Source organism: Labrus mixtus, chromosome 19 (genome assembly GCF_963584025.1).
Source record: "Labrus mixtus chromosome 19, fLabMix1.1, whole genome shotgun sequence".
Taxonomy (NCBI): domain Eukaryota; kingdom Metazoa; phylum Chordata; class Actinopteri; order Labriformes; family Labridae; genus Labrus; species Labrus mixtus.
This window is the reverse complement of record NC_083630.1, coordinates 10,694,770-10,838,948: the sequence shown is the minus strand read 5'-3', so window position 1 is coordinate 10,838,948 and position 144,179 is coordinate 10,694,770. Positions and strand designations below refer to the sequence as shown.

Below are 144,179 nucleotides of genomic sequence, written 5' to 3'. Positions count from 1 at the left end.
TATATATATATATATATATATATATATATATAGATGTATATATCTATCAGCTCACTATAAGAGAGTTCGATAGCCTTTTTTATCCGCTGTATTTAGTTTGTATGTGCCCTTTGTTTTCTTCATGCATCTTCATGTCTGTCTGTTATTGCTTTGAAATGGATTAATTAGTTCATGTTTCAAACTATTTCCCTGTCTTCTTATCCTCATGAGACATCTCCCCTGTAATCATTAAAAATAACAAGCTTGCTACCTGGGTAAATAAGGGTAGAAATAAACAAATTGAGATAACGTTTGAAATCCCACCCTTATCTTTTTACTGTGAATACAGACATCAGTTGTTCTATTGTCTACATGGCCGATCACTAGACAATTTTTTCTCTCCATCTTTAAAGAGTGAGATTAAAATGAGTCATTAAGAGATTTTCAAATGTTTATCTTAATGTTTCATAATTTAACTTGGCTATTTACAGCTTACACAAAGTCATCTTGTAGCCTTGATGGATATTATTTTCTTTAAATAGGAGAATAATGAGAACAGACAGACAGATAGACTATTTAACAGGTTAAATCAAAACAAAATTCATAACTTCATATGACACCTTCAGTTTCATTGTTTTTATGATCAACTTGTCCAAACTCTGAAAATGCCCATTTTAGATTACGACAACAAAAAATAAATAAACAAAACTTTATTTTTACAAGATTAAATCACAAAAAGATTTGATTTGCAATGATAACATTATAGTCAGAATAGGAACACAGGTGCAGACCCAGGGGTGTCTTAAAGTTATCCCAGAAGGATAACGACAAAAATCTCAAGCGATAAATTGGAAAGGGGAAAAAACAAAGTAACTGTATAGAGCTTATACAGCTTACACAAAGTCATCTTCATGCTCCTATTTATTGTGTTTTTATTGTGCTTCATTCTATATGTTATTTGTAGTTTTTACGCTTGTACATCACTTTGGTCAATCAAGGTTGTTTTAAATGTGCTATAGAAATAAAGATTGATTGATTGATAGAGCTACAACAACCTTCTAAACTAAATAATGTGACAACAATTAAGTACTAAATCAACCAATCAATCAATCAATCAATCAATCTTTATTTGTATAGCATCAACTCATAACAAGTCTTATCTTGAGACACTTTACAAAAAGCAGGTAAAAGACCTTACTCTTTGTTTTTTAACATTACAAAAGAGCAGGTAAAAACCCAGCTTAATCCATCATGAGCACTTTAGCAACAGTTACAGTGGCAAGAATGAACGTCCTTTTAACAGGCAGATATCTTGGGCAAATCCAGGCTCATGATAAAACAGCCATCTAACCAAACTGCGCCGGGTTCTAAAATGGGATATTGGGAGATGGAATAAGATACAGGAAGAAAGAACAAGAAAAAACACATTAATACATGTTTCCACATTATGAATTTCTACACATTCTGCTACAAATCCACTCACAGTTTTCACATTGATTATATCTATCATCCTGTGTGCTCTATGATCAACATAGAGAGGTAAAATGCACTGTGCTGTGTTTACAGTATATCTAAGAGAGAAGGTGTGAGCTCTGAGCCTTCACACCTGCACCTGGAGAAGGAGAAACAAAGCAACAATGCATAATGACATCCCAACGCAATAAAGAAATGCTCATGAAGAAAGCAACTAGCTTCAGATTGTGGTTTTAACACTGATGCACTTTATAGGTGTAGCATTTAATCAATAAATACATCAACAGAAGGATGCGTAAACTGCATGTCATTAAATGCTGGCTCTTTGTGGCAACAGACAACAAACTAGTGGGTCAATTCCCCTAGATTTAAAAGGCGAGGTCAGAGGAGCCTTATATCTACATAATTTGTTATGGGCAGCTAAGGGAAAGGCCACCTCTTGCATAGAAGTCAAGATTATAGTTCCATGAGAAAGTGCACCACTTTTCACCTGATTTATTACCTTAGTTTACAATTTAGACTAAACTAGCTGTTGTTATTTTTCAAGTGTTCTTCATTACAGAATCATCTTCATTATGCAAATTTCCATTCATGTCAGGGAAACATTTTTAAAATTCCTAACAGATGTTTTAGATGTGAGAGACCGTAAAAATGTTTGCATGCTAAAATATTTAGTTCTAGCTTTATTCCAACAGTGTGATAAAACAGTTTATACCATGGTCTGGGTGAATATTCGATTCTGATTGGCTAACATTCAAAAGTGTAACTTATCTTAATCTCCTGCAGTCAAACTTGACTTTAGACTCAACAAACATGGCAGACAAAAGGCAGAATTGGTGACGATAGTTTTTGGACTACTTTTTATTGAAAATGTACAGAGAGAAAAAAAAAGGATAAAGCCATCCATGAAATGACGGGCTACATGTGAGTATAAACGGATTTGCTTCGATCATTGTGATTCCTGTTTCAGTCAGCTTGCTTTCCAATTGGCTGTTGTTTTGTTGTACCTGATGCTGCATTCATGTGCTGCTCGGGTGGTCCAAGTTTCCGAGTTGGGAGGTCGTTCTTCCAACTTCACTGTGTTCATGTGATTTCAGTTCGGAAAGTCGGAATGTTGTAAAAACAGCACAAAAAAGCTTTGATGTAACAAAGAAGATCAGTGAAATGAAACTGTAAAAAGGTACAGTATATTTCAGCAAAAAGTTGATGTGTAATATGTTAATTAATAAAAAGTATGTTGACATTAACAAAACATATTTTGCCCCCCTGTTTGATGACGATTGTGACGTCAAGTCCAGAAGATGTGCACGTAATTTTTTTCTGAGTTTCCGACTTGAGCAAATGTTTATGTGCATTTTAAACTCGGAAAATTGTTTTTGCGATGTGTATGACACCGCATGAATGCACCACCACAACCCATAGAGTTTGTGCTCGGCTATATTGGGGTTCTCCACACACACAGGATTTGGGATAATAGCGGAAGTAAAAACAATCTCAACAGGACAATTTTATAGAACCATTACAAAACGGTTGCTTACTTGCTTACTTGAATACCTACTAACTTAGTGATGATGGTTTCGATATCATTGATGATGATGATGGTTGTGACGATTGTTTTTGTTCGATAACGACGACTTATAAGATGGTTTCTATACTGATTAGAGCTCTCAAGAACTGCCGTCAATATTGTGCTTTGCCTCTGGTCACTTCCTGTCAGCACCTGTGTGTCCAATCGGACTCAAAGCTGATCGTTTGCTCTTACTGACATTGTTCCCTTTTTTCTAGATCCTTGCTTGTGTTGTACTTACTCCCTGATGTACGTCGCTTTGGATAAAAGCGTCTGCTAAGTGAATTGTAGAATTGTAAAATAAAATTGATTATCTTGTGGTGTGAAGCCTGCTTTAAGGGCAGGGTTACCTTGTGATGGGCCAGTTGCCATGACAGTTACCTGTTAACCAGGACAGAATAATCTGTGGCACTCTACAGGGGGGTAGGGGGATCTAAGTTATCCGCCCTGAGGGGCAGCATGATCCATCTCCCCACAGAGTCTAGACACGAGGGGTTGGGAGGCTTTAGATGATGATGTCATCTGAGGCTGATGGGATGAAAAGCTGATCTAACTGAAGAATGGGGTTGACCGAAATTGCTGAACTGGGAAGACTGGAGTTGACCACATGATGGCTGATGGTGTTATCTGAGGCTTATGAGATGTAGAAGGTGTTGAAACTGCAAATGCTAGGTTGGGATGAGGAGGGTGGAGGGTCGCACGTAATAACGGAAATTAAAGTGTCTTTATTAAAGAGAAAGCCATGTTTAAAAAAGACATCAGCAAAATGACAGGCTTACAATGAGGGAGTGGAGCAGTGCTATTGGATAAACGTGACCAGATGATGATAAAAGACAAATGAGTGAGCATGCATGAAACTTATTATGACAATGAGCAGTAACACCAGTCTTCCTGACTGACTCAGCTTCTTCACAAGCAAACAATTTAATTAACAAAAGGATTACAGAACTATCATGCAGCCCTGTCCAAAACAAAATGAAATTTTTCAAGTTATCAATTTCAGATGTAGCAGATTAATGCAGGATTACAATCACCAAGAATGTTTGCAGTTATAACAACTCACCATCTGTCTGAAGGTGTGGGTATTCTGTGTGAGGAAGCCTTTCACGACTTGTAAAAACACTTATTTGGAACCATTATCTCTCCAGAGAACAAACACACAGAAACAACTGTGACACATGCCGCAGTCCTCACAACAAACTCTGATTTCTGGAAATGCAGAGTCCTGGTTCCAGCTCTTTTCATTAGAGTGTAGGATTTCAAAAAAAAAAAAAAAAAAAACCTCCTATGAAAAGCACACTTCACAGCTTATCCCTGCAACAAAAAAGGGAGACTTATCTTTTCAGTGAGATTCCAAATTATGAAAGGCAGAACCTCGCTGGCAGATGTGCTTTGCTTTCACCAAGCTGACTCCTATTTGCTTGGGTTTATCTGCCAGCAGATTTCCACGATGTGACAGAAATACATTTTACAACTGTAGCGACAAGCAGACCAAATCCGGTGACAGAGTAACATTCAGCACTCCTTTGTAGAATGTGTGCAGACTGCAAACTTGCATATTAGCCAAGCGAGGAATAACACTGAGCAGCACTCTGTAATAAACTGGAAACAAACATTGTGCACTATTAATGCGCATAGAAGACATCAAGAATCCTGAATCACTCATCAAGCAGCTGACCCATCAAACTTTCAGATGAGCTTTTTATAGCGTCTCTTAGATGAGTTTCCAAGACAAGAACGAGGTTCATTTTTCCATCAGAGACCAGATGACACCCAAAGTGTAACTAATGCCTCTAAGCTTACTGTGCAAGAAAGTCATTCTGCTTGCCAAGCCGTAAAAAATCAATGTCTGTGCAATCAGAGAACCACGGTTATGGCTGCACTATAGCAGTATTCAAATGCGTGTTTGTCTAGTTTGTGTTGCAGAAGAACACATTCATCATATATTCATTCAAGAACTTGTGTCACGCAGGCCCTACAAATTTGATAATAATTTGATTTATGCTGCCGTGGAAGATTAAAGGACTTTCCTCGAGCATATGGATTGCTTTTGTTTATTTGATTTAAAGTAAGCAGCCCAGCAGAGGCCAGATGTATTAATTAGCTTATAATTCAACTTCATGCAAATGTCGGCGGTTGATGTTTGCTACACATTTGCTCCGCTGTGCTCACAAAGACAAAATTGTAGTAGTTACAAAACACACAGATGTCTGATGGTAAACCAGCATAAGGTGTCTCCGTAGGGTGATCGGCCACCTTGTGGTGCCAAAACAGCTGCAGTGTTCCTTGGTGTTCATCCAACAAGTCTCTACTGAGGGTGAAACATGTTTAATTACACAATATATTCATATGGGGGTTGCATAGACCGTCTAACATGTTGTTTCAAATCTTCTATTGGCTTTCAACTGAGTTGAGATCTGTTGACTGGGGAAGCTAAAGCATATAATTTACTACAATTTCATAATGAGCAAACCCTTCAGAGGACCCCCCCCTTCATGCTCCAAGTTGGTTGTCATCCTGGAAGGATTCCTCACATTAGTGAGCTAACCAAAGCCGCATGTCACTGTGCATTTCAATTAGTTTGGTGAGTGCCATCACCTGATGCCAAAATATTCCTGGTTTGAATTCCTGGTCGGAGAGGGGATTTTCTGTGTGAAGTTTGCATGTGACTCTGAAATTGCCCATAGGTGTGTGTGTGTGTGTGTGTGTGTGAGCGTGTTGTTTGTCTCTGTATGTTGGCCATGTGATCGACTGGCGCTCAATGACAGCTGGGATCAGCGCCAGCCTTCAGAGATCTGTACAGGATAAGATCATGGATAGATGGATTTCACTTCCCCATTAAAGCTGTAATAATGAAGGACTGTGCGCATTGGGAAATGCTCTGAACAACATATTGATGTAATTAAAAACAGATTCAGCAGACAAACAACAACAGTTGTGTTGTGTTTCTGACTTTGCCTCAGGTTCCCGTTTGGTCTTCACCATCTCATAAGAAAACAACTGGCCGGGGTGATGATGGCCTTGCGGTAAGGTCATGTCCCCTGTACGGAGGCTTTAGTCATCCAAGCGAGCAACCCAGGTTCAAGTCCGACCTGCAGCTCATTTCCTGCAAGTCATTCCCCACTCTCTCCTCAATTAATACTCTATCCACTATCCCATCGAAATAAAGGCAAAAGCCCAAAAAGGAACCTTAAAATCTGGTTCTTTGTTTGCTTAAAGACATGGTATGTAGATTCCACCTCCAGTGGGCTCTCAATCAATACAATAACAAAATATCATGTTGAGGCTGGTGGGGAATTATGGGAGTTCTCTCTGCTACCCTAGCCCAACCAACCTCGAAGAAAAATAACTTTAAAGTAACAAGGCGAAACAGACGTGAGGAGGAGAATATGTTTACCAACAATGTCTCTAAGTTTAATTTACATGATGTATTTATCACACATACAGCAACAGTACGGCAGCTTCCAGAAGCAATTCCAGCTTCCTTGTGTAGCGGTCTTTGATGTTACATCCAGTGTTTCCAAGGCAACGATAAACATGCTGTGTCTGTCATGGCGGCTCTCTCATGGCAGCCACCGTGACCTGACACGAGCCAGTTACAACTATAAAATTAGGAATTCCTCTGGCTTTTTAAAACTGTTGGAAACAATGCTAGTACTCAAAAAAATATATATAACATTGTTTTGTTCCAATTTTTTATTTATTTACATATTTTAATGCGAACACTGCAATATAATTCTACATATGTACGTTTAAGGCTTCAGTGTGATACAGTAACTTTCTACTGCTGGGTGTTCAGCTGTTGTTATGCAATGCCATCTTTAGACGTCTTTTGACTGACAGCGCTTACACCAGAAACAAGGGCTGAAAGAAGCTAGAATGCTCAACAGGCTAAATGCAACTGCAGATTTGATGATACCTTTCTACAGCACAAACTGATCATAAATAATAATTTACCAGTTATTATCAAAATAATGCAGCCTTAAAAGCAGCCAATTACATTAAAATCATATAGTCATTGATGATTATACAGTTTAATCCCTAAAGTAATTATAAAGTACATAACGTATTCACCCCTTTTTATCCCATCATGTCATTGCACGTCGAATAAGAAGTAAATCAGTGAGAGAAACTGCACCCATAAGGCACAGCAGCAGACTCATTTTTTCTGTTCACTTTGATCTCATGATGATTTTCTTCTTTGTGCGTTATAAATACTGTATATGTGTGTGTGTGTGTGTGTGTGTGCAGCCACACAAGCAGATCCATATTCAAACACCGACACACACAATATAACAATGTCTCCAGGCACTTGAGGTGTTAGGAGAATATCAGGGCATCGCAACAGACCCGCTCTGATGCGTCGCTTTCTGATCTTCTCGTCAAACCTGCCGTCTCTTGATGGTTCTCAAGTTCTCTCATGCCTGTCTGCTCTTCTCGTGACCTTTTCAAAGTCATACATATAAAATGAGATTCTTTCCCCTTCAGGAATGTACCATTTGAGAGCGATCCCATAACTTAGAAGACACTTTCCAGCACTGCAAGGATTTCCAAATGCCCATTGAGACCGTAGTGTGCATGATTTCTTTCTTTCTCTCTCTCTCTTTTTTTTTTTCTTCTCCGGTTCTTCTGCCTGGGTGTTTTTTTCCGTAGTCATTCCACACTCCAGCTCTCACTCTACATCTACTATTGGGCCAAGATTTCAATTTGTTGTTTGACCTTTTCTCAGCTACATTCTTGGGGAAAGTGCAAATAGCGTTGCGCTCCCAAGATTTTAATTCTGGGCGCTGAGCTCCACTGCAGGGAAAGTCCATCGCAATTCTTGAAACCAATATGTGCCATCAATGGTGTCATATTTTTGGATGCCTTGAAAATATAGCTATTATTTACAGCTATTAGATACCCTGCTACACAACATTAGGTCTTAAGCGATACAATGCATCTTTTACTGCCGTCTCAAACAGACCTGTAATGGCATTCTGACTGTTTTACATGACCAATGGCATTTTCATTGTGGAAATGCAGCTCAGATCATAAATAAGCTTGTTAATTTTTGCCCCGCTGTTTGTGATGACAAATCACCCGCCGTGTAAACATTGTCAACAGATGGCAAAATTACTCAAGCGAGGGTGTGCCTGATACTTCTGGGAGGTGTAATGGCGGTGCCTTGTCTGGCAATGGGATGCTAAGTGATGCAGGGCTCCATTCTTCTTAGCTCAGGCTCGGCAAACAGCTTCATACATCATATTGACGCAGCTCCTCAGACAGATGTGTGCGGAGGAAAAAGACGGAACACATGCTTCTATTGCCTCAGACGGATCTCGCAAAAACAAAGCGCAGGATGGATTTTCCAGCGTCGCAGGGCTTGACAGGCCCCCCCCCCCCACTCCCCATGAGTACAAAGTGTGTGTGTCAATGTGAGTGAGAGGGTGTGTATGCTGCCCGTCTCCACCTTACGAGCTATGATGTATTAAATCCCATTCATTCGCCGTGAAAAAAGTGGGATACATAAAGTCCTCATTTGCAATTAACCGATTTTTGTTTTAAAATGTCAGCTACACAACACGGCATGCATTTTCAAAAGGCTCATAGTTGTTTGCAATTTCTTCCCAGCCTCTCTGTCCTCCCTTTCCTCCTCCTCCTGTTTGAAATAAAGAGATAGAAAGCCTCAAACAAGCTGATACTCAGACTTTGTGAATATGGCATTCAGCATAAATGGGCTCATTGTACCTGCTTTGGTGCAAAAACACAGACCGTTGTAGGCCATGCTCATGCCTCACCTTGTTTCCCCTTCAGAATATACTTCAATGTTGTGATAGTCGATGGTTATAGGTACTTTTGTAGTACTTGAAATCAGACTTGGTCTCAAGACCTCTTTTTGAAGGTCTTGTTCTTGCCTCGGTCTCAGACTGGGCGGACTCCAGATTTTAAATGAAGAACACCACTGATCAGCTGTTTTTCCAAGTTATTACAGTGATTTGAAGGATATAGCGCCTTTCTAAAAAAAAAAAAAAAAAAAAGTGTATAACTTCAATTCATTCATATTTAGATTTTCAACCCCCGGTTACGGCCGCAACCTTCCCGGTGTTACAGTGTACAGTGATATGCGCCCTGCACCTCACTTTGTGCCCAGATCGTGCACAGTGTAGGTAGCTAAATGTCGTCGGACAAGCTCAAATCGCTTTGTTTCACAGTCTTAAGACAGTTACCATTACGCTGTCAAAATATGGCCCTTACACTTAACTGTATTTTTTACTCAGTACAGTTACAATTATCGGCTTTATTTAAATGACATGCTCACGTTAACAGCTGAACTCACATTACAATGTAACTAGATATATACCAATTGGGAATTTTAAGGGCCGATGCCGATGTTTGAAATATCAATTTATCTGATTGCCGATTCCTGTTACCAAACAATACCGATGTTGAACCGATGCATCTGTTCCTCCCTAAATATAACCGAGTAATTTGAAGGAAGCAAATTAGCTGGGGAAAGCTTGGGTTCCATTTAGCCCCATGCATGTTAAGTGCAGAGGATATTACGGTCCTTCTATCCTTTTAATCCCATCTGGTAATGGAGGTCTGAAAGTCTTAAAAAGGAAAGTCATCTCTTACTACCTTTCATTTTACCTCTGCTTCAGATCAATAACCCGATATTCACTGGACAGATAAAGTAGATTTCAATGAAGCCCTGAAGTGTAGATTCTCACATCTCAGCACAAATGCTAAGCAAAGCTTTGATTTGAGACGAAGTGAAGGCGGGAGGCAGAACACTGACACACACAGCCAGTGACGGAGCATTATATTAACGCACTATGCTAATCCTTTCAGCAACGCAGCTGGAGTCCAAGTTAGGAGGAGAGTTACAGCATAGTTCTAAGGTTCAGGTTATTTTAAGACATAAGAGACTTCATTTTCAAAGGAACTTTAAAATGAGAGGCGAGGGGCTGGGTCCTGAATAGAGAGATAATTAGGTATTCTTCTTCAGCAGTAATTATTCTTGTTTTTGACAGTGGTAAACGCGAGGGCTTGTCTTGCTTTGCTTCCATCCACTTGCAGGCATGCATCTCTTCACATCTCGATCATGGGAGCATTTGATTTTCTGCCTTTTTCTAGTGGAGCCTTGCCACATTTCATTATTCCATCATTCAGTGGAAAGTGGTAAACACCTCTGCATGAATAATGATCAGATATATTTGCAGAGAAGCGGCTGCATCCTCTCAGTCATCTGCACATAGTTGCAGATTATTAGGAGTCATACACTCTGAGAGAAAACTGTTGAAAACCCCCCCCAAGGGGTAGATACATCTCTTAGAATGATGTCAGACAGAAGATACACTAAAGATCAGTAACAATCACAAAAAAGTATCTTCTATAATTTAGCTCATTCGTCTCTCTGATTCGTATTCACAGGTAGTGATAAAAGGTCGAGATGAAGGATGTCATAAACAGAAAGCAATTTTGAAAACCAGCCCTCCGGAGAACTTAAAAATTCTAGTCTGAACCTGTCAGAGGCACCTATCAAATCTGTGAGGATGACTGTGAATTGAAGTCATGAATTGAGTGTCTGGCAATCCCAGTTTAGAAGTGTAGCAATAAACAGATTTTGCAGACTGATAGAATGGGTTATTTGCAAAGTCAAACAATACAGCACAAAAGAAAAGTGAACATTATACAAATAGGATTGCTCGATATGTTTCACTATCCAAAAGTTTAACTCCAAACTTTTAAAGCATCTGTATACATGTGGCAGTCATGAGTGAAAACACATTAATGATGTAATTTGTGGGACTAGGGCAGGTTTGTAGAGTTCAGGGACATTATTTCTGATGATGGCACAGCTCTGTCATCAGGGTAATTCAATTCAATTCAACCTTTAGTTATACTCATAATGGAGGGGCAACCCTAATTTATTACAGAATCAATTCAAAGACAGAAAGGAAATCAAAAATGAAAAGGAATAAGTTAATATTGGAGTGTAAGAAAATGTCTAAAATGTACTAAAAAGACTTAAGCAAACTAAACAAATAAAAGTGATAAATAAAAAACACATTGTAATACAGTTACAAACAGAGGTTGAAAAATAAGGGTTTCCTAAATGCCTATGGTAGAAGTTAATTTTCCATGAGCAGGAATGAAGAAAAATTCAGATTTTTAAGGATTTTTTTTTTAGTTTCTTTCAAAACACCTGCATTAAAAATAGGAAACTGAAATTAAAAAGATATGTGTTTACCATCTCATAGACCTAGATGAGATAATTAAAGGTCCCAAGTCAAATTAATCTATCAGCAGCATGTGCTTTAGGAATTGCAGCAATGGACTGGCAGACTGCTTGAAATTGAATGGACTCACACTTTTTATTACAGTTGTTCGCTGTCCAAAGAGAGTGATCCCTGAATAAGTTTTTATAGTTTAATGTAAGTGAATCAATGTTTTTTCTTTGGAACTGTAAGATGGCTTGTTAGGACATGTTGAACACATATGTGAGGATGCAACCAATGATGAGGCACTGTGTTGTATTGAGTCGATTTGTGAGACCATCACAGAATCTGCAGCCCTAACAAGGATATATTTCTTTGGAGGTGGATGCCATGTTCTGGGTAATTCTGGTGTAGCAAATTGTAAGCTTTTCACCACTTCAATCCAAGACTTCCTTTTTAGATATACTTTATGAATCCCACAAAGGGAAATTCAATTGTACAATCTGTTGTTGTTCATGCTACACACACATAGGCTGACTTCTGGTGTTCCTGGAGTCAGCCTCAAGCAGACACTCAACGAACTGCAGGATTTTGCACTTCCTCATTGGCTTCATTTTTCAAGACCGGAGGTTGCGGCTTGATTAGAACGCACCATGATTAAGCATCAATAAGTGCAAGCATTTTGCTCGAGCTGCAGTTGCCTGTGGCCTTCATTGTTGTGTTAGCAGGCTAGCGTTAGCACACTTTGGTTAACTCATCGCTTCACATTGCACATAAATTGACATGGATTGACCGTGATCCAAAGACACTTACTGTACGTAACATCCGAATGAGCAGCGAGTAGGCTGTGTTATTCTTTTCTCTAGTCCTTGACTAAAACAGCTTGATACGCTAGGCCGTCCCGTCCACATAAACGCGATTAAAACACGGCTCCAACAACTATAAATCCTATATATCAGCATAGTAATGCCTTTCTTAAAATCTCTGAAGTCAAACTCCCCCGTGGCTTGCTGTTCTCAGTTCTGTGTTCATACAGGACAGGACAGCACTTCCTTCAGCAGAGGCTCAAACATGTTTCATGCATGTTTTTTTCATGTTAGCTACCACCCAGGCATTATCCTTGAAAAATGTGGGAAGAGACAGGGCCCCGCCCACTCAGGGACTCTGTTTGTAGAGGCATTGCGGAGAGGTTTCGTTGCAAGGGTACATTTCCAGGAGAACCAAATTACTCACCAAAATTACGTTTTTTTTTTCATTTTTTGTATGAAGTAATTCAAAGAAAAAAGAACGAAATTAACTCTGGGCCGTTTAACCTCTTAATGGAGATCAGTGGTTTAAACATCTGCACTCGATTGACACACTGAGCAAGGGGTGTGGGGTGGACATGAAGCGATGTGCTGAAGGATCAACTATGTTTTGGTTTGTGCAACCGGTGCTGAAGTGCGACATCTACTGGACATCTCCTGTGAAAGTCGCATACTATACCTTTAAGAGTAACCAGATGATGAATTGTGAAAGCTTTGATCGCCTTGACACAATATTATAAAGAAATGCCTTCTTTAGAGCATTCATACGGTAAGGGCCCTGAATGTGTTGAATAGAAGTTTTTACCTGTGACGATATATTTACGAACAAGCTCTTTGTTATTCATGTTTCATCTTCATATAGTTTTTCTTCAGAATGACTCTCGATCAGTCATTATCATATTTATTCTTTTCTGATTGTGAATTGTTTGTTTTAGTGGTTTTTAATGTTTCAGTTTTTCCTGTCAGAATGCTTTTGATGTCTTGTGTGAAACACTTTGAATTACCTTGTAGCTGAAATGTGCTCTATGAATACATTTGCCTTGCCTTAAAAAAAATGAAATTGCACACCTCTGAAAATGTATTATCTTTATAGCTAACCTGACAAATTCTAAACATTTACTAACCTCCCCCCACCACCGCAACACACACTCACTGGAGTCGAAATAAAAAAAGAGTGTCCTTAAAATGAAATAAACTGATGCAAGCCTGAGTTATGGCTTGGGGGAGTAGAGACCTCAAACAAATGGCTGCCTCTCTTGAAAGTGCCATTTATCCATACAAAATGGATATGCAGTATTAGTTTGTGCCCATGAGTAGTGTGAGGGCAAAGAAGGCTGTGAGTGGCTCCCAAGCGGAGTGTTGCAACAATCCACAATTCATTCAATCCAAATGAGTGACTTGTCGTAAACTATGATTCTTTTAAATGTAATTTCTGTCTACAATTGAGTTTCAGAATGCACTTCATTGTTTGTGTATGAACATGGACGTGGTGGATAGATTTCCATGGTAATTCTTTACAAGCGTCAATATAGCTGAAAGGAAAAGCAACACAAAGACTGTAAACGCACAGCAAAGTGCTTCGGTAGCTTTTAGCAAAACATTTCTGTTCTGCCCAGAGGATGTTTTGTGCTTTGAATACTTATTAAATACTGGATAAAAAATAAAGTCTACATGCCTCTGAGTGCTATCCTGCCTTTTTATAGGATTTCAGAACCCCTAGCAGAGTACAGGACACCTCCCCAGTGGCATAGCTGCCACCGCCCCCCCTGGGGCTCCCTGCACATATGGACAGAGGCCTTACTCAGGCTTTTTAATGGGGTCCCGAGTTTGTTCATGACCCTCTTCTCTTGTTTCCTCTGAGACCTCAGCCATCTTCTTTTATATAACTAAATCTATTTGGTGTAGAGAGAGAAAACAGACTGAACAGAATTCTACAAAATACAAATAGTTCCATGTACTTTTGTTGATTTTATCGCAGTAGGAATAATTTTAAATTGCGTCTGTAAACTACAGGAAATAAAGAGCCAAGTGCTGAATTCCATAACAGCTGAACAGAACACAAAGGAGTAATTACAGTATGTGTTGATTGTGTATATGGTATTGCACATAATAGCTGCAAGCAGCACTGATGTCAGCCACATGTGGAAATGGCAACAGCTTGCTTTCGGCATGTATCGTCGCGGTTCAAGAAAATAGGACATAATGAATAAGAGGGATAGGGAGAAGAGAAAATAGCATGTTGTCTCACTCAGCCATTGTAAACACATCTTTATTGGGAGGATTACATTCTTTTTCTCAGCGCGGGGAGGCGATGCGTTCATTGTGAGTGTCAGAGGGGGCGTCTGGAGCTGGAGGAGTTTGTTTAGGAGCCGTATCATCATCACTTCTCACTGTGCTGCATACACCCGAGTATCTGAAAGTGAAGACACAATACAACAGCATGCACACGTCAGTCTCCCCCTTTTGTTATAATAATTATCTCAGCAGGAGATCGGATATAGCATTAGCTCATAGAGTAAAACAAATGCAATCTCAGAACATCATCCCATCAGTTTTTGATTAAGTCAATAGGCTTAAACAAGAAAGACATAAATACCACAAATAGACCGTTTTATCAAGAGCGACATCTCAGGGCGAGATTAATGACAGTACATTGAACAGTTTTTTTCCACTCAACTGCTCTGCCAGTTCTAACACAGGACGATAAATCGGTCTTGGAGGAAGTTCTCTCTTAGAATGACATCCAATAAAAGCAATCAGGGGTCTCAGAACGGGGAAGGCTCCAGGGAATGTTCTCAATAGATTTTTATTGGAAATTTATCGAGGATCTTTCCCTAAAACCTCATAAAGACGCAGGCTACATGAAAGTATGAGATTGGCTGTCTATACACTTGTTCTTAGAAAGTGAACAGATCCACGACAACATGCCAATAACCGTCTGATATCTCCAATAAATGTAGATGAAAACAACTATTAGCGTTGAGAGCAGAATAGGTGGCACCTCTTCTTGTACAGCGCGATCAGGTGGGATTTACAGGAGGCAGCAAATCTGCAGACAATCTATGAGGACTGCTACATTATGTGGAAGATGGCAAATTATGATGAGCCAAGTATTCCTTCTCTTTAGACGCAGAGAAGGCGTTTGATAGAGTGGAATTCCCTTTGTTGTTTCGCACCTTAAAAAAAATGGTATTGGTCCAACGTTTAAAAATGGGATGGAATTATTGTATACAGATCCAACGGCCACTATACCAACAAATGGGATTATGTTGTCTAACCATGAACTTGAACCACGGGGTAAGGCAGGGACTGTTTTTGTCACCCTTGTCTTTTCGCACTCTCTTGAACCTTTAGTTGTAGCCTTTTGAAATAACATGAATACACAGGGGGGTACAGACATAGGCGTTTGCTTTACGCAGATGATGTTTTATTGATATCCAGCAACCCAGAGCTGGCAGGATCAGAAACGTGTGCAGTAATAAACTAATTCTCTGAGATATCCCTTTTTCTTACTCAACTTCAACTTTTTTGTCTCAGAAGGGCAATTCGTTTTGCAGCAAGGCATAATCAGACATCTCATGGTTTGGATATAATCACAGATACTGCTCTTTCTGTATTTGGATTAGGTACTTATCTAGGGGTTAGAGGCTTTTTGTTGTTGTTTTTCACTGCAGGATTATGGATTTTCTTTTTCTTGTTCTATTTTTGTTATTGTTTAAAAGACAAAAGAAAAACATGTAGAAATAAATCAGCAGGCTGTGTAGGAGTACTCTTAAATAATGTAACTGCTACACTGTATATGTATGATCAAAAACATGAAAAAATAATTATAATTATCTCAACAGTAGGGAGGAAAACTGTTTTTTTAAACACCACAAAAGGAAAAGTGTGATTTCAAACTAAGCAGTCATTTGCAGTGCTTTAAGACCACAGCATGAGCTTGCAATTCATTTCATTTTTCAAGAAGCAAGATGTGCTTTCCAACAAAGATAATCATTGTGACAGACAACTCATGACTGGTGTTTGGAGAACAAATCTTAAGAGAAAGAAAACCAATACTCCACTTATTAGTTCCTCCTTCTTGTTTTGATTTTTACTAATTTTAAAATTCCTAGCCTGCCTCCTGAATGCCACGTTAACCGTTTCTTTATCTACAATCCTATCTCAACCCAAGACATACTGGAAACTACAAATGTGCTTTAAGGAGTTAAAAGACTGCTTCTTGAAGATGTTAAATTACCATCAATAGATTACACAAAGAACCTGCCTCAAACAGTCTGTTTACATCACATACCTAAACAGCCTATGTTTCTCTGCTTAATGAGGTGTTATTATATCACACAAGGTAGAACTTTCAACGTGCTGGGTTTAAAAGTTGAAATCAGCCACCTAAAGCATGTTGTCATAAACCTTTACAATCATATTTGAGATGTACAACGGAGGATTTGGGCCACGTTAAAGAAAAAAAATCTGCAATTTTGAGATTAAACTCGTACATTTATGAGAATAAACTCCTAAATTTCCAACATTAATCTAGTACATTTATGAAAAGAAAGTTGTGAATTTCCAACATCAATCTTGTAAATTTATGAAAATAATCTCATAAATTTACGAGTTCCAGACAAGCCTGAGTGAAAATGATGAAAGGAGAACTCTTACGAGTCTTTTTACGAGAATAAAATCCTAAATGTACAAGATTGATGTCGCCTAGGTTCAAAAATGACAAACGTGGAGCATTTTATTATAGTTTAGTAAAGGTTTCACAAATAAGGAAATAGGCTACTTCCTTGTGTAGTCGGTAAAAACAGTTAGTCCAAGAGAAGATTTCACTTCAATTCGCAAGAACTTGTTTATCTGTAAAACGATGAAACCCTAACCCTATGAACAGGACACAAACTGTCTCTGTACATAGGCCTAACCTAGACACTTTAACAAGGCAGACAGATAACAGACACAAATATCTGATAGTTGTGTTGAGGCTTTACTTATGCAGATATGAAACTACACATGCTTTTGGCACATCATCACATTGTCTTAAAATATCGGGACCCTAAAAAGATACGGCAAGAAACTGTGGCTTTTCCGAAGAAAGAACCATACTGACTTGAGGAAGTTCTGTCTGCAGAGGGAAAGGCTTATTTATGCGTTATTTTCGCGCAGACTGGTCTCGAACTCTTAAATTTACGAGTTTAAAACAAAATTTTAGATTTATTTTTTTCTTTAATGTGGCCCTAATTCACCCTCGTAGAAATGACCATCCCTCTTAATTTCTTATTTTTAATCTCACTGCAAATTCTTAGCTCACCAATATCATAATGTTTGCTTACATATATTATGTTCCCCACAGAATACAAAGTGTGAATGAAAGCGGTCGCGAAAGGGGGAACTAACAAAGCACTGCACTTTTCACAAAAAGGTACCACATAAGTGAACCTTGGGTGTCTTTAGGTGGAAGAAGAAAGTAGCCCTACAAAATCACAAACTAATTCTATCAAAATGATAGACGGACATAAAATAGGAGTCCAAAACAAAAGACAAGTAGGAGTCAAAGAACAGGGGGGTAATGGAAGGACTCACAAAGCACACACACCCACAACTGAGATCTTAATGCTAAAAGATAACACAGAAGGCCAACTGAGGCTGTTGACTCTCTGAGCAGAGAAACTTCCACCTCCCTATATAACCTCCCAGACCAGCTGATCGTCATCAGCCATCAGCTGAGGGAGAACATCACAGGTGCAGTCAATAGCTTCGGACGAGCAAGGAAACCTGTGGCCTAGTTTCCTTGGGAATCTATCATAACACATACTGTAGATCCTTGGATTAAAGGATGCTTTAAAGGGGACACTTCTACAGTGTTTTTGAACATACATTTTGGTAACCTGAGTGTCTACTGACCCACAAAATGTGAAATAAACCCATCCAGTCCTTTGTTTGTGGTCTGCATAAGTCTTACAACACAGAGAAAAATGCTCCGTTTCAAATTTGCTCTCCTTGTGATGTCACAGTGGGATTCTGGTAAAAAAAAATCCCCTCCCCTCCCCTGATATCTCCACCCATGGACTCCATCTCCAGCCTAGAACAAAGCTATTGCACAGGTCGGCCATTTTTATTCTTGCTAGTGAAGGGCCCTTTTTCAAACCAACCCCTACACACTCCCCCTCCGTGACGGAGTGCACTCCGTTAGAAGTCACACTCGCAGCTGAATTAAGTCCCCTTCATCAAGGTGTAGGGTAGAAATACAACGGCAGGCTTTGGGAAAAACTTCCCTCTCTCAGGTGGAAACAGGAACTGTGTGTTACCATGGTTACTTATGGGAACGGCTTTTTTTTGTAGGTAATGCATTCTGTAAAAATAGCCTATTTATGTAGCCTAGATTATTCTTATTCTTCTTTAGTAAGTTATATTAGTGTAGACTTATAACAAAACTATTAGATTGAGCCTACATTGTTTATTGTAATTTATAATTTAAGTTAATTTGTTGTAATTTCATAGAACAAGGGTGTCCTAAATTAATGCAAAGACAAGAATAATATTGTTGAACATCAGAGCAGCAAAAAGTGTATTTTTTGTTGTTGAATTGAGATTTCACAAAGACATCAAAAGTAGAAAAATAAGAAATAAATATTAACAGCGAAAAGTTGTCTGCAACATGATTTAATATTCTTTTGTTTTTGCAACAGTCCCTGTAAATATAAAACACTTTACAATAAATAAACATATATTTGATCCTCAATACAATACACATTTGAAGTTGTTAACGTCTGTATGACGATATTAAATGTCTATCTTAGTTGGAGCAGTTTTTATAGACACTTGAACTCACAGGTTGCTTCATCCATGATGACCGGACACAATAGGCGTTGCACGTGATCCGAAAGTCGGCATCGGTGCGCACTCACTGGTGGAGGGTTTTATAACCCACTACCACTCCCCGCTAATTGGTTTGGGACGGACTTCATATGGCAGGCCCTCCAACGAGGACGCGCAAACGGAGGGGTAGTGGGTAGGGAGAGGGTGTAGTGGTCGGTTTGAAAAAGGGCCAAGGAGTGATGTCTACCGGGAAAACTCAGGGGGGGCTCATTGCATTTAAAGAGACACACACACCAAAACGGAGCGTTCTGAGAGAGCTGGTTTACACAGGCTCACAAACCTCCTCTGGTGCTTGATTCATGTTATATTTTGACCAAAGCACAGCACAGATGTTTCATTTAGACCACAGGGGACTGTTTGAATAATATGTATATAATATAATATGTCCTCTTTAAATGGATATGTGACCTCTTTACATTTAATTAATGTTTGCAAATGATAAAAAGTTATATGTTCTCCTGACAAAAGCTCACCAGAGACATTGACTACATGCTGTTGTCATTAATTTTTTGTAGGACAATGGTCATTATCCATTATTGAGTATCACAATACCTATCTAAGCGTGGCCTCTGTCGTGATATGTATGGTTTCATGAGGTTGCAGGAAATACCTGGCCCTGAGTCTTTTTCCCGATAAAACATCTTGTCCTGCCTTCTTTACACTGATGCTCTTACACTTTCAATCTGTTTCATCATAACCAGCTAATAATCCTTACAGGAGCTTTAATCATAGTGATTTGTATTCAATCTCAGAACCTATACATAGTTAACTGTAATGTGTTTGTATATGTATAGCTTTCTCACTCATTGAACAAATCATACACAGTCAGAGAACTGGGTATCAGTGCTGTGGTTGCCAAGGACCTGATCGGAGCTGTGCAGCCTCAGCAAGTATGACTGACTGCTTGAACCGAAGTCAATAACAAGAATTATCCCTCCTCCAGCCGCCCTCCCTGCTCTGTCAGGCCTTCGATGCACTGCCTGACTGCTGCTGCTGCTGAAAGTCCAGTACTGACGGGACACATGAGAGGTCATCTTTTTAAACTCAAATCTCTCTGAGTCTGACTTGAATAAATAGCGCCGGTGATGGACGGTGATAATGTTTCTAACCATTGCAGTGACATTTCTTCTGGATTCTATATCCACAGAAATGACATTTCCACCAGTGCTGATGATGTTTCCACACAGGGCAGAGCTGTATTTATCCACAGATGGTGTCCCTGACCCCAGCTGTGACCCACAGTGACAACATTTCTGCTCTGCTTTTCCTGTGTTTGGACACTGGCTGCTATTTTCTCCCCACAGTTTTTGTTCATGTAATTCAACATTGGCTTAATATTTAGAACAGTTATTTGGTCAGTAGATTTTGGTTCACTGTATATTCAAATGTATAATATTATATTTAGTTTAGTATATTAGTTTAGTTTCAAACTTCATTTGTATAGCACTTTTCATACAACAATGTATCACAAAGTGCTTTACATAAAAATAACCATAACTCCCTCCCCCACTCCTACACCACAATCCAAGAACTAAGGTAAGAAATCTACCAGACCAGACCACTTCCAGAAGACCTAAGGGCTCTGGTGAGCTGATAAATTAAAAGCAAATGTGATAAATAGGTGGGAGCAATTAAGAGCTTTAAAAACCAATAAAATAATTTTAAAATCAATTCTAAAACACACCGGTAGCAATTAGAGTGTTTACACTAAAATATCTTAATTAATTAAAAATGCTCTTAACCTATATTTCCAAAAGTTAAAAAATCAGAGAAATCTTAAACTTTATGTGTAGTTGTAAAGGGACTTGTCTTTCAGAGAGCTGCCATGACAGACATGACATTGTTGGGGTTTTGCGGAGCCAATACGCGAGCAACAATTATGTTGGGTTTTATATCAAATTTGGTTATTAAATAAATATTAATAATTTATTAAGAAGTTGGCCTTCTTCAGTTAATTATTAACATAAATTAATTAATTACTAATATTATTAATGAATATGAATCTGTATTTAAATAAATAGAAGGCTTAGATTGGTAGGGGGAGGGGGGAGTAGCAGAGGGAACCACTCACAAGATTCCCAGCCAGCCTCGACTTCATCTTTTGTTATAGTTCTGAATGAGAGTCCCCTGGTGGAAGAATTTACATATTGTGCATTTCACCGACAAAAAATTGAATCCAATATGAATCGAGTTCCTTCTGAGAGAAGCTTTCCTTGAAGGTTTAACATATGGACTCGTTACCAGTTCTCTTGCTTTGGACTCATACGTACATAACAATGTATGTTCAAACCCTTTCACACATGCGTTGCACTTTAACATCATTTTCAAATTTGCTCAAACTGCTCCCTTTGGTTGTTTTGTTTTTACTCAGTCAATCCTATGTCTGCCATGGATAACAGGCTTTCAAATACTTGCTTGCTTTGAATGCACAGAACGGCAAGCAGCTGCGATGTGAGCATCATTGTGCACATACTTGACTTGTGGGTGTATGCTGTTTATTCCTGGAGGAGTCCAAACACCAGAGTGCAGAGAGCACAATGAGCCCCATAGAGGAACAGCTGCCAGATTTTTACCAAATGTTTTTTTTTCCTGCTACAGTTTAATAAGCCTATTTTCATTTGGGATGTACTCTGTTGGAAAAGGAAACATGTTTGTCATTTAAACAACACTATAGGAATTTGGTATGGCGCCCATTGAAGGTCTCTGAGTGCCACTGCACACAGTGCTGTCATGGCTTCCCATCACAGACAAAAGGAAGTTGTTGGTAGAAATCAAAGCCCCCGGTTGACTTACATGGTACAGTACAGTCATATTACCAGATTCTGCGAGCGTCTACAGCTAGATGCAACTGGCGACCGGGTGGTCTGGTAAAAGTGACTGCATAGAAGGTCAGCAAAACAAGTAACCAAATCTACTTGAACTCCAGTGGGTTATTGTCATGCACCAAAAATGTTCTGGGTTTGAATCTGAATCTTTGCTCTGCACAGTTTGCATCTCCTTGTGTGTGTGTGTGTGGGGGGGGGGGGGGGGGACTTTTTCTCAGTCCATTACATGCAGGTCAGACATATTGGAAACAGTCTACAGGGTTATATGTTGGAGTGAATGACACTACAGTACTGATCTTTTGGGTGTTAACCACAACGTAGGCAGGTGTAGATGGATGGATTTCACATCTGTTAGACTGCAGAGTATTAATTATTAACCAGTACTAATAGAGTCGAAGTGACAACTTGCAGAGTGATCATAAGCTTGTCATCTTTGATTAAATTTGACCCATGTGTGTTTTTATTACAAACTAAATATTAATGTTGTGAAGTAAAATGTCTTAAAGCATCAGTTATCCGCAGCATCAATTCTGGAAAGATGGTTGAAGGTACCTCTAGAGGGTGCTTATTTGATGATCCAAGAGACCGGCTGGTGAGTAGGCTACTCTGTGAGAATGTCAATAATATAAGTTGTTAGTCCCCACTTGACAACCCCCGATGATGTCTTGGCTCTTGCTTTCCATCAGCCTACATGATTGAGTTTTGGGGGCAAGAAAGGTTGATACCTGGAGCTCACATCAAGACAGCCTGGGTGTGTTGAAGGTGTCAATGCTGGTTTGGTGGTGGTGGTGTCTAAGGGGCATAATTGGGATGAGGGGTGTGTTCACTGAGCGCTTATCATTTCATTAAGGTAAAAGTACCTTGTGTGTTATTTCAAATAGGAAGGATCTAGGCTGTTAGAGGCTTTAAAAACAATGACAGGTATTTATTTTTACAGAGAGCCAAAGTGTTTAAAACAGGAGTGATGTTTTCTGACTTTTTGGTTTCGTCATAATTATTGCTGCAGAAGTCTGAATAAGCTGGAGTTTATGTAATGTGTTCTTAGTTAAACCAGCAAATAGTGAATTACAAGACACAAGTGTTCGGGGGGGCAGGGGGGGCACCAAGAATAAAAGGTTGAGAACCACTGGTCTATAGAGTGCACTTGACTATCTCATGCGAGACTTAAATAACCATGTTGTACCTTTTTAAAAATGATATACATCCAACCAGTTTGGATAAAGGTGAGAACTGAAAACTACCCAGGGATTTTTATGCAACATGTTTCAACCTTAAACAGTTATTCAACTGGGAAATGTAATCCATCACAATGTCTTGATTCATTTTTGGGGATGACATTTGCGCAAGAAGCACATGGAAGGGCAGCAGTGGAGAAGCTAACAGCGAGTGTAATAAGTCTGTCCCAGACATGGCTCTGAGGATGGCCCCGAGTTAACAATATTTTGTGTTAATTAAAATGTTAATTAGACTTTCCCCTGTAGCCACTCTCAGAGACGCAGTGCTCTTTTTGTCAGGTCACTCCATCTAACCTCCCTTGGCCGACACAAATGTCATGAAACAGTGAGGGAGCAGCTTTGAAGTCTTTGCACATCTGAGATTGAAACGCAGCAGTTAAACACACATTTCAGAATGTATTTGCTTGCTTTAATTACAAGATGGAAAATGTATTTTATCTGGAGATAATTGACTTCATATATTGATGATTTGGTGGAGTTGGTGGCCTAGTGGTTAGTCTGCGTGCCTCATGTATGGAGGCTGTAGTACTCAAGGCGGACGGCATGTCATTCCACACTCTATCCATTGTCCTGTATCTCCGAAATAGGCATAAACGCCTTCCTTTTTCATAAAAAGCATGCTCATGTGCAAAAAAGATGTATAAGCAATTTTTGATATATTTGCACAAAGTACTTCTGCATGGGGCGTAAAGATCCACAGACTTAAGTGAATGTTTGATCTTGTACTTCCATTCATTGGGATTTTTCTCAGGGGGCAGATCCAGGGGTTTGCCAGAGGTGTGTGTTGCCACCCTTGTAATCTGGTTGGCCATCCAAAGGGCAGGGCTCATGTTAAAATTAATTATTTGGGCTGTTTGTAGCCTTTGCATTTCAGCATGATACTATTCCTTTTGTTAGTACTCTAAATTGTCACTTAACAGTGACACATCTTTTTTTGTTTTGTCTGTGAATGAAGCTTAAAAGATAAGTATATTGCCACATCATGTTACAGTTTAAAGTAAAAAAAAACATGCACAGCAATATGCCATGTTTTAGATACTCTCATGTTAGTGGTTCAAGTCGATGTATTTAGTTGCGATATAAATGATTACAACTATTCATTCAAGTGTGTGCGCACATTTTTCATGCCACCCCTTCGTAAGTCTGACTGCACCCCTGATTTTTTTTTTTTTTTTATTGATCCACCTTTTCATGTAACATTGATTTAGTAAATTTTAAACAAAAGCAAAACCATGCTTGACTTATTTGGCTTACAAAGTTTTACAAAGAAAAAATATTTTATTAATGTGTTGATAAAACTGTTCCACAACACATTTGCCCTAAACCAGATAATTAATGCCCAGGAGTTATGAACTATTGATTAGTGATTGTTAGAAAAATAACAAAAAAATAGTCAGGAGATCGAGGTCAGAGTCCGATGTTTCTTTATCAAGGTCCAAATCTTAGAGAGTACAGCGTAGTCTGTGAGAGGCACTCATAGCACTAAAGAACACACAGATATTTATACACAGTAGCAGTTTACCCCACACATTCTGCAACAGATAATTAGTCTCTTCCATAGTTGGAGGTCGTTTTTTCATCAAGGCATTCATCAAGGTCGTTGGAGGCTTTACGCATCATGGTTACGTTATAAGGCTGTGTTCATCAAGGTTACATATTAGGATTTTCCCTTCAGTAAGTCCATTGCTTTTGCAGTTGCATTCATGTGGTGTCGGACACTTGGGAAAAACAAGTTTCCGAGTTGTAAAATGCACATGAACGCCTGCTCAAAATTTGTTTGATTGTGGTTTATCATTGGGAGTGAGGAAGGACAGGCTCACTTGTGTGCTACGGCTGGTTTCCCCTAGGCTGGTCGTAATATCGTAAACTGGGACCATCCGAGAAGCACCTGAACGCAGCATCTTTCTTCACTCTAGCAAATGCTCTGGATGAGGAACCAATGTAGCACAACACTTGTGATTATTGTATCCCGTTTTCAGGGTAGTAGCACACCCACCTCTCCCATAATGCCTCCTAAACACATCTACCTTGTCTCTGTGTGTGTGTTTATCTGAATCTTATGAGACATGCCCAAACCCATGCCCTGTTAACCTTGTTTTTTTTAAATGTTTATCTCCTCTCCTCCCTCTATCAAAACAGACTTATCACCCCACTGTCAGGATTATGTTCAAAGGCAACTTTTCAGAGTTAATAAAATACTGTATTTATGCACCACACTGGGATGACCCCTGTGGTGTCATCTTGTTTGTCTCTATAATTGACCTCTTTGCTCTTTCACTGCAGGTGCTCGTTAGAGCGAAGAGCCGCACCTGAGGTCCCGCACTGTGCTCAGGCTCAGCAGGCTCTTTCTCTTACTGCTGGCTGACACTCTTGGCTGCTGCTGCTTCTGCTTCTCCTTGCACCTTTTTAGTTTCCCCTTGATTTAGTTTTGTCGGTTTGGCCATTCACTGCTGTTTTATACACCCTACATCTTGGCACACCCGCCGTCATTCCCTCATGCACATTTCACAGCGCTCACACCTCTGTCTCTCTGGATTTCCACACCTCTCTTGTATTTGTTTGATCATTCTGTGTATGTAGTAACTATACCGTATTGGGTCTTCTATTTACAGGTGAAAAATAACACCACGTTATGTTGTCACTTCTTCCATCTGATTTTGTGCAACAACACATGTACTGCTCATCCTGTAAAAAGCCTCTGTACACCCACACACACAAAGGTGTTTTTAATTGTTAGACCAGGACACGTTGTTGATAGATGTAACTGAGGTGATAATTTGTGATGTCATCAATTCTTAGCACCTACGGGTAGCTGGTGGCGCTGTCAGTCAAACAAACGTGACCACGCCCACATAGTCCTGGCATGAGATCTAATTATGTTCTCAATCACTAACACCTGTGTGAGTGTACAGACTATAGGGGTTGTGTGTGTTGGGATGGGGTGCTAACATTTTAGCTGTGTTCGAAACCGCATACTTTCATACTATTCTGTAGTATGATCGAAATTCATAGTATGCAATTTTGTGTATGCAAGAAATACCCGGATGTTTACTAGATGGGCCACAATTTTTTTTAGTATGGAACGGGAGCATACTGGTCATACTATATTGCCCCACGATGCACTGCAGTTCTGAGACTGTCCAATCACAGCTAAAAATAAAGTTCTGTGCTGAAATACATTTTACATGTTGCCAAATAACACTAAAATGACAAAGTAGTTCTATGAGTAATCAACGTTTGCATATTGTTGTTGAATTATATTTAAGGACCATATTTACGGACGCGCTAGCTTGATGTTAGCTCATCGAACCAAGCTCAGACTGGAAATAGGCTACGTTGCATGACCTGTATTTTAGTATGCTGCACAGTAACAGCATACTAATGGTCGGGTTAGTATGCGGTACTTATATTTGGTGTATGTAGTAGGCAGTATGTAGTATGTGGTTTCACATGGAGACTGACAAGTCGCTCTCATTCTCACACACACCTACAGGCAACTTGAAGTCGCCAATTAACCTAACAAGCATGTCTGCATGTCTTCAGAGTGTTGCGAAGAAGCCAGGGTTTCTGCAAAGCATCATCCTACCATGCCCCCACATGATGTCACTTTGATCCTGGTTATGAAACACCTTCAGTATTGAATAATGAACTCTTATTAAGGTTCTCAACTAGGCTCCATTCTGCAGTTTGGAGGAGGCAGCAGCAGCAGTTTGAGGGAAAGTGTGTGGTTTCTGTTATTTAAGTGACACTTAAACATCTACAGGAAAATAAATATGAATTTACAAATAATTGAATCCATATATCATCAAGGATATGTTGGTGTACACCTATATTTATTTATATATAATGTAGTTTCCCTATTAGAACAAGCTGTAACCATATTGTTTATCATGTAGATTAATAGCATATGTATTTATAAATATAACATCATCTTTATTAAGATAAATATATAAACCAAAATGTATATTTCTATTGTATTCTATTGTAATTGTAATTCATAATTATGTTAGGCCCCGTGTCCACCTAGCCTTTTTCCCAGGCTGAAAAGCGCTGGCTGTGCGCTCAGGAGCGCTTGTATGAAGCATTTGCACGCTCAGCAGAAAAGCGCTGCACGTCCGTCCTGTCTCTGTGACAACAGTCTGTTGACAACATCCACTATATGACAGACACTGCTCCATTACTTTTCACTGCATGATTTTTATTTGAGATTGTTTTTACCGCAGCAAACATGGAGCAAAGAGGATGTGGGTACAAGACACTATCCGTAGACGGCGAAATTAGAGTCAGCGCCATTCTGAAAAGTTTAAAGAATTTCAACTTGAGCGCTCGGAAAAATGGCGCTGGGTGCTACACTTTTTCTCCGCATTGCGGCCGCATTCAAAACAAATGGAAAACGATGCTGGCGCTCAGAAAAACAACGCTAGGTGGACACAGGGCCGTTTTGTATTAGGAGACGGGGTGGGATTTCATATGTTTTCACTATCCTTCTACTTTCCACTGATAGTTATTATGACTTATTTTCTATGTTTTGTCTTTTGTTACATATTTGAAGAAAGAAAAAAAAGATATACAGTTTGTTTAATTCTGATTCATGCTGAACACTAAATAACTGTAAAATGAGACTGAGACTGAGCAAACACTCAAATCACACCGGAATTATCTTCAATTATGTTCCCACGGTATGAACCTTCTGTTTTTGCTAAATTACCACCCTGCCTTATGTCCCCAGCAATATCAACATGCTATATCAACAGTCAATCATGGTTAGACACACACCCACACTCACGCACATTCTCATAAACTCTATGCAAATTCTCATTAATTTCCTGTGTGTAATGAAAGCGTTTCTTTTATCACTGAGAATTTTCCATTACAGTCCTGAACAGCTAATATGTGTCACAGATGATGTTATGCGCAGTATTTCAAATGTAGACTAACTTTGGAGTTAACAGTGAGAGGCTAAACGGCTTCATAATACGCACTATAACTCAGCCCCTGTGCAGCGACAGAAACATATTACTGTCCTTTTCAGCAAGAGCCATTCACACCGTCCTCCATCCTGCCATATGACATCTATTACAATACTCGTCAATGAGATCCCACAAAATGGCAATGAAAGGTTCTTCCAATGTCGGCTCTTCTATCTTTGAAATGAAGGCAATGATTAAAGGGAATAAAGACTGAGAGCTAAAGGCCGTACTCGAGGTGACAGACCGGCGGCCGAGAAAGTGAGAGGGAGTTCTTCAAGTAGCCATTTGCTGCGAAGTCACAAAATGACGGCTCCAATTACATCTCTCTGCAGCGCGCGTGTGTGTGCAGAAGCAGCTGAGCAAAGCATGGGTATAAAATGATCCCTAGTCACGCTGTTGTAATCAGGTATTACAAACCAAATAAGAGATCTTGAATTGCTCTCACTTGCATTACCGAACTCATCTGTAAAGGCTGCTTCTCATCTGTGTTCACTTTATAATAATGACACAACCCTCATTTCCACTTAATAATCTCCTTTTTTCACTTTTGAATGAACTCTTTTGCAGTGGAATTGCTGTCTGACAAAAGCTTAAATAGGCAGACTTGGGGTTTAAGGATGGGAACGTAAAGACCCGAGGCTGCTTCAAATGATGCAGGATGTTAAATGTTTCGTTTCAATGGTTTACGTAGTTGTTTAGTTAAGGCTACTCATTCAGAAGACATTGAGATTCCTTTCATAGTTTCTTGATATTCTTGTAAATCCCATATGTGCTTTAAAAAATTTCTAACAACCACAAATGTATTTCTCACACGCTCAGTGGAAAATATGATCAAATTCTATTAAAATGTCCCCACTGTTGCTGTGAGAAGGTCCCTTAGATGCCTTTTCAGTAAGGAGTGTGGCACACCTTGCTAACACCCTCTTAAATGACTCGCAAGCTGTTCCTCCAGCCTGGAGTGACTGTCGGATAAATTAACCTAAATATACATGCTGGGGCGGAATGCATTAAATCTGCACCTGGGAAAACAAGCGCAAAAGCCTTGGTAAATCTGACTTTCTGTGTCTGGCACTTGCTGTACTAAGTCTGGATGCAATGAATGATACAGATAAGCCTCATGAGTATGGTGCAGCACAATTGCTGTGTAAAGTGGGCGCTACAGCCAGGAAGTGTGATTCAGAAAAATGACACAAAAAGAATGTTGAACATAGTGATTTCTGTTTTTCTGCTGGAAAGAAGTTGAAAGATGATCTGTACTTTCTTTGAAGCAAACTGAAGAGTCAGCTATTGATCATGTGGATCTTTCAGTTTAAAACTTTGTATATCTGTAAAGTTCAGTATAAGTTTGCCATTTCCATCTACTTCCACATAAATGAATCGTACTAACAACTCCAGGCATGCATTTTTCTTCTCAAATAGGCTTATTGGCTACCTTTTCTTTTTAACTGGCACAAAAAATAAATTTGTTTTGCGTTATAAATTCTGACAATATGTGAAATGAGTCGCAGATCTCGTATATTTCTGTCATAAAGGCAGCAGGAGGTATGTAATGATATGCAGCAGAGCTGAACTCACTTACCTTACCTTAGTTGACTTTCGGCCTTAAAGATTCCATTTTATACTAATTTTCACCGTTTTAAGTTGTCAGTCTGTGGAACCTATAAACTCATCTTGCAGGATTCGCAGCTCAAAATTGTCACATGTATAAAAACAAAAGAGGACCCACATGCAGAAAATAAACGATAATAAATATATTTTTTTATTTTTAAAAAGCAGAAAGGCAAAATAATGGTTACTTCTTTCATGTCCAAAAAATCTACAAAAGGGAAAAACAAATCACAGGGAGCCACAAGGAGAAATACACTGATGACACAGGATCCCAGGTAGATAGATGTATGAACTGACACAAAAGAGAGGGAACACAACGACTAACTACAGGAGGCAATCAAACCCATGCAGGTGAGACTAACAAGGCAATCAAAAGGGAGGGAAACACACAAAGGGATGAAGTAAAACAAGACGAGACACGGGACAATATCTACAAAATAAAACAGGAAACACTAAGGACACACAGAGAACTCAAGAGTATAATAGTAACAAAACATCCAGGAAATAGAGAAAATACAACAGGCAAAAAAGTAGAATTAAGCAACAAAACAACCTAAACAACTGTAAATCATGACAAAAAAAACTCCTTATTTATCCTGTACTGGCTTCAGTAAAACCCCTAATTTCAGCTTCTTAACCACTTTTTTTCCAGATTGGCCAGCCTACTAGAATCCTCCTGGTTGGGCAGAATGCTGCAGGGCTGGCAATTGTCGAGGCCCCAGGTCAGTAGGGGCCCCTCGAGGGCTGACAAACTCACAACCACAGCAGTGGCTCAAAATGTGTTAGCAATGACAGTAGGAAACCTCCCTAAGGCGGCCCCACCAGACACCAACTCACTTTCCCTGCACTGCTAAGAGTTGTGCTAAGCATGCATTATTCCTGTTAAAACCCAAGTCTGTCCATGAAAGTCACAGAAGGAAAATAAAGGAGGGGAGTTCCATCCATCTGTGAGTGAAAAACAGGAAGAGGAAAAAAAAAACAGGGACGAGTAGTATGAAAGTAAGGGGCAAGTGGAACATATATTGACAATGAAATCTAAGAAAACAATTCAGTTTCAAGATAAATACAATATTTTGTCGTATGTAAGTGTTTTTATTACATACAACATATGTATGTAAGTTATTTACAACATGTCAAAGTCCTATATATTTAGGATTTTTTGTTGTTGGAGGGGCCCTCTGTAAATTCATGACAAGGGTCCCAACAGACCCGAGAATCCCTACTGGTAGCTTTAAACTGAGTTTGTGATGCCCTACCCTCAGGCATGTAATAAAGAGCAAGCAAATATAAAAAACAACCACCATGACTCTGTTTTATTCCCTTATTCCTCTATCACAAGTAAATGTAAGTATGGAGGAACTGTTGGTGTTAGTCAGTGTTAGAGCTTAAACATGCAAAAGACTTAATTGCTTGTGATGTAAATGTTATGTGGATGTAATTGTTTGTGAATTTTCTTCTTCCATTCTTTTCAGTATCAGGATTTTATGATGTTTTGGGGGGGATTCCTGCCAGGCCAAGATGTTTTCTTCAGTCTGATGAGAATCATATGTGGGCCACAAACATCCCTGACCCCCAGCAGCATCAATTTTAAATGGCGCTTTTGACATGTTTTGCCCTTACAAGTATTGTGCCATCTGCTTTTGTGAGGCTGCAGTGGTACATGTTGTGCTTCCAATGGAGTTATGCCTACTTGCTCAGCCCAACCCAAAAGTGTATGCAACATTTGTCATCTTGTGTTAGGTTGATATATGTATCCCTTTTTTTTATATCAAACAGAGGTTGGATCTTTTTAGTTTTGACAGCAGACCTTTTGTTGAATTCTCTTTCATATATTTCCTCTTTTCTGGTATTGTGTTGCAGTCTTTGTTTGCATCCACTCACCAACATTATGATGCAAATACATTTGAAGGCATATGATTTGGTGTAACACAAATATAAACGGTATGGTCCAGAGTGTTATTGCATCAAGTGATTTCTGGCACCAAACTGTGAAGGTAGCTATGTTGAATTTGAAGATAATTGTGTGTTGGGAAGAATTAAAGTAGCATAGGAATGAGCAAATGCAAAGGATTGAACAACTTTTAGGATTTTGGAAATGACAAGCAACTTTGCTGTAAAGCTCATGCCAAATGTGATACTAGAACAAAGACTGCATACATTTGTACTGCTGTTTGCACGACACAATGCAGCAAACAGCAAGGCCATGATGACACAAATGGGCGTCTGCCTCTTTAAAACTCAACATTTTGCAGGCTAGATTCAAGTCCAATACTGATTTTTACTTTAGCTTTCTTAGTACAAAATACTATGTCGCTCCCACTATTTAGCTACTGGTGGTTCTTAAGGCAAGGTGTCTTGCAACTTGTGGATAATTGGAGTTTTTGTGTTACGTAGGTAGTGTTTGTGCATTGGCTTTCTCTCTCTCTCTCTCTCTCTCTCTCTCTCTCTCTCTCTCTCTCTCTCTCTCTCTCTCTCTCTCTCTCTCTCTCTCTCTCTCTCTCTCTCTCTCACTCACTCACTCACTCACTCAGTCACTCACTCAGTCACTTCAGGCTTCACAGACTGTCAACATGAAAGGTGAAAATAATTATAATTTGGGATCCTTAAAATTGGTTTTCCCATTATATGTTTTGTCCTTTAAGACAAGGCCTTGTAAAAAAAAAAAAAACGTTTTGCAATTGTTTGTCTTTTTTTTCTTTCAGTACCCTGAGAAAATTATTCTTAAAATTATCATTGCTATCCCATAATGGCCAAAGGATTAAGTAAAAGAAAATGAATCCTACATGTTACAACTTGATTAAAAAAAACCACTTTATTAATCCTGTTAGGGGGAATTAATGTTACACTGTTGAGTCATGCTGTACACACATACAAACAGGATCCTATGATCATGCACTAATGGAGAGATGTTAGAGTGAGGGGACTGCAATTGAAAGAGCGCCGAGCTGTTGGGGGTCGGTGCTTTGCTCAAGGGCACATGGGCAGTGACCTGGCACCTCTCCAGCTATATCTGCACTGGGAATTGAACTGATGACCGTCCGGTTTCCCACCCAAGTCCCTACAGACTGAGCTAACTGCCGCCCCTGTGGCTTAAGTGAAATAATGTTGAGACTTTTTTAAAAGGCTGTGAAGGAGCTCAGAGCATCTTAATGGCTTTAATTGGAAATGTGTCATCAGGCTGTATTCAAACACTTGACTTGAATCAAACCACACACCTAGATAAACAAACAGCAGCACCAACTCCGGTCTAATTATTCCACTTTTAACATCTTATCTCTGCTCAGCTTCTTAAATGTCTGATTACAATGATTGGATCTCTGCTAAATGTAGGCCTGAATTAACACACCAAGCCAACCCATTTCCACACTCGTAATGTTTCTCTTCAGTGAAAGGCTTCTTTCCATTCTTTTTATCTCTTGTTTTCCTTCAACATGCATCTTGGCTCACGCTCAGGCGCAGAGGGAGAAGCTGTGATGAATTACTTTTAGCCTGGGGCTGAAGTAAAAAAAAAAGCTATTTTTGTTTTGACTGTTTATCATAATGGAAGCTTACCTGTATAACAAACTAATTAGCCTGCAAACTATATTTGGAAGATTATCTCTTCTCATAGTTCAGTCATGTCTGATCCTTCCCCATTACGCAAGTTGGATTGCTTTGTTAGTCTTATTGTCAGATGTGAGCCAATTCATTGCTGCACGTGAGGCTGTTACAGATGTGCTTAAGGCTTTAACAAGAGCGTTCTCTTAAAATGCATCATTAAGTTATACTATTTAAATAGCATGCATATTAAAGTATATAGCATATATTTTAAATTCCTGTTTTTCTACATGATGAATTGTTTTTTCTTGAGTTTTTATGACTTTTTAAAACCTTTGATTGTCTTATCCTGCAGCAATAAGCTCTGCAGACAAAACTTACGGCTAACTTTTGAGGTTTAAAATAGTGATTAAGTTGATGAATGGCTGGCAAAGTCATCAAAGATGAATAAGAAACAAAAGGGACTTGAGCCCCAGCCAAAAGGAACAAAATATGGGAAGGTAAGGAGGAAACCACGTAATGGGCTCACGGCACGTCCCCTTAACTACCTAAGAAGTAAAGATTAACCTAAAGAAAACAAAAAGACTCAACATAGGACTACAGGGGCCTTGTTTTAAAGAGAAGGTTCAACAAACCCTCAGTCTAACTCTGAGCTCTGAGTTGATTTACCCTCAGGTTAGAAACTCTGAGTTTTGGGTTCCAGAACAGCAGATTTAAGTTTGTCAAATCAACTCTGAGTAGGTCCACTCGGTGTTCAGCGTGTGCACCACAACGATAAAAAGCCAACATTAACGGAGCCTCGATAAAACGATTCACCATGGCAACAGGTGACAAAAAAGAGCCTATCTTCATGGGAACATACTACAAATTTGAACAGGTTTTAAGAAGGAAAAAAAGTAACACTGAGAAGCGGTGTAAGAGAAAACAGCTGCTTGTGTCAGTGCGTAATGCAGTCTATTCAATATTTAATCAGAATTATAATATTGCAGGTCAAAACTGGTGGAGAGGTATTAAACCTATACAATTTATTTTGATTAAGATGCAATCCAGCAGAAGAAAAGCGACTTTAAAACAGCTCAAAATTAAATATAAGAACAAACCAGGCTCATGGTGGTATTTTAATTATATTTACCTTATTAAACAAAGTTAACTTCATTCAGAGTCAATTTGAATGTGCATTAACTTTATCCCCAACATAAAGCTGTATTCAAACACATAAATATCCTCTCACCTTTATCCTGTTTAGTTTATTAATTAACCCTAATAAAATTAAAATCTCCGACGTTAATGTAGGCTCTAATTCACTGTGGAGTAATGCAGTCCCTTCATATCGAGGCTCGACTAAAAGCCATGCCATGTTCGACATAATAGTTCATTTTATACACTATTGTATAGCCTACCTAACATCTAATATTAGGCCTAAAACAAACTGGATTTTTATTCAGACAAACGGTGAATCTTCACTAACATGCGTGTGATACGGACTGATTGAAAGAATGAGGAAAAGAAACAGCATTTCTGGCCCTAAAAGAGGGAGGGGACAGGAAGAAACTCAGGGTTTGTTGAAGAAAACATGCTCCCGACCAGTTTAGGTTCACAGACTCAGTTACCATAGTAACTGACTCAGAGCTAAAGTTTCCTTCCTCTGGAATGTGCTTGAGTTACCATTCTTTCTCGATATTGAGTGACCTCCCTCTCTCTCATTTCAGGGTTAACAGACTCAGTGTTTGCACTAAACCTGCTTTCTGAAATGGGCCCCAGGTGATCTGTAGCCCAAACTATAACAACAAAACCCAACAATCTTGTACCAAGATTGGGAAAAGTAAAAATGAGGAATAAATGCTCCTCACTGCATTGCTGCCCAGAGTGTGTATGCTCGAGTCTCTCCAATCTGGCTCCTCTAAATAACCCTTGAGTCACACGACTGATTTTGAAATTGGACTGAATTTCAGCTCGCTGTGCATGTGCATTGTTTGTCATGCAGTGTCTAGAGGGGCACTACGGCCAACAATGACCAGATCAGTCTCAAACCTGTCAGATGAATTCCTGGCATGTTTGAAATGTTGGTCGACAGCACACTCTTGCATAGTGAGAGCAGAGACACGAGCCAATATCCCAACTTCAGGACTTTTTTTCCCTGAACCAGCAGACAGCATCTGAAAGCATAACGGCAACAGCAGGCTGGATGTGTCTCCCCCCTCCCATAATGACAGATATGAAAAAGAGAATCTAAAGCCGAGATCATTCAGTTTGGCGATGCAGAGTGTTTGTGGTGTGCGCGTTTATATGAGACATATAAAAAATATGTGTAGATCTGACTTCAGCCTCTGTCTGTGGGAAACTTTATTGACAATAATCAATGTTCTGTCCCTCTTTAATTAACATATAGGCTACAGTGTGAGCATTCAGTTTGTGCTTAACAATCAGACAGTGTGAGCAGACTTTCCACCACAACATTTATACAATCATACAGCGTGTGAATTACATTGAATGCAAACTCCCAATTTACACTGCCGTTCACTGCTGTTAATTGCTCCTGTTTCCACAACAAGCGCCTCAGTCCGTCTCTGGCACCACTACGCTCTGCTCCATTACTGTAGATCTGTCAGACTTATGTTCAACCAGATTCAGAAAGGTATTCATTGTATTTACTAGAAGGTATTTATCACTGTTACGTTTCCCCCAGTGAGCAAAATCTGAATGACAGAGGTTGGGGAACTGACAAAACACTGCACTGATAACAAATAAGTTGTAAGAAGATCTTTGCCATACAAACCACCCACTAAATCTATCAAAATGATAGATACACATAAAATCAGAGTCAAAGAACAGGGGGATGATGGAAGGAGTCACAAAACACCCACAACTCTTAATTCAAAAACAAAATACAGAAAGCCAGCTGATGGTGTTGACTCCCTGGATACTCAAAACCAACTGAGCAGGGAAACTTCCACCTCCCTATATAACCTCCCAGCCCAGCTGGAGAACATCACAGGTGCAGTCAATAGCTTCTGAAAACCAAAGAAAACTGTGACCTATAGTTTCCTTGGGAATCTCTCATAACAGCACCAAGTGTAATACATTAACTTATTCTAATGAAGAGACAACATTTGATCAACATAATAGTATGGATCATTTCACTTCAGAGTTCATGGTTTTATATCAACATGCCACCCATGCTGTCTCTGCCAGAATGATTTTGTGATGTTTGTATGACAGAAGGCTTGAGGGCATATTTTGTAGTTTCATTCGAGGGCAGTATTTTCTCACAGTGCCACTTCAAGTGCTTAACTAGGCTAAACACATTCTGGATAAATACTTCTGCATAATTCCAATCAAAAGAGAGAGATGTAGCTCATATTTTATGTCCAAAAATGTTATTTTAAATAATACATTCTATTAAATGTGAATGTGTACTCAGTGACAAATCTCAAAGTCAGGTAGTCATTTAAGTGCAATTTAGAGAGTGTATTTGGGTTCACTAGGGAACAACACAGTGGCAAGATAAGGGATCGTCTTCTACTTTCACATTCATGACACTGATTTGTTTGCAGTACCTGAGATGCCCAACAACAACCTTGAATTGAATTGACAGCAGGGTGTCACTCTTCCATCCTCCTGTGTGTGCAGTTCACTTCCTTCACTCGTCCCCCTATGGCATCCTGCGAGGATTTGAAGGAAGAAGGGATGATTTCGCTCGAGGGGTCCTCCATTTTGCATGGCACTTAGATCTGGGAGTGCAGCATGGCATTCTTTCTGCATGGTTAATACAAAAACACAACAATTTACTGTAGACCCAAACATTTAAACACCAACACACACATCTTCCAATGGCTGTGATTGACACTGAGTTGGGACTCATTTGTTTGTTTACATGTGAGGAAAGTGCTCAGGAGAACGGAACATGCCTGTCCACAGTTTTAAAGTTTAATGAGGCAAGCTTCACATTCTGTCAACACGCATCTAACACTCCATCCCCTCATGCTCTCTTTTTTTAATCAACACATCCACTCACTCATAGTGATGCAGCATTTCCGTAACTGCCTTTATAGTGCTTTATTTGTCTTCTCATCTTGGGTTTAAAGGCAGGCTTGGTAATTCTGGAGAAAGCTCACATGATTTGAAAAGTGACATCTTCTCAGGTCTAGTCTCACCCCCTCGGCGCCGCTGGATCAAGACTGCTCTGTAACAGAGCGTAGAGATGACCTCAGCACATGGCTTTCCCATGTACCCCAAGCAGCATAAACTGCATGCATCAAAACAAACATGGCATCACTTTGAGGTCCTTCAATTCATTCAGTTGTCGCCACCGCTGAAAAGCAGCGGACCTCACAACAGTGATAAAAGGGGATTACAGCAGCTAGAGATGATGGCTCTTTTTCAGAGCACATGATTTTTTGTATGCTTACTGAAATCACCAACCCTTTTACCTTTAACTCAGAGATTTTGAATTCACATATTAAGATGACAGTTCTTGTTGTTGTTTTTTAATCATTGGCAGCCTTCCTAGGCCTGCTGCACTACATTTTTGGCTGAAAAGCCAATATGATTTTCTTCCAAAGCCTTGGGGTTCATAAATCCCCCCCCCCCTGTACAGAGAGATGCTTAGCATTGATGGGTGTGCACAAACACATTTCCATTCCTTTGGGCGTTTTGTGGAACAAAACAATCAAGCAGGGTTAGAAAGTCACTCGGTACATTACAGTGACGGATTCCTGAAAGCCCAATAAAGACCCTTACATCAATGCCAGCTTCAATTGATTACTTTTAATGAGTGCAAATAAATAATTCAGGACTCCTCACACAATCACACACACACGCACACACACACACACACACACACACACACACACACACACACACACACACACACACACACACACACACACACACACACTTAAAACTTACAAGCACACACTCACTGTGGGAAGCAACAGAAACTTTAGTCAAGTTTAATGCCCTTCTTTTGCTTTGCCTTTGTTGAAATGTCTTTGAGCAGAATTGCTTGTTAGCACTTTGCCAGCCACCAGATCCCAATAGCACCAATAAGACGGCATCAGAGGACCCTTCATCCTGTTAAGTCAGACATACCGGTCAGCATTTGTGGAAGCATGCCGCAGATTTATGTTAGCCAGGATAATACCAGGTTTGTCTGAATTGCAGAATATGTTTGTTATTGCTCTTGCTTCTTCCTCAATAGAGTTTCTTTATAAGCACCAAATCCTTGTACTTTTGGGGTATATCCATATATGTATACCACACATAGGTTAATGAGATGTTAACTTAAATTAACTTATTATTGAATTTGGATATTCATGGTCCAAGGATGAGGCGTTGGGTTTTTCTGCCCATGCCTGGGATGAGGACGCCTCAATCAATCAATATCTAATACTTTAAGAGCAGATAATTCATGAAGCAGCATTAGTTCAGCAACTGAAGACCTGTTTGCAGTAGGTGAGTTGTATAAGACAGTCATCCATGCCTCAACATCATTGGTTTATTCAAAACTTTGGCTACCAGCTGACTGATGATTGGCTCAATTTTGGTTTGGCTCAAACATATAGAGTTTCTAGACTTTACTTTTTATTTTTAAATATATTTTTGGGTAATTTTTACCTTTATTTGATAGATTCGCTGAAGAGAGAGAGAAAACGTGGGGAGGAGAGAGTGGGGGATGACATGCAGCACAGGTCCGATATGAACCATCGGCCTCTCTAGACTTTCCTAAGCAGAGTCCAAACATTGTCATTCCAAAATTGTCAAACAGGCAGAATACTACAACACGATTTTCAGTCATTCATTGGGCATCATTACCATGTTTTTTTTTTTTTTTTGTCAACTTTACCAACCATACCAAATGTCTTAGAAAGCTAAAAATAGGACTGTAGCTTTTGCATCTGTGAGAGATGTTGGCATGCTGGTATTTTGCAGTGTAGGTTGATGATACATGTGAATGCTAGCATTGGTTGAATTTGTAACCACTTAACGTCACTGTGAGGGTTTTTTAAGCTATTTATAAAACAGACTGAAATCAGTTGTGATGTATTTTTATGAGCTACAAGAGCAAGCAAAACTATCAGTAACAAAATCAGTTCCATTCTAGTGTTGTAGTACTTTAATTTGGTCTTGGTCTCAAACCCGGTCTTGAGACCAATTTTTGAAGGTCTTGGTCTTGTCTCGGAATCGAAAGCATTTTTACTCGGTCTTGTCGCGGTCTCGCCCTGCCTTGGTCTTGACTCACAGTCCTTAAAGGCTTTATATGCGATTTTTTGATCCAGCAGATGTCGCCCTTGAGCACCAGCATGAAACCAAAACAGCTCGCGCTGCATTGTTGTGTTAGCATGCTAATGCCAGCGATCTTTATTATGCTCGTTTCTTCACACTGCATGTAAATTTACCCAAAATGACCGTGATCTAGAAACGCTTACGTGACATTCAATTAAGCTGTGAGTACAGTATGTTATTCTTCTTTTTTCTAGTCCCTCAATTAAACAACTTTTATATGCGAGGAGATCAGCCGGCCGGCCGTCCCGGCGTATAAAAAAAAACTGAAGCTAGGACTCGGAAAACTCGGAAAGCATCACCGACAGTGGGACTCTGGTGTTACACCCATTGTAGACAGTCATGACTCACAGAGTTATTTTCAGAGGATATACTTGATTTCTATTACATTTAAGTGTGAAAAATTGCATGTAAAGCCTTTAAATATCTTTGTCTTGTCTTGGTCTTCGAGCACTCTGGTCCGGGTATGTCTTGGTTTCAGTTAGTGTGGTCTTGACTACAACGGTAGTTCCTTCCAGTAATTGCAGAAAATGGTTTTTCTTTTTACATTTCCCAGGCAAATGTTCTGAATGAGTGATACATTTGACTGTTAAAAGACAACATGATAATATTGTATTATTGAATTATAACTTACACATGTACAGGACACAATTAGCAAAGCAGGAAGACATACAAAGATCAATACAAACCAAAAGTTCCTCACAGGGGCTTTAACACCAATATGAGCCATATCATGATGATGTAACATTAACCCTATCAGTGCTATATCCCAAAAAGCCCATTTGAATAGTTTTTTGTAATATTTCAGGAGGGCAAATGACAAATGATGCCTGGATCCGAAGATTATTACATGGCTTTGAAGCTGTGTTGTCATGGAGATGGTATTAATCAGAACAAAACAACAACTACCTGTTAAGCTTTTATAAACAAAAAGCAAAGTGAGTGGGAACATTTATGGTTGGCTTTTCTTTTAATCAAAAATTGCTTATGCATCATGTAGGAGGTATGTGCCAAATGACTGCTTATGTCCTTGAGGTTAAAAATCTACATTGAGGCGGGTTGCCCCGCTATGAGACCGTTATGCGTTGAGATATTCTAATGCCATTCTGTAGTTGAAATTCACATGGGAAAAAACTTGAGCATACCTGTTAGTAAGTCCAGGGTTGTTCAGCAGCCCCTCTGCTGAGTTGTCCACAGAGACAGTGCTTCTTGATTTCCTTTATCCTGGCCAAAATTCTCCCTGCCAAATCCACATCTCGAACCTTTTAGACCCCTGCATCTCCGCCATGTTGTTATGGTTTGATCTTCCCCCATGTTATCCGATGTACAATGTCATCTTCGAGGTGTCAGAAAGCACTTGGGAAACACATAGTCTCCACCATGCAGTGCTGCCAGTGGGGTGCTCTGCATTAAGCACTGGAATCACATCAGCTCTCTCACTCAGCAAGGATTCTGTCTCTACAACATGTATATTTTATGAGCGTATGAAAATGAAAACCGTTATCTCTCACTGTTTATTATTTCTTTCCCTCAATGGAGGCATATAAAAAGAAGAATAAATCTTGGCCATCTGTGATTCATCGACACTGCCACAACCCAACTTATTTGAATATGCAAGGTTTAGACAGGCTTAGTCATATGATGATTTCCACCATCGTTCTGCTTTCTGTGCTGCAACACAACCGGTGGCTTGATTAGATCGCCGGAGGCAAGCCGGTGGTTTGCCCTCGCTTTCCCTCCACATAAATAACCATCATAGCTCGCTGAATTAACAAACATGGGCTGAGGGTTAATTTTGTATTGTTGCTCCTCTGTTTCTCCCTCTCTTGCGTTTTCTCCCCCTGCTTTGCAGTCTGAATTCACTGATTAAGTAAACCTGATTAGCAGAGCTGTGGCTGCCAAATTCACTCAATTCGCCTCAGTTCCAAAGAGTTTTTTTTTTTTTTTTATCCTCTTGTTTATTTTCTATTCCTCTATCGAGTCTTTGGAACAGATGCAGGGATGATGAGCTTTGACAGGCCAACTTTTACCAACAGAGAAGTAGTTTCCCGTTTCCCACAGTTGCACTGATGAAGGCTGACTGCAAAAACCAAGAGACCTGCAGTAGGACCAATTTGTAATATCACCTGCAAAGTGTTACTCTTTCCCCCCTCATGGCATTAGCTCAAACTCTGTATGAACAATTAATGAGGGTTCTAGATTGCTTCGCTTTTAGGAAACTATGAAAAATCAAAATATATGGTTAGAAAGAGGAGGTTAAATATATGGAAACCACCTTTTACTATATACGTTAATGCAATGCCATTGGGTCCACACAATATACTCAAATTTATGACAATCCCTAAAATCTACATCACTTCCATTTATATAAGTTTATAAATATTAATAATAAGATGTAAATAAAGCAAAAACAGTATTTAAAGTAAGACTTTGGTTCGTAAAAGGTCTTGGGACTTTATGATTGATAGTAATAATGGACATTCTCTTGCTCAGTTACTGTAGGTGTATTAGTTCAAACATATAGCATGTTTTAGGTTGATGCATTATAATTGAATGTGTCTATAGTGTTCCCGTCCCGGATTTCTTTCTAGGAGGATTTGTCTTGAGAGCTGATGATCAACCCTACTAACCAATACCTCAACGTTACAAAAGTTGTCTGAGTGCGCTTCCCTCAGTAATGACCATTGAGTCCATCTTCAGCTGCTACATATGCTTAATATTTGCTTTAATTCAAAGAAATAATGCAAAGAAAGCTCTAGAACTGGAAACTGTACTCTCTAAATGATGCTGCTGATCCACCTCTGTTGTTGGCAAAGCTGACATTCAACGCTCGGTTCCTTCTTCATTTTGATTGGTCGGAGAGGGAGGAGTGACATTGTCGATAGGGGCAATGTTCCAGAAGTTTAACTCTTTTCAGCTGAGAGTTCTGTGACGTCGAGCTCATGGTGGTAAGCACTGAAAACTGCTTTTGTTTTGAATATAAAAAATGGGAGCTAAATCTTACCTTGTGTTGGAGCACTGGTTTAGCTTTGTAAGTAGAGCAAGCGCCCCATGTACAGAGGCTACAGCCCTCATAGCAGTCCCAAGTCCTCATGGTCACAGATTTGAGTCATGAAGGTGTTTGGTGCGTGTCATTTATAAAACATACAACCATTTGCACATTTAGCAATTTCTGTTAGTCGTCTTCTCCTGAAAGGGGCAGCTGTGGATCAGTGGTAGAGTCTGTTATCTCTCAACCGGAGGATTAAGGGTTCAATCCAGAGCTCCTGCAGCCTTTTGTCCAATTTGTCCTTGGGCAAGACACTGAACCCCAAGTTGTTACCTCTTCTCTGTCGACGGCATTATAATGTGTATGAATGGGATTAGTTACTTCTGATAGTCACATCTACCATCACTTGTGTGAATGTGTAGGTGTGACATGTGGTGTAAAAGTGCTTTTAGTAGTCAGAAGACTAGAAGAGCACTGTACAAACTCGAGTCCATTCACCAATTACCATTCTTGTTTTGCACACTTTACACTTCCGAATGTGTGTATTATTTTGTTATCTGTCTTACTCGGATGGGACATTGTTTTGGGGAAAACTCAGTAAGGATACTTATTGTAATCTAACCTGCACATTATGCCAGTTTGATGACTTTTACAGCGGTGTTATTCAGTCTATTGAGGCCTCTTTAGTCCTGTTGTATTTATTACTTAGCATAAGTGCATAGTATGGCAATTCTCACTCTTGCACACTGATCATGAGAACACAATGCCATTTGGATGACAAAAATAAGTTGTATGTTTTAAAAGTTAAATGCATAGATTTAAATCAAAGGATGCCCATTCAGATAAATCCCCACACTTACAATCTGCCTTAAATAAAAAAAAGCATATACAGTATTGTATCAAAGCCTAAAGCCTAAGTGTTTTAAAGCTCCCATTTTCTCCAATTAAATATTTATCTCAGCGCACACATTAGGTCTGTTGTCATATGCTTATTAAGTCATCCAAAACGGTGCCAATCAGCAGCTACACATCCTTACACACATTATTGCTCGAGTTTTATATATTACTGTAATCGTCTTCATTTTTCCTTCTTTATATTTGAGTGGTTGGATAAATGAAGGATGGTCGATTTTGAGAAAACATTTAGCAGCACTATCAAATGAAAATTGATTAAGCCAAAGAAACTGTTCAATGAGTTTGAAACTGGGCCAGTTTTTTTTTTTTTTTTTGTCATTGTCAGCACTCTCTTCAGTTCACTCCCCCTTTCTTTCTATTTTTTTCAAGCTCAGTATGTTCCCAAGCAAACAGATGGAAGCCCTCGGTGTTTGAATTTCATCTGTGAAAATGGTTTATTTAAATATTATTCTGATATCGTCATTATAATACAAACTGTTGCAATGTTCCAGTACAGAAGCCTCACACAATACCAAAAGAAAAAAAAAAAGAGAGAACTAGAATTCATCAGAATTTTTGACAGCTTAACAAACAGACAGGACCGCATTGAAATGAAATACATTAGAAGAAACAAATACATCTAGAGTGGATGGGTAGAGTGGCATATAAAACAGAACGGAGAAATGCGTGTGATGTTTCTGAAATGGCATCCCTGGATGAAGGAACTGCTGCTCTCAAGCCGTCACTGTGAACTCTTCTCTTCTTTGGTAACAGAGTCTTTGCTGCTTGTAAGCAACCCAGCCTCTGTCACAACCCAAACTCATGACTCATTTTGTATTTACTCAGTGTCATCACTCTGATCACAAATCAATCACCACTCCTATCTCCCCGTCTTTTGTTATGCAACTTGTTGCAAGCATCCACAGTCCCCTAGATCAGGATGAAGCGCTATAAAGGAGATGTTTCTAATATATATATATAGATTTTTTTTTTTTTTTCGTCAAATACATTTTATCCAAGTTCATTTTGAAGAGATGAAAAACCCACTTTTGGACTTGTTAACACTTGAATATGAGTACATGACACCATTGTTACAAGTACAGAACATCATTGGCCTCTGCCTTTTTAAATGGATTTAAAAAAAACAAAAAAAACATGTTAACATGCTGATTATTTCATTTACAAGTTGTACAGATCTGTAACTTTTTACATGAGGGTTGGACAAAACCGTCCACTAGTACTGTGCACACTCTCCGACGCGCTGCTGCACATTCCCAACACAATCAACATCCAACATCCCATTCTCAATACCTTAAAATAAGCTGTACTTTATTCTGCAAACTAAACATTCTGAATCTTTATACATAACATTTTAAAACACAGCAATCGTTTTCCAGTCACTGCGGAGTTGCTTATATATTTATATATGATGGTGATGCTAGATTAACTGTCCAAACAACACCCTGAAGCTATTTTGGACTTGAGGGATTAGACAGGGTTGCACCCTTTATCACCTGCACATCTTGTACCCCCCTGCTGGAAGCTGCTGATGCTCCTTGTCTGATCCCGAAGCCTCACACACTCTGCCTTTTGAACCCTTTGCACTGCATCAACACGTCCCCCCCCCCTCCCCCACCCCCCCAGAGTTCTTTGGGAATGCAGTAGGACTGTACAGAAGGGATTGTTGCTTTGACTGCAAAGCGGAATAAAAGCTCAACGGGTGGTGAGTATTTAGCCTTTTAGAAAACACACAGCTCATTAATCGCTGGAGGAATTCATCTGTATGTTATGTATGCATGTTAGATTATACCGTACAACACATGAGGTCACATAATCATGCTTTATGTTAGCTTAGAGTCAATTCTGGGCATCAACTGTGTAAAAAAAAAAAAATGAATGTGCTTAGGGGTCGATGTCTGCCAAAATAAAATATTGATCTTATTGCGGGGCGACCGCTGCACTCCAGCAGCATGATCCTCATGGCGGGCAACATTCACTTACAGCTCTTGAGACATAAATAAACTACTCTATTATTCATAAATGTTTCAGTTTGAGTTGGAACCACTGCCTTCCTGATGGATGGTGCACAATTTCCTTTTTTCGGCTCAAAAGTTAACAACAACAAAAAAATCCTGTTTATTTTGAAGCTTATACTGCATCGCTGTAGTAATCGGAAGCTTACCAAGCGCTATGAAACCGAAAGAACACCTCCGTCTGTGTTTGTGTCAGATTGTCAAAGCCTTCTGCTCATAAATGCTTTGCGTCATTAAAAAAAACTCGGATATATCATCTGAAAATAAAGCTTAAAAAAATATAATTGGGAGAATTTCAACGACAACTAACTTCTTCTGAACATGTGGAGGTCATACAATGATAAATCAATCAACGTGTGTTGCACTGCATCTTATGACGCTGTCCAGCAGAACAAACATCTGGAAATGGAAATGTGTGAGTGTGTGTGTTGGCATGAACATAAAACAAACTATCACTATAAATATATGTATTGTAGATCTGAAGTGGAGGAATACTCAGTCACCGTGGAGTCACCGGAGAGTCATCGTGAAGCAGCTGTAGCTGTACAGCAACTCGAGCATGCTGTTTAAAAAAAAAAAAAATGGTGCAAAGCGGATTTAAATTCATCATCCAACGGTCAAATGTTAAGATTTTAAATGACTCATAAATTGTGACATCCTTTTTATTCCTACTGAGGATGCAATACAAATTAAAAAAAATGACAAGGAACAAGAATTATTTTCTTCACACCAAAGCTAGCACATCAAAATAAAGCGGAATTCAACATACTGTTACATCAAACTCCAATTAGTGCTGATCCATGAAGCTCACTTTACATATTTCCCCGCACATTAAGGACTTCAGAGCAAGAAGCATGCACACCTGTATCACCAATAAGATGTTCAATTATGCACGTAAGCACATTTGGATGGCCAAGACAGCTGAAGGAAAATGACAAATTTAACCACTTTTAACCTGATGGTTGATTGTTAACAGTCTGAATTAGCATGTACTTGAATATATTTTGTTTCTCTGAGAGGGCCAGAGTGCCTTTTCACACTGACGTTCCATGGCCAACATGGTGAGCGATGTATACAGCACATATAGTAATTCTCAGTGTCTCAAATAAAACATATATATCTAGAATCATATATTTTACACAAATGTAGATTCTCCTTTTTTTTTTGTTCACATTTGAGCAATGAACCATGGACAGGAACAGTGGAAACCATTAGAAAGTCATTCCTCCACGAGAGTTTTCCAACTAGAGTCTGTTTTCACAGCGGAGCCTTGCACCTCGGATGGTGTTCGAGTCGACGTCTGTACAAAAGGTAATCCGACTGGTTTTTAAAGGTGACTGGTGTTTACAGTGGCTAATAACAATGTGCTGGGTGCAAGAGCAGTGGACGCTGGGAAATGAGGGCCAACTGTGCTGTCCGCATGGTGGGAAGGGGCGAAAAGACAAACAACCAAAAAAAAAAAAAAAAAAAAAAAACAGGCAATTTTTTTGTTCGCTTTGAGAGCAAAAAGAGAGGGAGAGAGAGAGGGAGAGAGAGAGAGAGCGAGATCTGGCCACAAACCATGTCAGTTCTCCAAATTATAACAAGGCACCCCTCACCAAACCACATGCCAGAAGGAGGACCGCCAGTCCATAGCTGGATGATATTCTTGTACCTGAGAAGAGAAGAAAAGAGGAGTTAAAAATATGATTAAAAAAACATTTTACTTCTGATGTACAAAATAATTTCAGCTTAGTAGAAATGTAAATAAATGCATCTCTGTGGAAGGGAATAGAAATATGTATTTGAATGACATCTGACAACATATCAGTGTACATTATCTTTCCCATACAACAGCTATGACAACCCGATGAGATCCTATGATAAGAAAATGGCTGACCAAGTCTAACTTTTTGAAATGATGTCTCGTTGGAACGATTTTTATGCTTTGTGGGAAATCAGAGAGAGAGAGAGAGAGGGAGAGAGAGAGAGAGAGAGATAAAACACAGTCGTAGACAGACGACTGTGTTTTATGGAATACATGATTCATCTAGAGAAAGCCAGCAGAATGGAAATGATAAACTGTTACAAAAGTCATGAAAAGGATAAAATAATAAAGCTTTAAAATATTCAAGAGGACATTAATCCTAATCTTTTGGAGGTAGTTAGTACTACTCTAAATATCACATGTGTGTGTCGGAATGAATTATGTTGTAGTTGTTTTTTTCTATCAAATAGACATTCTTGCTCTCTGTTTTCCATCAATAATTGCTCAATGCATTTTCCCAAAACTTCTAAGATCTAAGTATAAATCATATTATTCAGATACCATAAAACTTCTAATAAAAGCCCATCCCAATTTAAGGCCTAGTCCCTGACTAGCCTTAGTGTTAAAATAATAATTTATCGACTTTTGTCCAAGACATTTGGAAAAATGCTAGAATGAGTACCAGCCATGCTTTTTTAAAAAGCAAGATGAAACTAGAGATTAGTAATTAATTTTGTTCAATGTATAGCCTACATTTTTAACACAATTAAATATTATGTTTGGTTTCAATCTACAACTTAATAGTCCACCCAATCTTTGCTGTGCACAAGTTTTGTTTGAAAATATTTAAAAGCCGGTCTCGTATTGACGCCTGTCCTGAATAAAGGCAGGGTCATTTTAAAGACCAACATAAATAAAAACCCGGGCTATTAATTGAAGTTTTACGGTATACATTAACAACATACAGGACTCAATCCATGCTGTCCCCCTGCAATTACACAAACAGAGTGTCTCAATATGGAACCTCTTTTCAACTATTTCATCCTTCCAGTGGTCATTTTGTTAGAAGAAATTGTGCAATAAATGTTCCTTGACGGCATTTCTCCATGATGGAGACGAGATGATGATTAAAAACTACGAGGACCTGTATGTTTATTTTAAGCTAAAGAGACAAGACTAAAACGTCAAAGGTGGTCTGTCGGACACAAAACATCCATGCTGTGTTCCCCCCACTGTGCGTTTAATCTCTCTGTCCAAACACAAGCAGGAGAGAGGAGAGGTGTGTGTGCACTGCCAGGAGGAGAGAAGGAAGCGAGTTAGTGAGGCAGAGTGAGACAGTCAGAGCGCGAGCCGCCGCGATTACGAGCATTGACGAGCTAACTATGACGAGCGAACTACGACTGTGACTCTAGTCTGTGTGGTATCATAATATCAGTCACTTTCAAACGCCACTGCGTTCCTTTTGTTACAATGCCAGGAAAAGCTGTTTGATGGGCTGAATCTGGAGCTCTCTGTTTTGCTTCCAGATCAATGTGTGTTTATGTTGTCCACAATGCGGCATTTAACTCTGTGGCAAACATTATGAAAGCAATCGAAATGCACCATTCCCATGCATCTATGTATCTCAAAAGCTTGTTTTCTTTATTTAATACGACTTAGTTGTGGAATATACCGTTTACCTCTGCCAGACTAATGAAAACAGGTCAGATGAGTCACTGACATGTAATAAACGCATCACAGACATGTTCTGAACAGGAATCACAATGTAAAGAAGGCCTTGCCTCTTTGGACAAACATGTTTGTGCATGTGCTGCAGCATTCATACAAACAAACTGTCAAGGTGGCCTGTTGTTGCTATTTGGTTTAAAAATACATACATGGATGTGACACGTTCTTACATGAATGCCACACTCTTTTCCCAACAACTGCAGGAAACCACAAGTGTTACTCTCTAAGTAAACAGTCTCTAAAGTGTTTTGAAAAGGATTTACATGGGCGGCCAACGTTACCATGGCCCTGACAAACTGCTATCTGCAAGCGGCTCCGACTGTTTACCGAGCTTTTGACGTGACTAACGACTGCAAACCAGAACACTGCCTCTTCAGCCTTGTGCCGTTTGATTCTCCTGTGTCTCGGGGACATCCAACCTGAACCGATGTGATGAGAGGTAACGGATGGCAAGTATTCCATCCTATGCAGCAGAACTCTGTACACCAAAGGAAAAAAAGAAAAATTCTCTCCCTCAGCAGACAGAAATATTAAAGCTTTAAAAGAAGGGAGAAGTGTGAAAGAAGGAGAAGTACCAGCTGTAATCCTATGAACCAAGCCATGGCAGGCACTTGGGAAATAGAAAATGAAATATTCACTAAATCATATTGACATTGACTAGATTCCGGTGTCAGACTGGATGATTCTCTTAAGAAGGAAATCGTCCAAAGGGACACTGAGTTCCTCGCAGCCAAGCTCTGGATTTTCTCTGGCTGTTGGGGATAGGGGAATGAGGGAGGAATCGTGGGGGGTTGGGGATTGAGATGGAGGGCTTTGACCCTTTATTCCTCCCTACCACATCTCATTTGGCTCGAGGTGATCTAGAGAACAGGAGTGCCACAGAGGAGCAGCAATCACTCTGGGCCAAAACACCCTTCACACTGAGAATAATTAATCAGCCTCCAGCATGGAGTCAAAGCAAGACACCGATGCAGACAGGCAGAATATAGGAATGCACATGAAAACATGCTCTAATTCTCTCATAACAAGCTTGTCAAGCAACAGTAAAAGAACAGATGAAGGGGAACAACGCCATTAAAAGAATTAAACCACCTAATTGTGTCAGGATCAATATGTCCTTGTTCCATTTCTTCTTGAATTCTAAACACCAAGCAAGTTTATCTGTCTGAACAGTGCCAGACCAGTAGACCAAGTACCAAGACATCAAGTTGTTCCTCATCAGACATATGCCTCTCTATACCTACAGATGATATAAAAAAGTCTACACACCCATGTTAAAATGTTAGTTTTTGTGATGTAAAATAATGAGACTAAGGAAGATCATTTCAAAACATTTTACACCTTTAGTGTGACCTATAACCTGTGCAATTCCATTCCCAAAAAAACCTTTTAGTGAAAAATAAATCAATGAAAAATAAATGATTGTGGTTGCATAAGTGTGAAGCCCCTTGTACTATTGGGGATGTGGCTGCATTCAGAATTCGCCATTTACATTCAAATTTGTTTTAAAAAATAGTCAGTACACTCCTACCATCAATTAGATAAATTGATTAACTGCAAGTTAGATTAAGCTGTTCTGGTAGGACTTTCCTGACATTCACTGAGCTGCATCTTTCAGCGAGTATTTGAACCCGACAGCCAACATGATGGTGCCTAACTGGCTCTGTTGTCCAGTAGATCGAGGTCATCCTTATTTATGCCTTTGACCTGATGACATACAAGTTAAGTACTTGTCACAAGTAAGCATTGAGTATTGTTTTAGAATATCAATATCCATAAAGAAATATCCGATTCTGGGCACAACCAAAGCTTGATAAAGAATAGCTCCATAGCTCCAGATTTCCAACACAGTTACTGGGGGGGGGGGATGTATTTGCGGGGCAGAGTGTGAGACCTGCCATCCTCGTAGTTTAATATTGTCGGCAACTCAGATGGGGCCAGAATAAGAAGTTCTTTTTTAAGAGTTTGCACAGGAAACTAGGGGGGTAAACAGAAGTTGGAATGATGGCCTGACAAGGCTGTGGGAGGAACGAGACAGTGATTGGTTAGATTGGGAGTACTTAGGAGGGCACTCTCCCCGAGTCCCAAGAAGAAGGCTGGGGTGTTATTTTTTTAGTTTGGAGAGGGACGGCAGAGAGTAGTTGGTCTAAAAAAAATACTTTCTCAATGAAGCAGTGTAATCTGTGAATCAGGTATAGGCAATCGACATATCGAGAAATATTCGAAGTTGCCTACAATTTCATTATGTTGTGTACACACCTAATCCAAAGGAGTCTGAGAGTTACTTAGGGGTCTACCTAAATCTTTGTAGGAAGATTATGAAATTCCAAATCTGAGAAATAATTGGAAACATGACCCGGAAGACAAGGCAAACGTATTGAGTTGAATATATTTGAAAAAGTCTTAATCCCTGGACACATAGGCTTCCAAGTGGGATCTAGTATGTCTCAGAACACTGCATGGTTAGAACACCTTGCTTATAAATGTAATAGGACCATATAGGTATGGAAATTGTGGCTACATCTCAAGCCTTTTTCCACAGACAACAGCTACGTCCCTATTAGGGGAACAGGAGTCCAGAGTTTATGAGTGGAACAATGAATACTGCTACATTCCCATTCACTGCTGACTCACTGCATCAGGATTTTACCTCAAAATCATTGCTTCTGGAATGGTGGTTAACGGGCGACTTTAAACTTCGCTAAATGAGTCACTCTGGCTAGTCATGCAATGACGCCATCTGACCTGGTGAAGGAAAAAAATGATGGTTGGAAAAAGCAAGAGTAACTATGACAACCTTGATCGTTATTTTTGCCAATACTGCAGAACTGGGCTAAATATTAAATCTTTGTTGAACTTTACCACCTTGAGCTGGTACTTTATGACTTTTTTTATACAGTGCATACATACCACATGTTTTGCTGTCATGGTCAGGTAAAAAAACTTAACTCTTAGAGAAATGCGTTTGCTGTATTACTTTCACTGTGAATAATGGCTGTGTGTTATCCATGCTAATTCACTAACTATTTGAGCCACTGTGTTTGTACATTGCATTACAGAAGCTTTCCTCTGAACTGGAGGTGTAAATATTGTACTACACTGTTTGAGAAAGAGTGGATTTCCTAAAATCATTTGTTTGACAAACTGCAGATGAACAAATATTTTCTCTTTGTCTGTTGTTTAATTTTCCTACTATGTCAAATGTCTCCCTAGTTTGTTGAACATGATGTTGTTACTGATATGGTTTTGTGCGCATATTCATTTTGTGAATTCTAATTGCCAGAATACCCAGGAAATGACCCGAATAATCCAATAATTAATGCTACTAACAAGAATTGTGTGTATCCAAAGATTGACGTGTAATTTAGTTAATTTTCACCAAACCCCATGAATACTGTGCTGCAGCCAGAAATAGCTACTAGAACATCAAACACCAAAAGCTACAAGACACACCCATCAAATCCACTCAATCATCCTGTTTGTTAAAGTTTAAAGACTAATGACCATCTGCTTTGGCAAACTAAACACATGTTGAGCTATTCCTGTATGCTTGTTGTTTCTCTAGAGTCTGTGTTCCTGAGCTTCTCTCAGCTCATGCCTGTGCCTGTGCTAAATCTAGTCACACAATGGTCCGGTCGATATTCCAGTTTAACCTGACAGCCTGCATGTAACTTAATCTCCATTTTATCAATCAAAATGCTGCCAAACTGCACCGCGCTACGGGATGCCATTCTTCCACTGTCCTGTGTGTACTTTCGAGTCAAAGTGCAGCATTAGGCTGGATGTGCAGTAGCCACTGACCATAGCGACAGCCCCAACTAGTGGCAGGTGCCACTATGGTACACAACATTTGACAGGTTTTGGTGCGCTTGACAAAGTGCAGTGTGAAAGTCAACCGAACTTCAAATATGAAAGCGACCTACATCTCTTCTACATGAGCTGTGCGACACTTCAGCTGTAGTAAATCTATGTTACTAATGTATTCTCACTTTTAGAACAGAAGCATACCTGTGCTTTTAACTTTGAATTTTCCTTATGTATCTTCCTGGCATATACTTCTATCTCTCCCACGCACCCCTGGAGAGGCTCCTCACAGAAATGTCTAACTATATAAAAATAACACAGGAGTCATTTGAAGTTTTACCATATAATCCTTTTAAGTCAAACAATATAATTTGATTGTATGATACTTATAAAACATACTTTTCCCCTTGCTTCATAATGGCCATGAATCTGGTGTCAGGTTCTTTTAATTCTAACCATGACAGTAAAAATGAAGCAACATAGCAACACTATGTCTTAAGCTTTTATTCTCGTTTATAAATCAAAGACAGTCTTTTTAGTGTGAACAGGTTTTCAATTGGAAAGTCCTTGCCAGCGAGCATACAAAAGGTAAAAGTACTGTCTTTGTTGCCGTGCTATTTTTAGAAGACAACAAAGGAGGATCATTTGTGGATTGTTGTTTTTGTACACTTTCATGCAATTTTATTTCTGAGCAAAGGAAAATATTTCTGTGAATACAGCTCAGTACAGATTAAACACATTTAATATGGGCAAAGTTGTATGATTTCAGGAATCTATCACTTGCTTAAAGCACTTTTAACCTTTTCCTGTCATAGTTTATCTGATGAGGTCACAATTTCTTTGCAAGTCATGTCGTCATTTGGATTCAATCACTGCAATCAGGAGAAGCTCAAAGAAATGTTTCCATCGCAGACATAAATCAGAGACTTTTTAAGCCACATCTCAGGGTTAATAAAATGTATTTTCCTGGCTCTTCTTCCCGTCGGAGGGACTACAGACGCACTGATATTTGGGCATAATGAGCAGGAGTATCCGTCTGAGCTTAGCATAGACCTTTTCAGGCTTTCTCCGTGCATGCTGGGATACAACAGACCCACACAGAATACTCTTCATTTTGTCCTACTTAACCTAACACAACACTCTTACATTTTGCCAAAATGTGTTTGGCTCGCTGAAATGGTGATGTGGAATATCAATTCCAGGCCAGCGAGGCAGGGAGGTGAATCACCGAAGCACCTCTACAGGGAGCTCAAACTGGCTTAGTGCCAGCTCCATCTATTCCTACTGATTCCTGGCCGGCTGACTGGCTAGCTGACTGTCTCTTTGACTCGCAATGCTTACTTGCCTGGTGGCTGCAAGTTGCCGTCTGATTTGCTTGTAGACTGATACACCCTCTAACTGACAGTGTGGCTGCCTCAGCCATGACTGCGTTTCTGGCTGAGCGGCTGGTTAAATACAACTGGATGTCATTACCTTGCAGCTTGACTGTTCATCTGTGACTGAGGGTAAATGTGATAACACAGCCTAATGTGTAACGCTAAAGCTCCGAGATTAAACCCCCCCCCCCATATTTGAAGGTCATACCAGCCATTTTGTGTCTTTCAGATGACATTGCTGTAACCATTTTCCACTTTGCATAGCCATAACTGAAATGGGGAACATGCAACTGTAAAGGGCTTAATGCGGGGGTCTATTAAGGAATGGTTTAACCTTGATGAAACTTCTTGTGTACCTGCCTCTAAATGAAGTTATGTACATTTACACAAGTGCATATCTTACATTTCAAGGGGAATTGTGTTTTTTTTACACCACTTTATTTGTTTGACAGTTTTATTATGTGTTACTTCACAAAACACGATTTCAGCAATCAAATCAAGAGCTATGATATCACGATTATATGAATATTAGGGCTGTCAAACTATTGGTGAACAGTTGAATTGTTTCTGTTTTCTCTCCTACAGACAGATCATTTAATTTGTTAATTGTTGACATTCATTGACAAACTTTGGTTTTCACAGCAATTATGCATGCAACGCTTAGCAACGCTTAGCAACGCAATGAGAGTGTCGTCAGATGGGGCCCCCTTAGGGAGGTTTCCTACTGTCATTGCAGAACATGCACATTTTGGGCTGCTGCTGTAGTTTAAAGTTTGTGAGCACGTATTGACATGCAGAGCCTCTGCAGAGGAGTTTTTTTTATGCCTTTATGTATTTATTTAGTAGTATCTTAAGCTAAGTTTGCTTTACTTCCTGTTTAGATACAGACCTGCTTTTATTGGTATATAAGAACATAATAAACCCCCCTGTATATCTAAAGCAGACATAAGTTCAGATTTTGTTGCTAACATAAATGCACCATTATTTAAATCTATTAAATCAAATTAATTCTAATAAGAAATCATACAGATTCAATTAAGACTATTCATAACAATGAACATGAATATGTGGCATCAATTTGAGCTCTGTGTCGATATATTGACATTTGTTGTCGTATGTTAAATATGTCATGAAAATTTAAATGGTACATCATTGTATCAAGATTACAACGATTACATAAAAGGGTAAAAGTATATTACCACATGGGCCTTTTTGTCCTGCAGAATGTAACAAGTCTTTCGTCATAAAAATTATGAATCCATAGTATTTAAGCACGGCCTCATTTTATGCACAGTTCCCTATCCTTTTCAAAGACCTTCACAGGAATTAGAAAAACAATGTTTCAGTGCAAAGTTTTCCATGCGAGATTCAGAGTACAGCTTTGAACACGGGCTGTAACCAATAAAAAACAAATGCAAAGACTCTTGGTTGGTCAATATCTATTTTGATTCCAGGTAATTGAACACGTATTGCTGATAGAAATGGTTGGTTCCACTCTCTCAGTTGTTTTTTTTAGTGCTGTTCTTGTTTAGTTACTTATGTTTGTTTGGACACAAACTGCCACTTTGCAGACTCATTGGGCATGGAAATAATTTGCCACATTTACTGTGACGCTTGTGGGAATCTCAGAAGTGGGCTTTCTCTCCACTGAGCACTCACAGACATTAACCAGATTTACATGCACCCAGAGGACAACAGTGCGAATAAGTGAGGATCCACAGAGGCATCCGCATGAACCTGAAACGACACACTCACATTGCATGCGACTGCTTTAGCAATATGAATGCAACCATGAACAGCAGTCGTGCTGTTCTTAACCACCTACTGGAGTGATGACTCATTGGTGTTCTTTCCTTAGACATATGCAGTCGAGGCAGTTTAAAAAAAAATATGGTGGTTCTTAAAAACAAGGTCAGTGATTTTTCGTTTGGATGAATGCTTATGCAATCAAGCTGAGTCCATATTTGTTTTTCTTCCATGCAGGAACAGGCTGGCCTCAGGGTGGTGGGGGTGGGGTTAGGGCTGGGTGGGGTAGGGGGGGGGGAGAGACAAGTCTGGCTTACGGGAATTTATTATTTTTTTTTTCACATTCAGCTCCGTTCACCTCTGAGCTTTGAGAGAACAACACTGCCAGGAACGATGCAGGCCAATCTGTGATCTAACAACAGCTGACACACTGGTGGGGAGTAGCTGTGAACAAACCACTCTGCTGCGGCGACTGCTGCTGCTGCTGCCGCTGCAGCCGCTCCACCAGTCACAGTCACATTCCCCCCCCCCCCCTTATGGAAAGTGCCTCGTTGTTTACAGATGCAGCAATGCGGAAAAGGAAAATATCTGCACTCTCCCAGGTTTAATTTCAACTCAGCCCATTTACCTATTGTTGCTCATCTGCCTCCAACCTGAGCCATACTAATAGAACTCGCTCGCCCTCAGCCGTAACACCTCTCTGCCGCTCAGAGAGGACGGCTAAGGCTGCCTGAGCAGCCACAGAGAGGCATTTATCAGTGTCAGACACACCGCGCTCAGGACTCACTGCAACACAGTTGTCAGCATAATTTGGCTGCTTCATAATCTCCAACTCTGCAGCCCCGGGGATTATTCAACTTTTTTCTTTTTTTTTTTTTTACCTCTATTCAGTGACAAGTAATATCTTTCTGTGTTTTGCTTCAGGGTGCAGAGGGCTATCTGTGCGCAGTGCAGGGCCAAGTTTGTGTTTGAACTGTCTGACCAGGTAGAACATGATTGGCATTCCTAGATGGAGACAAGCAGTGCCATTAAAAATATAGTTTGACAGTCAAAGAATTGAAAATGATGCCGAGGTAAATGAGAGAAAATTCACACTGAGCCACCGAAGGAGAGAAACGAGGCTGCTACAAACGGATTTACTGTAGCTAATTGAAAACATGCAGATATCAGACTTATGTCCACTGTAACCGTGAGCATGCTGACATGAATAAGATATGAAAATGTTCTGTGTAAAATACTGTCTGCATTAATTAATCTCCATGTACATGCAAAAAAACACATGAATACATCATGAACATGTGAATTAGTCATTATAAGTGACGAGGAAAGCATGGTGATCTAATGCTACAGATATTATCAGTCTTCAGTCTTAGTACGGGTATTTTGTCTCAGGTCATTCAAACTGATATAAAAGAAACACTTTTCACTGATCATTGGAGGCATCTCACGCACATGCTTTTAAATTACAGTCTGACTAATACATTTTTTATAAAATATTGGTAAAGCATTTGAATTAGCATCTACTTCAAACAACTTTAAGTTGAAATTTCCATTTTGATTGCTGCCTGTTACAATTTAAAGAGTCCATAACACACATTTTTAATGTTTTCCATTTTGTTTTAGTCACAAACACAAATTGGGTAATCGGCATTCTCACATAAGCCCACGTTTTGTTGATACAATAATATTGTACATGCTCGATTTTAGAGCCTAGACTGCAACAACTCAAATCTTACCAAGTCCATGTGTGGCTTATAATAAATGTAATGCGATATGATTGACTAGAAATAAGACATTCACCTAAAAAGTCCAGATAACTGGGGTTTTTCTGGCACAACTTCACCAACTACAGTACCAAGGATGTCATATGGTGTCATGCATGCCTTTGTTGGACACGCCCCTCCCATCCCTGTCAGTGCTAACCCAGCAGCCCACCTTTGCAATTTGCCTCATTGGCTGATAAATATGTCAACGTATATGATTGGTTATTTTTGTGTATTTTTTTACCATTTTGATTTTTTTCATCTTATTTTTTCAATTCCATGCCTACCCTTTTTAAACGGTGCTTGCAATGTGTTTCAAGCCAAAATGTGTCGGTCGTATCGAGTAAATAAAGTTGATCTTAATACTAGAAGTGTTGCTGGAGCTTTTTTGACATATTTAATTTGAGTAAAACCAAAAGGCTAAGCTTTTTGTAGAACTGTGTGATTTACTTTGGCCCACATACATAGATACAGGCCCTGACATTGATGTGAAATCATTAGAGTAAATTGTCAGATAAGTGACACTGATGGCCATACATTAATTTTAACTGTATTGTGCACACTTCACTCCTTATGATCACTTATCTAAAAGAAAATAATATTTTTAAACAAGTGAATTTCATTTTCTTTTCTGAAATAAATCTTCTGTGAGCACTGCCGTCTTTTAACAGGAATGAAAGGGTGTAATCATACTCTTCTCGAGTACTGCATGTTTTCTGTCAAAGGCTGGAGAGGTTTGCACTTGCCAAGCAGACTCAATAGTTGTTGCATGCATTACACACATGTTGGAAAGGATTTCAGCCGTACAGCGCTTCATGAAGGACAAAGGTAACATTGATCTTTGAAATCCAATGAATGTAATTACAGACATGTATTAGAATCCACTGATAGAGACATCATGCAGTCAGTCTCATGAATTACATTTGTTCAGGTGAAATAGAGACAATCACCTAAAGCCAGTGTGAGTCGCAGCTCTATGTTAATTAAGTATATGTCTAACTATTTCAAATACAAGGTTTTCTTTGTGACGAAATACGGTGCAATCCTGCAGAATACCTGTGACTGTTGCTTTCATGTTTTATTTTCATGTTCCCTCCATGGGTCATTATGAAAATGTGTATCTAAATTCAATTCTATTTAATTTGTATAGCACATGTCAAAGGCTGGAGAAGTTTGCACTTAAAATCAATGTGCTTTACAGAAACCTTCACCTGTTCCTACTAGAGCGCACACACAGGACCATCCACCAACCGTACATATGAACACACACACACACACACACATACACAAAGATAAACTAGCAGCCAAAGGCACAAGACGAAAGCAATGTTTAAGATTCCTCTAAAAATAACTTTCAAGTTTCTACAGACCTCAAGTCAGCAAGCAGTTTGTTCAAGAAAACGTCACCATGGTGACAAAACACACCTTCACCAGAATTAGTTTTGACTGTAGATATATACCGCAGACCGATTACCTGCTGATCTGAGGGATATGATCAGGCTGTAGTCATTGAGCAGGTCAGAAAGATATTGAGGTGTCGTACCATTTAATGCTTTCAAGACCAGAAGATATCTTTTCAATTATGTAGTGAACCAGAAGCCAATGAAGATTATTTTTTAAAATAGGTGTTATGTGTTCTATTTTCTTTGTCCCGGTTAGCACTCTGGCTGCAGCAGTTTGGATGAGTTGGAGTTTGTCGATGATTTTTTTTAGGAAGTCCAGCATAGAGGGCATTACAGTGATCTAGCCATAACTCAGTCTGTAGGGACTTGGGTTGACGAGTCCTGGTGTGGACCAAAATGAGGAAGCACTTCCAAAGTACTGCCAAGGTGCCCTTGAGCAAGGCACCGGACCCCCGACAGCTCTGGTGCACTCCCTGTGTAGTCATGTGTAGCAGCACCATGTCTCCATTAATGCATGTCCTGTTTGTGCATGTGTATATTTCGGGCAGAGTGTAAACCAGTATCTCCCTCAGGGATAAATAAAGTATGTAAAAATATATATCTGCTGGATATGAATGCATGGACCTAAAGGGGTTCCTATAAGGAAATATTCAAAAGCTAACCACAGAAAGAAAAGCTAATAACTCGAATGACTGTTGAATCCCAGCTAAATTAAAGTGGAATATAATGTATAAAATGTGCCACAGTTTGGGGGCTAGCTTGCTCATGCTGGGAGTCCCAGAGCTGAGGAGCCTGCAGCAAGAAGACTCTTGATAAAATGGGAAGTTTTAAGTTTCACCAGAGGAGACCTGCCTGAGGACCGCAGGAGCTACTAAAACATAGCTTGGAGTCTGACCATGTAGTGCTTTCAACAGTAATAGCAAAGCATTAAAAATCAATTTAAAGACACATCTCTTAGGATTAGTTAAGAGATTAGAAGCAACATTTGGGGAATGCTGGGGGCTTGGTGATTGACGCCAAGTTTTCACACGCAGGGAATTGTCATTGGTTTATTGTTGTACATCTTCTGGAAAGTCTTACATTTCTGGGGTGGATCAAAGATGTCAAAGACATCTGAAGAACACAACATTGAATCTACCCAGCCACTTAGATGTACGTTTTAGATTTTGATTCGCTGACATGATAAAACTGTAACGTTCAGCACTGCAGCTGCTTCCTGTAAAAGATTGCTTAGTTGTTCTAGCATCCCCACACCCGTCTTTAACACCAACAGGATAGCAAATATTCAAGCTAGAGTACAAGAAGGTAATGTATACATATAGGAGACAGGTAATACTCCTGTTAATTGGAAACAGGAGGGGGGTGAATTCCGCTTTACAGTACAGTAAGACGTCAAGTGTTTCCATGGAGATGAATTGAACTTTCTAACCCTGACACTCAATTTGAAGTGCTTTTTTAACCCCCTAAATGATTCTTCACAGTATTAATGTCTGAACTCTAGAAGTAGATGGCTGCGTAGCACTACAGCTAAAACAGATGTGAAGCTAAATTGATCCTTTACATGACTTGTCAAACAGGATTATGTTCCCATTCATCCCTAAACTAAAACTTCTCACACCATTGGAGGAAAACCTGTCTAACTTTCAAACCAGATGGTGCCATATTGGTACTATTTTACACTCTGGCAGGGATACTTTCAAAAAACTGTTTTCACACATGCGCTGCTGGAAGTTTCTAGGAAATTGCGGATCAGGCTGCCCATGAAATACTCCTCTTATTGCCTCTTCACAAATGTCTCTCATGGCCTGATGTTTTCCCCGTCAGACAGGTTGGGTTTTTTTTTTATTTTTTTTAAAGGAGGCAAGATATGATGTGAAAATAGACGCAGAGGAAATGTAAGATGCCGTACAAAACGACAGAGTCCTTCAATGTAATGCCTTTATATCCATTCTACGTTTCATTGGCGGTATTGACAGTCTTAGATAATAGGTAGAAAAGGATATAGTCGCAAGCAGACAAGAGTACAAAGCAGCTTCATTACATGTAGATGATCGCACCGTTTCACATCGGCCATATGGTTTAAACACCATCACCCCTGCCCTCTGGCTCGTGGTGACTCTTTCCTGAATATTTGCTGCTGCGTTCCCATATCAGCTAAACCTGACTTCACACGGAAAATTGACATGCAGTTTTGGGGATTTCTGCACCCAGTCGGACTCTTCTGAAGTCCCCAGAAAGTCTGCTTATGGCCCCTTGCAGTCTTGATAAATAGTGCACTTTAAAAGCCCTCTAACACATGAGGGAGGTTGCAGCCCAGACATTATGCTTGAAGCAAAAACCACATGAGCAAAATGGAACACAAGTCTTTTTTTTAATGTTCCGCAGTGCCCTCATTATATAACCCTCCACCGGGGGGGCCTTACCTGAGCCAGGGTTGTGTTTATTTGTGTTGGAGGATGTGTGAGAGGTTGAAGTGGAGTCCACCCTCTGGTCTGAACTCATGCTGTCGTGGCCCAGAGAAGAGCTGGACTTCCTCGGCTTCTTGTCCGTCAGGTGCAGCGGGGAGCTTTTCTTGAGAGGTGGCTGTGGTCGTCTCGGCCTGGCCGTGGCGTTGACCTTCAGCCAGGCTTGGGCTTTGTATTCCACAATCTCCCCGTAGTTGGCGCGCGTCACCCTGCACTCATACAGTCCTTCATCATTCTTGCTGACTCTGGACATCTGGAGCTTGTGTGAGATGTCGTTGCCCTGGACCTTCACTGTCTGTTAGAGTAATTAAAAGAGACGATACAGGACAATATAATGGGCTTCATTACACATCATGTTCCCTCATTCTACTACCTGATACAATTATTTTGCAGGGACATCTGTATGCTCAAAATTTTAAAATGTGTTTTTTCTTGTCCAATATCTTTTTACCGATGTTGTTTCAGACAGCTTTTGTTGTCTGCAGGAGAAGAGTCTGTGTGGAGATGAATATCAAATAGGATCTAAACTAATGCAATCCTGTAGCCCACTGTCTATAGTCTGATTATACATTGCTTTTAATGGCTCTCTATAAACAGAGACCTGCATATAAGTGCACTAAAGCTCATCTCTAAGTTGTCTCTCCACCTGCAATCTTGCATCAAATAGTGGCTTACATGAGAGGGAATCTTATTATTCAAATAATAGAGGCTACATGAAAAGCTGGCATTAGCTCTCAGAAGCTGTGCATGCTCTCTAGTTGTCACCATATGGAGTGCCAGACTGCAAGCTTTGTATTGTGACTTTGAGTTAACCTTTTTTTCTCAGCTATATGTCCATTAATAATACTCTGCTCTTTTCTTAAGGTCTGTGGAAAGCCAAATCCACAACAACAACAACAACCTTCTAACTATGGTATTTATGATCTCATGTAAGTAATATCAACCGTCTAAAAGTATTTCAAATAACTATCTATCTGATCTCTCTCTCTCTCTCTCTCTCTCTCTCTCCTCTTCTCATGCTTATGTGTTCTGTTCCTGGTGACACACCCACCGATGTAGAGGACAGCTTGTCATTCCCTCTATTTTCAAACTACAATGGATTTGGAGAAACAGTGGTCCCTGCTATTGGTGAGCCATGGCATAGTTGTGCAAAAAAGCACTCCCACGTCTGCTGCACTCATTCCCCACAAGATTGGTTCACCCATCTTTCCCAGGAAGCTCGGGGCTGTGTTTGCACCCTGAGGGGTGCCCTGCCTCCCAGCATTTCAGCTTCCCTGTGTGAGCCCCCACTGAAAGCTAACAATTTGGCTAGAGTTGTGCTGCCCACGTCCACCAAGTCACAATTTAGGTTTCTATAGAAACAAGCAACAAACACCGTACAACGTTTATTTGTAGGGGTGATTGTGACGTAAGAGGGAGAGTAGTTGTTCAAAAGTGGCACAGACAGCTATGCCAGGGTACATTGAGCAGAGAATCAGACGGTTGCAATACACAATGAATGAGGGTGAATTGAATTTCTGTCAATCAAAACGTTTGCTGCCATGTCCACCACACAGTCCTGTGAAACGGTATAAACTAGCTAAATAAGCTTTTATTGAACAATGTTTTCAGATAGTTTTGGAATGTTTATTTCAACTCATTACATTCAATTTCCATATCATGTGTTTTTTTTCTATTTCAAGTCAAATATCCAGAGGCTTTAAATAAAATGTTGGTTCAATATAACCTGGGTTTTAAAGTATTGTACATTTTTTCGAATTGTCATTACATGGAAATAAAAAAATCACTTAAATCAAGGACTGCAGCTACATTGGAGAAAAGGTTCCAGACAGGACCAGAAACACGTGTTCCTATATTTTTTCTCATTATGATTCGATTGTAAGCCTCATGAAATACTGACCCAATGTATGATAACCCAGACATAAAAAGAAGATGTCAATAGGTGACCTTGAGTCAGAACCTGCCACCAATGAGGCTGTGTGGTGCTCTGGGCATAAAAATACACATGCAAAGTGACAGGAAAGGAAAAAAAATGAGGGGTGGAACAGTTGCTAGGGCATGTGCGCAGGCAGGGAACCACTCTGACAGTAATAATACACTGCCTCCCTTCCCCTGATTAGCTCCTTTCTCTGGTTGAAGGTGTGTTATTCAGGAAATCAGCTGCTGTTGTGTTGTGCTCCGAATGAAACGTTGCCAACTTGGGTCACGACATCTTGCTACTGCAACCAGGGTTACATGATGTGCTTTTCAACTTACACTTATTTTTGTCCCCTCGTCGTCAGGATCCAGCTCTGGTATCATCTCCATCTGTGAACACAGAAAGCAGCAGTCAGAAAAGGAGAGTATTAAGAAAGTGTAAGTAGCACACTTAGTACAGTGAAGCTCTAAAAGAGCCACTCTGAGGACATCTAAAAGATGGATTTAAGCAAGTGTTAGACTCTGGAGAAGCAGCTATGAAACTACTACAACAACTTTCGTTAAAAAAGCATCATCTATCCGCTGACGGGTATAAATCTTTCATTCAGACATCAACTCACAGTTTACAGACTGAGTGACTGCAGTGCAATGGTTCTGCCTTTAAAAATAAATGCAAGGAGATGTCACCCTTGCCACTGTGTTTTTTGATTTATTTTTAGATGCTTAGAATTGTTCCGTGAGATAAATTAGAGTCGGCTTCCAGATGGGGGAAAAACTGGTTCAAACCAGGATGCTGTATGACAAACTAACAGCTTCCTGAGACAAATCATGCCTCAAAACCTCCATCAGTCACTGCAGCAAAAGTAATATAACCCCTGGAAACAGATGACACATAATAGAAGTCCGAAGGCCTGGAATGACTTTTCAATAAAATAAAATAAAATTCAAAACACCAAAAATTTGTGCCTCTAGGGTGCAAGGTATGCCCCTGTTTGATCCCTGGCAGCATAATTCTAGCATGGTGGCAAGCACTAAGCCTACAGCCTACATCATGGACTGGGCATTGATTTTAGAGGCAATAATTTATTTATCCCACATTGGATGCCAAATGGATGTGTGCCCGGGAAAAGAAATAAAGTCTGCTGACTACAAAGCTGAAGAGGAGCAAGAGCGGTGCAGCAGAAAAGGCTTGAGATGAAGAGGAGGAGGAGGAGGAGTAGGTTTCTCCAGAGGACACAGAAGCTATTTGCTCCATGGCGCAGACGAAAAAGGAAGGGCAGGATAAGATGGCTACTTATGAGCATTTGCAGCAGAGAGCGTTCCTTCAAGTGCTGTAATTACCTCTGAGAAAACCAGGGCGCTTTTCTCTGGAGGATGTTGGGCAGACAGGTGATTAATGAGCAGAATTAGGAGCCATAGCTTTCTCTGTCTGCTTGTATGCATGACTCTTACATCTTGACATCACGGGTGGACTTGGCAACCTCTATTGTATCAAGGAGACGTCTTTAACAGAGAGGCAGGATTAATTGTCCACCTCCGCCTTGGCGTTGGACTGTTTCAAGTCATCAATTTCAGCCCCCTCTTTTTACAAACTTCAGAGTGGTTATATGGGCTCAGTGTGCAGTCTATATATGTCACCTGAGGAAGATAAAGTTCCAGAGTTCCACTTGAGGACAGATTCTCCACCTTTGTCTTCACAGCGTAACTGCTGTGATCAGGAGGATGTGCTGATAGTGAGAATAATGATGGATCAAAGGGTTAAACTCTTTCTTACACATTTTATTATGGAAAATCTAAGGGGACTGCTGAGATGGGTTTCCATCACAACAAAGCTGAACTCCATTTTTTTTCCCTGTGGCCACAGTTTAATCAATTGCTGCATTGTTTTGCAATTATAATGAAGGACTCTTAGTGACCAAATTTTGTTTTTTTCTGATATTCCATCAAAGCAAAAAACAAATAATGTTGTTGCTGCACAGATTTGAAAAGACAGGTGGTTCACTACTGTTTGAATATGTAATAAGGGGAGCTGATTAAGATCGGTAAACTTGCCAATTTTGGACTCAGCCTGATGAGGCAGTTGAGATTTTGTAAGTCTGATATAATATTTTGTCTGTCTACAGGCTTAGATTAGTCTGTTCTTGGAGCATATTTCTGAGGGTAAGCCCCAAATTTGAGGCATGGTAATTTGAAGTCTGCAGGTGTTAATTCTAGGCTATATAAAACATGGACGTAGTCTTGGTGACTTCACCCATTAGTTTCTGAAGTGGCTTTGTTTAAGCTGCTTAATGACAGTCGCCATATTGGAAAACGCTATCTCCACAAAACAAATACAGAGAATAGCTATGGAGACAAAAAAGATTTATAGATCGGTAAACATTTAATTTTTCTGTAAAAAAATGTGTTTTAACATTGGTGTGAATGGACCTTCCTTGGCTTTTACAGCCAGCCCCAAGTTGGCTCAATGAACTGCTTTTTTTTTTGTTTTTCATTTTTCAACACTGGAGGTTGCTGCTTGGTGTACACTGGTCAATGGTTTCAGCAGGAAGACATTTCAGAAAGTTTGGAGTTGAATATGAGATGGAAACAAAGGTCAAAAGCAAAGACTACAGGATGTTGCTGCAAGTGTTGGTTACAAATCTGAGTGGATCACCATGACATGTGGAGTTGCAAAGAGTTAAACTCTTGCCCTGGTATTTTGTTAATGTAAACATGCCCTCTTGTTTAATTCAAACCTGAAAAAAAGATGGCTAATCACAGCTATGCAGATGACACTCTGGTTTACTGTCCCCTTTTTACTAAGGAAATCTGTTACCCAAAACAAACCTCCTTTGACCAAATAATGGGAGAAAAAGAAATACTTGGAATATTACCTCCCAGGATTTAAGTTATTGCTCAGCTTGATCCCAGAGTTATGTCAAATAGATTTGAATTGAGATCTTGGTATTTAAATAGATTCTAATCCGACCATCATCAGTCACAACAAACAGATAAATTGATTTCACTATTTTTTTCAATCTCTGACAAACAGTAAAGACCAAAGGTCTTGTGCACAAAAATTATTTGATAAATATTATCCATGCCTTCATTTCTGGGATAATGAAGTATTGCAATGATCTCTAGCCGTGGTCTTGCTAAAAAATACTGCAAGATGTCTTCACCTCATTCATAACCCTGCTGCCAAGAGAAACTTTTAATTAGATTTGTTCTAAATCTCCTCACTAGCTTCAATTTGCTCACACAATAAACAGTAAAAGTGCTGCTGCAAGTTTCTAAATCAATGAATAATCACAGGTCTAAACACATTTCTTAACTCCTGAAATAACATAAACCCAGAGGGGGCCTTAGATCTTGAGGAATCAGTCAGCTGGAAGTACCTTGAGTCAGTACAGAAAAAAGAAGTGAACCTGCTTTTAGAAACTTTGGAACCAACTTTTTGCTCATCTCAAATGTAGCCACTTTAAAATCCAAATTAAAAGAAGTGCTGCTCCCCAGTGCCTGCACTCTAACTGCACTTCAGGTCCACTTCATTTGTAATAAAAGTTGTTTCCTTCTTTCTTATTCCATTGGAAATTGATTTTAGCAGTTTTTTCATTATTGCTTAGTCTTCATTCTAATCCCGTTTTGCATTTCAAAAGCACAGTGAATCACCAAATGTGTTGTATAAATACAGCTGCCTTGACAGTACAATGACTTCAATGTTCAAATACAAACAGACATCTTTAGGGAGGCCTTGGAAATAAGCGTGCCATCATTTGCAATGTTCTCTTCTGACTGATCAAAGGTGTACTGTAATAAATTGTTTAACTTCTGATGATTTAGTTCCCTCTGGAAACATATTCCTGATTTCCACAGTGTTTTTGACAGGATGGTTGTCTTTTTATCATTATGACTTTGTTTGATGGAGACTTTAAAGTGGCACAAAGCTTTAAATATTATTATCTAAAATAGCTGCCAGTCCCAGCCTTTTTGTGTTTCTTATGATGTCATTAGCCTGTATTTATTAACATGATGGATACTTATCTTCTGTCACAAGTATGTATCGGAGTCAGGGGCGTGTCCAGAGGGGTAGCCAGGGGAGGCATGGGCCCCCCTTTGAAATCTGATTGGCCACACCAGGTGCCACCCCAAAATCAGACTGTGATTGGCTGTGATTTTGTTTGGGTCTCGAAACATTGCCAATAAATGTATTTTTGCAAAGTAGACAGTGTAAGAGTTTTCAGGTTACATTTTCTAAGTATTTGACATTGTGTACATCATTTTTGAGTCCACAAAGAATGAGGCTAACAAGATGAGTATGTTGCAAAATTGTGTTACTTACAAGTAAAGATCATTAATGGGGACAGAAAGGGTCAACTCATTTGCATGTGTGCACAAACTTCATGCCCCCCTGCATAAGTCCCACTCAAAAATGTCTGGACAAGCCCCTGATCAGTTCCTACAGGCATGAGAAACCTGGAATAGTCATGGAATATGATATACCAATTTTCCAGTCTGGAGAAGTTTCCAGAGAATAAATAAAGCCATACAATTTTGGTAGTTATTTTTAATAGTATATGTGTGGTTCAATTAAGATTCAGCTGAGACAAATCTATAGCCTATTGGCTAAACAATAATGTAATGATCGGGCAGATTGGTCACATCACTTGACATAATGTTGTTTTCTGCATGGTAAATGTCAGACTGCGACCTGAGCTGCAGCTGGTTCTTTAACAAGATTTCCATTCTCTAATGCCATGAAAATGTAGATTTACCAATGTCTGGCTTCAGACAAGTATAAGGCTCACTATTACTATCCTGGCTAGTGTTCATTTCTTGAACAAACAATATGACAAGAAATTTATCAGCGACCTCTATTCCATGACAAAGATAAGACATTGAGTAGCATTAAATACATCGATGACAAAAAAAAAACTCTCAATACACGTACGTTTTGTTTTCATTAACGGGACAAGCAGGACTAAAATGTAAGAGGGCTTTCCAACACTGGCAAAAATGAAGCCTAATTCATATAGGGCCTATTAAAGGTGTTTATTCCATCTGTTTTCCATAAGTGGAGTTTGCACACTGTCTAAGTCCCTCAAACCTGTCTAGTCTCCATCCTAATCACCTGGTAACCATAGCAATAACTCAGCTTGTCATCTTTTTAATGAGTCCATCTAGTGTGTCGCCCGGAGCTGCTCATGTCTAATTACAGTACAGAGAGATATTGGCTGTGATGGACAACATCATGTTTAAGAAAATCTGTCTTTTATAGAGGTGTTCCTGAACACAAGAATCTTTTTTTTTTTTTTTAAAACATGGATTACTGCTAAACTCAGGTTTATGCACAATGTTAAACATGAAACAGGAAGTTGAAACAGCTGAAGTTGAGAAAATGTATTCATTTAGATTAAGCTACATTTTCTTGCTGTGGGCTATGGCTGTATTTCTCCTGTATGCCTTATAACTTTATATATGTATGGTTGGCGGCCATTTTCCCCTGATGTCATGCCAAGGGTAGGAAGCTCAAATTTGATTTCACAAACGCAGTGGCAGAGTGTTGGGGAGAGGGTGTAGGGAGTGGTTTGAGAAAAGCCCCACGAGGAACAGCACATTCCTTCACCTGCCCGCCATGTTTCCCAGTATGCAGCTTCCTGTTTGGTGCTGGCGAGACTGCTCCGTATGGATTTTGACTATGGGGACTTCATTGAACAACACTATTTGTATAAGACAAGACTAAAGACCTGCAATACTATTAAATGTGTTTGATTTTGAAAGAAAGACAAAAACAGCTCGGATTGAGTTTCAGCATCTTACACCATATGACGAAGATCACTGAGGTGCACCCAAACCGTGGTGAAACTCTCATGATTTCATCTGACTTTGGAAATGTGTCTGTGACTTTGAAATCGCTTTGTGTGAAAGTGTAAAAAAAAAAAATACTTTCCCAAAACTGGATTAGACTAGGTTTAACTAGAAGTCCCCCTAGATCCCAGTTCCCATGTTCCTGCAGCTCTTAAGGAGTACTTTGATTTTGAGATAGTCAGTTATGTGTTTCGGTTGGAACTAACTTTTCCACTACTGTGGCTGTGGGACAATGTAAACAGGAAGAGGATCAAACATTTGATGTTTAATTTAATATGTTATATTTGTTGAGAGCTACATTACCAGCTTCAGATATGAAAGCCAAATCATGTATTCAGCCCCTGACATTCCTTCATGTTTAATTATGTATTTGCGTACTTTTATATCTGAAGCTGCAACTGAACTAATGGACTCTATCGTGGAGAGTAGAATTTTCAAGAATCTGCCAAACTGAATGCAGGGGCAAAAAAAAAAAAAAAAAACCTGATCTTTTTATTTCCAATACTGTATCTCAGGGTTCATCAGGGTGACATAACAGCATGGCTGACATTACACACACTGCATAGCATCCAAGATGGCAGCATCAGGACTCCGACTGATAACACAGCAGCGTTTTAAAGAGCTGACAGCTATGATTTGGTATCAGTGGGAACAGTGGGATGAAAGGAATGACAACATGAATCCTTTTTATCAGGGTTCTACCCCATCTCGTCTTTCCCCAAGTCCTTTGGCTGTGTACCCCTCATTCATATATTATAGATTGATAATTATTTCACGTCTGGCCTCCAGCTTTAAAACTTTGTCAGATATTTTATCCAATTGACTTTGAATTTGCAGACACTAAAAAAAAAGAAGAAGAATCACTTCGTATTTTATGAGTGCAAACCCATTAGTCACCCAGCACTGTACAAATGCAATTAAGGTAATTTGGACATAATGAATGTCCAATATCAATTCATAGTCCTGGCATTTATCATCAGCTGTAAAAGGCATTTATCTTCCGCTAAGATGTTCCAACTGCTACTGATAAAAATGTTTACGTGTTAGAACTTTTTTTTTACAGAGAATCCACAGCTGTTGCTTTTAACTGTTGGAACTAGTCAGGGACAAATTTCCTTATATAAATGTAGTCCCAGAAGAAGTTAGTTCCCAGCCTGTGACAGCAATGGAAAAGTTTTCAATGAATCTGTCGGAATAAACCTCCATTATTTTCCCATTTATATTTCATTTCTATCGCCCGGGTGCCTTCTGAGCCAAAGCTGCGGCCGCTCGCAAGTATCTCAATTTCAATCGCTTGTCTCTTTATTGCAAAACCCTTCCACCATGACACACTGCCATTCTTCATGCAAATCTCAAATTGACTTCTTGTAAAATGTGCGCCGCAATTATTGTGCATCAAAAAAGGCCTTTATTGAGTTTCGGAGACTAAATTAACGTCACATGAGGAAAATGGTCATCATTTAAACTGAAATATAGGCTCGACCACCCGCGCTGCTTTGATTGTACTGCAGCTCCTACTTTGATGGGATACGATCTCATTTGAGGGCCTTGACCCTGGATGATAGACATGCACGACCGATGACAACACATTTATATGAACCAAATATTGAAATGGGCTTATCCGGCAATCATCCGCTTCACAAACACAAACAGTCAGAGGAGGTTAAACTCAGGTCGTGGACTTCATTTGACACATAAAGCCCTGTAATCTTAAGCTATGGTGGCAGAGAAAATGTGTCATTATACATTGCAGTGAAAAGCGTATCATCACCAGTTTTTATAAAATGATGTAAGCTTAGTAGTGGTTTAAATACACATTTAAAAAGACATCTATATTGTCCTTAAATCCGACAGGAAGCAATAATACTCAACTTAAATACCCCAATTTGACACGCACCAAAATCAGTCTTATTTCAGAATAGGATCAGAACTCCAAATGCACATCTCAGTTATGCAATGAATTCATAGTTTCTTTCTCTCTTCTACTTAAAGAAAACATAGCCAACTCCCTGTTACGGCCCTGGCTGTATTGTGTTTATTTCCTGTGTGGTGTCTTTGTGTGAGAGTGAGACCTCTGTGTGTGTGTGTGTGTGTGTGTGTGTGTGTGTGTGTGTGTGTGTGTGTGTGTGTGTGTGTGTGTGTGTGTGTGTGTGTGCGTGTGCGTGTGAGGATCTCTGATGCTGCTGCAGGTGGTGATCGGTGATTGGTTGGAGGAGCTGATCAGGTGGAGGGAGGACGCCTGCATCACTGGTCCGGAGTCTGGTCGCAAACCTTTAAAGTCTGCTGTGACCCACATCAAGAGCGGCGTTGTGTTCAACTGACAGCAGAAGTAGTTTGTTTATCCCTCGGCCTCCAAACTTCTTTTCTATTTCGATTGTTGTACAAATAGTTGTTGAGTTCGGTAGTTCTGAATTTTGTCTTTATTGTTGAGTCGTTCATTCGTTTGAGAAGCAGTTTACTGCCATTTTCTTTTGGGCTCACTTTTTCTCCTGTTTTTGGTTTTGTTTTTAATTTAGGTTTTCTTTGATGTAGTAGGTGTTCTAAAGAGATTATTTAGGTTGTGTGTTGTTTGGTTTTCTGTTCACCTTGAGCCAGTGTGCTTCGTTTAGGAGATTTAATTTGTGTTGTTCAATAAATCCTTGTTTAAATCACAGGAAATCAGTCTTGCCTTTGGTTTGGGGACCGGGGGAATCAAGAGAAAAATGTGCAAACAACATGTTGCTTTGTCTTTCTGAGGATGATTTGTTGTTTATTTGTATGCAGTCAGGACAGTGACGGCTAAACGTTGGCATCGGAAATAGCATTTGGCATTGAAAACACCTGAACAAAAAGATTGGCATTGAAACACTTGTATTGTTAACATTTGTATTGGTGCTGAAATAAGTTTCAATGAAGAACAAAGAACAGGCATTAAAAAACATTTTGTTTTATTTTGATATCTTTTTGTTTTTCAGTGACAATCTTATCATGTTTTCTCCATGTCTTTTTTTTTTCAATGACAGTTTTTATTTACTATGACAGTTTAATTTTACCCTGACAGATTTTTTTACCATGTGAGTGGTTTTCGGTTTCAGTTCTCTGTCACCTTTTTGGCGTGGAGGGGAAGGTTAAAGGGGAGGGGGCAATGAGAGCGTGATTTTCATATAATCTGCATATCGACGAGAACTGACCCTGACCCAGCCTTCTGCTCTGACATCTCCAGAATTAATGTACTCTGACGGCAGTGGCTTCAAAGAGTTCACCTGGAACTCCCATTGAGTTAGTAATCACCATTTAGCATTGGAGACGGTATGCTGCATAACATTGTCTTTCATCATTTGATAGAAGATATAAACCGCTGTCTGGTGGATGCCAGCAGTAAACGTTGAACGACTTCCAGCTAACGCTTCCTTTTTGTGTGGGGTTTTCGACTGCAGGTAGAGGGGAGCAGTGTTCATCTGTTTCTCGTGAGTCTCAGCCCTACTCCACATGTAGGCGAGTATTTTTGAAAACAGAGGTTTTTCTGTGTGTTTGGACCTTTCGTACACACACAAACAGCGTTTTAGGTCACTGAAAACACACCGTTGGAAAACTCCCTCCACGGTTAACATTTTCAGATACTCTATTTATGTAATTGTTAGCTGCTCTTTTAAGCAGATATCGCTTTAAAGAGATACCAATAAATCATTATGAGAATACTGTCATTATACCCAGATTGCGTTCCTCCTACATTTTTATACATTTCACTACCCAGATCAGTGGTCAGTGTGTGTGCTTTAAAGTTATTAAAGCTATTTAGAAATGAAGAAAGACGACTTCATTAATTCAGTAACAACCTTAAAATGAGTGGAGACTTACACAGGTTTCAAATTAGAACCTGCATGTATCTGCAGTATTTTTGGAGCACTATTGTGCGTGTGAACTGGATGTACAAATAGCATAACTGTAGCATTTTGTTCAGAAGAGGGCATGGGAAAAATACGTTGGTAGATTTTTTTTTCCCAGAGCTTAGCTACTGGTGAGATTTTCTATATTAATGTGAACTGACTGTGACACTGACTTTCTCATGTATCTTTGACACCAGCATTTTGCAGCTAATTTGTGACATTAAACGAGCCAACACATCATTAAACATTAAATGTTATTTAACAGCTTGTTGGCCTTGTTTCACTTATACATACATCTCTTTGAAACATAGAAGCAGAAATAAAGACTTTTTTTTCTCCTCAGAGTCTGTTGAAGATTTTGGTGTCCGTGACATTTGCTGTAAGCTCAGTCTCCGTCCTCAGATATAGCCTATTGATTATCTATCAGCCTTGAGCCAAAACAAACCGTGCGTTTAAACGTGGCGAAATTGCTCTGTAGAATTTTCATTTCAGGCGGATAAGAGCCCATCAGGCCCAAACATAAAGTTCATGGCTGAGTGATTCCTCCGTTGCCTTTACTGTAAACTGTGTGCAGGGTTTGATGAGGTGGAAAAAGACATAATTTGTTTTCGCTTCTGTCACAATTAAGTATTGACAATAAAGTCTCGGATGGAGTTTCTAATGAAGAGCAACAACTCATGAGCCCTAACCCTTGTGCTATACATTCATTATTTTCTCTTTAGTAAATCAAAAGTAATTCAAAGATCTGAGTCAAAGTAAATGGAAGTGTTTACATTTAGGCTACAGAAGTAAAGCACGTGGGATATTATGCAAAAGAAAGCGTCCACCAGTGATCCCATTGGTGTTTTTGCTTGTTGTAATATTGTTCATTTGGAACGCTGAATGCTGAAAACACTGAACTACATCGTTTTTTGTAGAACATGGGCACTGCCGTCATTGATTCACCCCCCTTTTCCCCAAAGAACAGCGTTTGTGGATACAGGACATAATGTTCCTAAAATGTTTTCATGTTATGTAACTCTTACTTTAGCTGCCAGGTTTTTATTTTGTCTATGTGTGTGTGTTTAATAAATAAAAAAAGAACTTGGAAAGTGGATGATTTTGTCTTGATCTGATTTCCCTGTGTAACACTTGAAATCAAGTGTAGTCTGAGCTAAGGTGGCAATGTGTTCTTTGTCAACCACAGTAAGTCCTTAAATGATTCATGTGACTTTAAATTACATGATTACTATATATTTCAATGTGATTTTGCATCGGGTTTCCTGTGTCTAGGCAGTCATACAAACATCTGTTGGCTTTGTTCCCGGCAATTCTGGTTCCTCTTTGTTACTGGCTGTGTCTCTCTTGTCCTATAAATGGCTTAATGTGCACAACGGGACACAATGTCAGGATATTTCTATAGAGCATCAATGGGGTTTGATGGCAGAAAAAGTCTCAAAGATCTGAAACACCATGTCTCAGTGTCTGTCTCCCACAATCAAAGAGCCAGCCTTTCTTTGTAGAGCCGCCATTTGCGCTGATGTTCTATAATGATACAAGAAGTACTCCATCATGGAAGAGGCTGAGGCAACAGTGTCTCCACACACAGCAGCAGAAAATAGACTAGCATCAGATATAGTAATAGAGTGGTATGCGCTGCGTAAGACCAATGGAACCCACAACTGATTGTTTTAATTCAGCCGTGGATATACCTACACCTCCACATTCATTTTAAAACAGCAGGTTCATGGCCTTTTTTCTGAGGGATGTAGGACAACATGAGCTTCAGTTGAAGTCCACGAGGCAATATCTGACACACAAAACATCAGTTATGATGTTAAACAATGTAAGAATATGTGCAGAGGTTCTTTTTCTAGTGTTGGTGCACTGAAAGCATATCTGCAAAAGGCAGAATTGATGGTAGACTAGATATGATTCTCATACAAATTATAAAAGAACCCAGAATAATAATTTAAATGAAATTGTGATAATAAGATGGTAACTAACTACAAGCTTACAAAACCAAGAAAAATACCAGTATAGAGAAATATTAAAGCCAAGTATTGGCACAGATCCTCATGTTTAAATATGAAATAGTATTGAAGGTGCTGATAGTTTGCATAAGATTTCCTGTCTTAAAAACTAGGGGTTGAGAAAAAGCCATAAAGAATGGGTACAGATTTTTTGACATCCACCTCGATGCATTTGTTACAAGACATACTCAGTTGGGCTGCTTTAATTTTTCCATAGTGACCTATACTCCAATGTCAGACATGAAGGCGAAATTCAAGAGTCCTCTTTTTGATCAAGCTAAAAGTGCTTCCACACTTCTTTCTGTGTTGGTACCAAATACTGTAATTGGACATAAATGCAAAGCTCAATGACATATTACAGCATGTTACCATACCATTTCATGGAAAATGTTATGTAGTCATGTATATATCAGGACTGGAAAGAAACCTTGATATTCACAGGCTGCTGTAGCCTCAGTAGTTAAGGACACTCTTTTGCTCAGAGAAAGGCATTTGGATTTTGCTCCTACTTATCTCAATGTAATAAAATGAATCACTCCACAACCAGTATAGCCAAGAAAAATGACCACAGTAACCAATTCTCTTTAAGCTAAAATACTGCATATGAGAAATGTATAGAAAACTGCCATAGAAAATGAAGACCTAACATTGCAAAAGGCTGATTCATCCATTTCATAGCACCAGTATACCAAAGAGAACCTCACCATTTATGCTCCCAAAACTGTAAAGGTTTAGGTTTGCTACAGTTGTTCTGCCATTGTGAGACTGAACTTCTCTAACCTCCTCAGAATAAGTGGGAAATCTTCCATGTAAAATCCTGTGAACTGTATAAAGTAGGATTTGACTTGCTCTATCCTCAACTCACAACCTTAGTAGCTCTCTTTGGAGTCATTGGACTCTCATGATCCGGCCAAAGCACAACACTAGCTGGATTGTTTACTTAGCTTAATGCATTCATCCTATAAGACAGATAGCAACAACCCTCCAGGGCAATGCAATGAAGGAGCAACTTATGCATATAAGGCGCCTACAAATTGACAGTGTATTGATGGGCAATGACACATCACCAATTATGATGGATGGGTTTGGTGTTTGGTGCCATCAGGATCCATTACAGCCAGCACAACTTAATCATATCCTTTAATGACATCTAAATGTTGCATGCATTTAAATTCAGTCCCTCCAGCAGCTGAGGCTTTTGGTGGCAGCGTGTCCCTCTTGGAGTACAAAATGAGGCCATACTGGGTGTAAAGTTAGAGTACACAAAGCACAGTACTGCGCCCATTTGAGTGTTACCTTATTACAATGCTAACTGACTCCCCCTTGAAGATGTGTTGGGTCTAAGCTCAGTTGTTAACCCCAATTACATCCCACAACTGACAGAGGTCCCATTCACATGCAAACACTAATCCCCTTCACAGTCCATTGGTTTATGACAAGAGCTGTGTTAATTACATGTAAAGCCTGCAATTGTGCTTGTAGAAAACATGAAAGTGCTTGAATTGTGTACAATAACTCCATTACTTTATCCGGTGAAGGGGAAATGATTATTTGACAAGCTGATGTTACAGGAATTAAAGACCAAAGTAGCACTCTTATTGAATTTTGAAATGGTCTTAACGTGCAACTGAAAAAATGAGGTATGAGATGGGTCTTTGCACTGACACCAAAATGCCATAAAGCCACACACACTGCTTAACTATTATTATCTATTCATGACACCCTCACACACTGGAAATAGGACACATCAGTCCTAATGTGCAAACGAGGTCAAAAATATGAGGTTGGTCCTCTTCCAGTGTTCTTCGAAAAGGCCATGCAGACATCTTCAGACACATACTTCACTGTCATTGTGTTGTAGGATCAGAACCCCACAGCATTCGCTTCAATGAATTACAATAAGTCAACCGAGCCTAAAAGGCTGCAGGAGTGCTTTCAGCGCTTCTATCGTCTGTCCATGTTAAATATCTGCATGGCAAATATTGCTTCTGTCTCATACATGTCTATGAATTCCAGATGCAAAAATGTCTGTAAAATACTTCCAGAAAATTGTGTATATAATTTAGTTGTTTTTTTTTCATTGGAAGTTTTAACAAGTCATCCCAATTATATTCCTAAAAATGTTTCAATATTTGGATTTCTTTAATTAAAATGGCTACTTATATTACATTTTAACTCAACAGAAGAGAACTAAATCAAAAGTTTGGGATAATAACAACAAACAATTTTCATAGCAACCTCTGCCATGAGTGTGCGAATGGGTGTGAATTGGTAGGTGTGACCTACGGTGTAAAAAGCGCTTTACAAGCTCAAGTCCATATACCACATAGGTTTAAACCCAAAAATCCAATTTGTGCTTCAGGACATCCTCATTATAATAACCCTATAGTTTATCAGTATGTCTCTACTAGGTTTGTATAGAGTCCCTGAAATTCCAAAATTGTAAATAAAAAGTTAAAGTAAAAAAAAAAAAAAAATACAATCTTCTGAACACAAGTTAGTATCCTGTGCTCACAAGATAATTATACTGTGCACACAAAATACCACTTTTTACTTTTTGGGACTCAGGAGATTTCCCCAGCTGTTGCCTGTCAAATAAAAATAAATGCATGAAAAGGACATTAAGTCTAAGTCATTTATTATTATAAAAATTATTGGTTTAATAATTTAATTCATTCATTTCAGTAATTTAATAATGCAGGGAATCAATATTGTTTGGTTCCTAATAAATGGAATCCAAGTAAACAGTTAGTCGTTGGTCATGAAAGTGTCAAATAAGACTGATGAGGAGGAAATGCAATAAATCAGAGAACAGAGAACATTTTTCACGCTCATAAGCAGTCGTAAAGACATTTTCAGGAATCCTTTTTGTAAAGCTGTGTTGTCGAAAGTGAAACAGCTTACAACTAAAACCACCTGACGTCCCTGACGCCCAGTCACCACCATTAGAGTGTGTCGCCCCCACAACCACCACACGGCCTGCTCTGACCTCCACCTCAGCGGAAAGGAAGTGTGGACAACAGGAACGCAAAATACAAAGGAGAAATCTTTCCTGCATCTTATGCCATCTCCCCCTATCCCATTTTCTGGACAATGAGAATGGTCTTTTACCTGTTCTTTTGTTAAGCGCCTCGAGATAACACTTGTGAATTGGGGCTAAACAAATAATGATTGATTGATTGATTGATTATAACCTCTGACCCTCAACACCTTTGAGGCCATATCTGGTCATGAAGGTTGCCCTACGTGCAAAATGTCCTTGGGTTTATACAATAACCTGTCAATGCAAATCCATTTTCTTTATGTTTGTGATTGAACTTGCTCACATTCGATGCTCTTGGCTTTTTTTTTTTAAATGGTGATGAGTCCATCCATAGCTTCCTGAATGGAAAAGGAAACATAAATATACAGAAGCAAAAAGCAACCTTCTGGCTACAAGATGGACATTTTCATACATATACATTTCGGTTTGGAAAGTTAAGGCCCTAAACTCGGTCAAGGTTAGGGCAAAATTGTTGTCATGGTCATAAAAATTGACAAAAATTGTAAATGAAGAGCACTCTACCATATCAAAGTCTAAGAAGACCCACTCACTCCACCTTGGCTTTCTCTTTAACTTAATAAATGAAGGTGGTTTTTGTATTATGAGGAAAGTTTTATATTTTTATACTTTAAATGTAATGTACACCTTAATAAACACATGAAGCAAAAATACATGAAGCAGTATCTGTTAGTTAAAAGCTGCCACTAATGTTTGTCCCAAATCCAATGTGCCAAACTTCTTTTGATGCTCTTTCTAAACCATGAATAATAATAAGCTTTTCTCATTTTGTATTTCTCCTTTAGATGTTGACCTTTGCCGGCTGGCACACGATAAAAGAGCAACCAATAACGCAAGGATGGAAACAGACAAGTGTAGAAAAGGGCGTGATGAACAAGCGTGAAAATGAATCTGCACCTTTGACGAGCCCTAATTGATTTGGCAGTTTCATTTTTTTTTTTGTGTGTCCTGGCAGGCTTATCCATTTCCAGAGAGACAAAAAGGTGAAATGGCAGGGCTGGAAATGAGGGACAGAGGCAAAGGCAGTCCCTGTAGACTACTGAGTGAAAACGAGGGACACTGAGTGAAATGTCAATTCAGGGCGACGCCTAGCAGAATGACAAAGTGCTTACTATTCGCAACGGGAATGCCTAATGAGAGCCGAGGGGTGACATTTGGCGAAACGCTGAATTGTGACATCTTTAGTCCAGTTTTTAAAGCTCAACTTGGCTATTTTGTACTTTGACAGCTCTGACTGACAACTGTTTGAAAAATCTTTAACTGAAATGCCCAGAACCCCCCCGCAAGATGACATCAGCAAGTGGTCTGTCTAGTTTGATCAGGGTAGTGTCTCTCTCACTAGTCAAAGGAGGCTCTAAAACATTTTTAATTTATCTGTGTTTGTGGATCAGTGACAACACAGCCAATAGCATTGAATTTGGATGGTGAACCGTAGGCAGGTCGCATTTACATCAACGCTTTGCCAAATACAGCTATGCGTCACTCCTTCTGACTCTGTGTAAGAAAATCCAACCAGCTCTTTCTTGTTCTCTTTTGATACTCCAGCAATCTCATCTGAACATAAAAACTACTAAGATCACTTAAGATTTTCAACCCACTCATTGATTATCTTAGTCCAATATGGTCCAAACACATTGAGATGAACAGCAGAGCTTCCTAATGAGTTAAAACAAAAAACAAAAAAAGACTCTTGAAACAGATTTGAAGCATATCCCTTCAGACTTTGGCAGAAATAGAGTCAGTGTTCAAAGCGCTACAGATGGCTGTAGTCTGCTGCTTACAGTAATGATTTGAGACTGTTAAAGTAAGAGCCACAGGGATGGTACAATAATGGGAGCAGCACAAGAAAGTAAGTCTTTGAAAAACTAGATCACAATTACAAATGCAGCCGCACAAGTGAGTGCTATATCAGGTTGAATGACAATTAACAGCTAATGTATCAGTGAGGAAGAAGTGTAGAGAAAGTGTGGTCGTCACTACTTTTATAGTGTAGAGGAAGGCTTTTTATCTCAGACTGTGTAAAACATGGAGGTTGTCTTAGTGATGTCTCAGTATGTATTTTCATATATTAATTTATCGCTGTCATTTTTTGGATATATTATTCAAAATTTGTCAACCATCCATGGGAATTCTTCTTTTAGGTCTGTATAGATGTAACAGTATGTGTAAGACTCTCATAGCAGCTATTTGGATAGGAGCCAAGTGTATGTTGTGAGCTTGAAAGGAAACTTAAATGTCTGACATTCACAAGTACAGAAAACATCTTCTTTCTAGCCTTTTAGAAGTATAGCCAAATAGAAAGGAATTTGTACCTGCAAACAAAATATAAGCAAGACTGTTAACATACAAACTCTGTCAGTCATTCATCCTATGTATCGTCTAACCATGGCCAAATAAATCTAAGATAATCCACAGTCTGTTTCACGATTTCATCATTGAACATGTACAGAAGAAACACCCCCACCTGAAGTTGAACAATGGTGGTTGCCGTACTGGAAATTATGCTTTCTCCTAACTTTTGATCAATCCAGTAACAGCCTGAAGCCTCCTGACAAACAGCTACAATGTGCCAACCTGTCGGCATTGGACCTATTTGGACACACACGGGTTAATGTTACTGAAAAAAAAAACAAGTGAAAATACATACAAACAAGACAATGGCAACCTCACAAGCACAGATGAGGTGGCAAATAAAAGCTCACTCCAACTGGAGTAACACCAAACTGTGGCATTGAGAGTTGAAATAATGGATTAATCTGTGCAACAAGGTTCAAAATAACCTTCGCACAAGTGGCCTATTTAAGCTCATGCAAAGATTCACATAAATCTCGTGAAATGAGCACAATTAGGACAAAGCAGTTACAAAAAAAATCTTCCCATCTGTGATTTCATTCACTGCACGATCCGAAGAGTTTTTAATTCACGTTGCTTGAGACAGCTTGCAAACATGCTGCTGGATCTGCGTGCTTGTGGTCTATTAGCAGGCAGTCTAAGCACAATGGAGCATGAATGCTGTTCTAGACGCACAGTCCGATGTTTCATCATCATGCCCAACTGCTTAAAAAATGCTTTTTTTTTAACATGACCTCTTGAGAGGTGAGGTGAACTATGCTATTTAAAAAGTAACTTGCTTGAGTTACTAGAGGAGTTGGTCAAATATTCACCTATCAACTGAAACTAGAGCAAATGAGAGAAAAATCTTGGAAAATAGAAGTAAGACCTGGAGTTCCTGTTGAGGTCTCAGGTTAGTCAGAGTCAGGCTTAACATAAAAACAAACACACTCTGCACACATGGGTTAATTTGTTTGCTGGAGACTCCTGTGCAGTTCACACGCAGTTTTAAAACCATTAAGATGCTTTCAGAACAAAAGCAAATGATATGTCAACAATGACGATTAAAAACCAAGTTTGAATGCAGGATCATTTATTTTTGTTCTTTCACATTGCGTAAATTCATCCAACTCATATTGATTCCTTTCAGATTCTTGGTACGTCTGCAAAAAACTGCTATCAGGAAGCTTTTTGAATGTTATTTTTTGTTTTATTTTGAAGGAGCTCGGAACAACCATATTCAATGCATTTTCAGGATGTCAGGAGAATTTCAACACTGATGGGCTTTCAGGACACAGCGTCTCCCTTGAGTGAGAAATATTCAACTAGCCCAGTGTGAATTTGTGTCTAGTTGTGTATTCTGACACTCGTGGGCAACCATTCATAGGTACTCTGCCTTCTGGGTCTTGTAGCATTACCTATAGCCAGTTCCCTGATATTAAATAAGCAGTCTGACAGTCACTGGAGAGAAGGCAGAATGAAAATACCAGGAACATTTTTAGCATATTTTGTTTCGTTTAAACAGCAGTCGGAACCTTTTACCACACGCTCACATCTTATATTACCTTACAGCTCGACAACTTTAACTGCATGATGCCGTGTCAACACCCTGAAGGGGGAAATATTTCACTATTGATCACTTTAAACTGCAGTATGCAGCACACAGCATGCTTATGTTTACCAAGCAGGCAAATATGTGGTGCTTCATAGCAAATGGATTCCAAAGGGAGGAAAGAGGCAAAGCATCTATCATTCTCCACAAAAACTGAAAATATCTGCCTCTAAGGTAGCTTCGTGTGTCGTATTTTTCTGCTCCGCTCCAAAAATGTGTTCTTTCATTACCGGCTGTTCTCTGAGGAGGTTTCCTGGCAGTTGTCATTTCGAACAATGTGAGTTTATACAGACAGGGCTTTCATTTTACTGTGTCCTATTTCTATAATGTGGAGTGCCATGCATTACTAAATGGTGTTTGGTATGTACAGGATCTGTGGCCGGCGGCTAAACTGGACATGTTTCACTGTGTTCATCTTTTTCTGCTGTTTTTCTTTTAATGACAGAAGATGGATTTTTATCCACTGAATATTGACAAAAAGACAATGTGATTTAGTATAACTTCTCAGTTAAGTACTCCCTTTTATCTGGAGGAACTAATTTGATTCAATACACAGAACTATTGATGAGAATTTGAAGTCCATCCATCCATCCATCCATCCATCATTATCTATAACGCTTTTGGCAGGGGGGCTGGAGCCAATCCAAGCCGTTATTGGGCAAGAGGCGGAGGCACACCCTGGACTGGTTGACAGTCAATCACAGGGCTGACATATAGAGACAGACAACCAGCCACACTCACATTCACACCAATGGGAAATTTTAGAGTCACCATTTAACCTAACAAGCATATTCTTTGGACTGTGGGAGGAAGCCGGAGTACCCGGAGAGAAACCTTGCATGGACAGGGAGAACATGCAGACTCCACACAGAAAGACTCCTGTCCGACGGGAATTCAAACCAGGAACTCTCTCGCTGTGAGGCAACAACGCTAACTACTACACCACCACTATCCAACACTATCTATTATTCTCTAGTGGTTTTAGAGTTGTCTTGACACAGCCCTCAAACCAGGCCTGGTAATTAAATTACCAACAAAAGTTTGCGTTAAGAATAATAATGTTGCTTTGATGCTTGATTTGCACAGTTTATCCACATTTACCCGAGTCTGCAGCCCTGTTTGATTGTTTATTTTGTTGTCAAGCAATCTCTCCTGCAAATGCATCTAAATGCAAATGCATGTTACTCTGTTTTTTGTATTTTTTATATATTTGAGCTGGATTACATTTTGGACTTTTTGGTTTTCATTTGGTTCCTCTACAAACCTTGACATGTCCAGTTTTATGCAACGTCATGTGTGAATCAAGTTTTAATCCTAGAATTCAGGGGGTCATGCTAATCCTGTTACCTGCTGCATTACATGCCTGGATGGATGGTACATTCAGGGGGAAAGGCGCAGTAAGGGGGAAAAAAGTTAGGGCCCAAAATAAATATTTGTTATAATATATGTTTAATGTATAGCCTTAAGAGAAGACTGTCTTCACAGTGTGCTCATAATAATTGTCATTTTATTTTATTTTTCTTCTGCAAAAAAGTAACTGGTGGCGCCCCTTAGACACTGAATGTAGTCAGAACCTAGTTGAAGTCAATCTTCATCAACACCCCCCCCCCCCCCCCCCACCCCTTGTCTTTTGCCAGGAGATTAAAAGCCTACGACTTTGAGTTGCCAATCAGAGGGAAAGGGGACAAGGAAAGCAGCAACAGCAGTTCATGCACTCTCTAAGATGTGTGAAGTGTGAGCTTGTAAGATCTACAGCAGATGTTTCCAAAATCTGAGACGTGATTCCTCAGAGTGGTGTGTGAGAAAGTTGAAGGTGGGCGTGGAGGGAGAGACCTGAGGCAAAGATACTTGTTGAGATGAAAAGGACATGTGTACGCAGGTTGCCGTAAGATAAAAAAAGAAAAAAGATTTAATTTTTTGTCGGCCAGCAGATGGGTGGGTTTTTCAAGCATTGGCTATTTCTACCAGCTCACAGAATACTGGATATTCATTTTAGAGGCGTTGTTTTTTATTTGTAACAATATACTCTACATCCTGACGGTACCGAATAACATAGTTCTCTGTCTACCCACCTGTTTGCCTACCTGTCTGTTTTTCTTCTAAAAGGCACATGAGCTGTTTCTTCTACAAGCTAATAGCTAGCATGCTAGTACCACAAGAATGGCCAAGAGGGTGACTGGATATGGAGATGATAATGATGCATTTGCCTGAATCCCAAATCCACATTCACGAGCTCCAAGTCGTGTTCCTGGTAGGCTTGTGAGTGCTAAGTGCTGTACAACCTGTGAAACCTAGATGTAGCCAGAGCGAGCATGGACGTGACAGAAAAATGCAAATAAATCGCCTAGTTCATAACTTTTTATGGTTTTATATAGCACTTAAGTTTTGCTGTGAAGTATTAACAAAGTATTCATATTCGATGCTTATTCAGAATTTTGAAAGTTAGCCTTACAGTATCAACACCGTAAAGGAAATGTAAAGAAGAAAGATATAAAAACATACTGGAGGTGGGCTTGTTCTCTTACAAACTGACACATCCTGGTTCCTGTGATCCCATGATTGTGTGCCCCATTACTCATTTTTTACAAGTCTCAAGGCCTCTCACCGCTTCTCAAGCCCTTGGGTACTTACGTGCTCATGCACTGCACACCTGATGCCATCAAAGTCGGTGAGGGTTCAGTGCTTAGGCCTTAGGGTGGACGTTGAGATTGGGCATTTGTTCCTCTCCTCTATCAACTCGTACACCAGTAGTAGGGAGTCTTTGTCAATAAGTTCTGTTGGGGAATAGTTTAGCAGGTGTTTGGTTGCTTACTTTCACAAATTAGCTTGCTCTTGCTAGTCATCTTTTTTTGCTAAGTTGCCTATGCTAACTTTAAGCTCCTTTAGTTCAGTCTGTAGAGTATTCCATGCCGAGGGGGCAGCAAAGCTGAAAGCTCTTTTTCCTGATTCAGTCCTTACCCGAGGAACAGATAGAACAAGTGTAGTACAAGAACGCAAGGCATAGCGACTGCTTGTTCTCCGCAATAAAGCACACAAATACAAAGGAATCAAGCCTAAAAGAGCCTTATAAATTATGGTCAGTCAATGTGCGTATCTGCATGCGCTCAAAGAAGGCAAGTTCGATTTCAAATACAATTCACATTGGTGGGTGAGACAACTACAGCCAGTGACAAATCTCAGTGCCGAATGAAAAATAGTGTCCAAGGACTTGAGACATTTGGATGACGCACTCAAATAAAGCACGTCCCCATAATCAAGAATGGGCAAGAAGGTCGCTGTCACTAATTTCTTTCTGACCCTGAGAGAGAAGCAGGTTCTATTTCTAAAAAAGAACCCAAGCTTCATGCAAAGTTTAGTGACCTTAACACCTAATTACATAAGTTTGCATTAAAAATCAGACTTTTATTTCACTAAAGCTTCCCGAGGATTACATACTCAAGGCCTTTGCAAATAAACGTGCATTAGTCTGCTTAGACGTTCTTGGATAAAGGATGCATGCTCCTAACAATTCTAGACCATGCATGTCATCTTGTTTTTGTGTTTTTTACAACTAATCGTTTTTAGCAGACGCTTTTGTTCAAAGCGACTTACATCAGAGAGTATATACAACACGAGCAAGGATCAAGAGAGAAAAGGTCAGTTAGTGCAAATTAAGCGTTGTTATGCTCAGAACTGGATCAAATGTATGCACCCTGAGTGAGAAAGCATTGCCTGTTTACATTTTAACTGCTTTTTGTCTGAGGAAAATGTTCCCTTTTGCAAAAGTGTTGGTTGGAAATGGTTGTATTGCGAAAACAAAGAAATAAATGGGAGCGCTGAAATACTATAGCGTGCCCCATGTGCACAGGCTGCTGACCTTGTCGCAGTCGCTGAGGGCTTGAATCCAACCTTAGCCCCTTGCTGCATGTCATCCCACACTCTCTCTCCTAAAATGTCCTGTCTCTCTTCAGCTGACCTATCCAATCAAGGCAAAAAGGCCCAAAAAATAACCTAACATCTTTTTTTTTTACAATAAATTGAGCATCCCTAAGTTTCTGTTTTGTGAAGCTATTGCTATTATTTATTATTATTGTGATAATAACTGTAATGTGGTACATATGAAGTAAATGAAATTGTTTTTGGATGAATGATCAAAACAAACATATCTAATGCTCAAAATGATTTGAGTGTTGTTTTTTCACTGACCCTACTGTAACTATCAAGTTATCACTTTTACTTTTTTTTTTTGATCCATCCATTGTCTATCCCGCTTTCTACATTCACCCCTGGAGTTGTGGGGGGCTGGAGCTGATCCCAGCTGTCATTGGGTGAGAGGCGGGGTACACCCTGGACTCTTCACCAGTCAATCACAGGTCAGACATATAGAGACCAACAACCATTCACACTCCCGTTCACACCTACGGGCATCACCGTTTAACCTTTGTAATTCAATCCAGAGAGCTGCATGCATAGTCTCACAGCATTAACAAATAGTAGGTTTTCCTTTATCTACCACAGTTTTGTAGAAATGGTCAGTTAGCACCATTAGTCATCAGAGTTGTGACTGTCAACTTTCTCTTTCATTTTGAGTAATAGCTCTAATTACGTAATGGCTATTACTTATGCCGAGTATAATAACAGTGTACGATATTATCTTTTAAGATGAGAATTAATTGGCACATCAATCATACATTCAGGAGTTCCAGTTTTTGTTCTTTTTGTCGATTCCATGTCAGGAGTGTTAAAAGTCAGGATATTTAATCACAGGTTTAATTACGATTCAAAACAGAGTGAATTTTATATAAACGATTAATACAGGGTGACAGGGAGTCATATTAATAATATCTTGACAAGCTTGGGAGTTATAGAGATCAAGATGTCGTGTCAGAGACCAGGAGAAACAGCGCTGTGTTTGTCTGTCGCAGTGGAAATGGATGCAACTACAACACAGGTGCTTCCAATTTGAGTTATTTAACAATTGCTGTGGTATATTAAGGCAAACCTTTTCCCTTTTTCCTCCAGTGAGCCACAGCCAGGGAAGGTGTGTGCTGCATTATTGAGAGGTTGTGCTCCTGCAGCGCTTTGATTCTATAAGCAATAGACCTCTTTAGGCAGATAACAAAACAAGTTGGTGAGAGACAGAGGGAGAGAAAGAGAGCGAGAGAGTCTCTTCAGAATACTTTGCCATGAATCCATATCGGCTTTGAAGTTCAGCAGCCTGACTTCAGAAGGTAATGAAATAGTTATCACTAAATTTCCCGAAAGTTAAAAGGGAGAAATGAAAGCGTGGACGGGGAGAAATTGCACTCAGATGTCACATTCCTATTATGAAACTGAGGAAACTAAAGCTTGATTCTTCATGCAAGAATTACCTCCCTGGCTGACGTATATGGAGCTTATATTACGCCATTAAAACAATATTTGTAGAGCATTTTCATTAATCACAGATTGTCCTCTTTTACTGCCAGTATTCAAGCTTTCATTTAGTTCGGTTAGGGGATTAGTCTCCCGGGTCCACAAATCCTGTGCCCATCAACCTGACAGCAATCTATCAGTAAAGTTTAATTGCATGTTGCTCTTGGATAATGGATAGTGTTTCAATCCAAAGAGCAACCTTAGACAACTTTTTTCAACCTCCCCTCACGGCAAGCATTAGTGTCTTAATCAATTTTATGAGGGAAAACGATCACAGCAGTCAGTGCAGACGTCTGAAGGGTGGGCGTCAGGGGAAGCACATGGAGAGAAATAAATTGTGATTAAAAAAATGAACTGTACTGCAGAAGTTTGCCGTTATGATGAGACAGGTTTGGCTTTAATGATGTGACGGTGAAAGTATTGATTCATTGAAGTTAGTGCAATGGATCAAACGAGATTCCCCCCTTTGAATTTTAAAGACACTTTTTTTTTTCTACGACAGCAGAACATCCATCTACAACTAGAGGCGAGTTCACATTAAAGAGTTGGTGAGGGTTTTCTTGTTCTCCAGAGGATGTCTCCATTTTTAAGGTATCTCTTGTATCGTCCCACTACTGCCACCATTGGACCAAACTACCTCTTGTACGCTCTGCTTGTCCTCAAATGGTTAAAGTCATAATATTTGGTTGTTCCATTTTCTTCCATCTGCATCCTCAGGCCAGAGTCTCCACTTAGAAAACGTGATTAAGGCTCCTAATAGAACATCTGTATGTTAGCAGTTTTGCAAGTTATTTATTTCAATAACTACAGGCCAGTTCAAATGGAAATTTTTTGTGAATTGTCTTGGTCTCCAGAGGGAGATTCCTAGTGGCTCTAGCCACACGGATTAAAAGTTTAGCCCCTAGCCATATTAAACATAGCTGCCCCCACAACCCCCAAGTAATCAAAGATAAATAAGAAACACAGGGGGCGGGAGACCTGGCCAGAAAGAAGAAAAGATGGGAAGGTACCAAGCCAACCACATAATAGGCCGTCGCTCCTGGCACGTCCCCCTAAAACTACCAAAGAAAACAGATGAACCTGAAGAAAACAAAAGAGCAAAGATAGCACGATAGGTGATCCCCAGCCCAAACTAATTACTGTCATGTCATGTGTAAAAGAACACAACAAAATTTAGTTGGCAGCAATCCTGTACAGGCGCTTGCATGCCTGGGAAAAAAAATGGAAACTAAGATTGAGAAACAAAAAGAAAAAGGCGGACCAGAAGCTCCTCATCGCATTGCTGCCCAGAGTAAGTCTGCTCGAGTCTCTCCTACCTTGCTCGTCTAAATACCCACCATACTCCCTGAGCACGGATTGCACTCAGGTGTTCAGCAGTTGAAGGAGGAGGGAGAAGCAAGGAGAGAGATAACAGGTGTGCACCATGTATAGGAAAAACAGGGAGAACAGGGACGCACGTAACAGGGCATATGCCATAAAGTGAACTTCGTCGAAACACACCTATTGTGGTAACAGGGGAAAAAAATAAACTGCAAAACTCAAGCTAAGAGTGCCATTAGTGTGCTCAGACACACTGCGAGCTTTGGGCTTATGAAGGTGAGAGCTTTCAGATCTGTTTGTGTAATCAGGTAGTAAAGACCTTTTTTTTTTTTTTTAAAGCATATAAGCCCAAAAACAATACAAAGAGGTCCTGCATGGGTGCATAGAGTGTCTGGTCATCAAAGTGTAACTGCTTGGTGCATCTCGGCCCAGCGGTGTTGTGTGCAAAAAGGTGGTAGGGGAATATAAATCAAAGCAGGCAGCCAGTTACATGACTCATCTCAAAGTGCTACATTACCTGTGCCAATTATGCAACCTCTGTGACCCCATTTCCAACAAGTTCCAACATCTTACTTTGCACTGCCTGGTATGAATGAAATTCCACCTGGTTTGAATTTCTCCTCCCATGGGCAAGGCTACTTTCAAGGCCAGGAAAAATACAAAACTGTCAAGAGGGCTACTTGTGCTTTCTATTGTGGCGTGACCATAGTGCCCAGAAAAGTGATGCTCTCGTGAAAACGTGTTAGCTCCTAGCCAGGCATTGAGGCGTTTACTCATAGAACAGTGGTTACCTCTTGTTGCTAACTTCCCACGCCCCAATCATCTTTGAAATCAACTAAGGATAACAGCCTTGCAAAGGTGATTGTATTTGACAAATGCAATTTTGTTGTCAGAGACAATGATGACAAATCTGTTGAAATGCACTCCGGTCATGGCTGCTGCTGCTGTTCAGCATACCTAACACTGTTTTTTGACACGGCAGATTCATTTTGATCAGGAGCCATCACATTCCCTCCTCTTATCTCAACAACACTGAACTTTTATCTCCCAGCTGTCCATCAGCAATAATCAGCCCTTATTAGCAACTCTCACTTTGAATGGACTCAAAGACGTCTTCTCTGCTGTTTTGCATCTTCCAACTCTTCATTTCTCAAAGGCAGGAAGGATTTTCTCCTTTGTATTCCTCGTGTGTTCGTTTTGTCCGCACTTCCTCGCCGCTGAGCTGGAGGTCGGAGCAGGCCGTGCATGAATAAGGACAGCGGTGGTTGTGGGGACGACACAGTCCGATGGTGGACGCTGGGCATCAGGGACATCAGGTGGCAGTGACCAATCGCCTTGCTGAAGAGTTGGGGGAGCTCTTTGCCCTTAAAAAAAAGTGGGGTCTAAGTAGTTGGACATATTTTTTTCTTTCCTCTAGCTCTTGTTTGGCACCTGAAGTTTCCCCTCACAACTTGTTCAAAGAAGCAGACGTGTTCTCAAGCTCTGCTGTGTCTCTCTTCGTGTGGTTTGTTGTGTCTGCCTCTTCTTCTGTGTTTGATGTGTAATAACGGTTGGAAAACAGTTACGAGCATTACCGCCATCTGCATTGGGGAGTGGAAACTGCCATGTGTGACTGCTTTTATTCGAGATTCTTTTCCTCCTATGACTACGTACACTCGACCAGCTGTTAATTAAGTTTGCTATCTAACATGTTGTATGCTGACAGCTTAAAAAACTCACAATCCAAATTTCACAACTGTATTTACCATGTAATTGACCTTTTAAAGCACATACACAGGATTATACAAATAATTAGGGTGTTATCTGTATTTGAAAGCAGCGTTTGGATGTTTGTGTGGCGAGTGCTGGCATGGCTTTAAAATACATGTGGAAAATAATGAGGTAAATAGTGAGCTGTTGGAACTGCACTGCCTGTAGAACTCTTCAATTATGCAAATGAGCTTTTCTGAGGTATTAGATAATGTTGTGTACTTATGTTAAATACTTTCATATTTCCCATTATTCTTTTTTTATATGGTGTTTTTTATTGGATACAACATTTGGCCTGTTCAGTCAATGGTTTTAATTAAATGAATCAGTGTGTATCTACTTAGCTAAAACACATTCATTTATTGGCTGCACTTCTCCTGAGCTGGAATAGTCCTCTGCACCTTTTATTCTTACACAGTGGAATAGTACTGTGACTGACAACACTTTCAGGAGCCAATCAGGTTCAATGCACGGTGTTAATCAGTTAATTGAGAAATTGAGTTGACATTGTGCTTTGCAGTTTTGTCATGATTGGGAGACAAACTTAGGCATAGAGACATTGGGACTCATTCACCACCAGTGCTTAAGAACCAATGTGTTCTTAAATTCTACTTACAAACTCTTTAAGAAGATTCTGAGATTCACCAATGTTTCCTCATGTATTTCTGTGTAACCATTACTCACACTTGCTAAAGTTTCTTCTTCATTAGGAGTACAGTGCTCCACCGACACCATTTTCAGCACTCGATCAGGCACCTCAACATCCTTATTCTGTGCTACCAGAATGTGTGTCTGGCGGGCCCTGCACTCATGCCCTTTTTTTGGTCATGAGTGGGCGGTAACCTATGCTAATTGGGAAACACCGAGCAAAACCCTTTCAATTAACGAACACAAGGAGATAAGACCACAGCCGCGGACAATTCAGTCGTTGAAGAAGACGTCTAAGTCTTCTTAGAAATCTTCTTATGAACAACTTTAGAAAACTCGTACAAAAAATCTTTAGAAGATGTTGGTGAATGAAGCCCAATGTTTGTCTGTCAGTTCGGTTTTGGTCAACAGCTTCGTACTTAACTAAAATATCTCATAACATTGTACTTTTTTTTCAGGTTTCGACATAGACTTTCGGAAGCTACTTAGTTGGCACAAATGAGACAAACATCTTTCGAGCACCTGCAAAAGGTCAACTGAAAGAAATTGCAAGCTATAATACACATTATTTTGCAGAAAATCTCCAAATTTCTTTGCCAATTTGCCTCAACGCAAAGCCCAGCCAATACAAAAACACTAGAACTAACAGCTGTTAGAGTAAAAATTCAGAGATCTGGTGGCATATGTGTAATCGTTGTCACAGACATATTTCCCTGTGATCATTGTAACAATAACTGTAGTCAGGTGAAGGCATCTTCAAGCAAGACATGCTGGTGAGCAGATGTTTCGGAGGAGAATATTACCCTTTGATTTAACTGCCATTGTCCTGCCCACTGTGTTGTTGGCATACATCTATTTATACCATGCCACATGGATAATTAGAATGAGCTGCATAATGAGGGCAAATTGCACTCAGCTGAGACACTTTATGGGTGTCTTTGCTTAGTAATGTCATTAGCCCAATATCTATTGTGAATAAGACCTTGAGACAGGGCTGACAGCTATGTGAGCGAGGGTGCTATCAGCAGCCGCCATCCGTTCTTTGTGAAGTAGATACTTAGTTTTGTTTGACTGTGTGGCACATTTTCCCAAAAATGTCATGTCATGGTTTCATGTAAAGTCACGCAAACATGAGGTAAAAGACGAGTAAAAAGACAAGTAAGCTGTCAAGGTGTGAAGCTGTTGCAGGTGCATTGAACTGAAGAATAGCAGGGTGGAGTCAGTTCATATTTTTGTCTTACTTAGTTCAGATTAACAGGGTGGAGACGGTTCATATTTTGCGTTACTTAGTTCAGATTAACAGGGTGGAGACGGTTCATATTTTACGTTACTTAGTGCAGATTAACAGGGTGGAGACGGTTCATATTTTTGTCTTACTTAGTTCAGATTAACAGGGTGGAGACGGTTCATATTTTGCGTTACTTAGTTCAGATTAACAGGGTGGAGACGGTTCATATTTTGCGTTACTTAGTTCAGATTAACAGGGTGGAGACGGTTCATATTTTGGTAAATTGTTTGTTGATGAAACTGCACCTGTCATAATTCACAAAATGTCAGAGAACTAAACAAAGAAAAAATAAAACTTGAACTACCTGGGCAAATAGAATAAATACGAGACGACTACAGCAAGAATGACTCTCAATTCCCTCAGGGATGGAGAGCGATCCTCAGTAACCAGTCCTCAGTTTGGGTCTAATGTCACTGCATTACCAGTATAAACCCCGCTGCACTCTGAGTGATTGATACCTCCATCTTCGAGGAGATGTCAGCGATTCCCTGTGATTGACAGCTTGAAATGACTTTCTTTACTCACCCAAAGTGCTTTCTGTCTGCTTCCACCTGAGGATATTGAATCAGTCATTCCCACTGCTTTGCCCTCCTTCCACACACACACACACACACAAAAAAATCTTCCTTTCTTCCCTCAAAGTGTCTACCGGCCTTCAGACTGTCATTGACCTGAGAATGATAGGGGCCTGTCTGTAAAATGTCTGTAGCGTGGGAGTATTCAATTTCTGTAAGTCAGCTGCGACTCATCCATTTACAGCAATTGTGGTTTTGGAATAAACAAGGCCTGAAGGACATGATTGTGTTATCTTTTCTTACTGTGTCTAAGTCATTCCTTCAACATTTCCCCTGCATGGAAACCTAAAGCGACACACTTTATTTTTGGGTCATTTAAAGTCGCATTCAATACCACATGTAACTGTTTTTGCATCTCATCTGGGATTTTACAACTGAGGGGCACAGATAATACTTAAAGCATCGCTGTGAGTGTCATTTCAGAGGCCGAATGCAAAGTTGCTGCTGCTTCATCACCTCGACCACGCTAAATGTTAGTCCAACTGTTGCACTAAATTATGCCAACTCATGTTCCTCTTCACTACAACAGCAATCCTTTTTGTTTTTGTTCTCACTCTCTGTTTTCCTCGACAGTTTGTCTGTTTGCCATGGTAACATGATTGTTCCAGACAAGGAGGTTAAAAAAAAAAGAAGAAAAAAAGACGAGAGACAGAGAGAAAAAAAAAAAAACAGACGCTGAAAGTAATTCAAACAAAAACCCACAGGATGAGTTAAGCCTGAAGTGGCTATTTAAATTAGGTGTGAAGAGTGAGAGTGGAATGAAAGTGAGGACTCGGGTGATAAGGCTTTGTCACAGGATAAGGTCAATTTTAAATGAGCTCTTCTCAGGGCTGCCGGAATGGGAAAGCAAACAGCGAAACAAAAAAAAACTCAGATCCATCACAGGCTTTGTTTGAGTTGACCTTGACCCGATGAGTCAAGGTTAATATTAATATAAAAAAGGGATATTTTTGGATATTCACATTATTTTACAAAAAAACATTTCAGGGGGAAGTGAGTCATTCATAAAACAGTGCACAAAAAAATGCGATAAACAGAGAAAATAAAGGCTGGAGGCTGATTCCCTCACAATCACGTAATTTTGTGCTTTGGTGCACAACCATGTGAACTTCCGATGAGGAGTTCTAGAAGTGATTATGAAACAAGCTCCATTTAATGCAGATGCCTCTGCACGACCTCAAAGCAAGCCAGGCTATTTAGGAGAAGCTCGGCTATCTCTGTAAAGACAATGGCAATAACTGTCACCTCTGGCCCTGGCTCTGATTAAGAAAAGCCAATTTACGGTATGCAAGAGCCTACAGCCTGAGGTGTGACACTATTATCCTTTCTTGCCATTCTGTAGAGAAAGTAAAACAACTGAATGGCGGGTTGATGTTAATACAACACCATTAAGTGTGACTCAGTCTGATTGATGTCAGATACTTGAATATGAATATATCCATAGTGAAAATACAGCATAGAGATAAAAAGCCAAAGTGACTGAAGAACAAAATAAAAGCTGAAACTGAAAGTGAGAGCATGGCCAAAAAAACAAACTAAACAGTTTCAACCTTGGGCTGTCATTTCAACAGTAGAGCAGAAGCAGGTCACAGCCCACCCCACTCATTCCCACTCCCCATTCTCTGACCTAGGCTGCACATGGACTGTGAGCACTTTTACAATTTCATACACGATCTCCTGTCGTTATTTATGTACCCACTCATGCACCATGATTTTACACTGTTTCATTGTTACCGTTTTAGGTGTGAAGCGATATGATTGTGATGTGAGGATTTCTGAGCTTGTAATGCATGACACATTTACCGTGCAAACAGACCATAGCGTGTTATCTTATCTTATTTCACAGATCAAGGAAGTTGCAACATCTGAAAAAGTTCAAACCAAACCCATAATTTATTTTTTTCTTTCTCTTATATTGAATGCAATTTATCTTATTAGGACATAAGCATAAGACAAACAGCTCATAACGCAAGGTTTTTAAGTATAGTATGTGGTTCAACATAATAATAATCTGACATGAGTCAATGTTATTTGTTGTGACAAATCATTATTCAATGCTGACATCTAGTACACCTAAATCCTGATTCAGAGAAGAGGTTTTTTTAAGGCAGAAGTAACCTGCTGAAAAAACTCTGATTGTTTTAACTGTCAAACTCGAGAAAAAATGTTGGCACTGTGGGAGTCACCAAAATAAGTCGTTAAAAAAACATCGGAATCAGCAATCAGCTATTTCAAACATCAATATCTGTATAGGCTCTGATTTTCACAATCGGTGCTTCTCTATTTGAATGTTCTTCTTGCTACCAAGCTAGAACTCGCCATTAGCTTCTATACTGAAGATATACAATTATCAACGGGATGCTCATAACTATAGCGTTTTAACAGTGTTGCCATCTAAGAGCAACTCCATCTGTTAGTTGTGGGGTAAACTATGTGTATGACCAGCACTGAAAAACAGATACAAAGCTTCATCACTATATGCAATGCTTGATAAAACGTGTTTAAAATGTTAATAAATCAAACGCCTTTATCTCTTGCTTTTCCACTAAACAGAGCATATTCTGTCGCATCAACATTTACGATGCCAAGCGTACTGCTTTGTCTACAGCGACTGCCAAATCAACACACTACTAATGTGAATTCAAACTGTATTAATCAATATCTCTACATTAGTAAAAGATTCAGTCACGACTTGTTATGTTAAAGAAATTTAATGAGTACTCCTGGAGCATTAAAAATATCCCAATCCTCATCACATTGATTTATTCCCTACGTCTGTTTAAAGCTTTATGTCATCTATAATGCTATGGGGGTTTTTTTGTGACGATAATGTCCAACAACATCATTCTCAAATCAAGTCTCTTTAGAACGCATAATACTGCCATGTGTCTTAGCAAACTCAAAAGCAGCTTAGATTCAGCATGGAATGTTTACAGAGGCGCTGCTTGTCAATAGGCAAGGCAAGCAACTGCTTTGGGGCTGACAAACTTTAAACCACAGCAGTAGCTCAAAATGTGCCAATTTTGCAATGACAGTGAGAAACCCACCTAATGGGGCTCCATCTGACAGCACTCACTCTCATTGCCCTGCTTAGCATCTGCTGTATAACTCCTGTGAAAACTAAAGTTTGTCTATGAGAATCACTGAAGGAAAATGAGGATGAATGAGGAAAGAGGAAGAGTGTTAGGACACTGGTAGATAAAATGGTGATTGGAGGGGCCCCCAATTATTTTTTGCCTAGGGTCCCAACAGGATCTAGAATCGCCACTGATTGTTTAATTCAAACACAGCTCAGTTTGACACAAAGCTCTCCCGTTTCCTGCCTCCCTCTACTCTTTGTCTCCTCTATTAAAAAAAGAAGAAGCCACTACCACTGTAAGCAACGTGCAACAAGCAATATGCAGTGTCATTTAGGAGGCTACATTAACCTTAGCTAACTACAGTCAACAATTAGCAGGTAATAGTGAAGTGCAATTATGAGCTCATGAATATCCAATCCAGCAGTAAACGCTTTAGTACTGATCAGCAATTATGAAAGAATGACAATAATAATCAAATGAAACATCAAATGCAAATACATTTTTTAATATATGAAAAGTGCATGCAGGGCGTGATCTGCTTTTCCACTATATTGAACTCTATAGAGTTTTTATTTCCTGTTTCCCGTTCATCAGACACCACATGTATCCTTCAAAAAGTCATGTGGTGGCCTGTCAGGTCTCCCCGCCCTTATTCACATGATAGGGGTTTAAGCTAGTCGTGTCAAGCTTAACAGCATAATGAAACAGAATCAAATCCATCGTGCAGACTGCTCTCATCATACAGCGTGACCTTGGTTTAGTTCAGCAGATGTAACAGCTGATTTTAATCAACCCCTATGATAAAGAACTGCTTGCGTCAAGCTAACTTAAAGAAAGAGGGGGAGAAATAGTGTGAGAAAAAGTTCAACTCTGAAATGAATACTGATACTTGAAACAATGATGTAATCGCTCCGTGAAGGGTTCCAGCTTGTCGTCTCTATCGCAGTAATTAAAAATGGCATCAGGGCAGACAAGGACGAAGCACATTGATGGTTCTAAGGAGAATTTTCATCAATTTTAGTTTTGTCATTTAGGCTGGTGGTTGTCATAGCAGGAGTCCCGACCCCTCTTGGGGGTCACCAGGGGCCACGCAAGAGTGGGGTTACCATGAGAGGCTAATTCTAAATGGGGGTCCGAGGCATGGCACTGAACTTTGACCCTTGATTTAGGGTACCACAGCTTAGCAGATCAAAGGGTAGTACAGATGTATCACCATGTCCTCCTCAGATTTAGAGTCAAAGAGCTCATGGAGAGAGTCCAAAAAGCTTGACATTCACTGGACAGACATATTGCTGTGTATCTGTTGGATATTTATGGCAAATGCTTGGTGTCATGTTAGCAGTAGCAGCTATTGAAATAAATGTAAAGTTTCTGTCAAATACAAAGTGGTGCTACAAAAGACAAAAGTGCCATAACCCACGTCCTAGTTCACAATAGATTCACCCTCTTGTTATGCTGGGCATTTGCTCTGGACATAATGAGAATGGACAGACAAGGGGACATATAATGACCTCACAGTTCTGCGTAATAAAATCCATCAAAATTCTAACACCAGCTGCTGTCTCCAGCTGTCATTTGGGGCCGCTAAAGTGAGACATGGCCTCGCACGGCTTCAAAATAAACAGTCTGACATTTGGGAAAATACACATTGATTGCCATCTTACCCAGAGTGAGATGAGAACAATCGATATAATTTTCATCTCCATGCATGCAGCACACAGATGTTTAACCTAGCCCTGTGCAAAGCCTGAAAGCAATGGGAGAGAGCGTATTTGAAAAGCATCATTCTCAGTTTTGATGCTCCTTTTCGAGGCTGACATCAAAAGTTAACCCTCAATGAAACGGCAGCTTCGCCAACATGACCGATTTATTTTGCTTCCTTAGATACAGTATGATCTATTTTAAGGCGCTATGGTTTAAACAAATGGCTTTTTAGATAGTTCTTATTTAAGAGCTCCTTTTTTTTCTAGCAAGTAACTGGGCTTTTTCCTGAAACCACTCCTTACACCCTCTCCCTACACACTTGCACTCTGTTTGCAAAGTGTCATGGAGGGTCTACTAGACTGAATGCAGTCCAACACCATCTTTAGTAGGGAGTAGGAATGAGTTATTAAGCACTCAAACAGTGAGTATGCAACGACGACGATGACGACTCACTGGACAGGCTCATCAGCTCTATTGTTTGTCATTGGAGACGCTCTGTATAGGAAGTTCCATGGTATCATCCACACAAACCTGAACGCCTTTGAAAAACATAAAAAGATTGTTGTATGGTGTACGATAATACTTTAAGATGTTAACAAAAAAGAAATGGCACCAAGCAAAGGCAGCTTTTTCTTATTCTGTGGAGTTATTTTAATGAGTCTGCCTAAGTCCTGTTTTTTTCTAAATGTAGACAACTTGTTATTTTAATGACATGGAACCATGGTTATATAAATGTCCTGTTTCCGTGGGAGCAATCTGAGTTCATCCTAAACATAGTGTATAAAATGTGGACATATTCTCAGTGACATCACCCATTGGTTTCTGAAACTGACTTGAAGCCTGTCGAAGACGGTCACCATATTGAAAATGCTGTCTCAAGCCAACTTTCGGTCAACGTCCTAATAGCTAAAGTGCTGAGGCGGGCCTTAAGCCTTCTGACAATCACCCACAATGCCCCCTCCCTCCCCCACCAGTCAGATCAGCTGCATCCCTTATTATAAATATATGTTGTACTTCATGAACTCCAAATGATTTATTTAAAAAAAAAACTTGGCAGTGTGCGCCAATAAAGAAATTAGCTATTCAGACAATTATTATCATTTGTATGTCGGCTGTCAAAATGGCATTGTAGAATGGGTGTGTATGTGACTATTGGACTTTGCAACTGGCCTCGAGTGGACACTAATGGAGTGGATAACTGCATTGCAACCTCTATTGAAGTGCACGGTTTTTCACTGAGTGTGGCCATTCGTAAACTTTAGCAATAACAACTTTTGCCCTGAGACATGATTGCATGACACTGTGCATGGCCTGGCATGTTTCAATCATACTGAAACGGCAAGTCTACCAATGGAACCTTGGAAAACTGAGAGCTGACTGAAAAAAAAGAAAATCAAATGAAAGATAATAGAAACCACTTCTGGTCAAATGGGAACAACCCAGGGTTCATGCACCACTGGCATTTGATCCAGACTTGTGAAGACACAATTTAGCCCTAATCCTTTCAAAAATCATTGCAGAAAAAGAATAACATTGAAGATATAGGACGGTGGGGATGCAGGAAATCATTAGTTTTGCTCAATAAAATATCCATGCTGGATGGAGACGGAGAGCTACTCTGCCTGAGTTATGCCCCCGAACAATCGCTGTAATTGTTTGGAGGCGGCCCCAATCGATAAAAGGATTATTGGCACTGACAACACATGAGTACATATCAGTGTGTGATCAGTGTCATAACTGTTCTAGTGCAACAATACATTACATTTAATATCCTCGGACTGCCATCCAGCCGGCGCAGGCCTAAAGCAATTAAAGGCAGAATCAATGCCCTGAGTCAAAACACTGTGACAGCTCTATTATCCCTGGATATAGGAGGCCTAGTGGAGTCCTATTTCTCTGCTTCTCTCTCTCTCTCTCGGTTGCCTGGTGCACACACACACTCACATACTCTCTCATCTGTCTTTAACCATCTGCAGTAGACTAGATACAAGCCGCACTATCACACATAATACACCAACCTTTCACATTTCAACCATTTTAGTTTTTTTTTTTCTCCAAAGAAAATTCTTACAGTCTCTCTGTCTGAAATAATCCCTTCCGTTATATCCTTCCTTTTTCCTTCATTACCTTCCTCTCCTCGTTCTGTCTGCCTGCCTGTCAGCATCAGTAGTTTACTGTTGAAATCCAACCACATCAACGTCAGACGCACATCAGCGCTGACAGCCCTTTGGTCTAATCGCACACTTTAATGTGCTCAGGCTCTTCCAGTCCTCTAAGGAAGCACAGGTAAAAGTGATCTTTGCCTGCATTTGTTCATTTTGACACATAATATTTTGCTTCAATGAACACTGTAGCTAGAGTAAGCTTAAAACTATCCAAAGTAATTTTTTTTTCAAAAGGACATTTCACCACTCCTGGAGCGTTCTGCTTAGGGGCCAGACACACTAAGCACACCAACTTGAAGAACTAATTAATTTTGAGGACATGGGGGTCACATTCTGGGAGTTGGGGAGGTTCAAGCAATACAAAATCTCAAATGTCTTAACACCCAGTGCATTTCCATAAGGATTCAGTACGTGACCTGACACCACCTGGATTTCCTCACTGAGAGTTTTGTAACAGCACTTTTCAGTTCTGTTGAAAACTAAAAACTGCAACCCTTTCTCTCTTACCGGGTAGTTATTATCCACAAATGTCCTTAAATATTTGTTGAAAAGAATAATTAAATGTGCTACATGTTGTTGGGTGATATAACAATAATAATAATAAATTAGATTTATATAGCGCTTTTCAAAATACTCAAAGAGGCTTTGACAGGAAACAACAAAAAACAAAGCAAAAACTAAGAGAACAATACAACATAGAAGTAGTGTCGAGGGAAGCGGATGAGAGGCTGTGGTTGTAGGCAGTGATGAAAAGGTGAGTTTTTAGGGATTTCTTGAAGGAAGTGAGTGTGGGGGAGTCTCTGATGTTTTTAGGGAAAGAGTTCCAGAGAGTGGGAGCGGCAATGGAGAAGGCCCTGTCCCCCCAGGATATGATATGATGATATAGTTAAAAGAAATGTTTTTAGTCTAAGTTTTATTCAGAACACCCTTATGTTTGCTCTTTGTTTCTGACTCTTCCTTTTTTGGTTTGAAAAAGTACGAGATAAAACTTTGCATTTGACACGGATCAGACATATGGTTGTTTTTAAAAAGGTTTTGTGGTGCCGCCGACACATTTTCTACGAAGTGATACAAGTAGAAGGTTTAGGCTACGTGATTTCAATACAAATGCATTTTAATCAAACGGCATAATCATGGCAGCTCAGCTATAACTTGACGTTTTGCCAAAATCCACGTAATTGCTGTAACTGTCATTGACAATACCAAATCAGTCCCAAGTTTCACATTTGATGGTTGTCCCTGCCTTAAAAATTCTGGCAAAACCTAATCAAGCTGTAGGAAGCGCTGTCCCATCCATGTCAACACAGAGCTGAGATCAACAAATCTTTGACTTCACCTTATTCCATTTTCTTTAGGAAGTCATTACTCCACTATATATTTACATAGGGTATCGTCAGAAATTTGCACATTATACCTTTAAGGATCACCTCTGTTTGTTTTGTTTCTCTGCTAATTTCACTTGGATTTGTCATCGTCTGAACAGTAAGTCAGCCAAAGATCTCTCACAGCCTGCCTCTGCCACTGAATCAAAATGAGGGGTTGCCCAAATTACCAGAGACAAGGGCCGACAACAGCCAACGAAGACGAAGCCAAACACACTGCCAGACAGGAGAATGGAAATCATCCACAGATGCCTGATTATGGCAGAATAGTCCCTGACTGTGTTGCAGCAATGGTTGAATTTGACATGCCAAGTCTTACTACGCTCTCTGTAGTTACTTTCATTTATGTTGTCAAATATGTTTTAAGAGGTACATGAATGATGCAGGACAGTCCCTACTAATCCCTCCGTTAATTCCTTACTTTTTTCTTTTCATTCCAATGAATGGGAAACCAGATGCTTCATACATGGAGAAGAGCAGATGCATTTCATTTGAATTTGAAAGAATAGCAGATGCACTTGTTCTGTTCACCTGTGCTGCTTTGTGCAAACAGTCCATCAGCACCTTGGTGGTTGGTGAGCTTGATGCCAGCAGACAGACCGGCTTGAGTGATGAGGACTCCGCCTGAGGAAGTCACATTTCCTGCAGAGTCCATCATGTTTTTTTTTTTTGTCACTTCACTGTCAGTAGGTTACCTTAATGAAGCGTAGCAGGTTCTGCAGCCTGCCACTGTCACTACACATGTAAGCATTTGTAGTACACAAGCATCTGCATCGAGCATTTTCTTCATTTATCTTCAACCAAGTCTTGTGCACCTTTCTCTTGACATTGTTAGTTTTTCATACATTTGCATTCACAGTAATGATAGTCTCTTGGGTCTGTACAAGAATACGTCTTGCATTTCTTAACGAGCATGCTTGTCAACACACTATCATGGTATGGATGCAGTCTCTAATGGAAATGTTGTTTAATTCCTCCTGCTGTGAGTTTAGACATTTCACAAATTGTAACTGATTAATGCCCACACTTAATGCTTAATGGGCTGATTAAGGTTCAACCTTTAAAGAACAATGAAAGGTTGTGCAGAATGAGACAGTTTGTCCCAACACTTTTATCCTGATGTACTTTTGATTCAGATTTTGCTATTTCTCCCCCCTGCAGCTTGCCTTACTAGTCAAATTGACCCCCAAATTTGCAAGTCCACACAACTGTGGGGCCAGGGCTCTCACTTGGATTCTTAGAAAATGACTAGCTGGTAGCCAGATATTCTGCATTAGTATTTATCATTCATGCCTTTCACATTAAGGACATTAATTAAGTCCCTTTAGAGTTTTCTGGAAAACCATTGAGCTCCACGTTACATCATTATCAAGGTTTGAATAGCAACAAATGGAATGTGCCGATTGTATTAAAAGGTATAATATGTGACTATCCGAGTAGATGTCTGGTAGATGTTGCACTTAAGCACCCGTCTCTCAAACAAAGAAAACAAAAACGCACAGCTCCCCCTACTCCCACTAACCCTCCCTCAGTGATCCAATTGAGTGCAGTCGTTTCTACAACTGATATCCATTTGGATATGCAGCCCAAAGTTGATACGATTCTCATCTTTGGTTTGGAAGGTCTGTTGGTTCTTCTTGAATTGTACTCTTGGGAAGAAACTATGTAATAAGCATCGACCAACAGCGTCCCTGGTTCTCGTGAATGAAACGTGTTGGAGCCTCTGAGCTAAACTCAAACAAGCTGAAGGAAGCGCCATCACTTCCCGTGTGAACACAGAGCTCAAAACAACAACCCCACAGGAAGTTTGACTTCACTCTTTTTAGAGAGGCATTACTCACCAATATATTTCAGGATTGATTTGATATCTACTATATTCATGTTTAGAATGTTGCATATTATACCATTTGAAGTGGAAACTAAAGATCTGTTATATGTTAGCAACTGATTTAGTGTCTTCACTTACTGCATAATAAGTGAAATTAACTCTAAAAATGTACTCCATGTGTAATAGGCCATTGAAAATAATTCATACTGCCAGATTTTGTGGTTGTATTTACATCCACTACCTATCAATGCTACGGTCTAAGTGAGTGACTCGCACACAAGATGATGATTTATCATTGATATTGATGGTATTGGTCTTGTCTCGGTCTTGCCCTGCCGTGGTCTTGATCCCTAAATGTCTTGGTCTTGTCTCAGTCTCGGAGCACTCTGGTCTCGGCTGTGTCTTGGACTCGGTTAATGTGATCTTGACTATAACACTACTGTCTGCATTAACAACCTTCTGGTATTTTAGTTCACTGACGAAAAATAAAAAAAAAGATGAATATGAGAGAAATGTCCTTGAACTTATATGACCTCACAAATAGAACCCATATGTGTCTGTCCATGTCATGAAAGATACATTTGCACTGGACAGAAACCTGTTTGGTTAGGTTGAGACACCTAAATAATGTATGCTTTGGTTTAAATTAAAAATGACTACTGACATTATTTAATATGCACGAGTGGGGAATGAATATGATCGTATTAAACATATATCACCATAGGTCTTGATTGGAAGAGAGTTAATCAATTCTTTCTACTTGAGCTAAAACAATACAGTACTTATGAAAGATCTGGCAGTGAGCATGTCATTATCTATATAGTGAAGGGTAGGTGGATAAGGGGATTGGACACAATTACAGAAATGAATCATGATAGCCAATAAAAGTCCACTACATTAGGTCTAAGCTCCTCAGGGAAAGCATTATGGGCCATAAGTCCTGTAAGCTGAAACAAATCATCCTCCTCTCTGTCTCTGGCAATAGCCTGCTTCCATTATGATCCAAAATGAAACTCAAAGAAATACTGGCTGCCTTATAAATAGTAAAGTCATGCTGCCCTCACTTACACATGGAGTTTCATACCCTTAAGAACAGAAAATCTTTTTGTACTTTTACACATAAGTTATTCATCCAGTTATTCTTGAAATGTGCACATCGTCAGATATGGTAATATGCGACTTGATTCTGTACAGTGACTTTATTAATTATTCATCCTAAAAACACAAGCTTGGACAGAAGTCAAAGCATGCTTAATAAAAAATAACTCTTTTCTTTGAATTATTTTGTTTAGTCTCGAATTGCCTTTGCTGACATTAACATGAGTATCACTCAAGAGAGTAACAACGATTTCAAATGAGTATCTTCAAGTTTTTAATCAACCATTATCAATAACTCTGTGAGTGGACTACAACAAGGAGTATAAAATACAGTGTACTTGGCATGAAGAAAACACATGCCTGTTAGGCAAAGTGTGAAATGTATTGAGTTTCCCTTTTCTTTGAATTAATGTCAGTAAACAGGACAGTGAGAGATGTAGTTATAAAGGTCATTTAGACAATGATTTTATATTTATCAAAATGTATAAATATCGGTGAATCTGTATATTAGGATGTTGTGTTCTTTTGCAGAATGTCTGGGAAATGGATGGCTATTTCCCTCTTTTCTGCATGAACTTTAATTCTACTAGAGGAGCCGGTCTTGCTGTCTGTCTTTGTTTGTTTGTTATAGTCTTCTGTGTATTAGTAAGTATGACTGGGTGTGTGGGACCCCAGGAAGAATAGCCGATGCGTATGCTGGTGCTAATGGGGATCCTAATGAGGAAAGAAAGAACGAAATATGAGGAAGACAGAGGATGAAATGTAGCCATGGTGGTTGACTGATAATGCTAATATGCCGTGTAAAATGAACAAAAAAGCAATTTGGAAATGTCTTCTTTTTTTTGTTGTTAAAAAAACATGTTATTTTAATTATTTTAACTGCAAATGCTGTGATTAAATGATTTTGGATGATTAGCACTACACACAGAAAGCGTGATTTTATTACATTTATGAAACATTTCAAATATCAGCAGATCTACAACATAAAGTGCCCTTTGTAAACATCATATTGAGATTCATTTAAATCAACTGTATTGATGATACCAAACAATGGCAATCAATCAATCAATCTTTATTTGTATAGTCCCAATTCATAACAAATGTTATCTCGAGACACTTTACAAAAAGCAGGTAGAAGACCTTACTCTTTGTTATGTTACAAAGACCCAGTGTTAATCCATCATGAGCACTAAACAACATTTAGCAAAGTTACAGTGGCAAAAAAAAAAAACTGTCCTTTTAAGAGGCACAAATCTTGGACAAAACCAGGCTCGTGATGAGCAGCCATCTGCAGAAACTGGGTCGGGCTTGAAAAAATGGAATAGAGGGATATAGGATAACATGTAGGAAGAAGAATAGGGACAAACAGTGGTGGTGGTGGTAGTGGGTGGGGCGTACAGACAGGTCGTCCACCAAACGTCCTTGTATCTGCCAGTAACGTGGGCACCTGTGGCTCAGTTGGTAGAGTCGTCATCTCTCAACCGGAAGGTTGGGGGTTCGATACCCAGCTCCTGCAGCAACATGTCCGATATGTCCTTGGGCAAGACACTTAACCCTGAATTGCTCCCGCTGCTTCGGGGTATGATTAGTTATTTCTTATGGTCTCCCTACGTAACAACCACTGTCATCAGTGTGTGAATGGGCAGGTGTGAGCACTTTGACTCGTCAGAAGACTAGAAAAGCACTAGAAAAGCTCAGGTCCATTTACCAATTATGAGTATAGTATGGTAGACTTATTACTAAATTGTAGTACTTGAAACGAGACCCAATCTCCATCTCCATGCAGCTGTGCTATAACAGTTGTGTGATGTTCTTGATATTAATTCTAAGCATGAGTTTATCCCATTGACAGTGAAACCAAAGTAAAAAATAAAGCACATAGAATATATATATGTGATTTCACAAACCAATTAGGTGTCATTATAAAAGACTCAAAACATGTTGAATGTAGTTAGTAACTAGTGTGTGGAAGGCATTTCTTACACTTTACTGAAACCCTACCTTCCTCCGCTTAATGTCAAACTGGCCGTGGTTGAAAATATTTTGTGTTGTATTTGCATTCTGTTTTGTGTCCACGAAATGTTAACAAATGGGGGACTTGACATTTACCTTTACCACAGCACTTACAAGTGGTCAGAAAATTCAAACAGCACTAAGAAGAAGAAAAAACATCATACATTTAAACAACTTTATGAGGCGCTGGTGGCGCAGTGGTTAGTGCGCATGCCCCATGTATGGAGACTGTAGTCCTCCAAGCGGGCAGCCCAGGTTCAAATCCCACCGGTGGCTCCCTTCCCGCATGTCATTCCCCACTCTCTCTCTCCCTGATTTCTGACTCTATCCACTATCCTTCCCCGACATTAAAGGCACAAAAAGCCCAAAAATAAAAATCTTTGAAAAAATAAACAACTTTATTGTCTGTACTGTTTAGGGTCTTCTACGTACTTCTTTAAAAAAAATTCAGAAAGAGATAAATTTCCCATCCATTTAGGATCATGATAAAAACCTAATACTATAACATGCTCGATGATTTTTTTTCTTTGTTGTAGCGTTGTACCATAATTGCATTGTGATCAACCATTTAATCAAATTAAAACTTCTAACAATACATTAAACTAGTTTGGACGTCTCATTGCAGTTTACCAATTACATACTGCCTCTTTAAATAGCTTTTAACAACTGTTAAACAGACTGTGGAACCAAACACAAACAGCCAAATAGAAAATAGTCATTTGCATTAACTAAAGAAACAACTAATAAAAGACAAACATTTAGTAATTAGGAGCATAATGTACTGTTAGGATTAATGTGCTCTTAATGAGATCTCTGGGCGAACACAATACAGCTACAGGATCTGTTGGAACTGATACCATGAAGATGAAGAAGCTCCTTTGGTAGAAAATCTTTTTTTGGAGGGGGCAGTATAGTATCGATAGGACAGTGGATGGAACCGGAAACCAGGGACTGAGAGAGTGGGGAATGACATGTGTGAAATGAGCCACAGGTCGGATTTGAACCTGTGCGGCCCGTTTCAAGGACTAAAGCTTCTGTACATGGGGTGCGCTTCCTAACCACTCGTCCACTAGAGCCCCTGATCAAAGTCTTTCTAAGTTCACAATGAATGCTATGTAAACTGATGGATTCTTGAAAATACAGAAAAAAAGGCTCCCTCTAGTGAATTGTCTTCAAGGAGTGCATTATTTGGAGTACACACAGACTGTAGATAGATGCTGTGAGTACAAAATGTGTTGGTCTGGACTGTTTTTTTTTGTCCCACTTCAAAATAACAGTGTCATGATTCACCATACATTATAACACACTGTTAATATTGTACACAGTTGGCTATTGATGAAGCAGGGGATCAGGTTCATGTTTGACATAATATCAATTATTAAATGACATGCAGCTTACTGACACCTTAATGTTTTGTAGACTGCAAATGCAATCTTAAAAAGCGTGATACAAATATGGCAGTGGCATATTTCTTATGGCTCATTGTTATGCCCCACTTTATGGTGGCGCTACCCACAAATTGATCCAATGAAGTGCCATAAAACAAGTTAACACAGACAGAAAAATAACTTAATGTTTAACAAAAGCCAGCAATGAAGTAAATCAACAAGGAAAACCAAACAATCCCCAACTGGGAGACACACCGGTCCCAACCTCCAAAAGCCTCTCTCCATCTGAAGCCAGCGCTGCAGCTTTGAAGCAGTGAGGCCAGGTGCACCTCCTTAAGTAATCAGTAGGTTCACCTGGGCAAAGCTGACGACAGCAGGAGGGGAGAAGGGACAAACAGCACTCATTATGCCAATATTGGAAGCTAACTTTAATCAAAAAATTATTTCCTGTTAAACGCACTGCAAGTAAATTCCGCTGCCAAGGGGCTCTCATTTCAAACGATAAGAAAAGATGACATTGAGGCTCGTGGGGAATCATGGTAGTGATTCTCTCTGTAGTTGTCTTGCACATTTAAAAGATGCAATCCTGTTTCAACACGAGCAAACCTTTAGTTAATCATGCCTTAGATGCCTTATTTGTATTCCTGTGTGTAATAAATAAATAACTATTTTTAGTAAGAAACGAATCATCCAATATCTACTAATCAGCCTTGTGTGGCTAATTTGTTGTAGTTAAATTCATATTAAATAGTCAAATATTGTGTACAAGTATTATAAAAAAAGTTCTGATACCCATGTCAAAACACCGTTTTGTCTAGAAAAAGTCAGTGCAAGAAAGTTACAAAATACTGCAATCAACTGAGATTGGCAAACATACAATCCACAGATCTGCGTCAGACAGCAATGAACAGAGTGACAAGGCAAGCAAAGGGCTGCAACATGGCGAGGCCTCCAACAATAGAAGAGTATTCCAACAGAGCTGACATCAAAGGCATCATCTGTAGGCATTTGGAGGAGCCTCTGATTCAATTTGAAAAGTACTTCTCTCAGTCTGACAACTGCTTTTGTGACGCCAAATGGATTCAGTTTCCTTTTTGGTGACAGTGTAACAGAGGGGTCACAAAGAACAGTGACAGCAAAGGATCGTCTGATTGAATTATCTGCAGCGACTGTTAGGGGAAAAAAAAAAAAAAAAGACGGACATGATATCCAGCCTTCGTCTCCGTCCAGCGGTGGAATCGTCCGCACGGTCGTTACCAGCACCGATATCAAAAGCAATAAAGCGGCTTTGCTGTTTACGACCGTGGATCTGTGACACTGAACCCTCCACCCCTTGAGTGCAAGGAGCATTAATACAATTGAAGAAGAAAAGGAATGTGTGCAGTTGAGGATGTGGAGATTTCCCACTGGCAGGAGAGAAAAAGTATTTTAATTTTCTGTCTTTTTTTCCTGAGGATAGGTGGCTTTCGAAAACAAGGCCGAGCTGAATTACTGGTTATAAACCATTGCCGTCTGTAAAAGTGAAGTGCTATTATTTTGAAGGAATACAAGCATCTCATCATGCAGCAGTAGCAGGTCGTATTTTCAAAGTAATCCTTACTGCCATATCAGCAATAAAAGATATGAAATATATAGCTTGTGCATTCACATCTACATGGAAAAAAAAGTGTCAGTGTATATAAGCTTATTTCCACAGTGTTAAAGCCACAGTCAACCTTAACACCTCCATCATTACGCTTGTATTATAATCTGCCTCTGCTATCAAACAGCAAGCATAAATCTTCTCCCTAATCCATGTTTAATTTCCTGTCCCACTGTGATGTATATAAGCCCTTTTTCTGCCACCGCTGGTCATTATCTGCTGCTGATTAAAGCACCAAAAGGAATATGGCGGATTATGGAAAAGGCTGTTGGTGAATGTGCAGGCTGCAGGAGATGTATAGACACGTGAAAGCTGCAATGATTGATGGTGGTTACAAAGACTTCGTAGAGGTTTTTGCAGAATCAATACTGCGTGTGGAAACCCATTCGTTTAGAAAGAGGGTGAGTGGTTAAGATTTTGTGAGTTTGAAGTGCTTGACATTCTCAGCCAATGCTAACGTCCATATCAGTTGCTTGTTGTAATTTATTGACTCATTTCCACCTGTAAAAGTGTTCACATTTGATGCTGCTGTCTTATGGGTCAAGACAGGAGCCTCTCTCTGTGTGGAGTCTGCATGTTCTCCCCGTGCGTGTGTGGGTTCTCTCCTGGTACACATTCTTCCTCCCACAGTCCAAAGACATGATCGATAGGTTAATTGGTGACTCTAAATTGTCCATAGGTGTGAGTGTGAGTGTGGCTGGTTGTCTGTCTCTATATGTAAGCCCTTTGATTGATTGGTGAACAGTCCAGGGTGTAACCCCGCCTCTCACCCAATGACAGCTGGGATCGGCTCCAGCCGAGTATGGAGATTAAAAAATATATATATATACATGAGGTTTTGGCCTCGTCTTGTGACTACTGAGCACCAACTAGCCGTCAGGAACAACAGGAAACAAGCTCTTAAGCATACTGGAGAGAAGAACTCAGGTAGGTAGACGTATGAACCGAGAACAAGAGAGAAAGGTACACTTAAAACTGAAAAGACACTCGGGTAATCAGACACAGGTGAGACTAACGACACAGGTGAAGACAATCAGCGCAATCAGTAATGGAGAGAAACCAGAAAACGGGAGGAAGTATGACAAGACAAGAAACACTCCAAAATAAAACAGGAAACCACAACTAAGCAGCAACAACAAGTAGCAAAATAACATAACAAGAGTAAATCCTGACAACTGGAGTGTTTAGCTGCTCAAAGTAGACAAATACGAATAGTTTGAAAGAAATAGTGGGGACCAAAAACAGAGCTAGAAGAGGGGGGCTGTCAAACAATGTTTCCATTTGTTTGTTGGACAAAGGAGTTTAAAGATAAATCAAAAGGGCTACAAAAAAGAAGAAGAAGTTGAATTGGATATTAGGAAAGGATAAAGACCTCTTAAAGCCTTTAACACGTCTGCAGATACATTGACGTAAATCAGGCTTGGGGTCGGCTTCTATTCAGCTCAAATCGATGTTTGTGTCCCTTTTCATGTTTACTGATTCAACTAGAATCCATCCACTTGGTTTCATAGTGATCAGTCAGCATTCTGTCTGCTACTTTGCAAGTCCAATGAGATGAACTGCAGGTGCCAAACAAAGTTGCGCAAGTCAATCCCATTAGTGTGAGCTCTGATTTTCCGAGGCTTTTGGAGACACAGCATGTCTCTCTACCCAATACTCCACCTTTTCCCTTTCCTTTAGCCCAGTTTTACTAAAATGTCTCTGTTATTTGCGCCAATCAGAACAACTGCTCTTAGCTTCCATGGCTTCTAACTCAAAACTAAAATGTTTCTTGGAGTGAAACTGGTCGTCTAAAAAAAAGACCTCTAGGTTTATGACATTTTAAGCAAATTATTGAGTCTTGTGAGTTCAATTTAAGACACACTGCCAAACAGAATTCCCCGTCCATCTTTGTACTTGTAAGATAGACAGAGTTAGATTCAATGTTGGCATCGAGAAAAGTAACATGATATGATAACAGTGGGAGATTTCTTTTTGACCAGAGGGTGGATTATGTTTGGGCGCAGAGTGCACACAGTGTGCTGTTTGGAGGCTGATCAAAGGGAGCTGGATGCTAACAGCAGAAGGTTAAGAACAGTGCAATGTGAGTTAAACTGTAGCATCTCTTATTGGCAGATTTAAATGGGTCAATAAATTGGAATGAAAACAAATAACTATGGAAACAAACATCCTTCTGAGAACAAGAACACTTCAGTCGCACCATTAAACCAATTATTCTCATTTCTTTCCAAGACATTTCAATCTCTGCGGGTTTTATATACGACAGCGTTACGGTACAATGTTGTCTTTAGAGCCAAATGATAGAATGAGTCACTAAGCTAACTAGCACTGTCTTTTGCTCATTGCTGGATGGCTGCCTTCAATGAAACATCAGGTCCCTGCTTAGTTAGTCCACCGTGTTCATGTCTGGCCAGCATACAGATCTAAGTAGATCCACATGGGACAGTAAATGAGGATTTGTTTTGCATGCATGTATGAATCTCTTCCAGATTTTCCCTCAGAGGCATCCTGTATCCTTATTACATCACATTTCCCATATGTTTTCTTCCATCTGCCCGTCCCTTCATCTCTCCCTCCATCATCTCGTTTTCCTCCACAGCACATGAAGGTGGACACAACATGGCCGAAGCCGCCCCGGATCCAACAACAGAGCTGCTTAAAGTTCCACATCAGGGTTCCCTAACCTTGTTCACTCAGACATGATGTTTCACTTATTCCTCCAACCATTTTGCAGACCGGAGAGCGTAGCAAACACAAGGCAGATGAAGGAGTGTCATGATACCATAAAAATTAAAAATGCGCGAATCCATTATGCAAAATAAAAATCCTTCAAAGAGAGAAAAAAAAAAAAACAATCTTCTCCCTGACCTTCACATGTTCAAATGTATTAAGTCAGTCAAATGCGTCATTCCAACGCTTTGATTTTCAAAGAAGAGAAAAGCAGACGGGCATGTGAATAAGATTGCCGGAGCTCCGTCCATCATTCTCACTGACAACAGACCAGTCAATCATAGCCTATAACACTTAATCCATTATCATCATGATAAAATAAATGCCCTCTAACTAGAAAACTTTGGTACAACCGTTCTCCCTTCTTGACAATATCCCATTATTCATCCTACTCTAAGACAAAATGTGCTTTTAACGTTTTAGATATCCTTGAAGCCAAATATTATAATATTGAATGCATTATTATCTTTTCTTTTCCTTAAAACGCCCTAAAGGATTTATTTCACATATACATCTCCCTTTTCATGCCCGTTATCTTCTTTCAGTGAAAAAAAAAAAGAAACATGTTAATAACTCTCAACAATGATTTTAAGGTCAATAATAGAAATGGTGTGATTTCTGCTTTGTTACATTTTTCTTGTTTCTGTGTTGGAATGAATGAGCTTCAGGCTTGAACTTACAACTTCTGTGTTTGGTCTTTTTGTGCAATCTGCAGAGTGCAAAGTGACTCAAGAATCTTCAAAATATAGGAAGAACAAGATGGAAACCTATCCGTTTTCTCAATGGTTTGACATTTTCAGTGATCTTTTGTTATCATGAAATTATTATTATTTTTTTTTTTTAGAGAACAGGTTGGCGAGAAGAGAACACTTGAAACAAGTCTGTAGATGTTATATCTACCATAAAAGAGCACATTAGATCTGCTGGCGTAAGAATGTGACACTGTTGCAGTTCAGCAGTGTTTCAGCAGCACAGTGCAGTCAGGGAGCAGCTTTTAGTGAATTCAAAGGAAGCCTCGCTTTGAGACTGATGACTGTAGCCTGACAGCGAGCCGTCTGCAGTCCACTAGTGGAAAATGAAAGCAGCAGGCTCCCTCGCGTGTCTGTGCATTGCCACACTCAAACAGCAACCTCCCGCGGAGAACTCGTATTCACCGCAAACCATTTGGAAGCCATTACAATCATTACGGGCGTGTGTGTTCACAGGCGGGCGTCGGGGCTGATGAAAGCAGTTATCGGGACTAGGCCGGCTGCATCATATTGACTGGCGCTGCAGTTATCGCAGTGTGAGTGTTGTAGGAGGCTACACAGGGCTGCAGTGATGGAGGGGCGGAGAGGCAGACAGTAAGGTCACTCAGAGCGCATGGTGGCCTATGGATTTTATGCTTCCTTGCTGTTACACCCACTGGATTTATAAACTCACTTGTTAAGAGAGGTAAAGCTCGCTGTGGCTCAGGTGCATTTTTTGGTCAAAGTGCACCGGTGGATGTTTTATGTAACTGTCATTTGTATTCCCTGTTTTCCTAGCTGCCAGGGCCGGACAAAGGGCAGCCTTGCATCATGTCCACTTACCTTTTTTAAAAAAAAAAGATTCCTCTGACTTTTAGAGACACATCATGCTGCCTTTTTAACATATCCCAGGGCAGGTAAATCCAGGTTGGAATCCACCCGCAGTCCAACTTTTCAAGCACTCCAGGCGGTATTTGAGGAATGAAAATGCAGTATGAATTTTTAAACAACACACATCTGTGTCGAGTCTCGAGCATCATCTCTTGATTCTCTCTGCCTTCGCTTGATCCACCTTTGGAGTTTATACAGACAGAGGCTTTTCTGGTATTCAAGATATGCAAAGATGTTTTCATCCCTCACAGAAAATTGATTCTTAGCTGTTTTGAGTTTGTCTGTGTATCCCAAAACGTGAGTAGGAATATAAATACGCCACTGCACACTTGGCGAGCACAGGCAGAAGAGTTACCTTCATAGATCAAACTCTGCTTTTCTCCTTTTTTTTCCCCCCATATATCCAAACATAATCCCACACTAAATAGAATTACCAGCGGACGAGGTTGTAAAGATTCACTCAATAAATTGATCTTATGGCAAACAATAGCGCTGGGATTAGCTGGATAAAAAGAGAGATCAAATCCAGAGAAGAATCGAATCCACCTCTTCAGAATAAGAGGGATTTAGGGTTGGAAACCAAGAGGGGAATTCGCTAATGCAGTTTTAAATTGAAATTCATGGAAATGAGGCTTTTTATGTCCACTGTGTGCGACATGGCCTACAGCTATTACCTTTACCCAGGAGCCTCTGTTCTGTTCCTTCTGTGCTTTTTGACTCTATGATGGGAGGTCAAAGCAGCAAAGCAGAAATCCACAGCCGCAGGGTGTACATATTTAGTGTTTCTGTATTTATTTTCTCCACCGTGTTTCCCACCCCTGACTTTTATGTACGACGTCAGTGTAGCTACAGATGTGACGATGGAGGCTGAGATGAAGCCGGATATAACCTGACTGCATGCCTTTGATCTGGATGTTATGGATTTTAAAATGTAATTGATTTTGTATTGAAGGAAGTGAATTATGTAATAACCATGAATGATTATTTCATCAGGAAATATTTCATAATGATGCATCTTTTATTTGGCCATGCATGACATGGAGCTCAGCGAAGGTTATATTCTCTCACACATTTATTCAATTTCTTCATTCAACTTAGCCCCTCCCTCTCTACCACTCCCTCAGTCTCCCTGCTCTGCCACAACCTCTCTCAACCAATCGACCTGCTGCTGTCAATTTTTTAAATCTGTTCTCTCTCTTCCAAAGTCAGTTTGTCATTTCAGTGCGATCGCTGCAACCCTCCTCCTCCGCCCCTGTTACCTCCATTCCAGCTCGGCAGAGTTCAGATACAGCCTCAGAAACCCACTCCTCATCACATCCTGCATTCTTCTATCAACACCACCACCACCAGTGTCCGGACTCCATGGGGAGGTATCCCATCCTGCTGTCGGCCTCACTACCCCTCTGAGTGCATGAAGTCATCATGACGGAGTCTAATCGCCAAAGACATTACGTATTTATCTTTTCCTAAACTGTTGAAAAAAAAAGTTAACTCTTTATTGAATCCCTCCTGATTGAAATATATACCTGTTGGAGAACGCATGTGCACCCTGATCTTCAATTCCTGCTCAGCCACTAAATCAATACACTGAAACTGATAAAGTACAAAATTACAACAAAATTCACTCATTACTCTCTGCATATAAATCCTCCCTCTACTATTTCCTTTCTTATTCACAAATAAAAGGAAATTCCACGTCGAGGAGGCTCAGCTGCAAAGAACAGAACCAGGCTCTAAATACAGAGCACTAAGTTAGCACTTCCTGAATTGATTTGATTCTATTGTTTTACCATTGAACATATTTGCAGGCAGCCATTGAGATTCCTTAAACGAACAAATGTGTGATTGAGAGATCAACAAAGGCAAAAACTTGGAAATTACTTCAAGCAAAACTGAGTGTGTCATAGGGATGAGCATGTATTCTCCAAGCGGCAACCTCCGGGTCTTTAAAAATGAAGCCAATGCGGAAGTGCAACATCCTGGAGTTCCTCGAGTGTCCGCTTGAGACTGGCTCCAGGAACCCCAGAAGTCACATACACACCACAGCCAAAAAAAAGACAGTTTTTACAGTAGAAATTAACATGTTTACAGCCTGGGACAAAAAACAAAATAGGTCTGATTAGTTATTGTCATCATGGGGACACACTGTGCGGGGGGTGATTTTTGTAAAAACGGCTCTGATGGATTTTACGATGGAAACGTGTCATCAAATGGTTATTTGCGCAGCTGTTATGATTGACAGGGGGGCACGATGTAACGGTTTGTCAGAGGGCTTAAAACCCCCCTCAGCTCCATTTATACTCTATGGTGTGTGCTCTTAATTTGAAAATAAATACACTCAGAAAGAAAGGGGATGAAGAGTCATTAAGACTAGTAAAAGGGCTACACGGGGTACAAAGATACAGACACCAGTCAAATGGAAGCAAATAGTCAAAAGCAACAGTTATGAAATGCAAGAGTTTGGGGACATGTTTTAGTGCATATGTACCTACCATAGAGAAGAAGTGGACTAAACTGGATCTGCAGGGACATTACTGGGAAACAGAAAGCTAACAACACGTCTAAGTATAGGCCTCATTCATTTCATAACTGTTTTCTTCGACAGTTGATTTTCAGAATGAAGCCTGTATTTTAAAGTTAAATTGCTCTCCAGAAAAATAAAACTTCTCCTCTCCAAATAAAATTATAGAGCAAAAAATGTGTATTCTTTAAGGGGCTACCTTTTGCCCTCTGTTGATTAAACCTCTCAATAACAAAACTACACCCGGAGCATGCAACAGAAAACCAAACAACAGCACATAATCAGATGTAATCAGGCCCTGCTCTGCCTCGTTTACTAGTCGAGAACCCGCTGCCAAAAATGCTACACAGAGTGATGACCCGTTGCAGTCGCAGCAATCTGCTTATGTTTCTCTAACAGCAAATGTTTAGCCCACACTCGGCCGCCGCCGCTCTCCTCCCCGTCTGCGTATCTTTACTCTTTGACTTGAATCAACAGCATCACAAGAGCAGCGAATCCCGTCAGCAGCGTGAATCCTCTTTGTCATGGAGGTGTGAATATTTTGTTTCCGTCTCTCTCTGTTTGTAATAATTATGAACTGGCAGCATGTCATTTATAATCTGAGAGGAGGATCATTTACCACTTGTTGTGGAAACTGGAGCCAAACAGCTTTCACTGTTCATATGCTCAGTTCTCTTATCTGTGTCCAGTGCAAGCTCATAGAATTTATATAAAATGAGCACAAATCTTACAAGGTTAACATAGTTAGCATTTTGTTCCTATAAGCCCCGACGTTAATATGCCATTTTCATACGTATATTTCTTGCATCAGTAGCAAACTCTTATCTATTTTTATCTTAGAAAATTCAAAGTTTTCTTCTTCCCCTTCCTTCTGCTGCTGCTGCTGCAAAAAAAAAAAAACGTACTGAATATGCACGACTACGACTGTTAAGATAAGATAAGATAAGATAATCCTTTATTTATCCCACAACGGGGAAATTTACATTGTTACAGCAGCAAAGAGCAAAGATTGCAAACAAAAAGTGAACACAGTACAATTTAAATAAAAAAAAAAGAAAAACTTAAAATGTACAAAAAATGTGATATGTCTGCTAAAAAGTTCTGCACCATTTTTCATATCCAACTTGCTTCCATCCTCAGTCATCAAATACTAAAGCTCTGACATAACACACATGGTGGATTCTTTTAACATCTGTTTTAAGTTCTGTTTTTTTTCCATTTCTAACATTTGGTCAATGTGAAACTGTCTGTCTGGTTTATGTTCAATAACTGCTTGCTTTAGTTTAGGAAATACATTTCAATGCACGGTATGACTTCCAACCAATGGCATGTTTGTGCAAACAAGCGAGAGCACGTGTTTTGGGGCAAGGAGAAGAAGGCCCAATAAATGTATATTTACAACAGGGCTCAGTACCAGTATGTTACATGGCTGGTTAAAACAATCACTCCAGGTTTCCTTTTTGTTTCACATTGGACACACACATTCCTGCCCTGCATTGTAAACATAAAATAATGTCTGACTTTTTGACCTCAACTGTAAGTTAGAAGATATTAAAACAGCCAGTAATTGAGATAGACATTTTCTCAGCTCGAGCCACCATCAGTTTGTCCTTCATGTTACAGGTAACGCTCCCTGTCAGGAGTCCATAGATCTACAGGTCTAGGCTTCATCCCAAACACGTTTCCATCAAAGATCTTTTGGTGTTACAGTATGAGATGTTGAATTCGTGGTGAATTTTAAAGCTCCTGTTAGGACTTCTTAGCTCGTTATGAAACAGGCTTAAGAATATACGGATGCTCAATATGACCTTCAAAAGCAAACACCGTGATTGAGAAGACCCTTCATTGCTACATATTTTTAAAGCCTTTAAATGCTGCCACTGGGAAAGTGTAACATGAGGGAATTGACAGCGTGCCTCTAAGAGTACCTTTTATTCTCATATGTAACGACGAAGAGGCCGCTGATGGACGAGCGGTAAGGCAGCACTGCATGTTTGGAGGCCATCATCCTCCAAGTGTGTGGCCCTGGTTCAAGTGAAACCTGCGGCTCCTTTTTCACAAGTCATGTCCAAATCTCCTCATACTGATTTCCAAAATCAGGAACGCTTTGTCCAGAGGCGACGCCAAAATCGACATGAAACCAAAAGGTTCGTTACCGAAAGCTTAAAAGTTTAGAGCTGGGGGAAAAAAATTATACTAAAAATGCTCATTACTATTTAATGACATAGGATTTTAAAGTTACTATGACATCTGGCATGTGCTGACTTACACTTTTGTGCTATACATCGTCGCGATGCTTAATGGTACTGTAAGGTTTCTATTTTTTCATGGATAACCAACACAAAATGTCAGCGATACCGCACTCATCAAATGTTGCATCATATGAAACGCTTTCTGTCTCTCCAACGTTTCTCACATGTTTGGTTTGTCACTGTGTGCATGTTTAAATATGTACATGTTCATGGCTAATGGCTACTGTAAACACCAATCAAAAATCTGTGAAAATAACCTTTCCAGCTTGCTGGTTTCACCTGTAGATGTGCAGAAGTGAATTGCACCCTGCAAGCTTTTTCATTTTAAACGCTTCTATACATACATGGGATCAATGTCTCATCTACTGGGTCTTTTGAAGTGTTTTCAAGCCCGCTTGTGAGATCAATAGTGTATATGGAGGTGAACTTTTTGGAAAGAAAAACTGAGTAGACTGCTCAGCATTAATGTAATGGGTGTATCTATTTTGTCACTGTCAACAAGGTCGTTTTTTTTATAGTGATGGCCGATTTCTACTCGATTCAATAGGGAGCTGAAAGAAAAGACAAAAAACCCATAGGATGTTAAGTGAAGTGGGGGGGGGGGGGGGGGGGGTAGATGTCCTTAATCTCGCCTCTATTATTTATGATTATTTTTTTTATGAGGTGTTGATACAGCATCAACAAATATGAAGGTTTATTTTTGTGTTGCTGTTATTGTTTTTTGCACAACTGTAAACCCTTTAAATAAAATCTTCACATAACACAAAGGTTGAATAAGAATGTTTCTAGCTGCTGTTACATATTTTTGTTGCTTTTTTAAAGTTGGGGACTGATCCTGGGTCGTTGTAAAGTTGAGAACAGATCCTGGGTCTTTAAGAGTTGAACATAAAGTATCCACCAACCTCTCCACCTGACGCATACCCTGTACCTTCTGCTGCACTATTTCAGTGTGAAAGCGCTGTCTGTTTCCTCTGCGTTCCTCTTTTCATGCCACCCCCTTTTCAAAGATCCAACAACTCTTTTCACTTCTCATGCATGCCGCTCATATTTGCATACATATTTGCATCCTAAGACATGGAGCTCATTTCCTCTGAATTTTCAGGAGACCAGCTGCTTCCCAAGCAAGCATCTCTCTCACACAGCCTTGACTCTGTTCCCATTCAAACCGCAACACTGCAGGACAAACACACACACACACACACACACACACACACACACACACACACACACACACACACACACACACACACACACACACACACACACACACACACACACACAGCGGCTTTCATTTCAAACAGCCCTCCCTGATAAGAAATGTGGCTAACAATGTGATGTCTGCATCAATAGGCCACTTCAGCCCCAACATCCAAAGAGTCACATGGGATCAAACCCACATCAAAGCCTGGCCGACGCCACTATGAGAGCCCGGCAACAATGGAACAATAATTAAAGCCACATGGATATCCAGCCACCCCCTGTCACACACACATCTCCCTTCCTCTTTGTCACAGAAATAGAAAGAGCACCGTTTGATGTCTGTTATGACAATACACCGAATCCGAGTCCAAATCTTCACATGCAGCTACCTGCCATAGAATATGTAAGCACGTCATTTTCTATCCATTTCAATGAGGTAAACACACGGCGACGCGCTCATCCGCTAAGAAGCCAATCATTATTTGGGGTGAGGGAAGCTGTCATAGGCAAACGTAATGGAAGAGCGATACATAACAAAATGCCAACACGCTTCCGACGTACTGTTTAATGAGGCACTGCACAAGAATATACTTCAGCTCTATCCATTCATCAATAGTCAGGCTCATTTACTTCATTTTTTATGTAATTAATATCCACAATGAGTTCTTTTTTTTGACCCAAGACTAGTCCCTTATTTTTGTTCCCCCTTGATGGGGCTGCTGCCAGCTCAGTGTATTAGGAACTATTTTAACTGTTTGAGGGGAGGAAGGAAAACTAAAGCAAATATGAGAGAAATAACAGAATTTGGCAATCCAAATAATTGGGTAATCAATGAAGATTATCAGCCTTCAAAAATGTTTCATGAAATGGGTCTGCCTCTGAGTGGAAAAATATCGTCAAGTGTTGTCCATTCATTTGAGGGAATAAATGTGGAAGGGGATACAAGTTAGAGGAGGGGAATAGATGAATACGATGAAAAGCAACTGCCCACTCAAGAAGCAGTTTGAGGTGTTTGAAGGTCGCTGCATATTGACCCTCGTATATTGAAACACGTCAAGAAAAAGTTTACCACAAGTGCATGGCACTATGTCGAGAACTGTTGCACAAGCTTGACACGGGCAAGAGGAACAGCTTGTGCGTAAAAGCGCGCATACCTGTTGGTTAGCCTTTTTTTCCCCCATTTTTTTCCCCCATGTCCCAGTGCATGTGCTTAAACATAACGCACACAGCTCTTGGTGTGTGTGTGTGTGTGTGTGTGTGTGTGGGAGGGGGGGGGGGGGGGGGGGAGGAGGAGGAGGAGGAGGAGAAGAAGAGATTCATTGTACCTCTTCGGCATCCACGTCTTCCTCGCTGTCAGTGGGTTCCGGCGCTTTCACGAACCACCACTGGATCTCCAAATACACTGACGCGGTTCCGCTCTGGAACGCGCACGCCATTTCTATGTTTTGTCCCTCTTTAACCGTCATGTTGGAGGGCAGATCCGTGAAGCGACCTGCAGATGAGAGAAGGAAAGGGGGGAAGCAAGGGACGAAATGAAAGGGGGGTATATGGTGGTGACAGTTGCCTGATTTCTGCACGCAAAGACATGTATTAATCACTTAAATGGCGTGCTTGTGGCGGCTGCGCGGTCATAGCAGCTGGGTTGTTGAAAGCAGGCGCTTGATAAAGGTGCGTTCTTGTTTTAATTGAAGGAGATGGCGGGGGCTCCCCCCTCTCCTGTCACACACTGACGCGTCTTCATCGGGAATTTACATAAGGCACAGTCGCAACATTAGTATGATAAGTCAGATATTCCGTTACGAGCAACTTGGGGTTTCATGGGAGTTGTTCACCTTTTACCTTAATGTATTTTTCGTGTCCTGTTGTGCTCTTTGCGACCACGGTAATATACCAAATAAATTCTACTGACTAAAAATTAGTCAAATGCAGAAACAGAAAGCACACACGGGGGAAAACCACGAGAAATAATAAATGAGTTTGGCCACGGGGAGGCTAAAAAAGGGAATATAGCCTAAAGGGGAGACTGGTGGCGACGATAACAAAAAAAAAAGAGTGTGGATATCCGTGCGTGCAAACTTTAATGCCAAACCACCAGTGCAACCCTGCATAAGAAACTATAACCGAGCATATAGACTATTTAAAGATTTGTTCGCGTCCATTGGGGATTGCAGCTATAAGTAGGAAGAAGAGCATAGACGCGGGTTGAAAGTGGTGATCTCGTTGTGATGAAGCATGGCACACAGGATCCGCACGTCGCTCTCAGGACCACGGACAGCCGCATTCAGCGGAAGCCGCAACTGTCCGTGGTGCTGAAATCGCGGGCTGCTCGCTCGCGTTTCATTCATCTCTAACACGAGTTTAACTGATTGTCTATCTGCTTGCTGTGGAGAAGACGCGATAAAATCCGTCCTGTGTCTTCCACGCAATGGAAAATGACTTGATTTCAAACAATCACCAGTTGCATTTTTTTTCTTCATCAGGGGGTAATAAATATCACACATCTTTCTTTATCGAGCATCATAAGCTTGATTTTTACCTCACTGGCTTATTTCTATACATCTTTCTTGAAGTATTTCCTCCTTTCCATTTCCAGAAAGGCTGCGCACTTTTAACACTTTCTTCTACTGAGCTGCTTCCTTCCACCGCGCAGGGCAGCAAGCCCGACACGATCACTGAAATAGACTAGTTACGATTTAAAAAAAAAATATATGTATAGATGTTTGTGATCCCTACCTTCAAAGGAGAATCCGAATTGCACACAAAATCCGGCTAAGAAAACAAATCCAACAGTATCATGAGAGGTCCACATCATTCCAATATAGAGAGGTTGATTCTTTTACATCAGCCGGAGGAGGAAAAAAGACGAATCTTTCCCAAAAAAAAAGGCTTCACACCAGCAAAATCAAACAGTTGCTGGGCTCGTGCGTTGAAACGGAGATTGCGGAAGGTGGATCATGCTGCAAAACTACAGCTTGTCGTTGCTGAAGTTCTTTTTTTTTTTTTTTTTATTCCGCTCTCTGTGTTTCTCTGCGCAGGAGAGAGACCGTCGACTGCTTGGCTGAACTGAAGTCTGTAGAATAACCGGGCTGCTGCGGTGTTCGTCTGCGCTACCGGAGAGACGTCAGTCTAGTGGATCACTGTGGCATCCACGCGCTCCACACCTCTGCAAATCTAGTCCTCACCCGGCCCCTCACTGTCACCTTGACCGCTTGTTTCAAAAGACGCGACGCACACTTTGGCGTCAACCGCAAATAACGGCATCCTCATGAGATGATTTTGTTTTCAAAAAATGTTAAAATGAGCTGAATGGTGCGTAGTTCACTTGTAGTTAGTTTATGGTGGACTACTTTTTTAATGACTTCACACAGGCCTTACAATCAATGCTTAAATCACGATGTAAAACTCCCGCTCTAACCATATAGTATGAATAAGTGTGCGTATTTAAAGTGGGCGTGTCAAACTCGTGAGTCTTTTAAACAGTCTGGTGACATTCCGACAGCCAGTTTAAGAGGCTATAAAACAATATTGTAGCATGGGTGCGAACAGGAATGGGGTGAGGGAGGTGGGGTTTGGGTAGACCAGCGACCCGGCAAGAAAAGGGCAGTCACAGAATGTCCTGAGTCATTAGGAGGGGAGACATCCTGCTGTATTATATTATTAGTCTCCTGGGCAGACTGGGAACACTTCGCCCTTTAGTTGCAATGTGCACAAATTGTGCCACTCTTAATATTTGTTCTTGATTGATTCAGAGACAAATCGGGGATCATCCTTTTGGGACGTGTGAGGACGCAGAGGTATTAAAGTGAGCCCAGGTCCCTGCTGCTGCAGGCTAGCTGACAGACGACCCCGTATACCTAACTTTGAGTAGGCCTAATTTAGTCTTCATGATTTGAAGGATCTAAGATGAACACTAACATGTTCTTTAAATGTTCTGTAAGTGAATTTACATTTACTCATCGTGTTGATTCTTTGCTGATCTTTTGCAGAGGTTGCAGTAAAACCGAGTAGCTCATTTATTTCTGTGTATTTTCTATTATTAGGGTAAAGGGTGATGATTATTAGTGACACTTTTGTAGTTGACAAAAGAAGGGTTTGATCATATCTGTTTTTATTTATTTCATTAAAAATAACATTAGATTTTTTTAGTCTTTCTTTCTATTAGTAGTTCAAAGGTGTTATCATTAGAAAACATTTTTTTTTACATTCTTTATAAATTTTTTCGATGACATTTTTTCCTGATTGGAGAAATGAGTTGTTCTATGACTGAGATTATATTTGAACAAGGAGCGGATCATAGGTTATAGATCACTTATTGTTTTTATAGATTTCTGAGCAGATCATTTCACCCCTAAAAATATTCATATTCATGTTTGCTTTTTTTAGTATTCTAAGACAAACAAGAAAAGCCTCATGTTTTGTTGCTGTCTTTGATTCCTGTCACTCAGTATTGACGTTGCAGCCAAACGGTGAAAACAAACTGATGCTGTTCAGAAGTGATGAAAGAAGAAATGAAGAAGCACAGAGAGCGGCAGCAGCTCTCCATGATGCTGAAAACACTCACTTTTTCCAAACGGACTTTTGATCGCTTGTAATGAAAGGAGCCTCTTAGAAGAAGTCAGCATTATTTATTCAAAGCCCCCTGAAACCTTCAAGAAAGAAGAAGAAGAAACAGTAGAAGTAATTAATATATGTTATATAAGTAAGATCACAAGGTTGATTTTTTAAAAGACTGGACTCTCACACACACACACACACAATTTTTTTTGGTTGCACATTTTGGGACTGTCTTCCCCCGGAACTCTGTGGACACTTTCAAAAAGCAGTTAAAGACTCATCTGTTCAGACTTTGTTTGATCTGTCTATATTTGATTTTATGTAAGTGTCTGTTTGTAATGTCTCTGCTCAATACTTTATTGTGAAGCACTTTGTGCCGTATGTTCTTAAAGGTGCTATACATATAGACTATAGACTTACACACACTCAAAGTCTTCTTTCTCAACAGAAGTTGACTGATGTGGTTTAATCAGGTTGGACTGACAACAAAATAAGCAATCCCTTTGGGGGGGGGGGGGCTGGTTGGAGAGTGATTGGAGAGTATAGTCCTCATCTCAGCGGCCATGGGTTTCGAATCCGAGCACAGCCCCACTCTCTCCTCCCAACATGTCCTGTCTCTCTTCAGCTGTCCTATCAAATTAAGGCAAAAAAAAATAGTTTTTCATTGTTAACAAAATTGTGACCTTCATGACAAACATGAAGAAAACACACACAAAAAAATATTACTGAAGAAAAATAAATAGAAAAGAAAGGCAAATGACAGATTCTAATAAACAATGTGTGCTGTATGGAATCATTGCTGTGGGGTATAATGATTGTACTGTATGGTTGAATGAATGAGAGAGTCAGAGGATAAAACAATCACATAAATAAATAGAGAAAAAGATAAATGAATGAATACAGAAGGGAAAAAAAATTATAAACAATATAAAGCAGAAAGGAAAAATAAAGAGTTATTTTAAGGATCACTGTACAAGGTAGAAATACATACAGGTACCAGTCAAATGTCTTGACACATGATTGAAATGCATGTTATTATCTTAAAGACATTTTGATCTAAAGGCTAATGCTTAAATGTTTGACATGTGTTTCTTTTAGAAATAGAAATAGTTAAGTTAAGGCCTTTGTATGTATGCATTTCTTTCCAAAACAAAAATGAAACACTTTATTTTTATTGTTTTAATATCTACTATTAATCTAGAATGTGGAATATAGTAAAAGAAAAAAGAAAAAAGAAAAAGAAAAACCCTTCTCTTAGTAGGTGTGCCCTAGATACAGCTTACGGTAATAATATAGTATACTGTATTAATGATCATTCTGTTACTGTTGTGTGTACAAACTTTGTGTATATAGACATATATAAACACTAGGTAAAGACATACAAACACAGACTCAGGCAAAAATAAAAATACAATCCCAGCCTTGGACACTTCTAACAAGAAAGAAAAGCACAGATGGAAACACAAACTTTATCAGCCATGTTAAAATGCTGATTGGAGCACTTAGCTTTTTAGGGCGTTTAGTAGTCAACTTTATTTTCTGGTGTGTGAAAAACAAAACCAAGTAAAGCAGCCACGTATCACTTCTGCAACTGTACTTTAAAGTTACTGCCTCTAACAGCTGAGGTTCATCACTCATTTTAAATCCCTAACTCATCACTGTTTGTCGGATGGATTCTTTGTCCACATGCAGACTCTAACATCGCCGTGTTCTTATCTACAAGTCTATCTCAGGTCTACTTCCTTCATACTTTCTGACCTTCATCAGCCGAGAAGAGTGCAGATACTTATAATCATCGATACCAGGACCTTTTCTGGCTGTCTGTTCCAAAAGTCAGAGCAGAACCGGGGGGAAAAAGGCGTTGAAGTTTGCTGCTCACTTTACTTTGAGCAAGTTACAAAAAGAGCAGAGACTTAACGAGCTGCTCTCATTGGATGCTTTAAAGAGGACGTTAAATGACTTGGAGGCGGACACATCTGGCTGTAGATGTTCTCCCTGATGTGATATTTTTTTTACAGAATGATTTTTTTTAATCTAAATCAAACCCTGGAGATCTGCTTTGTGATTGGTGTTGTAATTTAGGGTAAATAGACAATACAATTATTATACGTCTTTTTCTAATCTGAAATCATGGGAAAACTATTTTTTTAAAAGGCCTTTAAATTAGAGATAGGACAGCAGAAAGAGCCAGAAATTGTGGAAAGAGAGAGTGGGTAACCAGCAACAGGTCAGATTAGTACCAGAGCCGCCCACCTGGAGGGCTATAGCCCCCACACACGGGGCGCGCACCAACCACCAGGCTACCGGCGCCCACACAGAAACAAGACATTTTAAATGCTTTCAGATACTTCAGCCTGAGATTAGTCATCATAAACTTGGAATGATTTATTTTTCACCGTATTAATCTGATTTCACCGTCATTGTGTATCATTTTTTCACTTCTATATTATGTTTCCTGTTTATTCTAAAGAGTGAAGGAATATCAAATTGGAGATACAAACAGCAGGTAAATGTACTACCACCACAGTCCAAAACTCAGAAGTGTTTGGAGACAGTAATCCTGATGAACCTTCTCCTGGAGTCTACACTCACACGCTCTTTTTTGCAGCAGCATGTCTCTGTCTTACCTGTGTTTTTTTTCCCTCCCATCTGCGCTGCAGCAGACTCAGAGATGTGTTTGCACCTGTTCGCCGAAGGCGAGGTGTCGCCGGTAGAAGCCGTTACACAAAAACACAGTGGCTCTTCTAATCATTGCCCCACATTTCTTCTGCACAGGTGCACCGTGTGTGCAGGAAAAAAAGCTAACTCGCACCTGTTGAGGACACCGCTACGAAGATGACTCACAACTAGTATTTTTTTTTTTTTTTACTGAACCCTAAAGTGTTTTAAAAATCTAGCAGGTAACAGGTGTTTGTATGAAGCAAGAGACACAGAAAAATATGTATTTACACCTAAACCTAGACTAAGTCCAGTTTCTGACTATTTTTGGGGTTACAAAAATGCAACGTTTGGGAACTCTTGATTGGACATTTATGTCCAAAGTGCCAAACATCTGAGAGTAAATCGTTATATAGGGCTTTGACACTTGCAGAAAACTCCTGAAAAACTTGCCGGAGGAGCTGTATGTGTGAATCCAAACAGCCATTTTTTTTGCTCGTCCTTCACACAGAGTTTCTCCTTCCAGACCCATAGTATTTTTTCCACAGCAAGTCCGAGTGAGCTGATGTGAGAATGCAGCAGGATATTCTCTCTTTTTGGATGCTGTCATCCTGTTGAAATACACATAGCATTGATATAAAGGCAAATATAGTCATTATAGCATCATATAACGGACTCTGTAGCTTATTCCGCTACTTCAGCATTGTTTCATTTACATCATGTCTCTCCCCCCCCCCCCCTTCTTCTTTGTGAATGCCAAAATGACAAGAAAGTATCCCTCTACATTGTACTGCTTGAAAAGAACAACATAAAGCAAATGGAATGAAATGCTGATACATCTCACTTTTAACTCGGTTGAACTTTTGAACCCAAAAATATTTTTTTTCAGAATTTATGAATCCAGAGGGGATGCTTCTCACACACATAGGCCGGAAATACACACGTGCACAAACTTGACCTATGGACCTGCATTAGTGGAGGGATGTCAGACTGGGGCTGCTACACAGGGCGTGCTGACAGCCAGAGCTGTTGGGGATTTAGTGCCTTGCTCAAGGGCAGTACTCAGGAAGTGACCTGGCTCCTCTCCAGCCACCAGACCAACTTCCATACGTTGGTCCACACAGCGACATCCCGGTTGCCAACCCAAGTCCCTACAGACCAAGCTACTGCAGCTACTTCTTTTTTTTTTTAAAAAGAGAAAACAACAGAGACACATTGCCTGAGTTTCCTACAAAATATTTTAATCAGTCTTTGCTGTTCTTGGTACATACTGTGTCATTGCTTTAAATGTCCTCAGGAAGAATGGCACGCGATCATAGGCTACAAGATGAAAATATTTCACCATCAAAGAAAGATCTGATAAATAACTGACAGATACGAATCTGAATGCCCTGCTGTGAAGACGAGAGAGCATCTCCTCGCCCGTCACAAGTACAATGTGATTGTTATCCCAGTGCTTTCATACAGCATGTCCTCCTTGTTTGATTAAAGCATTGACTGAGTGCTGGGTTATGAGCAAACAAACTATAACACACCACACTCGAGCTGCTGTGTTCAACTGTGTTTCAGTTCAAACACAAGGCTTGGGAACTGTGGCTGATGTCTGTTTCCTTGTTGTAATCACAATCTTTTGTTTTTCCTTTACACTAGCTTTGTTTTCATGTTGAAGTAGCCACAAAGCAAGAAATATGCATTTTTTGCCAGAAAGCCGTCGTCGACTACAAAACACTGTTTCATGGTAATTACATCACATATACAGTATGTCTCGGAATATACACCATGTTAGATCAATAACCACTGACAGTTGGGGATTGGAAGGTTCCAATTTAGATTTCATGTGTCTGAAGCTGCTGTAATCAGAGGTGAATTTTGCAGAATTTATATTATCTCATGTTATCTTCACTGTCATTTTGAAGGCAAGAATAAGTGTAATCTTTTAATTCAGAGCGGAAGCTGCACTAGCAGTTATTGAGGCCACGTGTTCTGTTTTTGTGGATTAAATGCAACACTAAAGATAACTGTTTCAATGTGTATGTGTAATGTTTATTCCAGTATTGTTTAAGCTCAATATGTTTGACTGAATTAAAAATGCAACTCACAGAATTTGTATTTTTTTTTAAAGGCACAGTATGTTAATTCCGCCACCAGGGGGCCATCAATCAATACTAGGGCCCGACCAATATGGGACTTTGGGGCCGATATCGATATCAGAAAGAAATCTGATACCAATAAATAGGCCGATATTTTTCTACAGCACGAACATAGATATAAGATCATGACCTTTGCAATGCAAACATTGCAGGCCATATAATTTACCTAATTTGATGTCCTCCTGAAAGTACAGGGGACCTGAACTACTGATGTCAGGACTATTAAATCTGGCATGTGTCTTGTTTGGAGGGCTTTTTCCTGGTTTGTTTGTTTTTGTAGCAGCCTCATGTTGAGAAACAACACATATCTACAGCCTTATATATATATAATATATGTTCAGCTGCTGTATGCACTCAAGATGAGATGACGGAAGGGGGAGACAACCTTTTCAATGAAGCGGTGTCACCTCTGCCGCAGCCGACCTCAGTGCATCTCGACTGTCAAGAAACACCATCTGCCCTGCCAGTACAATAGCCATTAGACGGTGAAACCAGTTTAGCTGGTTCCCTGCCAGCATCCATTTTGTCAGCCTGAGCACACTCCACGAGGCGCGCTGAGTGCAACAGAGTGCATCAAAAAATAATTAAACACTTTTTCCAGGGTGATGATGCAAGCAGTAATTAATTGCCTTTGCATTCAGTAATGTTCATTAATGTGAATGCCACAATAATACTTTCTACTGAACAGTCTCATCTCTTGTTATCTAGCTTTCCAAGGTTTTATGGCCATGATATCTGGTGTTGGGAAGAAACTAGTATATTCAAATAAAACCAAAGCCCTCACAGCAGCGCAGTGGTGTACAATGACCACTGTCTCCTGTTGTAATGTCAGTATGAAACAGTACATTTTGCTCCTGTTATTTCCATTTCCATCTATATTAAAAATGAAATAATCTTCAGAAAAGGTAAAGGGGTAATAATGGATTTGAAGTGTCTAAAAATGTCAATTCTGGTTGGTGTATTTTTGGGGGGATTTTGAGAATTTCCAGTAATCAGAGACTCGAAAAAGGCCGTAGTACTTTGAGTTTTCTGTTGTATCTTTCATCACAAGAAGTACACTGATTTACACAAGTCACGAAAAATTTGGTATATAAGACACACGTTTTAATACCTTTTTCTGTAACACTTTAAATGAAGGTCACAATCTTCCCCATTTACAAGTAAAAAAAAAAAGGGAAAACTCTTACTTACGAATAGCTATCAAATATGATCACATAGAATAAGGTCCTAAAAATAATTTAATAATGACTAATAATTAGCCTAATTATCATGCTAATAGGCAACTAGTTAAGTTTGTGTTAACGGGTTCTCAAAAGTTGGCTGTGTTCTAAATACTGGTACACACTATTTACCAGAAACATGCTAAGAGTTGATTTATTTTAAAGGCCACATATTATGCAAAATACACTTTGTCATGTTTTTCTAACAATAATATGTGACCCTAGTCCGTCAACAAACCCCCCAATGATGAGAAGAGTCCATCCTCTCAGTCTTTAGCCTGCTCCACTTTTCAGAAAATGTGTGCTCAAACAAGCTGTTTGGAGATTTTCCCTTCATGACATCACAAAGGGCAGTAACCCCTCCCCCAGGTGGGTGACACTCCCCCAGCTAGGTGTTTTGTTCTGCCCTCTGAGTCTGCCACCTCACTGTAAACAATATGTTAAGAGGCAAGAAAGCCAAAGACACATCACCTTCCAGGGAGGGGGCGTGGTCAGACACAGGTCATTTACATTTAAAGGTACAGACACAGAAACAGCCTGTTCTGAGCAGGGCTGAAATAGAGGGGTTTATAGACATGATCAAATGTAGGATCAGAGTGGATTTAGAAAAAGAAACTTCACAGACATGTTTTGGAGAGCTCTTACACTTACTGAAAAGAATAGTATCATATGTGACCTTTTATACATGTTTGGTTTCATTTGCCTTTATTAAGATAAATAGAGTAGGATAATAATGAGAGAGTGTGGAATGACAATGGGCAAGGTGTCGATGGTCCTGATCCAGCTTTTTGTTGCACAAATCTCTGTACATGCACAACATAACCACAAGGCTGCCCAATGCCCCTAGAGAGGTTTTTTTTTTTTCATCATGCTGTAATCTATCTTAAACTGCAAATGGAGATGCCACCATCACCCACTGCATGCAACCTGGTCTGAGTCAAAATCCACTGCAGATAAAAACTCACTGTGATACATAAAAATGCTGACCACGCTAGCAGCACTACTTTATATGTATGTGAAGTATGTCATTGTATTTGGTTGAAAAGACTCAATTAAAGACAAGTGACTTGGGGAGTCACAGTCTGTGGGTCTGAACTTCACACCTATCAACGCTACCATAGGCTGAGAGCTCAACTACAGATTCTGTACCTAACAGGATTACAAACTGAAACAACAGCAGCAACAGAAGGTACGAGAAAGAGCTACACAGTTGCACAGAAACTGCACTTTGTACTGAATGCAATGGAAATCTTCATGCTGGAAGACAGTGAAACCTTTTGTTTTTCTGGGAGACCCCCCCAAAAAAATTAGGTCGTCTATACCAGTGGGACTCATATTCCAGATTTGACCTTCAGACACATGTGTGTGTTTATTTAAAATTACCTTAGTTGTTTTTCTTTTAAAGTTATTTAATTGTGTTCATATTCTTCCTCATAATATTATGATTATTATAATGGTGGATGGGTTTATTGGTCTTATATTTTTTCCAGATGTAGCCTGATGTCTGAATTGTTGTTTGAGAAGTATGAGAGGCGTTTGAGATGAGCCTGTAGTGTTTTTTTTTTTTTTTTAACTCTGATGAACGGAGAGAGAGAACTAGTCGAGCTGAGTCTGTGTTTGTAATCCGAGTTTGAAGCCGATGTACTTTTGATGGAAAGTTGTACTTTAGAAATCCGCTTCAAAGGGAATTACTCTTTCTTTTATGTTTGAGGTCACAGGCTGCTAAAATGTCACCTCTGAGGCTGGAGTGATTTGGTCGGTTTTGATCAGTTCATGTGCAACCCTAGACCATACAAGGACGACAAGTCTGTGGTTTCCTCGAATGTCACCCACACCTGTCAAGCAAGAACACAAAGAACAGATTACAGATACACACTGTTTTTAATCTATGAAATCGGGTTTACATATAAAGAGGCTCATTCCTTTTGAAAATGCTGACTTACATCTAAAAAGAAACTTTCTTCTGGGACTATTTTCAGCTGCGGATTAAGCGACACTTGCACTCTGAAGAGTGTCGTCGACTGGAAGCGGGGATGTGTCAAAATAAACTGCAGTCTCTTTGTTCCTGATAATGAAAGAACATACCATCTAGAGTGGAACTGTATGAGGCATTGATGTATATTTTAAAGTGTTTGGACAACAAAAGATCCCTATACCACAGAGGAGTAAGATCAGACATGTCAAATTAAGTCACAAGGGTTTTTCAGAACTTTGTATTCCTACCACCTGCCTCGCTACCCTAAAAAAACAAAAACATTAAACTCAAACTCTGCTAAAAGTGAGTTCAGTTTTTCTCTTCTGCTGGGTGTGCAGGAGTGAAAATCAGAGCCTGACATTACTCAGTGGTTAGCAGTTTTTAAACTTATGCCTTTATTTTTTTTACTAAAAGAACTCAAAAAGAAGCTTCTGAGACAGTCCTCCTGGATGCATTTTGCACAAACACAGTCAGCGCCCGCAGGCATCACGAGTCCATCGGTTTAATTGCTCTGCTCACAAAATAACCCCCGCTTCTTTTCTGGGTATCTCCACATGTGGTGGTAAAAGCGGCTGAAAACTAAAGCAAAAGTCTCAGATATGAAAACAGGAATACTTAAAATGATGCGAATTCAGTGCCTGTTTGGTATTTAAGATTTTTTTGGGGGGCTTTGGAGAGAGTGGGGAATGACATGCAGGAAAGGAGCCACAGGCTGGATTCGAGACTGGGCCGCCCGCTTGGAAGACTAGAGCCTCCATACATGGGGTGCGCACACTAACCACAGGTCCACTGCGCCACCAGCGCCCCCATTCGGTGCATGTTTTGATGCAATGTTGATAAAGTGATGGAAAATATAAATATAAAGTCTGTATATTGTGTTTTATTTTGAAATGCTGTGCTCTGTGCATATACTTGTCTGACTTCCTGTCTGGGTTGTCTATAGCTTGCATCAAGCTACTTTGAAAATAGACTCCCAGTGTATTTGAAACGGAGCAGAGTGGAGTGGCGCTGCTAGCACGCTCCGGAGACGAGCTGCAGTAACACAATCATTGACTAGAGTGGCAGTGAACGGCGCCGTGGTGCGAGGCGCTGACAGAATGCAGCACACACAAACTATCTGCGAATTGCGGATGAGTCATTGCAGCTTTAATTCTTGGTTAGATAAAACAAAGTTACACATTATTTAAATCTTTGAATAGGAATCACATCCTCTCTGTTAAATACATCCCTGCTCTGCATGTTTCCTGAGGCTTACAATAACAGCCTGCATCACTTCAGCAATCAGCATGTGAGCAAAGTGGAATGACCTCAACAACAAGAGGCTTTTATTGCACATAGAATGTCGCCTCCGATCTATGGCTAAGCTGCAAAGTAGTCTCTGCTAAATGATCATGCAGGTCATCATTATCATCGCCATCATCATCATCAAGGGAACAATGCATGGGTGCTCTGAGCAATGTGTTTTGGAATAAAAGGACCAAGAACTGTGCATGAAAAATTCATGGGCCCTCAGACGTGGTTTGTAATCCTGAAATATCATGTCCCGCTGTGTTCAATATTTTGTTGGCTACCCAACTCGATTCCTCCTGCTGCTCTTCACAAAGTTTGAAGCACAACTCTGTTTTTTTTGCTTCAGTCGTGCTTTTTCTTTTTTGTAGTTTGGACCATCATGCCTTTTGCTGATAACACTTTATATGCTAAGGTTTCTACTGCAGGCACGGTTAAAACAAACAACTCAGACAGGATAAGAATCAAAGACAAAGTGAAAACAAAATGTTGGTTGGAAGACACACAACATGTTTCTGCTCCACATTTACCTCCGTATGTTTTCGTCTATGTCTAAGAAAAATGGTTTGAATGATCAGGCTTGACAGTTTTTGTCAACATTGACTCAGAGCATCTTAGCTTGCTTTTCTTTTGTTTGTTTGTCTTTTAACTGTTGTCAATTTTCATCTCCATGTCATGTTGTGAATCGTCTTCTGTCGGGACCCCCTGGAAAACAAGACGGTACATCTCAAGGGGTTTCCCCTAATAAATAAATATTATAAATATATTTTTAAATTTGGTCAAGAATTTTAAATGTCTCAGAAAACCCTCCAGTAAGAAGAACACAGTTTCAACCAATAGAATCTCAGTACAGTATATACACACCAGCCAGCATGTATGTCAGCAATAAATCCCTGTACCCTTATATGGGCAAATATAGATACATTCAAGGCCTGATTATCAACATTTAAAATGTTCCTATAAAAGTACAACCTCCAGCCCCAATAGCTTTCTACTTTTATATTCTCCTTCTATGTTCTTTGGGAGTTTTTTTGTGCCAAAAACACCGAGTCAAATTCCTAATTCAAGACAAATTCTTTGTAAATGTACTTGTCAACAAAGTTGATTTAGATCCAGTGGCCAATCAGAATGTAGTATTAATGAAAAACTAAAAATAAGTGATTACTAAATGTAAACAAAACTGGAAGGCCAGCTCCCTGTGCCCTTTTCTTAAACGCAGTGCATTCGTGTTCTCTATTGCTTTTCTGACGTATTTTTGAGTTTTCTTTTGTTCTTATTCCAATCAAAGGCCTGATGCATTTTGCACAGATGGCAAATTAGTGATTTGTCCAATATAAATAACCGCACTGAGGTTGAAACAAATCTCAGGACACAGAAGGAGACCCTGCTTTCTGTCATAGGGCTGCACATTAATGACCCGGGAGGCCTGTTTGATTGAATGCAAGGTTGTAGACAAGAATTGCTCTCAGCTTCTTCCACACAGCCTGACCTTTGACAAATGAGACATTTGTGTGGTATCAGTACATTGTGAAAAAAAGCCCTCTTGCCCTGTTGTTGATCTTATCAACAATGATTGAGGCACACACTATCAGTGATGAAGAAAAACCTGTAAGCCTCTTTCTAGAAATAATGCAAAGCCAGTCACACATCAATGAAAACATCTCATCAAAGTGTATGCTATCAGCTCTGCAGCAAATCCATTTGAATATGCCGAGCCGCAGGTATAATTACAACCTGTGATGATAAATAATCTCTTCAGCAAAGTTAGAGGGACACATTCAGGCATTATGTTTTCCCCCAGTCATCGCTTGTGATGAGGTAATTAATAGCAGCATGCAAATCACGACACAATTTCAGAGTTAATGCTAATTACCTGCCTCACCGTGGTGGATTTCAGCAAGCCCACTATATTTTTGACAGCTTAATGCTGTAAACCCAAGGTCTTAGCGCTGTGTGTGCCTAATGAAATAATAGAGAACTGTAGCAGAAGAAGAGAAGGTGTCATGGAGTCAAAAGTGTTTTTCAAAGAAAAAGAAGTTTACAGATAATTGCAAATTCCTTGGGGTGGGGTGTGTGTTTCATGACGATTTCATCATGAAAGAGTCTGGTGGAAGTCATGTGTGACTACAATAACCGCGAGAGACAAGGGAGGACAGTAATAGGACAGAAGTGGAGACCGGCGACAAGACGCAACCTGCACAGATGCGCCGGACAACTCTAATGCATACGACAGTTACAATCTTACCTCCAGCTCTTTCTGAAGGCCTAGCCATTTCCTCACTTTGTTTTTCTAATGTTTTTTTTTCCCTTTCTGCACAAAGCATTATTTAACCGCCGGCTCTATGGTTTACATGACGTCATGTGAGGCGGTGTGTTCCTCTGACCGGCACAATAACCTAAAATCCTGTAATAGGGCAGCAGTAGCTCAGTCTGTCAGTCAGTACTTGGGTTTGGAACCGGAGCGAATCAGCAAATTTGGTCTGGTAGCTGGAGAGGTGCCAGATCACTGAGCAATACTGAGTGCCCTTGAACAAGGCACCTAACCCCCATCAGCTCAGGAGCGCCCGCTGTGGGCAACCCCCTCATTCTGACATCTCTCCATAGAATCCTGTTTGTGCATATGTGTATTTCAGCCCATGTGAGTGTAGCATGTCTCAATAACAGAGTGTCAAAATCTAATTTACCCTTGTGGGATCAATAAAGGAAATCTTCTTCTAGTATGTGATGTGACATGGTTTTCAGATCTTGCAGTAGTTGCATGGAGAATAATATCTTTTAAGATATCTCCTTATGTGAGTGATGCTATCCAAATTCAAAATTGGGTGGGATTTTAAAACTCCTGTAGTGTAAGCCAGGCTTTAGAGGAATGAATGAGAACAGAAAAAAAACACGGGACTCAGATTCTCAGGTGAAACCAGAATTCAGTGTTAACTGCTTTTGAAACATTTTCTTCCATTTTCGTGAATTACCGCTCAAATGTCAGTTCAATTTGTGGTGCATATTTGATCCAGAGAAGCTGGCTGCTGTACCTCAACAGAAGCTGAGCTCTGTACCTCTGTGGGGTTGCTGAAAATCTTGCACTTTAGCATCTTTTAAAAAAGTCGAAGTACGAAGCCCTTTGAAAAGAATTGTTGCTGAAATATGCTCTTTAAAAAAAAATTGCCTGGCCTTACAAATAGAAAAAAAAAGGGGAAGGGGAGCGTTGAGGACAGATTATTGTCAGAAAAAATAATTTGGTCCAAAATGTAAAGAGAGGGAAAATTCAAGTAAGATCATGTTCTTAATATGAAATTGTATTTTCTGTATATGACATGAAACTGATACTTTTTTCTTTTTTTGCAATCCTCAGATCAAGCTAAACTGATATGAACTTTCTTGAAGCATGTACTGTAGTTGACTCAAAGAACTATTAGGATCTGGTTAATATTGTGAAGGAGATGGAGAAGGAAAAGCTCTTCAACCAAGATTGAGAGGGGGGCAGCTAGTCTATTACACATCTGTCAAGCTGCCCAAGGACTAAAGTCTTGACCTCTGCTAGGACAAAGGTGATTTATACAGTCTATGGTTTGAACACCAACTCTTTTTGTGTTCAGGTTTTTTTTTTTTAAATGTACTATATGTGATTGTGAGTGTGAAATTGAAAATAGCCATATGTAGTAGGACAAATGAATATCTAGCTTGAAGCTGTTTTAAGCATGGGGCAACAGACTATCTAAACATGTTTTATAAAGTGAACTGAAGAGAGCAACACTCTATTATAAAACGCTGCATCATTTGTGGTTTTCAGAGGGTGATGGAAAATCCATCCATTGTGCTCAATTGAGTTGAGATTTTGAAATAGCATTGGCCTACAGTATATGGGAAAATCTGCCATTTATTGTTATTATTGTTTCACTTAACTACAAAAGTTCAATGATGCCAAGAGATCTATGAACCGAAAAACAAATGTGTTTCAAGGTGCCAAAGTTCTTCTTGTGTAACTCTGGTTTATGCATCCATCAGGCCAGCAGACTAACAGGGTAGAGAACCAAATTCTTGTGATAGACAGACAAACACGGGGCTGGGCCTGTGTGAGTCCAGAGGGTGACAGGCAGTCCTCCTGCATCATTAACCCACTTTGTTGTGAGGACCTGCTGCCATTGTGAGGTTGTGTTTTTGGCACGGCCTCTTATCAGTAGTGATGGGAAGACTGATTGCAGCTACACAAGGGGGAGGAAATTTCCACAGCCCATCTATCACAGCTTCAGATAAACAGATGGAGGACTGTCGGCACTAAAGGCTGAGCACGCTGCCTCCCCTGCTGTCCATTAAAGCCAGGGATTTGGTGGATCTGGGAAAAAGTTAAAGATGCGCACTGCAGGTCGAGATTGTCTTTAATGGTAAAGGAGCCTTAATCAGTCACAACAAAGGACAATCCCCAACATTACTAACCCAGATTTAGACTGCTTTGCCTAAAGCTGCACAGCCCACTTACACTTCTTTACAAAATGATATGGCCGCACTGATGAACGCTTGCATAACGTTAACATTCTCACCATAGCACTTAACTATGTCAAGAAATGCATATATTTTTTGAAAAAAAGTGAAAATGTGAGGGATAGTTTGTGGTGCTATATGGGCATTTAGTGCATCAGACTCCATGTGGAAGATCAATGTAATACTTATCACCCATAACCCTGTAAATGTTGGAAGTAACCCTGATCTTGTTGGGCTTGAGGGTGAACTTTTAAAAACAGAATGACTGCATCTCTAACTAGAGGGTCTGGAGACTCAGCCTAAAAATACAAAAGATGAGAAGGTATACCTCGCTAACCACGTAATGAGCCGGCGCTACCAGAACCTCCAACTACCTTAGGGGTAGGTGAGGAAGAAAAGATTAACCTTAGGAAACCAAAAGACTAACAATAGGACCACCGGTTAACTCCAGCCCAAACTAAAATAACAAAACCCAGCAATCTGAACAGGCCTGGGCAAAACTGAATGCTAAATTAGGGGAAACGTATCAAAGTAAAATGGGGACCAAAAGCTGTCCAGAGTGTGTGTGCCCGAGTCTCTCCTACCTGGCTCCTCTAAATACCCCTCCTTCTCCCTGAGCACAGATTGCACTCAGGTGTGCAGCAGGTGAAGGATAGAAAGATAGATCTTTATTGTCATTGCATGTTATACAACTAAATTCTGTTGGAGCAATCCAGCTGCAGCATATACAAATATATTAAATATGTACACATACACCATCACAAGCACACAAACACAAGCCAGCACATCTCACCCACACCCACTTACACATTCATGCTCATACAAACATACCCATAAATAATATAAAAGAATGTATTAAATACTCTAAGAATAAAAATACAGGGAGCAATTTGGTTTAAAACAGGAAAGTTATTTCACTGAGTCCGGGGGTGAGTTCTGTCTGTGTATGTTAGTTTGCAGCATGTCCATATCTCTGGGGAAAAAGCTGTTCTGCAGCCTGTTTGTGCGGGTGTTGGGGGTTCTCAGTCTACCTGAGGGGAGGGTGGTGAAGAGGGGGTTACCATGGTGTGAGGTGTCCTGCAGAATGTTTGTGGCCCGTGTGAGGAGACGGCTCGAGTAGATGTCATTCAGGTTTGGGAGAGGGGAACCGACGATCCTCTCAGCCGTCTTCACAACCCGCTTCAGATCCTTTTTTTTTTGTCTACAGCAGTGCAGCTGGAGTACCAAACAGTACAAGTCAGGATACTCTCTATTGTGCAGCGGTAGAAGCTGATGGGCAGTTTCTGGGGAAGCCTGTTACGTCTCAGGGTCCTCAGGATGAACAGTCTCTGCTGGGCTCTCGATGATGTGGGAGGTGTTCAGGCTCCAGGTCAGGTCCTCAGCGATGAGCACACTAAGGAATTTAAAACTCGAGACCCTCTCCACCGCCTCCCTGTTGATGCACAGACCATCGTAGTGTGTTTTTTTTTAGTTTTTCCTGAAGTCGATTATGATTTCTTTTGTTTTCTTGGTGTTCAGGAGGAGGTCGTTGTCCTTGCCCCAGGTGGTCAGTGTCTGGACCTCCTCCCTATAGGCAGTTTTATTGTTGGTGGTTATGAGTCCCACTATGGTTGTGTCGTCTGTGAATTTGATGAGGGTGTTGGAGGTGTGTGAGTGAGTGCAGTCGTGTGTGAAGAGAGTAGCGGGCTGGGCTGAGTACGCAGCCTTGGGGGACACCGGTGCTGAGAGTGATGGTGGAGGAGGAGTGATGGCCGATCCTGACATGCTGGGGTATGTTGGTGAGGAAGTCCTTAATCCAATGATAGAAAAGGTCTCCCAGGCCCAGCGTATGCAGTTTGTTGACCAGTTTTATTGAGTTGAATGCAGAGCTGTAATCCACAAACAGCATCCTGACCTAGCTGTCAGGGTTTTCCCAGGTGTGTATGGGCTGTGTGCAGTGCGATACAGACGGCGTCGTCTGTGGATCTGTTGGTCGAGGTCAGGAGGGATGCATGCTTTAATATGGGGCAGTACCAGTCTCTCAAAACATTTCATGATCACCGGGGTGAGAGCAACTGGCCGGTAATCATTCATGCTGGTGATGGCTGAGGTTTTAGGGAACAGGGATTATGGTGGCAGTTTTCAGACAGGTGGGGACCGTGGCTTGCCGTAGTGACAGGTTGAAGATGTGTGTGAATACTGTAGTGAGCTGGTCAGCACACGTCTTCAGCACTCGTCCTGAAACGCCTTCAGGCCCAGTTGCTTTATTGCAGTTGATGTTGAGCAGTGCTCTCTTTACCTGATACGCCTGGAGAGCGGGTGGCTGGTCACTCTCTGGAAAGATGGTTTCAGCGTCTGGATCTGGTCCTCTGCTGGAGCTGTCCTCGAAGCGGGCAAAGGAGGAGGAAGGAGAATTAAGAAGAGAGTAAACAGGTGAGCAGCAGTAAGAGGGAGAGGTTAACAGTCTGTAATATCAAACAGCAGCTAATGCTTTATTTGCATTTCTTCATTTTTATGTACAACTACAACAAACCTTTTCATTTAACTTTAGGATAGCTGAATATATTGGCAATCATGCTTTCCTTTAAGAAGATGTCTTTATCATGTTTTCAGATAAAGGCCTCCTGAGTCAGCATAATAGTTCTGTGAAATCTATAAAACCACATTATTTTATCTCTCACTTTAAGAATTTTTCAGATCTGTGATATCTGATACATTCATGTGGAATTCAAAAGGCTACAATATTGAAATCATGTATGGATAATACCAGTTTGGCAGTTACGCTGCATCTCCTTGAATCCTCTCTGTAAACAATATTAATATTTGGGATATTTGATATTTTAAATAAACCTGTTTGCGATCATTTCAGATACATGTACCCTTTTCCCTGTGTTACGTTAATTGTTTTCTTGTTAGGCTTGTCCTAAGGATTTACATAGTCGAGCCTGATTCTTCAGATTTTGTCTGTAGTCTACTGGCAGTCACAAGTTTTGTTCTTGGTTTTTTTGCGCTCATTGATCAATATTCTCATTTGAGTTCAATCACATTATTAAACTATTTGTCTTCTCATCTTGGAATATAAATGTATTCTATGATATGACAGGACCTTATAACCATGTTACACATGCCAGTGTACAATACAGCAGGCACACACTGACGGTCCACCCGACGCCCAGACTCCACCATCGGACCATGTCGTCCCAGACTCCACCATTGGACCGTGTTGTCCCCACAACCATCGCCATCATTCATGCACGGCTTGCTTCGACCCTACCTTAGGGGTAAGGAAGTGTGGGCAACAGGAATGCGAGGAATATAAATCCTTCCTGCATATTATCCCATATGCTCTTTTGTAAAGCATCTCAAGATAACACTTGTTATGAATTGACGCTATACAAAAAAAATTACTGATTGATTGATATGCTGCTTTAGGCATCAACCATCCTAGAGTGTTAAAGCATCAACCATCCTAAATCCAATTGTCAGATAAATCAACAACAAAACTGACCAAGTATAAATTGGGGTTTGAAAGAAGGGCCCTAGAGCCGGAATCTGACAGGTAACACAACATGCTGTTACAAATCAGTAAATTTCCATTTTCTTAGTTGAAGTGTAAGAAAGAAGCAACCTGCTCTCCTTGAAATTGACCAGCACACACCTACACACACTGACAACATGTCCTCATTCACTGTATAACTAATTGTTACAGTGGCCATGGTAATTGTGCCCTGCCAGATTGGAGATAAGGGACCTTGCTTTCTGATTGAATGCTGGCAAAACTAGAGGGAGGACAGCCTGGCATGATGGCACAACAATAAGCACAAAGAGCACAGCGCTGACTTTAAAACAGTACTGTGGAGTGTCAACATCCAAGGTTGATGAATGTTTTTGTGTGAATGCTCTCTGTGTGGGCTTGTAGGCCTTAATCACGACACAGACGCGATGAATCACCTTACAACGGCGACGGATGCTACAGAATATTGTAGAAAATAACCTACCAAGCTGTGAATTACGCAAGATACTTCAGCGTCTGTTAATTTCTTCATGCTGTAATTACTGTAAGGGTCTGCAGCCTTTCTGCTCCTTTGCCATGCCTTCCTGGAATGTGCTTTCCTTCCACACCTGGAGATTCATTTGAAGGATTTTGTGCATTTAAAAAGAAAGGAGATGAAGTGTCAAACTCAGCCGTGAAAAGGTTAACTGCTGCACTTAGCATTCTGGAAGGATCCGGCATCAACCTGAGAGTCAATCTGTCATTAAATCACCAGCAGCACCGTCTCTGCTACACGCGACGTGAGGACATCAATAAGCCATCTCGAGCAGAAACGGGTTAGGCCGCTGAATTGATCATTGTTATCCTGATGGCCATGTGCCATTGGCGCTACAAGGCTGGATCTATGGGAGGGAAGTGGTTTTCAGATAAGGCCGGCCTGAGATGTCTCTATCTCACACTGTGGCATATGTAGAGGTATGTGGCATTATGTCCTTAAGTCTGAGGAGTAAATCCCCCCTTATTTAACTTAAATCCCTCTTTAATAATGGTCCACTGGTTTATCTTTCAGTCTCCGACAAGGATGATTGTAGGTCTGACTCTCCAGCTGTAATAGTATCTTGCATCATTGATTTTATTATTGTGTCATGCCTAAACAATTTGCCCAGCCCAAAACATGCTTACAAGACACCATTATTAAAACACAATGACCCAAGACCAAAGGTAGATACTAAACAACAACATCACTGATGAAACGAACCACCCTGACTCCCAATTTCCACATACACCGTGTGCGCAGCGGTCCGTCAGCGCAGTACACTACGCCATTGTTTGCTCCCACTCTAGTCAATGCTCCTTTTTCATGGCAAGCGCTGCGCTCCGTCTCTGAGGCGTGCCAGTAGAGCCACTACTCTCTGCTCCGTTTCAAATACGCTGTGAGGTTGTTGTTTTTTTTTTTTTTTGACAGAGCTTGAAGCATCAAGCTGTACAGAATAGAACGACCTGGACAGGAAGTCAGACAAGGAAACGTACACGGGGTCCGGTCATTTTCAAAATAAAACACCATATACAGACTCACGATCTATTTTCCAACCCTTTATCAACATTTTGTCAAAACAGGTATCAAACAAAACAATAAATCAACCTCAGAAAGAAAAAGCAACATGTTGTTTGTACATTTTTCTCTTTATTCTCGCGCGATCTTGTAGTTCTCCTGTGATGTGTGCAGGGTGCGATTTGCCGGGGGGGATTTCCCCCCTCTGGTCTATATATCCCTGCCTCTGCTGAATTATTTTTTAACTCCGGTGGGGACAAAATGTGTGTTTTGTGGATGTTGTCACCTCTGACACGGATAGTCCCCCGCTGAGAGAGGCATTGCCAGGTCGGGAGAATCTCCGGAGCAGTCCTCCTGTAATTATCTAGATATTATCTGGAGTGCATATGTGAAAACGGCTTTAGGATAACAAGCTAAGCCTGTCAATGGGAAAAACAAACACTGTGAGTGGACATACTTTGATCAGTGTATTTGCCCTAAAGCAGCCATTTGCAGCTACTGGCTGTGGCGATCTATTGGACCAATTCCAAAACTTTTTGTAGCCTACCTATTAGTCATTAAGACACCAAAATATCTAGAAATAATGCCCAGGTTTAAAAAATACTCAAGTTATCCTAAATATTATACTATTTGTAGAATTAGATTCAAGTGGTGGCTGGTAGCCCAATTGTTTCCGACTTGTGTGAACCAAACATTTCAATTATCTCCAAAGCATTGTAAAGTCCAAAAGTCAAAATTTACTGAAAAAAGATAAAAATTCACAACATGTTTTTATCTAACAAAATGTTCTGTTTCAATTATATTTGTTTGCATTTAGAATTTCAAAAACAACATTCTCACTGCGGTCAAAAAACGTTTTGCTCTCCCACTACGCACCTGTATTAACGGGAAGGTCTAGGAATAATCCAGCGGCACCATAAATTATATTCATTAAAGGCTAAAAGGCTTCAAAGTCTATAGGCCCAATGTTGTTCATATTTTTTCATGAATAAAAAATGTTTCAAAAACATCCCCCCCTCTGTTAATTTTTCAAATCGCACCGTGGATGTGTGTATAGTAACTCATGGCTGCGCTCACCTTCCAGAAACGGATCCAGTGGGGCAGGGCAAGCGCCATCCGATGGAGCAAAACCGTGACACTGACGGACCGCGGTGTACATAAAGTATGTAGAAATTGGGAGTGGCGTTTCTTCCAGGCTTTAGAGACAAACATTGCCATCTTACAAACATTTAAATGAAACAACCGTTCCATCCCGTCATCATCATTGTTCCAAAACATTTCAGGAT

The 144,179-nt window shown here is 40.0% G+C and overlaps 1 protein-coding gene across 1 annotated transcript; it reads right to left on the bottom strand.

Moving 5' to 3' along the window:
* Nucleotides 1-44,382: 44,382 nt before the first annotated feature.
* Nucleotides 44,383-122,781, bottom strand: vstm2a (V-set and transmembrane domain containing 2A). The gene is made up of 5 exons (XM_061064230.1): nucleotides 122,283-122,781; nucleotides 120,875-121,041; nucleotides 63,564-63,614; nucleotides 61,266-61,602; nucleotides 44,383-46,929 (listed from the first exon to the last, which is right to left on the bottom strand). Exons 1-5 carry the CDS (start codon nucleotides 122,359-122,361, stop codon nucleotides 46,853-46,855), a joined length of 711 nt encoding a protein of 236 aa, XP_060920213.1. The 5' UTR covers nucleotides 122,362-122,781; the 3' UTR covers nucleotides 44,383-46,852.
* Nucleotides 122,782-144,179: the final 21,398 nt, after the last annotated feature.

Excerpts from the sequence above, each read along its gene's own strand:
- vstm2a (XM_061064230.1), bottom strand. The coding sequence starts at position 122,361 with ATGATGTGGACCTCTCATGATACTGTTGGATTTGTTTTCTTAGCCGGA. Across the intron at positions 121,042-122,282 it reads ATTCGGATTCTCCTTTGAAG|GTCGCTTCACGGATCTGCCC; the intron begins GTAGGGATCACA and ends TCTCATCTGCAG. Across the intron at positions 63,615-120,874 it reads AAGACGTGGATGCCGAAGAG|ATGGAGATGATACCAGAGCT; the intron begins GTACAATGAATC and ends CTGTGTTCACAG.